Genomic DNA, 144,179 nt, shown 5'->3' on the forward strand with positions numbered 1-144,179 from the left:
ATGTTCTTCCCACCATATTCATTATATATAATATAATATTAGATCTTTTTAGATATAGAATAAATTATTTATATATATCATAAATATACATCGACATTACCTATATGTTATTTGTATTTATTCTCTCACTCATAAAACTACTCGAAAAATACATGGAAGACTAATCTTAACAAAATCTTACTAAATGTAAAGACAATTAACAAATTAAATCCTCCAAAATATCTTTTAGATAACAATAAAAACATATACTAGAATGTACAAATACTTATTATATCATGAAATATTTTAAAAAAATAATATATCATATATAACAATATTAATAATATCAATAATAACAATCATATAACAATTATTCACAAAAAAACACAATTTAGATTATTTCACTATCATAATATTATCTCACTCATATATTCTATCTCTCGTCATCCACATAAATTAAACTAAGAAAATCTAAACATGAATCCTAATTCCTCCCAAAAAGAATTAATGCCGCATTTAAAAGAAAAACATCCTATCAACGAGATACTGAATCAAGCTAAGCGATTCTACACCTAGAGCTAAAACTATATAATATATATTATACTATAAAAAAATAATATTATCTCAGTTAGGCATTGTATCGCTCGTCCGATGATATAAACAAAAAGATATGATTGAAACTTTTAATAAGAAAAACAAATCCTGTCAAAAGATACAAATCAAACTAGCAAAAGTTAACCCTATAGCCTAGGAAAGCGACTCGCCAAAGAAAAAAAGAAGAGAGTGGGAGAGAAGATGAGAGATCCAGCCGTTGATTACAGTGGCTAGGGTTAGAAAAAGGAAAAGCTCTTTTCAATCATAATAAGACATTTTCTTCTAATCATAACAAAACAAATGTCCATCAAACAAAAGCTTAATATATATATATATATATATGAGTGATGAGATTAAGATTGAAAGATCATCTGAGCCTAGGAAACCAATTTGTCGGTGAAAAAAAGAAAAAAGAGGGAAAGAAAGTAAGAGATCCAGCCATTGATTGCAGTGGTTAAGATTGGAGTAAAAAGAAAAAAGAAAGCTCTCTCAATCATAGCAGGACATGTAGCTTGCATCCATAACTGAACAAATATCCATCAAAGTAGAACTTCAAGAATAGAAAAATATAATAATAATCTATCTTTGCTTAATTTAAATCATTATATATCACCTTAAACATAATATATGCCTTAAATATAAAAATACTAAAGCATAAAAATACATAGTCATTTTTTTATCAAGCTTTAGCATTTTTAATTAACTACTACAATGTTTGTCAATCTCCAGCTATTAATCATTTGTTTTTATCTTCTAAACATTTCACAAAGTTTGACATTCCTTTAACTTTATATTGTTTCAATTATGTCAATAATTGACATGACACAACAAGATAAGACCTTTAATAATGTATATGTATTAATTTATTCTCAATAAAAGCTAAACCGTGTTCTCCACATATAATGGATGATATCCATTCAAATTGTTAGTGTTTCAACCCAACCAAAAGAAAAACTAAAAAAAGAAAAAAATGGAGGAAGAAAAAGAAAAGCACTCGCATCCAAGTTCAAATCGATATGTGTTTTTGCGGTAGTAGTACAGAAAGAAAAAGTTACCAAGATGTCGCTTATAAATCTTGGCAAAAGAACCTGGTTTGGTTTCTATCTACATAGTTATTATTATTTATCTTACAATTCTCCTCCTTCCTTTTTTCCTTTTCTCAATTTTTTTCTTCTTAAAATATGAGTAAATTCTTAAACACCGATGAAATATTTTTGCCAAATGTTACCATTGTCGGTGTTGAAGAACATTGATTTGGTATATGGAGGAGGAAGTATTAGATTAATGGGTTTGATTTCCAGATCAGTATTTAATGGTGGTAGAAATGTTATAGGGTATGGATCTCTTTTTCCCCAAACATTTTCCATACCTTCATTTATTTAATGAAAATTTGCTAAAGTTATTAACAAAATCTTTTTATCTCGTGTATTTAGTGTCATTCCAAAAAGCTCTAATGGGTAGAGAGGTATGACAATAAATTGTTTCATTTTTCTTCCATTATTTCTGATATGTATATTTTTTTCATGCCCTTTAATGAAAAAACATATCCTTGCAATTGTCCATACATATGAAAACATATTCTACAATACTATATTTGTATGTAATTTTCCATTTTTTCCATTTGAATTTCGGATCACCGGTGTCACCGTCGAGAAGTAAAAATGGTTATAGACATGCACCATAGGAAAGCGGAGATGAGGCAACTATGCTGATGCCTTTATTGCTTTGCCAGGTTAGTATATAAATTGCATTTATTATCACATAATATCACATATAATGAAAACTCATTTTCTTTTTAGTTTTTGTATATCGAATATATATTAATGCTTGCGAGTTCAAACTTTCAATGAAAAAAATATAATGAAAAATACACTTTCCTCATGTGGATCACTAAAAAAATACGCATAAATTAAGTTCTATAAAATTTGTATTATATATCCATTTGCAAAAGCTTACTAATAGTTAACATAGAACACCGATCTATAATTGAAAATAACATTTTTCAAAATACTTTTAATTTTTGTTACCACTCTTTTTATCACTCATTATACTTAAAATTCATATATTCTCTAATTGATTATTATATCTACTTTCTTCCATAGATAACTATAAATACAAAAAAATAAAAAATTACTAATTTAAGTATATTGTCTTTTAATATTCAGGAGGTTATGGAACTCTTGAAGAACTTTTTGAAGTAATTAGTCGAGCACAATTAGGCGTACATAACAAACCGGTAATTTGATCTCAATTCTCTATATACACACATGAAATTATAAAAAGATGATACATAACTTACTTATACTTTTTCCAGATTGGTTTGTTAAATGTTGATGGATATTATAACTCGCTACTTTCATTCATCGACAAAGTTCTAGAAGAAGGGTTCATCAACCTAGTCTGCACGCAGATCATCATTTCTTCTCTCAAAATGCAAAGGAATTAATTGAAAAAAACTCAAGTAATAATTATAAAATTTTTGAATACTATTTATAATATGTTCCTTTTCAATCATTATTATTGATTATTTTTAAATTATGATTACAGGGAATATTCCTCGCATTCATCTCCCAAAAATCCCATCTTTAGGCACTCGATTGACCTCAACCTTCCTGCCGCTATGGATGACAACGTTGAACACTCCATCTGCTCTCGATACACATCCATAATACAACCATGCATGGGATGAAGTTATTTCACTTTTTTTCCCCTTTTTCTCGTTCATTTTTTAGTTGAAGATGAGAACTTGAACAACAACATTACTCTTAAATTAATATTTATGTAATGATAAGTTGTAATAAATTCTCTTGAATGATGAAGTGTCTGTATATATATATATATATATATATATTAGATATGTATCTTATTTCAATTTTTATAACAAAAAAGAAAAAAAAACTAAATAAAATCCTTAATACTTAAAATTATTTTTCCTTTCAAAACATTGAAATGAAATCATTTTCATTATTCAATAAATAATATAACATATCTCAAAAATATATTTCTCAACCTTTCACATCTTGCGAATATACTTCTCATATTGAAAATGATTTACAAAAAAATAACATGAACAATTTTTCAAAAATTTATACTATCTTTTGTAATCTTCCTTTTTAGATATGATTAACCCTGGCAGTCATAGCGGGTACATAAATCTAGTATCTTAATTGGTTCTTCTACTTTTCTCTCTCTTCTTTTTTAGTCCCTCTACTCAAAAATGTTTCTGATTAGTCATTCTACTTTTTGAAAATGTGCTGAAACTCAGTTAGAAATGCTTTCCAAACTAGTCCTCTACTTTTAAAAATGGCCCAACTAGAGGGACTAAGTGTGTGTTTTTTTAAAAGTAGAGGGACTAGTTGAGAGCATTTTTAACTAAGTAGCACATTTTCAAAAGTAAAGGACTAATTAAGAGCGTTTCGAGTAGAGGGGACCAAAAGGGGAGAGAGAGAAAAGTACAGGGACCATTTTGGTGATTTTACCAAAAAAACAATGATTTAAGTCAATTTCATTTGGTCTATTATATTTAGGGGATGTTTGGTTACACTGCAACTAGTCGTAAGTAATCAGTAATGTAACTCGGTTTTACATGTAAAAATCTTTGTTTGGTTTCTTTATGAAATCGCTTTTTACATGTAAACAATTTTCAGATTTTAGTGTCTGTCTTTGCATTTCAACTTACAAATGAAAAATTTGTTGTAAGTTGAAATGCTGCAAAACGTTTGGGTTAAAATCACTATTCTTCACTCTCCAAGTTATCCATTAAAGGTAAATGAAAACCTACAGGGTAATCAATTGTTAACATAATTAAAGTTATACTTATTTATGTTTTATTAAATTTATTTTTTTATTTAAAATATACTGAATTTGTATTTAATTTTTAAATTAAATAATTTTTATATATTTTTTAATTTAATAAAATTATTATTAAGTTCATTAATTAATTATTTTTACATTAATGTTAAGAATAGATAGGGAGAATTAAATTAATTATTTAGAGTTAGTGTTTAATTATTTAAGTTTCTTATTATTATTTTGGCTTAGTTATTTAAGTTTTTTTGATTATTATTTTTTTAAATGTAATAAATATTTTTATTAAATCATTTTAATTAATTTAAAAAAATTAAATTAAATTAAATTAATCATTTTAGTTTAAATTATTTTTTTCAAAATGCATTAAATAATTAATAATAATATTATATATTGGGAGTAATCTCACCCTCCACTTAAACTACATGGTACTATATCTTCCAACTTACATCAAACCAAACAAATTAAAAAGTAATGCGAAAGATTTCCAGATTCAGAAACCAAACAACAATGATGTAAATTGAAATGCAGAGATTTTCACTTTACTACTATAATTTTACATATATGTAATTTCACCTACGCATCAGCCCAAACGATCCCTTTAACTGCAACATATCGAAAAAGTTTCATTTTCAATGAATTATGTCAAATTTTTCAAATCTTTTTTTTTTAAATTGAATTTAATATGAAATCTCATCATAACCAAGATCAAGATTTAACCGTTCAAGCTCAACAGTAAAAAAAATCACAACGAATTAACTTTAATAATGACAATTTAAGACATGGATTAACATCATGTGATCTGGACCGTTGATCAAACTAACCCTTTTCTCTATATATACCGCCCTTGATGTTCAGAGATCGAGATCCACCTTCGTTTCGAGGCCCGGGAACTCGTTGCTCTCGAAGTAGTAGCTTGGAGCTCGTCTCTTCTCGCCATGGCGAGGCGAGAGATCGAGATCCCACTCTCCCGATTCGGCGTTCTCGTCGCGCAACTCGAGTCCATCGTTGCCTCCGCTCACCAGCAACCTCCAGATGGTCTACTCTGCTTCGATCTCCTCTCCGAACTCGTTTCCGCCATTGAAGAAGAACCTAAGGTTTCTCTTCCCACTCTCTCCACGGTTTGGAGTTTTTGATTCTGTTTTGTTGTTTGGTGTTCTGGTTTTTTGTTGATTCTCTTAGAAGCACAAGCATTTCTCTGTGAGTATTGGGTGTATCTAGGTCGGAAATTCGTATCAGTGAACTGAATGGTCCACATGATCAACTCTGCATTCAGTTGTGATAATTCATTTGAATAAATTAAAACCCTTCTTATTTTGTACGCACAATCCTTTGAGACCCTTTTTCTATCCAAGAAGAGCTGTGCTATTTTCTTATTCTATCCAAGAAATCTAAGCTATCAGCGTTCTCTCATTTTTTTTTATTGAAATGCATGCTTAAGCCTAGAATCAGAGCTTCCTTTTTCTTGTTTTTTGTAATTTTTTTTTGGCTAGTGAATGCACATTGTGGCCTGTTTCTTGATTCTAATGTTCTCTTTCTCTTGGTTCTGCTTCTTGGCTACATTGATGTTTTGATTCTTGTCTTGATTGTCATGTCTTGATTCTCATAGAAAGCCCAAAGACATGACCTTGGAAATCCTTGATGGGTTTCATTGATGCTCTTGATACTGCTCCTGTTTGTCCAAGGAGGACCTCATTCTCCTTGGTCTTTTGATTTTCATAAAATTTCTGTTGGCTTTGAGACAGCATGGACTCTTTCTTGATTTTCATGTTCTTTGTTGCAGGAATCCATATTGCAGTGGCAAAGGAAGTGTGAGGATGCACTTCACTCGTTGCTTGTATTAGGTGCTCGCCGGCCTGTACGACGGCTGGCCTCAATGGCCATGGGAAAGGTCATTGCGAAGGGCGATGGCATTTCCATATACTCTAGAGCTAGTAGCCTCCAAGGATGGCTCGCTGATGGAAAAAGAAGTGAACCCCACTCTTGTGCTGGTAAATATTGCAATTGTCAATGCAAATTTTTTCTTTTTTTTCCCCAGAAGTCTAGCTTATTTGGTGAGTTCCTTTCACCATGTGATCTGTACTGGATATACTCTTTATGGTTCATCACGAGAATTTTCTTTTGAAGTAATGAAGCCATCTTTTTTGGTGATCATATTTGGATAAATTTTAGTTGTCGTTTCCACTGTTTTTTCATGGAAAGCTTCGCACGGTTAGGTTGATTTTAATTTTTCTGTTCCAGTTGGCTATTATTAGTATGCTACTTTGTAGTGTAGTCTTAAATTTGAATTATGTTACTTTAGTTCATATGTGAATGACTTAGAGGATTTCCTCAATGAGTCTTACCTAATTTTGTTGTTAGATGCTGGTTTGTACTGATTTCAAGTTCACAAAGAAAAGGTTTTTTGTAAACCATTGTGTATGGAAATCAATAACGTTACAGAGTTGAGCATAATGTCTTAGACATTGTTTATAGCCATTTATTAGCATTTGACTATGTTGTCCATTTTCTTTATATTTCTATGAAATGATGATGCTTGCTATGTGCTAATGAAATAAATTCTTTTAAATCAGTTCACTTGTGCAAGTTGTCTTTAGATATACATAAGCATTATTATTGAATTCTCTCAATTGTTTTTGTGAAGCTTACATCAATCATAAAGACATGTAATTGGAATGCCATGTTGTAACACAACAACATGGTGGCTAAGAAGAAAGGTTCCTAATTTAGCTTATTTTTTCAAGATTAGCTCATTATGTTATTACTTATTTTTCCTAAAACTCTTTGTTGTAGGTGTTGCACAGTGTTTGGGAGAACTTTATCGCTTATTTGGGCGAAGGATCACTTCAGGTCTGCTTGAGACAATGCATATTGCTGCGAAATTAATGAGGTTTAATGAGGTAATTTATTGATGACTTGATGCACCATGATCCATTTAATCTTACCTTTAAATTGGTTTTCCATGCATCTTGACATAAAAGCTACATAATGTTTTGGTTTTCTTCTTTATTCTTACTTTAGATTTTTGCATTTCCTTGTTAAGACTATTCAGAGCATTTCTACTGCTTTGATGCAAATTTTGGGCTGATTTTTTATTTTTTATTTTTATTGGCATGGACGCTGTCTTTCTGTGAACATCAAGTATAATGAAGTTCCAGATCTTTGTAACTATTTAGCTATAGATTGTTATATATTTTATAAAGTATAGCTTTAGTTTATGAGTTTTTTCTGATTATGATCTTGAGTTCTGCTTTACTACATTATAACTGCACTTTTTATCTTATTCATGTATTGCTAAACAGGATTTCAAATTATTTGTCTTCTTTGTTTGGTTTTGCATGAGTAATGTTAGTTACTATCTGTCGTTTAATTTAATTTAATCACAATTCATAAGCCAATTTTTGTTAGATTGCCTTATTGAAGGGGACAATTATGCCATAGTTTTGCACTTGCTGCTACCTGTAACAGATCATACTGGTCTCCCTTTATATGACTTCTATAGGATTTTGTCCGAAAAGATGCATTGCAAATGCTAGCTAATGCATTGGATGGTTCTGGTGGTCATGGTGCCTCTACAGCTTACCTAGAAGCTTTTCGCATAATAACGCGAGTTGGTGTAAGTGACAAGTCATTTATAGTTAAACTAGCAGCAGCAGGATGCCTGAAGACATTTGCAAGCATAGGTGGACCTGGATTAGGTATAAGTGAGCTTGAGAGTTCCATTGCCTATTGCCTGAAGGTACTCCTTGCTTTTGTCTTCTATCAAATCAAGAACATTTTCCATTATTGGACTTCAATTCTCATAATTTGTCTAATATTTGAAACCTGTCAGTTTCCAATATATTGGTGTCTGATATTGTTGTTATTGTTGTTGTTGTGTACTGTTAGGCCCTTGAGGATCCAGTTTCTGCTATCAGGGATGCTTTCTCAGAAGCCTTAGGCGCTTTGCTTGCACTTGCAATGAATCCTGAATCTCAGGTATATTCGATTCCAAGGTTACTATATATTTTCATGTTTGATGTGGTTGTCCTTTTTTAAAGTAATTAACATCATTCCAATTTTGAAGGTTAGACATAGAGTAAAAGCTCACACACTTCCTGCCAAAAAATTGGATGATGGTCTAGTAAAACATTTGATACTTCCATTTAACAAAGGTAAAATTCTTGCTTTGCTTGGTTTAAAGTTGACATGATGAGCCTGCAACTACTTCACATAGGTCTTATGGGATTAATATTAGCTTGTGCATTATTGATATTCCTTTTCATTAGTGAATTGATGAGCTTTCTTTCCTTGTGAAACTTTCTCTTCCATATGTTGAGGTCCTGGGATCTATCTCAGCTAGGGCATCTTTTTTTATTCCTTTCAGTTTGTGAATCAATGAGCTATCTCTTATTGGAAAATTTCCCATTTAATATACTGAGCTGATGGGTGGACCTGTAATGATACAACCCATCTAAGCAATTTAATGGAACTGGATGCTTCTGTATGCTATGAAATTTGTCATATTTGAAGTCCCAGGTGTAAGCAGATAATGCAGACGTCATATGAAATTGCATCATTGAATATATGCCATGTTATATGCGTCCTACAAATGTGGAGCTAGTCTCTATTTCTTGCAGAGTTTGAGGTGGTTTACAAGTGCATTTATTTTGCAGCAAGTGGAGTTCGTGCAAAGGAAATGCGCATTGGCCTAGCATTGTCATTTGTTTTCTTCTTACAGGTAGCCATTGGTAATATCTTGGTTGTTTGTTTACCTATGTGAGATGCATTTTACTGGCTGAATTTTATTTATTGCTTAGGGTTCAAGGATTTCTGCTTGGAATTGTACCTACATTTTCTTATTCCTGTGACATCTAGGGAGTGTTTGGTTTACATGATTGGAGTGGGAGTGAGAGGGGCTTGAATCCAAGCTTTTTTTTGGATGGTCATGAGTGGGAGTGAGAGAGGAGTGGATAAGGAGTGAGGGAGGAGTGGAGCAATCCTCCCAAAATACTCCTTGGGGAGAATGACCAATTTGCCCTTTTTATTTAATAATTAAAATAATAATTTAATTAATTAATTAATTAATTTTAACAATAATTATTAATTAAATAATAATAATTTAATTAAATATAATAATTAAGTTGATAATTTAATAATAATTAATAATTAAAATGATATAATAATAACTAATAATTATAGTTAAATATTTATTTATAATAATTAATTATATTTCTTCATTAAGTAATTATTTATTATAGTTAATTAATTAGTAATTAATTATTTAAAAAAAATATAATTAATTATCAATTTGATATAGTTATTTATTATAGTTAATTAATTACTAATGGTATTAACAAAAATTTTGAAATATTTATTTATAACAATTAATTTATTTTTTTCTCAATTTACATAATATTCATTTGAATAAAGGGCATAAATGTCATCTTATCATATTTACCTTCTTTACTTTTCCCATTCCCAATAAATTACACTCTTCAATCCTTATCAACTAAACAGATTCTTCATTCTCACTCCTACTCCACTCCCCCTCATCTCACTCCTATTCCACTTCTCCCCCAATCCACTCTTAACAACCAAACACTCCCCTAATGTTACCGGCATTTATTGCACATTTATTCAACATAAGTTAAATTCTTTTATAATTGTGTAGATTGTATTACTTTCTTTGTTTACAACTCCATTCTTCCATATTCTAATGCGCTCACAGAGATGCATATATGGGCTATTCTTTATTGCATGGTATGAAAAATAACTAATGCCATTTTTTTTAACCTCAGAACAATGATATTGATTTAGAGCATTATTTACCTTTCTTGCAGTCGATTGGAAGTTCTTTACTAGTTGCTTCTATGATGGAAAATTTCACAATGCAGGTAGTTCGTCTCAAATATGGTGCTTCAGATAGTGACCTTCAGAATTTCGCATTCCAGGCCATTGACATGCTTCAAGGGAATGCATATGAAGATTCACATGCCTTGGTATCTTTTTTGGTTGATATGGTTATCTTAATCTAATGTTTCCAATAAGTAGTGAAATTTGCTGCAAGGGTATGATCATGAAATTGTATTTCCCGAAGAAGTGTTTGCTTATAATAAAGGAATTTCCATCTCTAAAATTCTTTACTAGTTAAATGTTTGTATCTTTGTAAATGTTTCAAGCTAAGGTTAGTTATAACTTCCACTACTTCATTAAATTAGTTATTCATGTTGTTTATATTACTTCATTAAATTAATTGTTCATGTTGTTTATATTATGAAAGAAAAAAGCCTTAACTAGTTTAATGGTTTGATTGATGATTGAAATAGCATAGATCAAAGTAACAAAACACAGTTTCTAGTGGTGTAATTGATCAATGCCTATGAATCTGATTATCTATTTACACTACATCCTAATAATCCAATTGAAGAATGAATTGTTGATTGTTATATCAAATTATCTTTGCAATTTATTTGTCTTTATACTAGTTATATTTTTCATTTATTTTCAGGCATGTGTTCTCTACATTCTTCGTGTTGGTGTTGCTGATCAGATGACAGAGCCAACACAGAGGATTTTTTTAGTTCTTCTTGGAAAAAAGGTTTTTTTTTTTGAATGCTTATTTCCAGTTTGATATGATAAACCCAGGTTGATTACTTTTTTTCCCCTTCTGATGACACTTTTGTATTGTCCATTGCTTTGCAGCTTGGGTCTGCTGATTATAGCCCATCAGTTGGAGTTGTTATTTTGCGCATCTTGTCATATCTTTTGACAACTTTGGGTGAAGTATGAAATAAACTACCATGTCGTACATATTTGATTTGTTCTGTCTCCTCCACATTGATATGCTTTGTTACAGACATCTTATGAGTCCAAATTTATATTAAAGTTTTGTTAGTGATTTCTTGTTTTATATCATATGTTAAGATTGGTAGGATAGAAAAATAGGATGGTATAAGGAATATACATAAACAAGAATTAGGTGGATTAGAAATGATATGGTTGTAAGGAATGCAAAAATTTTAATGGGATTTGTTAGGAAATCAACAAGGGAAAATACTCTTCTACTTATTTGTATGATTTACACCATTTTGTTGGAACTAGTGTCTCATTTTTTCTTATAGTTTGACAAGAGACACCTGACTATATTAAAATTCAAAATATATGTTGCATAGTTTATTATGGATTATGAAGCATCTTTCTTCAGAACCCTTTTAGCCTATAAAATTTGATCATATTTTATAATAATGATAAACTTCTATTTATGTGATATGTGAGCTTTTCATGCTCAATATCTTTTACTGGTGACATCTAGTTTTTAACTTCAAGCCGTCTATGTACACTTGCGCAGATGCATTTTTCAGGTTGGTGGGTCTAATTGTATTTGTTACATGACAATGTCACTTGCATGATTAATGTTATGAATACTGTTAATGTCATTCCTATCGGTTTCACTAGTAAAGAATAAAAATTTCCATATGTTAGAATAAGCAAATTGATAAATGTTTCTGAAATATGACATTGTATTTGGTCTTTGTTAAGTGGTCTACACTGATGTAATTGTGAACATTATTTAGCATATAGTTTATGTTAATTTGCAGATATTTGTGTTTGTTGTTGGAGAAAAGTGACATCTACAATGAGATTATATTTGACCTTCCTATATGAAGACCAACAACGTTATTTGTTGCCTTAAATAGTTATACATGAATCTATGCTGTTTACTAGTTGAAAATTTGCAGGTTCCACTTGAATTCAAGGAAGTGCTTGATGATACAATTGTTGCAGCATTATCTCATTCCTCGTTGCATGTAAAGATTTTCTGCACTGTTTTGCTTAGGCTTTGTAGTTTGTTCTAATGCTTCTTCATTCATTTCCTTCAATTCCTTTTATGAAATTTTGCTTCTTTGACAGTTTGACAAAAATTAAGTTTTTGGTTGGAGTTTACTTTTAAATTTTCCAAACATTTGATGCTTTTATGTTTTTCAACCTGTCAAACTATTCTCACTAAAATTTTTAATAATTCAATGAGTACATTATTGGGTTTGTTATGAATGTGGCATGTATTTCAAATAAATTGGCTTTATGATTTGGTTCATTGCTATTTGGAGCATTAGAAGAATTATACTTGGTAGATGTCATGGCCACTGGCAACCTGATTTTTTGGACTATAATCACCATAGTTAAGTCTCATAGGTGTAATTGAATTATTTAAGTTCTTCCCCACTTCTTTTCTTGTCTTTGTTAGTCTCCTTTATCACTTGAAATTCATTCCATTTGAGTACTTTATACATGATTAAATACAGAAGTGAAGTATTTTATTTCATTTTTTTTTCTTTCATTGCTCTAATTGCCACTTTGTCACTTGATTTCCACGCATAAGGCCATCATTTACCCCTTCTTATATTAATTCCCTCCTAACACTCTTATCTACTTCATAATGACCCTTTGTCAATATGTTGCATTCATCTGAGGTGATCATCATGGTGGATAGGTGCAATAAATGCATTGGGGTGAATGGGAGTCAGAGAAAATTAAGGTTCATGAGAAAAGGGGAACTGAGAAAAGGAGAATTAGGGATGAGTGGATGCCAGGATAATTGACTGGATTTGATGGCTTTTCCTAAGCTAAGTTTTCATTAGGAAGAGTTCTTGCTGTTACATAGTCATAATCAGTTGATAATTATGGATCTTTATGTTTTCCTCGAATCCATTGCATCAATTGATAGGATTGGTTTTCTTCCCTCAAGCAGATCGATTAGTGTGGAGTTTACTTCCTTCAATTTAATTATTGGTGCTTGTACTTCAATTTTTATTTTATTTTATTTATCATTTATTTGTTTTTGTTATTTTTTAAGCCACTATTCTGTCCTTCCTAAAAACAAACTTGCAGATTTTCTTGTGCACATACCTTCGATAGAAAACTTGTGCCATCCAACTTAGCAGCATGTTAATAGTAGCCTACTGATTTCTCGCAGATTTGCTTCGCTTGCCACATTTATAATATATATTTTGATAAAATTGAAAGGAAAAACTTAATTGACTTTGTAATAGAAGCACATTTTTTTTCCTTGGTGTATATTGAAGTTTTAGGCAAATTGTTAAGGTGGATTGCTGCTACTTTTCTTTTTTACCTTAGTTTATTATTTCCTTCTGCTTTTGCATTTAAGTTTGTGGAAACTTCTCATTATCGGTTTATTTGATATTGTTCTTTTCGTAACTTTCTGTAGGTACGCATTGAAGCTGCTCTTACATTACGTGCATTGGCTGAAGTTGATCCTACTTGTGTTGGTGGTTTGATTTCATATGGTGTGACAACATTACATGCGTTAAGAGAAACCTTGTCACCTGAAAAGGTAGAAGAATTGGAGCTTTATATATCATGTCATCATTTCTCCACTTTGGTTTGAAAAGCTTTTGCTTGGTTTTGTGAAAATGTTTATTATCCAGGGAAGCCATTTGCATCCTGACCTTGACTCATTACATGGGCAAGCAACAATTTTAGCTGCACTTGTTTCCATCTCTCCAAGGCTTCTTCTTGGTTATCCTGCAAGGTCACTTTCCTTCTTTATATATGTTTTGCCTATTAAGACTTATTTTGAACTGTGATGCCTATTTTTGCAGTTTTCTTTTGTTATTCCAAATATTAATGCAGTATTGATCTTACGGAAGATTCTTTTCACATCATAATCACTGTATTGATCCTTACTGAAAATTCTTTTCACATCATAATCACTTCTTTCTGATTTAAAATGCCAAGTAACATGCAAAGTGTATTGGGAGAACACAGTAAACTTTTGGAAATTGATTAACTGATAAATGAGCAAATTGATACGCGTTAGGAAATTTTTTTACAATTGTATGCATCATAGTTGATCAATTTTTAAATAACATTTTTATCCAAAAGGTAGAAATTCAATTAGAGCATTATTTTTTTTATTATTATTTTTTAATTGTTGGTTACTTTTGTTGCCCTGTTAAAATACTTGACTTTTATTTGTTTCAGTAAGAATTAATGTTGCCTCAGATATGTTAATATTTTGATTTTAGATTCAGCTGCATGCATGCATGTTGTTGTTGTTGTTGTTGTTGTTATTGTTATTGTTTAAGCATCATTGATTCAATACTTGCATCATTTGTTTGATGGTGCATTGGGCCTATCAATCTGGATTATTCTTCCTGGCCGTAATTTCTAATATGTTCTCCTCTTATACTATCTTAATACTTAATTTGACGTACAGTTTTGCTGTGTGTGCATGCCTTAATGGTTAAAATACGGCTTATGCCCCATGGTTGCATTTCTTTGAGTTTCTTGTGGTCACTGCCTTGAAACTGGCAGAAAAGTAACAATGCCTTTAATACTTTTGCCACTTCTTGTGGGCCATTTTTTTTTTCTCATTACCATGGTCTCTTGCTGCCACACTGATTAAATATAGATCATATGTTGATGCTCATTAAGATATATTTTTGAGTTTGTAGGTTCTCTATTAGTTGTTACTTGCAATTTACTTTTAGGTATTACATGTTTCTGGATCACAGAACTGTTTAGTTTGATTGGGTTGAAGTCAGTGGACTGGTTAGAAGTTCATCTTGTTCGTTATTGTCATAAAAACAAATTTGATGTTCTTGTATTATGTTCCTTGGAGTTTGCAACTTGTCAGTAATAACTCGTTTCTAAATGTGACAAATGTTCTTATGTTTTCTAAATTCTATCCACTCCTTGCCAGAGTTTTACCTTCCTTTCATCTGAAAGGATAATCAAATTTATAATGAGGTCTGCCTGAAATCTTTAGTCTGATGTTTTTGTTGTACGATTGTCCTCCGTGTGTTTGTGTGTGAGCGAGCACCATTCAATAATTGAATAAATATTATTATCTACAGGTTCTGTGTGTGTGTGTGGGTGTGTGTGTCAGGCAATAAATGTGTATATATTATCATCTACAGGTTGCCCAAATTAGTGTTTGAAGTTTCTAAGAAAATGCTGATTGAATATAGTCGCAATTCTGTTGTGGCTACTGTAGAAAGAGAAGCTGGATGGTTACTATTAGCTTCGCTTTTAGCATCATTGCCGAAAGAGGTAATTGTATATATTTTCCCACTTTCAGTATTGCCTTTGAGCTATCCTTTTCTCAGTGTCTAGAATATAATGTGCAGGAGCTTGAGGATCAGGTTTTCGATGTCCTTTTACTTTGGGCTGGTCCCTTGTTGGGTTCTGAATTCCATATTAGGCAAACACAAGATTTGACCTCTGAAATACGGTGTGGATTGTTTTCATGTTCTTCATTTTGTTTATTAATTAGTTTTGGTATTGGCTGCCTGGCTGCTTAGCTGCTACTCCTCTTTTGTACATGTTCATGCTGTTCGTAAATTATGATTCTCACTTAGCTAATATTAAGTGATGGTTTCTTTTTGTTTCACATGTACAAAATGATTACTCTCACTTAGATAGTACTTAGTGTTGTTTCCTGTTAGTTTACATAATTTGTACTAGCTATTTTGTTTTGTATTGTTGCTTAAGTCTTGATTTGGTGAATGGCTTGTATCACCCTCGTTCATGTGATATATCATTGGTGAGCTTTTAAAGCCTATGTCTGGTATAGAGACATGATTAATACATGCAAATATATTATCATCAATGCTTATAATGTTTAATGTCCCCATTCTTCTGAAATCTCGTTTTATGACTATTAGTAATGAGTTTGCATGTGTTTCTTTCTGACTGAAGTCCCTTGTTTATGAGGGTGCCAGCATTGAGGCCTAGGTATGAGCCATGAATTGCTTAGTTTTGGCTGATGAGAAGTATCTAATTAGCTTCTTGGCCTTTGCCAGCAAAATAGTCTGCTTGGTGGCTAATTAGTGTCAATCAACTTAGCCTAGCACAGTTCTATCTGATCAAGTCTGATCAAAACCCAACCTAACTTAGTAAAATCAATTATTAGTCATGAGATCAACCCCAATCCATTATGTACTAATAATGATATTAAACTAACCAAATGCAACTTTAGCAAGATTCAGATCCAAACCTGTTCATTGAACTCATTTGTTCATGCCTTTATAAATGATGGACTGTTTTTCAATCTCTTTTACAGCTAATTGACTTAGGAACTTTTATTGGTAATTTTCTTCAATGTTATTTTAATATCAATTTTCACAGACATAGAATTGATAGTAGTATTCAATGTTGCTACTTGCAAATCTCTATTTTAATTTGGCCAATGTAAGCCTTTTACATGTATCATTGGTATTCTACATGTGAAATTCTCTCTTTCATATGTGGAGGCCTATGTTTTTTATGACATCTATCATGGCATGATCGTTTTTTTTAGCTTCTTTTGTAGGCTTCATCACTCTTGCTGAATCCTTTGATTCAGCTTAACATTCTGAGATTTGCTATTTATATTAGTATGCACTGTTACAAAATTATGTTTGTGATATTTGTATTGTCATTTTAGTCAAACTATGTGCATGTAAAAAGAGTAAGTTTTCTGGTGTCCAGCTTTTGTGAGGCTCTAACATTGTGATATTCTTTCTTGTGCGTCTCATATTAGTATGTTGTTCACCCCTCTCAATTACTATCTCCTTAGAGTTCACCAACCTCTCTGTTACTATCTCCTTAGTGTTCTGTCGGCAGCCATGGAGGCACTTACCGCATTTATAAGAAGCTTTGTTCATACAACGGCAGTTGCAACAAATGGTGGAATCCTGCTTCAACCTGTGCTTGCATACCTTAGTGGGTATGTTAGCTTCTTAATTACCGCCAACTATTATTATTATTATTATTATTTTGGGTCAACTTTTGCACCACCCTTGTTGACTTTTACCTAAAAGATCTTAAATGATATATATTTCAGTGCTTTGTCATATATTTCCATCTTGTCCTCCAAGCAAATGCAAAGCATGATCAGACCTTCATTAGATCTTTTCACCACGAGAACGATATTGGCCTATGAGTCTCTTTCCAATCCCATGGCATACAAAAGTGAACATCCTCAACTTCTTCGGATATGCACTTCTCCATTTGCGTAAGTCATTTTGTTTGCTGTCCACATAGCATAGAATGTGTCAATTCCTTATGATGCCATATAGTTTTGTCTCAAAGCTTATCATTATCTTGGTGATGTTCATTCTTTTTAATGCAAATAAGAAGTGATGCTTCTCAATATGGGGAAAGCTCATGCCTGAGATTTTTGTTGGACAAGAGGGATGCTTGCTTAGGTCCTTGGATACCTGGAAGGTAACATTTGCCATGATCTAAAAATATGTTTATTGTATTCAACCCTTTGTGCATCTCTGTCGCTTTCCTAATTTACTAATTTATCTTAGAAAAGAACTTCTATATTAGTCATGTGGATACCTTGTGTTTGCTTATGTTGTTATCAACATAATAATACTTTTCTGACTATGGATTCTCAGGGATTGGTTTGAGGATGAACTTCGTGCATTTGATGGTTGCAAAGATGGAATTGTGCCTTGTGTCTGGGATTATCAGCTTTCAAGTTTTCCTCAGGTAATAAATGAATTTCATTTCTCCTCTATGCCGTCCTATGAATTCTCTATCTCTGGACTAATTGTAAATACACACTTCTATGTTATCATTTTCCCAAGATCTATTTTGATGGTGATTGACTTTCTCCCCTTTTAGGAAATGGATGTTTGCATCTATTTATTTGAAGTTAACAGATTGGAAGCTCCTTGTAACTCTAAAATTATATTGTGTATCACAATCCATGATATCTTGATGCATGCTTTTTTTCCCTCTCTATTTTTTTTGTTTCTGTTAATGTGCACATAATTATAATTGACTCATAAAAAGATTCTGGCTTGTTTTGATTATTGTATTTTTACCCTGAGGGCTTAGGGATAAAAATAGATCTATGAGTTGTCATTAGTCAGTATCATCAGCTGCATGCTTACTGGAATATTCCTCGGAATATTTAGCTAATTGTTAAGAATCTTTCCTTGGATTCAGTGTTGAATTGGAAAAGGCTTAATTGTCACATATAAGTTTCATGTGAAGAAAGATGGGTTCATGAACTGCCCCACAGTTTCTTTTGAAGTAGGTTTGAAGCATGACACCCTTCTGATTACAGTGAGTGTGATTATAGCATTCTGACTATTTCAGTTCTATGTATGACAGTTCTATTTTGGTATTAGTTGTGATTCTTAGTCAGGGATATGATCATGTGCCATTCAAATTTTATCCTGGTGTAGGTTTAACTCGTTTGATGTAATATTTAGTGGTTCATCGCACTCCATGCTAATGCTTGATTTAGCTATGCCTCCCTTTTCTGCATTTTGACCAAAATCAATTGTCATTAGGATCAAACTCTTACTTTCCTCTCACTATTGTTTAGCATGATGGTGAGAAACAGCTAAATAAAATAGTTTATTTTCATCTGCAAACCTTCTTTGTGGCATTTTCCTTCTAAATTTCATGCCTATAATTAATTAAATTTTTTTGTGGTGAGAATGCATTGTCTTTTTAATATTTTCATGTCCTTCCTCTACCTGGCATTTTTTTTTATTGTTCTGTGGATTTGTGTGTGATTTCATGTTTTTACCTCACATTTCTTGCTTTTCTCATGAAGCTGGAGTCTGTAAGCAAAATGTTGGTTAATCAGATTCTATTGTTCTTCGGCACTATTTTTGCAAGTCAGGTGCATTTTCATTTTCATTGTTGGGTATCTCATTGTGGGTGTATGTCTAATTTGCTTGGTTGATTTTATTTTTTATTTTTATTATTGGTGCATCCCTTTACAGGACTCAGGTGGGAAGTTGGTGTTGCTTAACATGATTGATCAATGCCTTAAGACTGGGAAGAAGCAACCTTGGCGTAGAGCCAGTATCACAAATGCATGTGTGGGGCTACTTAGTGGTCTGAAGGTAGTCCCTTTAGTGTTACTTCTAACTGCAACAAGTTCTATTATGGTTTATTTCACATGTCATCTCTCTTTCTTTCTTCTCTTCAGGCTGCACTGGCATTACGTTCTCAAGGATGGGAAATTGAGATCCTAACTTCGATTCAGTCCATATTTCAGGTCACTTTTGTCCATCACTCTTAACTCTTGCTTCAGATTGTTTGCTTTTCTGATCATTATGCTATTGATTTTTGATGATAAATAGGGTATTCTTCTGGAAGGTGAAATATCTTCAGAACAGAGAAGAGCATCAGCGGAAGGTTTAGGTTTATTAACTCGTCTTGGGAATGACGTCTTCACTGCAAAAATGGTATGTTTCATCTTATAGTTTCTTGAATAATAACTTTGCATTGGCATCTGCTTCTGGCATCTATTTTAGACATTCTTAAGTGTTTTGAACTGAAACAATTGTATTTGTCATCTGTTATGGCGATGACTTACCTCTAGTTTCAGCTTAATATTTATATTCTTTTGATCTTCTTAAACTTCTACTTCAGATTTTTGAGCAAGATGCTGATCATACCCAGACCATCCTGCATTTCTCTTTCTTGTTTCATTATTATTCTACTATTGGCATTCTCTTGACATGCACAACTTAACTACCTAAGATGGTCAAGCTGTGTTTGGTTTCCAATTCACTAAATTTTGTAAAGGTTAAATGATCATTGTTCTGTGTGGCGATTCAATTTCATCCATGTTCATTTAATGCTTTCCATCCATCTCTGCTGTATTTGTAGAGCAAGGGAATAAAGCTATGTCTTATGCACCCTGTTATATAATTTCCTTGCTTCTGCTAATTTTTAAGCTTTGCATTTATAGATTTATTTCAATTTAAAATAATGCTGCTTTTATTTTTATTTTTATTTTTTAAATGGCTGCTAAGGGTCTATCACCTTTGTCCCTGGTTTCCTGCTAAAACATATTCCTTGAAATTTTTGTGATACCTGTTATTGGGTTTGCATTTCATTTGAATATTAGCAGTTTAGGCTTCTTATGCTCATCTTAATTTTACTTTTAATGGTTGCCTGAGTATTTTATTTTTTTCGTTATTGCTAAAATTCATGAAACTTACTGTTGCTGCTTTAGCATGCTCGATCTAATTTATAATCAAAAGATGTTGGGAACTTTTGTGCTGACAGAATATTAGCATTATGATTGTGTCTCTGGCTTGAAATACTCTATCAATGAGAAATCTGCTATGCTAGTCCGAATTTTTGTATGATTGCTATGCTAGTCCAAATTTTAGTTTTGTATGGTTGGTTGAGTATTTTACTTCTTTTTCTCTTCCCTGATATTTAGTGTAACTTTCTGTTTTTGCTCCAGTATATTATAATCAAGTGATGTTGGGAAATTTTCACTCACTGAATATAAGCATTATAATTGCGTTTTGGGGTGGAAATACTTTCAATCAATTAGAAATATGTATAGTTTCTTACAAGTGGAGTCTTCAATTTTTCTATGTCTCAAATGTCCCTATCTTATTGTTTGATACTGTTTGTTAGGCAAGATCTTTGCTTGGAGAGTTAATTGTAGCAACAGATCCAAACTTTATTGGGTCAATTGCACTGTCATTGGGTTGCATACACCGAAGGTGAGTCTATACATCTTTTTTTCATTTTTATCTATTATTTTTGTTATGTGGTTAAATCAGACTCCTTAACATTAACAAGATTTTGAACATTGTGGGTTAAATTTGGTTTACATCTTTACGGCTTCATATCTAACCAGGTTGTTACAACCTTATGGTCATTTGCATCATTTTTTGACTTCAGTTAGCTCAATGAAATATTTTGGTTTTTAGGATGTTTAACATTCTTTGTGAATTTATTTTCTAAAGATGCTCAATTGTTGTCTATTGTCCTTAAGATAAACTCCCTTTTCCTTTTTGAGATCTTTAATTGTTATAGCGTTAAGCTTGCAGTGCAGGAGGGATGGCATTATCTACTTTAGTGCCTACAACAGTGACTTCTATCTCAAATCTAGCTAAGAGTTCAAATCCTGGCCTACAATTATGGCCTTTGCATGCTCTTCTATTAACTATTGAAGCTGCTGGTTTATCATATGTGCCCCAGGTGCAGGTGAGCTGCTTATTATTTTTTATATGTATATTTACTCCAACTTTAAGAGTGGCATGCTGCTTGCATAGCCTCAAATTAAGATCTTTATCAAAGTTGTTGCCGTGTTAAATGGTTTATGTTACCTGGTTGCTTATCTGAAAATTCTTAGCTTATCTCAAGAAACTCTTCATCGCATACCTTGTTTGATGTTCATATTTATCAGAATAAGCTTTTCACAAGAGCTTTAATGTGTAGAACTAAACATGCTTTTATATGCATAGAGAAGCATTAATGTTGGGTATTATCTGCTGTGCTATTCAATGGCTTGTGGAATTTGTGTTTGATTTTGATGGCCGGATTCTATGGAGGATTCCCAGTGTGTTTAGATTGTTCTCAGCTAAAAACAAGAAATAAATATTCGGGTCTGCCTCAAACTTTATCATGCCGGGATATGAAAATATTTGTGTTTTACTTGGTCTTTAATTTAAATGTTCTTGTGCAGATGTTTGTTTTTCATTTCCAGGGTATTATTGCACTGCAGTTTAGTTAGAACCTTAAATAAGTAGTGCCTTGTGTTTTTTTGGGGATGCACTTTACATTTTGGTATCATACCCTCATAAGAAACAGATTTTAATTGGATAACAATTTATTTCTGTTTAACATTATACTTAGCTATGCAGTGTTCTGTTTTCTTTTGTAAGAACTTCCTGCTGATGTAACAAACATGTGAGCTTGAGTTCTGTGTTCGCATAGAAAGATTTCAGATTAAGCTGTCAAGATAAGTAGTGTTTAGCTAATACTTGTTTGTTTATATTTTTATGGTTAGCAGAAGCTTCTTTGTTTTCTTTTAGTATCGGTAAGTATTGTGTGGTTAACAGGTTTTGCTTTCCGTAGATTTCATTATTATGGATTTTGTGGTTGGATCTTTCACTACTGCTTATAATTATCACCTTGTTGGTGTTCTGTGTATACAATTGTTACTGGTGGAGTCTGTCAGTGTGAGTTTGATTATATAAATGGTTGCATTTCCATGTTATGGAAGAGGTTTCACTTGCATGTGTTATGGCATATATCATTTTTTATGAGAGTTTGTTCTTCCAGCTGTTTTAATGATAATTGTTATACACAAGCGTAAAATGTGAATCATATAACTGACTGATGGACTTTTAGGTCCTAATTGCTTTATCCGCCATCACATGAGTTAGGAGAATAAAAAGAAACATTGTTTACCATGGACCTTTTAGACTAATGGCAACTACTGTTCATTGATAATTTATATTCTTTTCTATATCATGTTGAATCAAGGTATGATATATATAAGTTCTTCAAGTTTAAACTGGAACAAATTGCAGAATTTGATCTTAACATTTCCATATCTGAAATTACTTCATGTACTTAATGATATTTTTCTTTCACCATATTTAGGCTACTCTCTTCCTTGCTATAGAAATTCTTTTGTCAGAAGAGAATGGTTTGGTTGATCTTCGCGAGGAGATTGGGCACCTCATAAATGCCATAGTTGCTGTCCTTGGTCCTGAGTTGGCCCCTGGGAGCACGTTCTTTTCTCGTTGCAAGGTTTGTGTAATGTGCTATCATTTTGAGTTATTAAAAGACTGTCTCTTAAGATTCCCTGGTTTACTTATTTTATAATTGCAACAGTTTATACTGAACTGAAAGGCTCTAGATGATTGTGTGTGTGCTTTCCCATTCAAGATTTGCATTTCATGATATCTTAGTTGTACCAACTGACATTTCTTCTTGTCCAGTCTGTTATTGCAGAGATAAGCTCTTGCCATGAAACATCAACTCTTCTTGAGTATGCCAACTTTCAACTTAGTTTTTGTTTTATAAATTTCTTTTGGAATAAGAAATAAATGCTTGAGGCTTTTAAGTTTGAACATGGTGGGATGAGATCTCAACCTGTTTCAAATGGCATTTGATGTTGCAGATCTGTCCGGTTCACACAACAGCTTGTTCTTTTTGCTCCCCAAGCTGTTTCTGTGCATTCTCATGTTCAAAGTCTTCTTCCAACTCTCTTTTCAAAGCAGGTTGCATTTTGAATAATTTGACTCTTTTTTTTTTTAATCTTTTTATTTGTAATAAATTTACCTCCTTTTCTAACAGCCAAGCCTTCGGCATCTTGCTGCGTCAACTTTGAGGCACTTAATTGAGAAAGATCCGGTAAACTTATTTTCAGAGTAGAATCTTATGGTGCTATCTTAGCTGTTCTACCAAAGTATTCTATAATTTTCCTTATAAAATTGAAAACATGACATTAACCTTGACATCATCAAGTGCTATTTTGTTCTGTAAAACAACCTTGATATTTTGCTTTTGTAGGGTTGCTTTTCTCAATTAATTGAGGTGTTAACTTTTGTCCAAACACTACCCTAGGCTTGATTGGTTTAAGTTCGGTTTAACCATTTTGAACCATAGCAAATTTAGCGAAATTGGGGTTAGATGTTGTGCAATGAAACAAGTCCACAATTTGACATATTACTTAGGCTGAATGTTCAAGAAGCAACCACCATTATGTTTGGAACAATCATTGGATTTTTAACTAACAGATGAACATATCAATCTTTACTTGTCAGTTCTTAGCAGTTGTATGTTATCATCAATGTTTTTGTAGACCTCTGAAGATAAGGTGTGTAAATACATTCCCATGTAGCTGTGGCAAACTCGGAAGTATTCACTCTATGTTGGGTTGTTTGTATATCACATAAGTCTTAATGCCTGCATAATTACTAGAGTTTTATTGCTGAAAGACATGCTAAAATATTTTGTAAGTCCTTGGTTTTTAATTCTTTTTCTATATAACTATATATATATTATTTTTTTTTTCATTTTTGCATGCAGATAGTTTTTCAAGAAGCACTTTAAAGTAAGTTGCTTAGGCACACAAGCTATGTGGCTTATAGGCTTTGTATTTAGCGATCACATATGGGGAACATTTATACACCGATAACATTATGAAGATTTCATGTTTTCAAATGTGCACCTTGGTCATATTAGATCGGAATAATTTATGTTGAATGAAAATCTAAGCCTAAGGATTTTGTTAAGCGAGTGAAGAAACTAGCTTTTTGTATGTGAACCTTGTGTTGTGACATTTGTTTCTTTCAAAGACCTGTTGATAACAGGATCTTAGTGCATTGTGTTTCCCTTTTATCCATATTCCACATTTAGGTTTATCTAGACAAATACAGCATTTCTTTGTCTAAGTTGACATGCAAAACAAGTATGTGAAATTGTTAAGAATATATTTATTATATTGAAATAATGTAGTTCCCAAGATCTCTCTTATTAATGAATTTAACTTATGCTTTTTTTTTCAATAATGAGCACTAAAGCTAGCGTGTCAAGAAATAGCTGTATTATTCTAGATCCTTTTAAAATTGATGCTGCTTACCCTTATAGATGTAATTTTTTTTTATCATCCTCTGTATCTGCATATAACAATTTGATTATTTGTGAATTATGGGTGATGTTCTTTTTCTACCTATTTGGCATTGACAATTTTTTCTGCAGGTTGCCATTATTGATGAGAAGATTGAAGAGAATTTGTTCATCATGCTTGACGAAGAAACTGATACTGAGTATAACATTCAATTCTCTCTTTATTTTCTTCTTTAATAAAAAATCTAGTGTCATCCTCTTTGTATTCATTACCTTTTGTCGACAGCTTTCATACAAGTAAGATGTTCTTAAAATCACCTCGCCAACACTTGATTTTCATAACACTTCTTAAAACAGTCCTTAAACTGTGCTATTTGATTGTATAATGACCCTTGATCTAGAATACTGAATTGCCCAGCATTGAAATAATTTAAAGTACACCTTACAATGGTTAATTTTATTGATACATATGCTGTTGGCATGATTTTTCTCCATTAATATCTTTACTTGGCAAAATGCTTTTGCCTTGGTTACATTTCAGTTAACTTGATCTTACACGCAAGTTCAGTACAGATTGGCATTTGCTTATGAAAACATGTTATTCCCTATGCTTCTTGAGGAATGGGAAACTTTATTGTTTGAGATAATTGAACCTGTTATTATGTTCTTCAAGAAGGACACACAAGGTCTGAAAATAGATCAACATATCATCTCTTGTGTATGTCCATGGATTACTTATTTAGCAACATTGACTCTGTAGAAAGTTTGGGTTTCTTTCTAGTTATTATGTAGAAAAAATCAAGAGGTGATTGTTATTCATCCTCTATTCTGTCAAATGGAAACATTTTATAGTTTGAGACAATCAGGTCTTCTTTTGTGTACTTAACAAAATATACAAATACAAGAATGAATGAACATCTTTAATTTTTCCTTGTATACCAATGGGTTGCTAATTCAGTGATGTTGGCTCTGATGTGTTGATTCTCGCTAACATATTATGTTGAGAAAAATCTGGAAAGTAATCATTATATTTCAAGTATGTGAAGAAATTTCCTTTTCATTAATGCACTCGTTAATTATTTATTTTGACAGGATTGGAAATTTAGTTCGGGCAACCATCATTCGTTTGCTTTACGCTTCATGCCCTTCTGTTCCATATCGCTGGTTGACAATATTAAACGGTTTGGTATGCTTTAATTTATTTTTGGTTATAAAGTGTGTTTCTGAGTTATGTTAAGGAGTGATATGTGAAAAAAAAATGAATTGTTACTATTAATTTATTTAACACATTGGTTTTTTTCCTAGGAAATGTTAAGAGGTTGGCTATTGTAGATTGTTGCCTTGGATTGGAAAATTAATTGCCTTGTGCTTCATCAAATGATGTGTTTCTTACAACATAAGTTACTTTCCTATGTTTACTCGAGAGGGATAATGGCATTGCATGAGGGATTTTACCGATATAAATTGAAGTGTGGATTTTCATTAATCCAAAGAAAATAATCGAAGACGAACTCTTCTAATTACTAGGTTTCTTTTAATTTTTTATAATAGGACATGTGGATCCTGAGGCCCAGTAAATGTTATCCTTTTTCCTTCCCACTGGTTGTAGTTTTATTTACACTCATATTATCTGGTATGTGATGTTTGAATTTGATATGCTAGTGGTTATTTTTTTACTTCTCTAATTGTGATTTGTTATTCCTTCATCTTTCATTTTAAGTTAAAATACTGTTTATCTGTCATCTTTTGATTAAGTTAAAAAAAATACTGTTTGATATCTTTTTCAATTATTTTAAGGAGTGACCAAACCACTAATCATATATGAATGTTAGCTTTGTAATCTTCTGGATGCCAATTGCATTTGTAATCCATGACCTATTACCATGAAAATTCTGATCCCATTCTTTAACTTTTTTGCTTTAGGAGCTTGCACAACCTTCTTATGTTTAAGATGACAAAGAATGAAGGGTTGCTTTTTTGTTGCCTTAACTTTCAATAATTGCTTGATTCAAAGTGTGTATTGTCCCACATTCTTCTTACCTTTACCTTGCTTTTCTTGCATCACTAGATGTTAGTATTTTCTAAAGTTGCCATCACCTGAGTTGACACTGTATAACCTATATAACTAGCATGTGAAGCAGCCTTGATTCTTTGTGGCTATGCGAAAGACTAATTCAAAAGCATTAGGGCTGATGTAAAGGATCTATGGAGGTTCATTGCAATCGGGAATTAGCTATGCTACTTACTTTCCTAGGAATTCTACAAATTGTAAATTGTTTTGATTTGCATTTCTATGATGTACTGAATCATTCTCAAGTGAATGTCATCTAGGTTCTTGCAACATCAATCAGAAGGAATACATCTGAGAAGTTTACTACTCGTGAAAAGGACCATATGAACACTTCATCTGAAGGTGATTCTAGGTTGGATTTTGGGGAGGATGATGAGAACATGATTACTAGTTCAACTCGTGAACAGATGCAAGAATCCGGGTCTGTTTCCAATGCAAACCTTAAAAGGGTGAAGCATCTTAGATACCGTACAAGGATTTTTGCTGCAGAGTAAGTTTCTTACTTGTAGTCTTTCTCACTACCACTTTGTCTATAGGTATATTCAGGGCTATTCTTGTTACATATATATAATGATTTCTTGCTTTATTATTACTATTTGCCAAAATTAGTGCTTCTGCTATTATTGAGAATGAGGAGCTGACAGAAAAGTTGGTCTTTCAATTGCTTTTACATTTAAGGAATTTAGTATTAATTTTAAATTAGTATGATGGAATATATTCCATTTAAGGAATTCAGGGCTATTCTTGTTACATATATATAATGATTTCTTGCTTTATTATTACTATTTGCCAAAATTAGTGCTTCTGCTATTATTGAGAATGAGGAGCTGACAGAAAAAGTTGGTCTTTCAATTGCTTTTTACATTTAAGGAATTTAGTATTAATTTTTAAATTAGTATGATGGAATATATTCCATGAATATTGTGCATTTTATATGTCGAAACATGTATCATGTTGATAATTTGGGCTCATCTACAAAACCATTCTCTTTAATATGTTACATGTTCATTGTCTAGCTACTTGTACCAGCAATAATTAAATCTAATACATAATCTCTTCCATGATTTTGGTGTTGCTTCCTCATTTGTGCTACTACTTTAGTAGTGCATAATCAGATAATTTGAACATTGGTTTGTTTTGATGCTCGAAATAATATAATTTGAGGTGAATCAATTTTCTGATTATTTTACTCGACTAAAACTTAGAAGGTATGCTTGTAATCGAGACATCAGTTTTGCTGGTATCATAAAGAAGTAAATAGTATATCATTTGCCTGAAAGATTTCTTTCGAACTTGTGGTTGGATCTTAATCGCCTCTGCTTTTTATCCTTCTGGTTATTTTGGTCTTTAACATTTATTATGATATTTGCACTAGCTATGACAACCTTCGTGTACCTCTCTTAGCTTATTATTATTTTTATTTCTTTTTCATTTTTGAGGCATGGTACTACCTTTGTATGTTAAGGCTATTAATCTTGTCAAATTGCATACTTTCATATTTTAGTTAATCTACTGATGGTTTCTTGTCTGACTTGAAAATATAAATATTATCTATTTTCACATTATTAAGGCGGTACTCTAACAACATTATATATGGAGTGTAGGTGTTTGAGTCATGTACCGACAGCTGTTGGAACAGAGCCTGCACATTTTGACCTTGCTCTGGCAAGACAGCTATCTAAGGCACATGCTGGCTCTGGTGATTTCCTTGTGCTGCACTTACAGGAGCTCATCTCGCTTTCTTATCAGGTTCTAGCCTTGAGTGCTCCTTTGACCTGATAAACTTTATGTGCAGTATTAACTGTTAGTCTTTTTTCTTTTTTGGGTGTACTAGATAAGCACTGGTCAAATTGAGGGAATGCAACATATAGGGGTGAGACTTCTATGCATCATCATGGACAAGGTAATTCCTATCTTTGTTTAACTTGTGAATTAAAATTTAGTGCATGTGATCCATTGATTTGTTCGACCCCGTGGAAATTGCCTTTTTATTTCTGCATTCTTCTAAAATACAATTATTTGCACACTTACGTTTAAATTAGGTCTAGTATGATATGATTGTAATACTTTTTAGGGAATCTTCTGACTAAAACTCCCCGTCGGGAGTGGGATGGATTATTCTTGACCATATCAAAACTAACCATTCAGTTGCAACAATATATATTTCTTTATATTGATCCTATCAGCTTGGTTTAAACTTATTAATTTGATGAAAAGAATGAGTTTTTTCATATATTTTCATAGGTACACATATATATACATAATAACATAGGTCTAGACTAGGAATGTTTTTCAATACCTATAATTTCTGTTTGAGCCCCTATAATCAAGCTGTCCCTACAATTAAGCTACTATAATTAAGCACTTAAATAATGCCTAAGAATCTGTAACACTCTCCCCCAAGTTGAAGCATAGATGTTAATCATGCGTACCTTGTTATAAAGATAATCAACCCTAACCCAATTTAGAGCTTTTGTGAAAATATCTCCTAATTGTTCCCTGGTCTTAACATGTCTTGTAGAGATCAAGCGTTTTATACAATATTCCTTGTCTAGGAGCTTCTTTGGGGAGGCCATGAATTGACTTACGATATTGATAGAGGATGCAATATTAGACTGAGTTACTGTAAGATAATTTAGCTTCCCAACCTGTCTTCTATATCACTCAGGGTGTTCAAATAATTCACCATCCTCGGTAAACTTCATATTCGGAAGCCTTCGTGCATTACATGGTTTAGTTCTTAGTTTTCCTGTCTCTGATAATAAGTCAAGCATATATTTTCACTGAGATAAGAAAATACCTTTCTTGCGTTTTGTTACCTCACCACCTAGGAAAAATTTTAATGCCCCTAGATCTTTTGCGTGAAACTAGCTATGGAGGAAAGTCTTTATTGATGAAGTCCCCATAAAATCACTTCCAGTTCATCAATATATACTGTAAGCAACAAACTATGTAAGGATTTGCAATGTTGAAATACCTTCCCTTACTCCCCTTGAGCAACAAATTCAAGTGGTTGCTCCATGTGCACTGCCTCCTGGAAATCACCATGTAAAAAAGCGTTCTTAATGTCTAGTTGATATAGAGGCTAATCGTAGGTGGTTGCTAGAGAAATGAATAGCCGAATATTAGGATCTGATGAAGTAGATACTGTCTCATGACATGAATTAATTGGAGCTTATCTTCTCGAGTGCACATGCAAAAGTGCACATGGCGAAAGGCGGTGGTGGTGTTGGTGCTGGTGTTGGTGCTGGTGTTTAGTTTGGAATGGTAACATTGTGAACTACACGGGTAACAATATAGAGCAGCCTCATCCTGAATTGTAGAAGAAGATATAACCTAGAACGACATATTTGAGGGATTTAGGATCTTATTTGGTAATTTGGGGGTGGGCATCTCGAACAAAATAGTACTCCCAAGATTTGTGTTTCAATAGGACAGAAGGATTTGTTAGGGAAAAGAATGTTGTAAAGAATATTACCATAAAAGACAGGATGACATATAATTTATTAGGAAACAAGGTGTGGAAATTGCATTTGCCCAAAAAGGTTTGAGAACTTGCATATGGAACAAAAAAGCCTGATTTGTTTCAAGGAGATGTCTATTTTTTTTTTTTTTAGCTACTCCATTCTGAGAAGGTTGGTCAACACAAGAGCTTTGGTGGAGAAACCCATTCTGGGTCATGTAAGCTTGAAAGGGATGAGACAAGTATTTCTTCACATCATCACTGGGAAAGCATAGAAACATTGAAGTGTGTTTTGATTTCAGCAACAAATGCAGTAAAATAAGAGAACAACTCAGAATGATTTTTCATTAGATAAAGGTAAGTAATATAGCCAAGTAATATGAGAATAACTATCAATAAATATGGCAAAATACCGGAACATAAATTTAGATACTATAAGGCATGGACCTCAAACATCAGAGCAAACTACCTTAAAAGAGGAACTAGCCTGTTTATTGACTGTTGGACTGCCAGATAGACGAAGATGTTTGGCGCATTGACAGGACTCACAATCTAAGTTAGACACATCAGAAAATTGAGGACATGATTGTTTAAGCAAGGGTAAAGATGGATGACACAATCAACAATGAGCTTCGAGCGGGTTGAGAGTAATGGAACAGGTAATAGGTTTGGATACTTGAGCATCTAAAATGCAAAGTCTTCCTGATTCATATCCTTTACCAGCAGTATTCTTTGCCATAAGATTTTGAAGCAAACAATGATCATAAAAAAATAAGACGCAGCAAAGGACAAGTGTGTTTGTTTACAGAAACTAAATTAAAAGAAAATTGTAGAAGACTTGCAATAGATGATAGAGACAGATAAAGAATTGGTTTAACAGTTCCAAGTCTAAGAACCCATAAGGTAGACCTATTTGCTAAAGTAACACAAAACGAAGTGCTATGTGGCTGAAAGCAAAGTGCTATGTGGCTGAAAGCAGAAAAGAGATAAGGATTACCTGTCATGACACTGGAATCATTGACTTATTAAGTTGAGGACGAAAAAGACACTGAGTGGGATTATTTGATTCAACAATAACAGTGATAGACTAAGGCGAAGACTTTAGTGCTTCCTGATACTGGGAAAATTTGGAAAAATTTGGAAAGTTCATTTACAGACATCCGTGATAATTTTGTCAGGTGACGGATTAGATGGGTGTTGCACAACCGCAAGTGAATGGTTTTGCCAAGTAGTAAATAAGATATCGATCCCACAAGGACCAAGTATGATTACCGATCTATTGCAACGATGGGTTATCTAGACAATTAAAAAGCGTGGAAAATAGAAACAACAAGCAGCAGGGAATAAAGCACAATTAAGATTACAAAAATGCAGGGCTGTGGATTAGGATTCAGATTTAGATAAACTTAGGGTTGGGAACTCATCACAAAGTGTAAATGAATGATGTGTTTAGATCTAGACTGGGTTTGGGTAGATCTCTTGAAGGACATTAATCCTATGCTGCTTGTCACTCTTTTTCAAGAGATAACAAGTTGGTCTTGATAAGGCCATCTCCTACTTTCGTGGTAGATAAACCTTTTCGAAACTCTAATAAGAACAGTGATTAAGTGATGAACCCTCAAGAATTACCATTCAGTAAATTCAGGGTGATTTAAGAGGTTCCAAGGCTCAGGTTATCCTTTCAGTTAACCTAGATCTCTAAGATAAACAAGCAATGCTTTCACAATCACAAGCAGTGCTGCCAATGTTGATTGAGGATATTGAAGTATTCAGTCACAATGAGATCTCCTTGACGCATATCATGTAGTGTTGCTTCAATCTGAAATAGTTTAGATGTAGAGTTGGTCTCTCTAGCTGCATCTCAAATCTCCTTAGTTGTTTCATATAAGAGAAAATTCTCACCAACATCATTATTCATTGAGTTAATTAACCAAGACATCACCATGTGATTCTCAGGTTTCTAACTTCTGAATTTTGGGTCATTCTCTGGAATAGGAATCTTCTTAGAAAGATATTCGTCTTTGTCTTTGCCACAGATGAACATCATTACTGATTGTGACCATTAAAAATAGTTGTGCCCATTAAGTTTGTCATTTGTGACGAGGATAGTAGGGTTCTCCAATCCACCATGACCATTGCCACCAGATGTAGTTTCTTGCTTGAAGGTTTTTTCCGATGGGGTTTCTCTTTCTACAACTATGCCGTATTTAGTCATGGAATGACTATTAGTATTTTAAAGGATATCTCTGATACCATGAAGTTTTTAGCAATGTTGACAAACTCGGATCGGGTATGGACTTGGTGAAGCCTAGGGGTCAAGGGTTGAACCGAGGTCAGACCGGGGTTGAATCGGGGTCAATAATTAAATATAAAAATATAAAAATATAAATTTTATAAAAATTTTTAAAAAATATTTAAAAATTTGAATAATTTATTTTTTCATAAAAGTATATATATATATATGTAAATCTGTGATCTGAGATTCTATGTAGAAATGAAAATAAAAAAAATAAAAGGTAATTGTAAAACTTCAATAAACTAAGGGTTTAATTGAAAAACTAAAATATCAACCTTAATGTGAGCCCATTCAATGATATCCAGCCGCCAGGCTTCTTTCCTCCTTTCTCAAGCTTTTCCCCCTCAATCTATCACTCATCTGCGCCGTTGGCTTCACCTCACCGCCTTGTACGGTCACCATCCCCATTTTCCTTGAAGGAAGAAGGAAGAAGAAGATGGAGATGATGGCCGCCTTCACTAGGCCTATCATGGGTGCCGGCTTCACCTAATCTGCTACATGCACAAGGCCAGCTTCACCTCGCCGCCCTCGTGCATATAGTCCGCCCACATCCACTCCTCTGTGACCCTCAAACTCTCTATTTGGAACATCTATTTGGAACATTCAGATCCAACATAAGTAATGTTACCCACATAAGCTCAGTTGTGGCCTGAGCCATTGCTTTGTACTCAGATTCTGCGCTAGATATGGATACAACTTCTTGTTTCTTGCTCTTCCATCCAACTAGATTACCACCAACAAAAATACAAAATCTAGTAATAGACTTTGTTTGCTGGGCTCCCTGCATAGTCTGCATCTAAGTAGGTGAGTATATCTTAAAACTCCTCTTCAAAATTGAAGACCACCCGCTTGGTGCAAATTTAAGATCTCTAGGCATCATCATTGCATCATCCCAATGAGGCCTTTCCATGAACTAACTTATCTCTCTTATAGCCAGAGATATATATGGTCGAGTAGTTGTGACATACATTAGCTTTCCCACAAAAGCACGATAGTGCTTGGTTATCAATAAGATCATTAGATTTCTCATACAGGTTTACCTTGATTGGAATGGCTTTTGGTTTAGTTCCTAATATTCCAGTTTCGTGCAACAAATCTAGTACATATTTTGTGAAAAAACAACACCCTTACTCCTAACGACTACTATGCCAAGAAAGTAATGAAGTGGGGCCAAGTCTTTAGTTACAAAATTCTCCTGCAAGTGTTGTTTGGTCTCTAGGATTCCTTGTACATCATCACCTGACAAGATAATGTTATCCACATACGCAATCATAACAACAATACCCTTCACAGTCTTTCTTACGAAGTATGAGACAGTCTTTCTTACGAAGTATGAGTAATCTTAAACTTTGAGAAAAACCTTCTGAAACCATATTGCTTCATCACCTCACAATGTTTATGAAACAAAGTTCTGGGATTATGCTTCAAGCCATAAATAGCTTTCTTTAGCTTGTACACCTTGGAACACTTTGCGTGAACCTCAAAACCTGGGGGTTGTTGCATGTAGACTTCTTCGACTAAATTACCATAAAGGAAAGCTTTATTCACATCCAATTGATAAAGAGGCCATAGCTATTGATATAGGAATATTAATGATACCAATCTGAGCCACTGGTGAAAAAATATCAAAGAAATTAACACTATAGGTTCAAGTATACCCTTTATGCCTCATACCTCTTAATCGTGCCATTTGGAATATACTTGATTGTAAAGTTCCATTTGCATCCCACCATTGATGCATTCCTAGGTACATCTGTAAGCTCCTAAGTGTCACGGCTATGTAGAGCCGCTATCTCCTCCATGGCTTGCTGCCATTTTTTAATCAAGAGCCTGTTGGTGACTAGTTTGAGTAGAAGCACCATTTAGTGCCACTACAAATTTCTTGCATGCACTGCCAAGATAATCAAGTGATGAATAGTGTGTTGGATGCATAGCGCAAGTCTTTTTTTTTCTTTTCCAAACTGCAATAGGTAGATCCCTATCATCCTTTATATCATTCTTGGTCTAATTATCATCAATAGATTTAGTATTCGGTAAGGTTTGTGTAGTGACTACTTGTTGTGACTCCTTTGGCTTTGGCGGTGAGGAGGAGGCAACTTTACCATTAAAGACATTTAGTGGTTCTCGATAACGAGTACCAGACGGATCAGTATCACCCTTACGACAAATGTGACTTATGGGAAAGGGAAGCATAAGAAAATGTGGTAACAGATAATGGAGTTATCCTCTATGGTAGCACGTGCCCCAGGAGTCAAAAAATTAGGAATGGACTCAAAGAAGGTGACATCCATACTGACATAATGACATGCATACACCTATATCCCTTTTGTGTTTGAGAATATATCTAAGGAACACATTTTATAGCTCGAGGTGCAACTTTATCTCGTTCAGGATCCAATAAGTGCACAAAACAAACACAACCAAAGACCTTTAGCGCAACTTGAAATAACTCAGCTCTAGGAAGTAATATCTGGGAAGGAATTTGTTTCTTGATAACTGAAGATGGTACCCAGTTAATAAGATAACGTGCGATAAGAACTGGATCAGCCTAATAAGAAGAAGGCGTGTTGGTATGCATAAAAAAGTGAGCAATATCTAAAATATACCAATGTTTCCTTTCAACTATCCCATTTTGTTGAGGTATGAGGACATCTAGTTTGTTGAATAATGCGAAAAGACTTGTAAAACAAACGTAATTCAAAAGTACATAATTCAAGTGCATTATTAGATCTAAAAATCTTCACATTGGCATCAAGCTATTTCAATAATGAAGGATTTTGCTACAATTCCCACTTTAGATCTAGTTTAAAGCAAAAACAGTCAGTACACATTGGAATAATTATCCACAATGATATGGTGACATTTACGTCCCCGACAACAATGAACACGACTTGCCCCGGATGTCTATGTGTAACAATTTAAACATACCACTGGAACTAATATTTTGACTTGAACAAAACGTAGACCAGTGATGTTTCCCCAACTGGCATGCCTCACAATTGAATATGGCGTGAGGAATTATTCTCCTAAGTTTTGATAAAGGAAGATGGCTAAGACAAAGGTGCCACTGAAAAACTGAATAATCACTGGAAGAGAGAAGAGTCAACCAAACAGAGTCAGATAAGGTATGACTCTGCATTTGATATTTGTTGTAATGTGTCTGACAGATAACAAGTTCAGCTAAAATCAGGCCCTAGTAACACATCCTGTAAATTCAAAGTATAGGATAAGTTAATATCCCCTATTCCCGTTGTGGAAGAATAACTCCCATCAACAACTTGGACAGTGCAACTGGGAGCTACAGAAGTTAATTTGTGAAACTGGTTGGCTCCACCACATAAAGGCCGTGATGCTCTTGAATCTACTAGCCAATCTTTGTTCTTTTGATTAGATGGTAGACCATTACATGAAAGATGTCACGCTCCGGACTCGGTACGGTAGGACCCAGCGCGTTGACAAATGGGCGCAGACCCACAGGGTGTCAGCCCCATAGGCCTACAAAGTCTCAGAACTTGATTCAGAGAAGACAAAAAAAAATAAACTGATTAAGTTACAAAAGTATCTTACAACTTGATGCTGTACACTAATATAAACGAATGGGTATTTTCAGGAAAAATTTTGAGAATGCGACAACCCTAGTTGATCCATCCTAGCACTGGCTAAACATCACTAGTCTTGAGCACAACAACCTTAGAGCCCAGTACCTGAAAAGATCGAAGAAGAGAGGCGGAGTAACTCGGTTACTTAGTGAGGGGTGAAAATAGGTGGAAAACTTTTAAATACTTTCAAATATGGAAGAAGCTTGTTCATATTTTTCCAAAACATCGGCAAAGCCATAAGTAAACATTTGGCAAGAAACCATGTACAAGTACGAATGTGTAAACATAAGTTTCCAATGCATAACTTTGCGAACACTTCTCAATATCACCATTAACCAAAATATGAAATCTAGAAATACAAATCTTGGAAATATAGAAACTTCAGGACATGATTTCAAACAAAATGTCTCCAAATTTACTATAGATGTCAGAGGTCATGTGTTTACCCTTAGTGATCCAAGCCAGAATAACAGAGGTCATTTATCTATCCTTGGTGACCTTAGACTGAAATATCAGATGGTTGTTTATTATATCACCGAACGGACACATTGCCAGATGACCGTTAATTATTTCACCAAACGGACATGGTGCGAAATTGCAGTCTCATTTTTCCATAATTTCTTGTTGACAAGGTCAGTATTTAACCCCCGCTGACAAGGTTGAGTACTGTTCATTTAGAGACAAACATTCAAACAAAACTTGTAGTTGAAATACAGAATGTTCACAAATTTTTTCTCAAATATTCATATAAACAGAAATTCAGAATTTCAGATTCACACTTTAGGGGAATAAGTAAATAAACAAAAATTAAATGTAGAATTTAGTAAATAAATTACTAAATCATTAATACGTACCGATCACTCTCGAAAATCAAGAGTAAAACCATTATTTAAACGAATTAAGAAATAAGCGAGATTAAATTTAAGCAAAACAGGGAATAACAGAACTAGTAAATGCACACTCCAACACATAATTACATGATTAATAAATTCAACAATTCCAACTATTTAAATACATATAACCTTAAGATTCCCATTAATAAGCTTGATTACAAGCATACATCTACCTCACACCCATCAATCATGCTTACCAACCTAAATACAAATAGAAGCCAAGTTAAAGATGTATCGCAAGATAAACACTTAACTTATTATCTTCCCCATTCAAGATTTCAACCGCCACCAGTACAATATAATTGCAATAGCCTCATATGAATGTTTAGAAATAATTAAGCAATCTCTTAAGACCCCAACAGATTTTCCTCATATATCATTTCCACAACTATACAAATCACCTAAACCTTTCTTTTAATGACACTTTACAGGGCTTCAACATATTTAGATGTCACAAAGTGTTGGGCTCTACACAATTCACTCCAAAACATACTATCAAATGCAAAGCGAGATTAAATTTACATCTCACACATATCTGCATAATAACACTTCTAAACACGTCTCATTCCGTAATACATAACTCCAAAAACATACTATCAAATGCAAAGATATTTTGCATAAACAAACTTAGGACAATTTTGAACATTTTTCTATTTAATTCTTTCCCAAATTCAGCCTCCAAGAATGAGAAAAATCCTTCTAAATCTGAAAATTCTGCATAGAAACATCATCTTGCACAAGCCCTTTTTAATAGATCATGACTCATAATCTACAAATCCAATAAATTTGAAATCTTGTGAAAGTTAACGTGATATGGAATATTTTTGATATTGAGCATTTTGTGTAATTGTACTTATGCAGTCCGGAATTTGCCTCTAAATCTAACAGGTTTACACAGTAATACCTCCAGGACATGGCAACTTGAATGGATTATATCTTATAGAATATATGCCCAATAAATATGAATATTAGCAAGTTGTTAGATTAAACAATTCACTACAACATTTCAATTTTAATCTTCTACAAATTTTGCCTCTATGACCTCCGAATATTGGCCACAATTTCCAGTCTCAAACCAACTCATTATCAATTCTAGATATCAAGATACATGCTTCATCTAGTCTCAAACCAACTCTCTTGACTAAAGTCATGCAAGCATATGAGATATCATTCTCAAAGTTTTCACAATCAGTTGAAAGGTACGATTTTAAACATTCAACCAAAATTTATACATGGACATCTTCAAACCATAAATCATTATAGAAAGCATATAAAATAGAAATATGAATTTATCTAGATCAAGCTATACGAAAGTATAGAAACCCAATCACAACCATGTAATCCCTTCTTGTATCTAATCCTTCAAAACATTTTATCAAATACCTTGTTTGCATCAACCAAATTTCATCCCATGGATTCTAACATAACACATACTTATAAGCCATTTACGTATACTCTTCTTCAAACATTTTACTTCAACCCGATATGGGCCAATCACCCTATCTAATACATGAGATCTACATAATTCTCTTGCAAAAATCGCAATAAATCCAATTTCCAAAGGTTTTCAATTTTCAAAAACCAAGTTAATATCAAGTATGGAGTATATTATGCAACAAAGAGTATTTTGGCAAACTGAGTAATGATGAGCTAAAATGTATCTAACAATACCTTGGATGTCAGATAAAAACATCAATTAGATTCATAGAGGTCTTCCAATTAAGCATGGTATGCACTCCAACAAAACAAAATCAATATTTCAACATGATCAAACCAAATTCACACCAAATCAAGTAAATACATTATGCAAGGCTTAAAAATAAAACAAGGGTTTGGTTGGCCCACTCACCTGAAATCTCTTCCCCTTACTTCAAAGGATCTAGAAAGAAACAAAAAGAGGAAACATGGAGACCAAATCTAGGGATAAGATCAACAATTGCATAAATTTTTTTTTTAAGGAAAATCTAAGATTCATTTACTGATAATCATCAAAAGTCAGAGGGTGGAGAAAGATCATTGGGCTAGGGTTTGCAGTTCATGGATTGAAGAAGGAGTTGGAGGAGACAAAAGGCTGAATTTTTTAAACAAATCTTGGTCTGCTGTAGTACATGTTGCTATAGTGTTGGGCTAAAAAAACCTACAATAACGGGCCTAAAAAAAATTGGGTTATAACAAAAGAGATATGCCTGTGGAAGTTGCCAAGGCAACTGTGGTAGAGTCAGAGGTACTACGGGGTATAAATACATGTACTACTGCCAGCTAATTGATCCTGTGCAACAAGTCATCATACTTTGCGTGAGACATTGAATCTGAAATAGTAGATTGGTTGGTGGAGGTAGTTGCAAACATGCTAGCTTGGTGAGCAATTGCAGGTTTCCCGTGTTTAGTCCAGTAATTCTCCTCCGTCTCTTGTCTTCCTGGAATACGGACACTGCATTTTGCCATGTCTAACAGATCCGCAACTTCGTCCATGTCAGCCAGGAGGAGCTATCCTTCTACCTCATCTATACGATGCTGCCATAGCTGATGTTTGGGATTTTGAAGATGCTCTAGGGATAGATAGTCTGCTTAGTCTATTGTACACTTTTGCCAAGGTAGGGATCTCTTGAGTAGGCCAATATATGATCCCTTGCTGCTTGATAGGCATGTGCCCGCCCACCTAAAAAATGACCTGCCATATGCTTTTGTCGGTGTTTCTTTTGATTCTCGCATGCACAAACTAGGTGATGTGCGTTCAGCCTTTGAAAGATAGATTTGAGAGCTGAATAATATTGTGCAAGTTTAGTAGTGTACGATCACTCATCTGACATCATGGGTTCTAGGAGGATGTGCCTTCCCATGCCCTCTAACTGACAACATAAAAGTACGAGACCATCTCTGGTTGTTGGACTCATCCAACTTAACTGTGGTCCCAAAAGAGAATGGGTTCTTATGACCTTTCAACTCTCCTAAGTTCTCAGGAACATCTAAACTTGGAGGACCTGTAGTAGACGAAGAAAACTTCATCCCTGGATTCAATGTCCTCTCAAAGTAGAAGCAGCCATAGAAGACAGTTAAATCATTTCACGTTACTTTGGCGATGATTGCTAAGACTCGAATCAGATTCACATAGGCCAATTAAGGCACCAATAGAGCTTAATCTATTAGTGATAGAGCTGCAATCTTGGCATAGCTCAATCAGATCTGGATTTGGCAACACGAAGAACATCCAGATCTAGGTCAACAACGCCCTTGAGGCAAGAGGAAGGCCAATCTAGGTTGGAGGTGCTCTTACCATGCAGCGGGAAGCTTGATTAGGGCTGGCATTGCTTCAGAAGCATGAGAAGAGACCCAATTTGGTATAAATTTGGGTAGCAAAAAGTGACGGCAAGTCGGCGACCATCACCAGGCGATGCAGCCGGTGCCGGTGCTGCGGGAGGTGAGTAGCAAAGGCCGATCCGAGGAAGAAGTCCTTGATCTTAGAAGGAAAAAAAAGATTGGTGAAGAAGAGAGATACATGGAGAACACCAAGTCCTGGCAAGGTACTGTAGCTCTGATACCAAGTTGAGAGAAAGGAGTAAAAATTATTTATTGAGGCAGTAATCCCTATTATATAATGGAGAGCATAGGCACTAGCAAATGAAAAAAAAAGAACAATAAAACAGCAACAGTAATAGCATGACTAAAAGAAACAAAAACATGTCTGTCAACAATAGACAACTCCCCCTAGCTCTTGAAACTGGTGATTTCTATGGCTTGAACCTCTTTCTTTGTTATTGCTCCTATTGAAAGGATGTCCTATTTGATCATTGTGGCTTACAAGAGCACTCATAGGCTGAGTAGAGTAATTGATAGACTAGTTTCAATGCAGAGGATCCTGGTGAAAGTTTCTTGTAGGGATGAAATCTTGGGACTAGAAGAACCTTGGACTTCATTGTGTTAAATTCTGGACAAAGATCAGCCATGAAACTTATTACAGTCATCTGCTCTTGTTGGGCTTGTTGAACTCTTACATTAGAAAATAAAAGGTAGTAAGACATTAAGTTTTTCGTTAGTTGTTTTAAAGATCATAAGGTAGGTGCAAGAGATTGATCTTGTTGCTCTGCACGGTGAAAATTCTTGCATACATCATAAATCCATGAAATAGTTCCTTTGCAAGAATAGAGAAATTCTAGACAATTCATTAATTCTCCTTAGCATATTTAATGATCAATCAGAGAAATACCTCACTATCAATGTAATTTCCTAGCTGTAGAAATATACAAGCATCATCTCTCAACCATGCTTGCCTCCTACTTTTAGTTGGGGGATCAGAAGTCAAATGATTGTCCTTCTCAATGCTTCTTTGATAAACTCGAACATTTTTACTCCAAGCAGTAAAATTGGACTCGTTGAGTATACGTTTTGTGATCTTTGACGACACCAGAATCATATCCGTGACAGTTTCTGACTTAAATTCAGCTATATGAGCATACAGAGTAAGGTAATCTCTGTTGATTATCTGAAGTGGTGGAGCTACACTAGAGCCGCCTTGATACAGAGAAAGGACTGGGAGACACCGGAGGACTTGATTAGAGGGCAAAGAACAGACAAAGAACCCATAAGGCTTTGATACCGTGTTAATTTGAAGAAAAGAATGTGGCTTTTTATACATTTTCATGAAGAATGGTACGCACACGCATATATAGAATAACATAGGACTATTTTAGTGATGTTTTTGAATTCCTAGATTTAAGCCTATTTAATTTGAATTCCTATAATCAAGCTGTCCCTGGAATTACTACTAAAATTAAGCACTTAAACTACTGTCTACGAATCCGTGACAAAACTGATAAATGTCTGCAATATTTTAGATTATTATCGTGCACTTAATTTCTTTAGTATATTCTGTCTAAATACATTTGCCTTATTGTTTATTGAAAATCTGACACTGGGTTTGGCATGAAATTCCTGTTTTTGTGGGTTTACAATACTAAATGTTCCTATTTTCAATGTAAAAAAAAAAACACGCACTCTAATCTTTGCGTCAATTATGATCACCCTTGATTTTCACTTTGTAACTAAAATAAGGGTCATCCATACAAATTTATGGATTTATGAAAGTATTTCTGCCATTTATAAGGGTATGAGTTAATTACCATTTTGGTCAATTCTCTTTTATTTTTCAAGTGGTCAAGCAAAGTGTAATTTGTGGATTTTATTTAGCAACTTTCCCATCAATAATTTGAGCTTCTGTATGCAGGCAAGTTTGTATTCGTAATACATATGAGAAAAATCATATAATTTTATTGATTTCTTTTTCGGTAGGCTATAATACAAAATAATCAGCTGAAGTTAGTTGTTTATGGCTGCTAATAGTATTTGTCACTCTTCTTCCAGTATGACCATCTTCCTGACCCGGAGCTTCCTGGCCACTTCCTTATGGAACAGTATCAGGTTTGTGCTTGGGTATCTATACTAAATGTTTGGGATAGTTGCTATTCTTGAGAAATGCTTATCATTGATCTTCAAAGTCATTAAGTTTTCTCTAATTGATTTTTTAGTATTGAGAAAGAACAGATATATGATTTTAATAGGGTGGAAGTTAGTGGATGGCATGTGGGCGGGGTAGACCAAGATCAAAATATGCAGATAAACAAGATCAATAGCAAAAGCCACTCAAAGCTTGAAGCAAATGGAAGTTACCTATAATGACATCTTTACAATTGTGACTTGGGAACTAATTCTGTGAACCTCAACTTCCTAAGCTAGTTTGCTACCTTCCATTGCAAGTATATATACTCTTTAGAATTCAAAATGAAATTATTTGTATTTTCCAAAAATTAAGAAATATTGTAGCAGAATAAGTATCATTTTGCGATAACGTAGAAACGTAATTTTAGTTGGCAGTTTGCTTACATAACAAAATCAAATGTTTTGGGTTATGGAACTTAAAAACAAGTAAAAGTTGTTGCTAACAAAATAGAAGTAGTTGTTCATTGCATAAATATTTATCTTGTGTTTACTTGAAACACAGGCTCAACTAGTTTCAGCTGTGCGATCTGCAATCAGTCCCTCTTCTGGCCCTCTTCTATTGGAGGCTGGCTTACAGCTAGCTACGAAGGTCTGAAATGAACTTCTTATTGGGTCTTGCCTGTCTAATTATCATAATAACATGGTAGATAGACCGTTCTTGATTCATAATTTCAGATTTTGACGAGCAGCATAGTAAGTGGAGATCGGGTTGCGCTTAATCGCATGTTTTCCTTGATTTCACGGCCACTTGATGAGATTAAAGACCTATATTATCCATCTTTTGCCGAATGGGTCGCATGCAAGGTATCTTTTTTTCTTTCAAATTCAAATCGAACTTCTTATATTTTTACACATTTTCATCAATTAAAATTTTTTTTCGTCTGGTTTGTTTTTTGCTAGATCAAAGTAAGGCTTTTGGCAGCCCATGCCTCCATCAAATGCTATGTTTATTCATTCTTGAAAGAACAAAAAGAAATTCCAGATGAGTATCTTCCATTGGTACCTCTGTTTTCTAGCAAATCAGGCATTTTAGGGAAGTACTGGACTGATGCTCTCAAAGATTACTGCTACATCTGCTTTTCTCTGCAGTCAAACTTGAAAGTAAGTTGTTTTAAGCTTAATAAAAGAACTGTATGCTCATTTTCCCTTTTTATGGATACATTGTATTTGTATTTCAGTACAAGCCATTCTTGGATGGTATTCAATCTTTGGTGGTCTCATCAAAGGTGAAAGGATGCCTTGATGAAGCTTGGCCTGCAATTCTTCAGGCTACTGTTCTTGATTCAGTTCCCTCAAAATTTGAATTGGAGACATTTTCCAAGTCTTCTGTTGAGGATCCATCCAGGGAGATGTTTGCATCTGGGTGTAGCATGGCTAAACTGGAATTTGGAGAGGTTCAGTTTCTTTGGGGATTGGCATTACTTGTCTTGTTTCAGGGGCAACAGCTAGAACTAGAGAAGCAAGTAAAGATGCCTCTTGTCAATATTGACAAGGAGTATGATCAAGGTTACTCGGTTAAAGAGTCTCACCTTTTGACATACAGTGAAATTGCTTTGGTTGTTTTTCAGTCTCTTTCAAAAGAATATTTTCTCAGTCAGGGATTTTTGTCAGTGGACCTTTGCAGAGAGATCTTTCAGGTAATACTTTTAGAAAATTAACCTTGTGTTAATAGTATACTTTTAATGCGTCCTTAAATATGTTTTAATTTATGTTGTTCCATCAATGCAGTTAACATAGTTATGGTACACACTCTTACAGGGATCTAATATGCTAGGAACCAAGTTAAGTTGATTTTATTTATATTATTTGGGTATTCAGTAATGTGCAAGCTCATGAAAACATAAAAGTTTTCTGAGAAAGCTGAACATGTACAGACAGTGCCAGGGCCATTTTTCTGAAACAAACATGTTTATATTATTCTGTCATTCCCAAATGTACTGATGGTCAATTTGTAGCATTGATTGGGTAGATTTTAATGCTGATATATGTTATGTACTCCTGAATGCAGATTCTTGCACATACTCATCAGTGGACATATTTGAAGAATAGAGCAGCGTTACATGTCTTATTACAGGTATACCTTAGCATTACCTCAACACTTGATGATAGTCATATAAAGATAAACATTAATCCCTGATAACATTCTGCTGCCTTCACTTCTTTGTGGATAATTCAATATCATGAAGCCCATTATTATTATTATTATTATTTATCACCTCACTTGTTATCCATCATGGATTTTAGAGGTTATTATTACTGCATTTTATACAATATATGGCTTGCATTAATTGGATTTCAGAATGCTGATAAGCACGAAGTGATAAGTAGATTTTCATTTTCTGCAATGCTGTAGCTCAACTTAGCCACACAATTTGCATGAGGATTCTCTCACACCATACATTTTGCTTAGTTAGTTATGCTCATTTATTTGTTGGAAATTGCATGTGCACTCACTGGTTTGAAGCAGATTGGATTTCTTGCACTGCACATTCTGTTTGGTTATGCTCATTCAATTGTTGGGAAATGCATGTTTACTCACTGGTTTTTAAGCAGATTGTTCAGTATTGCCCAGAGGGGTTCTTCGAGAAGGAAGATTTTACATCTGCAGCAACTGAGCTCTATATTAAACACCTTCATGTAACATTTGAGAGGTACTTTTCCTCTGTTCACTTAAAAATTATTTTTTAAGTATGCTTGTTTATTCTGTTATAAAACGCAGGTGTACTCAGAAATTAAATGGTAAAGTGTGGAAGTGAATCACCTTCACATACATGTCATGTGTTTGGTTCTACTTTTAGTGCTTATTGAAGTCATACTTCCACTTCACTCACTTCTCTATTTTGACTTGGGTGCAAAAAAAGACCCGAAGTCACAGTTCCACATTAGATAGGGTCATGTTAGGTATATTTGGACAAATTTTGAACGTAAACCAATTAAAACCGATAATAACCACTAGGTCCTGGGGATGTTGCAAAGGACCACAAAAGGGCTCCAAAGTTTCTATATACCGACAAAGTCACTGTTATTTCTGACTCAACTCTAACAAGGATGGTTGGTTATTAATGGTTGTGGAATAACCTATTTGTGCTACCTGGGAAACTGAATTCAGGGTATAGTGGGTTTTCAAATTTATGGGCTTTTTATTTATGAAGTCACATGATGTTCATCTTCCTCTTTTATTTTTCTTCCTCTCTTGGGTTGTCATAGCTATTGAGGAAGGGAAGCAGAAGGCAAGGTGTAGAATGGAGTGAGGAATAAGGCAAGAGAGTAAAGCAGTTAAGATGTAAGCATTGGTGGTGCAAGCAACCTAGGTAGATAAGCATAGGTGTGATCGAATATGTTTTTAAAGTTATAACAAAATAGGAGGATGGATACAAGCGGTTACATGAAAATCCGAAGTAGAAAATTGTAGAATCTAAACAAACAAGTTATAAGTTCTGGATTAGGGAAGACAGGTTGTAGAATGGAGACAATTAGCTATGGATCTGTGTGTGTATAAATAAAAAATGTTCATACAAATTCCGCGGTTAAAGAGCTGGATTTAAACACATTTTATGTGAATAAACAAATGGAAGTGACAAACACATCTTTGAGAATGTGAAAGTAGCAGATAAAGTTTTATGACATGTAAATGAAAAAAACTAAATTGATGCTATACCATCCAAAGCCAAACAAAGTTGAAAGTAAAGAGTTAAAACACAATTACTAGGAAACAATGCATATATATCGTAAGTTTAGGAATTCAAGCACTTTTGCTCATTCATTTCGTATATGTTGGGCCCTTCAAGCAAGGACGTCATCTTTGTGGAGCTCCAACTCTTTGACATTCAGAAGTGGCTCAATGAAGTGCATGACATACACCATGCAATCTTCACTTCGCCACTCATGTTGAGGGCATTTTGGTAATGCCTCATTGGTCATTTTGCAGCTGTCAAAAAGACAACCTCGACAAGTTATTTATTAAATTCTTTACTTTTCACACACACAAAAAAAAAGTGAGAAACCAAACTTAATGACTAGACACAATATCAATGCAGCAAAAAAGCTCACCAACAGTAACATAGGCTGTCTTGTTTCCGAGTCAAGAGGCATGGGTGTAGCATTTGAGCTCCTTGTCAGGATGAGCAACTGTCAATGATTGCTGCCCACAATGGGGATAAGTACTACTGGAAGACATGACATGAGCATCATCATTCAAGGAATGACTCTTCATGCACCTCATGCATTTCTCTGGTGAAGGATTTCAAGCAGGTTATTGACCATATGATGGTGCTTTTCCTCTGGTATCTCCCCAGAGAAGAGGTGATATCTTTTAGTAAGATGAGGAAGACGTCAATCACATCATCTATTATCGTTTTATCCTACAGGAGCTTGTGGATCTGAGATGGGTAGCAATGGTTGAGGTTTGTAGACACATTTACCTAAGTTGGCTGTCGCAAAATTCCTTCAGTGTTCCTACTCCTCTTTTAAGAAGGCATTGTTGCTGTGGATGTTGGTTATCTGAAATCTTTCATCCATGGAATCCTTTTTGAATGAATAAGTCAATTAAGAAACCTAAGGAGTCACATTTGATATGAATAGTTAGTGGTGAAAGGGAAAAGGTTGCTTACTTTCTCGGTGGTGCTTCCTCTAGCTTAGTTTTCTTGCTGGTTGGCTCTTCTAATAGTACCAGTGGCACAAGTAAGAGCTTGCATCCTCTTGTAGATGTAGAGGAACTAATACATAAGCAGTTAGTGTAGTAGTTATAGGCATGTAGATGGGTATGTAAACTAAAGCATTGAAGGTGATCAAATAAATCCGATTGCAAATAAATATATTTTTTCAAGGACCCTTGGTCAATATAGAACATTGGCCCCTTACACCGCATCATTAGGTTTGTTTTTCTTAACCAATTTACTTTGGTTGTGGCTTAGGTGGCTTTGACTTGACCTGGGCAATGGTTGACTAGAGAGAGTCACACGGCTTTCCAATTCCTTGGTGGGGACAAAAGAATGCTCTATGATGGAAGCCTGCATATGTGGAGGACAAAAGGAAACAACTGTAAGTTAGATATAGTAAATCGAACATAATGAGTGAAAATATATGGCATTAAAGACATGCACTAAACTCTAAACATAAAGAGAAATTGGTTAGTCGGTAGATGAGAAGCCTTACTTTAGGGCTGAATGAACTGCGTTCAACAAAGTAAGCAAAAGCCAACACCTTTACTTGACCCCCTTACTAATCTTCGAGAGCAAGGACAGAGTCCGGAATGGGCGAAAGAAGGCCATGGCCCTCCTAGTGTTTTACAAATTTGTTCTTTAGCTTTTTATAAATTGGTATGTATGGTATAAAAATATTATATATTTTAGTGAAATATTTGTAAAAATCTATTGTTTGGTCATGTGGTTTTGTATAAATTGGTATATATGGTATAAAAAAAATTATATTTTTAAGAAAATATTTGTAAAAATTTGTCGGCCCCTGAATTTTTACAAATTGGTATATATAGTGCACATAATTATAATTATAGGGAAATACTTGTAAAATTTTATTGTTTAGCCTCCTTTGACTTTTTATTAGCTCCTCTGTAACTTCTACTAAAACCTAAAAACTCACTAATTTTTATTTGATCCCCAAGTCACGTCCCTATTTGAGAATGCTTTCGCTATAGGTTTTAGCAGGGTAGTGGGCACCCATCCCTTAAAAGACCATCCTCTCTAATAGTTGGTGAGATATAAGATCCTTAATAATAATCCAAATGAGATGAATATCTGAATAATAATGACAAATAATGTAAGAGTTGTGCGTATTATCTTGTTCTTCCTATTATTAGATGCAGGGTTTCTCCTGTTGCAAATCCTTAAGCAACCTTAGCGATAAGGGTGTCAAAGAGAAGGTGGGGAAAGTGAACGTCCAGTAACCTCATTCTTTTGGCCATGAAGTTTCTTGGTGTGAGGATCAAGGGTTAGTAGTCGGAGCCTGTTGTAAGCAAGGTGATGATGGTCCTAATCAGTCATCTGTTGGAGGACTATGGATCAGGGACGGATTTTGTCCTCGTCGGCTTAGTCTGAGATGGTGATCCTTGGAGGCTCTTGTGGCTTTGCAATTAGTTAGTGTAATTTGTTGGGGAGGTGCATCCTCCAACATGGAGATCTTGTCCTCAAGGGTGTTATTTAACTGATTATGACTGTTGAGCTCATTGATTATTTGTATGAATTGGTACATCATTTTTTTTGCCAGAACCACCATTTCCTTATTCACCTTAACAATTTGAATGCCTTTGTAGCATCTTCCGATTTTTGCCTGTTGTAGGTGGTGTGTTGGCTCTGGATGTCGTTGGATAACTTAACAGCAAATGGGAAAGGGAAAATGCTTTACACAACAAGGCTTCCTCCCTCTAGTTGTTGGGTACTAGCAACGTGAGATGGTACACCAAGTAAAATAAAAAACAAACTAGAATTGACTCAATGTTAGAGGGTTTGAAAAGTTTCTAAGCGATAACATTGAATTATAAGCGATTTAAAAGATACCAATCTAATGAGACATTGACACCTAGCGGTTTTGGTACATTGCCATTAGAGCCACTGTTGTGGTGGCTTTCAAGAATGGTGGTTCTCTGTAGCTCAAGTTGTTAGGGAAGTGCATGTGGGTTTTTTTCTTTGTTGGGTTTGTGGATTTGTAGAACCATATACAAACATAATCCACGTGATAACATACCCTCAAACATATCCAATATAGACAACCTTCTCATCGCTGTCCCTGACTCTTGTTGTAGTTGTGATGACATTGTGCATCATCCATTTGTGCACAAAAACACGCAAATGTAGGTCCTTTTGCTTTGAAAGCCATCCACATACCTTCTTACTCAGGTGAGGACTGATTCCTGGGGGGCAGGGAAGTAGAATTCCCTCGAGAGATTTGCAACGAGAAGTTTTACAAAGGACAATTCCTCACTTCCTTTAATTAACATGCTAAGGTTTCTGATAATGATATTGTAGTGTTGGTCATCGACTTTTGTCAAATACCTCCACACAAAAGGGAAGAGACTTACTTAGGGTGTAGTATAGTGAAGCAACAAATAAAAGTAAAATAAAGCAAATATATGAGATAAGAAAGAGAATTCTGAATTCCTCACTTTTTATGAATTGATTCTAGAAGTATTATATAGTAATTTACAAGAGAAAACTAGGAAACTAAATCACTCCTAACGTGGAAAATTTCTAACCAAATCCCTCCATTTAAGAAATTGGTTCTATTGTTCCACGTAGGGGATTTTAAACCAATCTTCTTAATCTATTTAGCCTATTTTCCTTATCTATTTACAACGCATTCACATCTTGACAGGAGGAGTTCTTCTGTATGAGCTAGATGTGAGTGCCCTAGCATGCCAACTTAAGAATGAGGCCAACAACCTGGGATTGGCCGATGGTGGTGGATATGGTGATAGACTTGTCATAGGCCTTCTGTAACTCATTTATCGCGCTTTTCTTTTCGACAAATTCCTTCAACTCTATGCAATAGGGGAGCAAATCCTAGTGCTTCTCTGTCATATTCTGCCATAACTTCTCAAGGGTTTGGACCATGGGGACCAAATACCAATAGCTATTAACAAGTATGTTGCTTTATTTTTATGCCATTGTCTTTGTTTCTTTGGTGATCGTCAAGCAAGAGGAAAGTATCAAAGAAAACCCTTAATGAATGAAAAAGCAAAAATGGTGTTAAGAGATAGGGAGAGGGTTGTTTTTGTGAAAAGTTACAGTAGTAGTTTCTGATGCATCCACTCTCATCATTACTTTTTCCTCTATTTGAAGCGTATTGAAAAGATGCTGCCAAAACCCTAAATTTCTCCTGACGTACCCATACTATGGAGTTAGCTTGATAAGGAGGCGCGGAATGGGCTGCATGGGTTTCATCACAACTAGCTTAGTTTATGAGTCCGTCTTGATTTGTAATGCACGTACGGCTAAACCACATGTTCAAAACTTGACACTTATCAGGTCATACATACTCAACATGTTAACTATCTGCAGACTAAGGTAAGTATTGAACTCTCATTAGAGGCCATGCTATTTATGGCCTTAATTTCCTGACCCTGATCGCAGAGTACCAAACACTCATCTGTGCCTATACCTTAACCTTGGGCACATCTCATACAATGAGACAAGTCTCAAAGCGTCAATAGAGGGCATGCTACTCATGCCTTTAGTTTCTTAACCCCAATCTCTTAAAACTTGTCCCCCATCTGCTCATATATACTAAGCATGTTCACTTTCCATGCTCTTAGTTCTCTGACCAATCACTTAGAACTCAATATTTATCTGCTTGTATAAGCTGAGCATGCTCACTATCTCCACAGTAAGACAAGAGCTGAACTCTTAATGAAGGGCATGTTATCCGTTTCTTTAGTTTCCCGACCCAATCATTTGGGACCCGATATTCATCTGTTCATATACATTGAATATGTTCACTATTTCCATATTAAGACGAGTACTGAACTCTTAGTGAAGGGCATGCCATCCATACCCTTAGTTTCTCACTGCTGATCACTTGAACGCAACACTCATCCACTCATATATACGTAATATATTTCACTATCTCGGCACTTAGACAAGTACTGAACACTCAGTGAAGGGCATGCTATCCATGCCCTTGGCTTCTTGACTCCAATTGCTTAGAATTTGACACTGAGCTCCTCATATATACTAGACATGTTCACTATCTCCACGCTAGGACAAGTACTAAACTCTTAATAAAGGACATGCTACACTCATCCACTCATATTTATTCAATATGCTTACCATTCCTAAGAAGCAGTAAATACATAACCAAACACCAAGATTTACCATCGCTTTAGTTTCTTGGATCCTAACCATATACGAAATTGGAATAATGTACTTTTTTTCACTACACGAATGAAGAGTGCTGTATGAGGAAGTCTAAGTTGGCAATGATAGTATTGCAGGGCTCCTATCATAACCAGCATTGTCCCAACAGCTGCAATGTGCAGACCAGGTGCCGGGTTCTCAGCAATTGGGTTTGGGAAACTAAGGACACTGCCTTAATGGCTTTGAATCTGAGGCCCATCTGCTCATATATACTGAACGCTCACTATCTCCACACTAAGACAAATATTGAATTCTCAGTGAAAGGCAAGCTATCCATGCCCGTAGTTTTCTGACCCTAATTTTTTAGAACCTGACACCCATCCACTCATATTTTAAACATGTTCAGTATCTCTAAACCAAAACTAAACACTTTGGCCTTAAAATATAAATGGTTAGGATTAAGATATAATCACTTGCTAAGAAAAATAGAAACATGTGATGACCAAATGAAGGATCCACTTTGGCAAAACATAAACACCTGGTGACCAGGAGTACACATTTGGCGCAAAATTTTTTACACACTCTAAAGTGAAAAAGAGAAAGCTCAAATTCAGTGAAAATAACAAACATTTGAATAGAACTCTAAATACACAACTGTGTGTTTGTTACAACAAAGAATGAGGAAATTTTACTCAGCTTGCAATGTTGTCTACCCCATCTCCTTTATCTCTAAGTAGACGTTGGTTTTCTTAAACAACTAATGGATGTTGGACATCATTTGGGAATCTCAATTTGTCTCGAACTAGCAAGTTACTTTTTGCTTGTTCGAGATGACATACTTCGCCTCACACCAGTTAGTTGAAGCCCCTACCTCTTGCAGATGCTTTCCAATTCTAGTGCCCACTAACTCAACACAGTGAAAGCCACCATATAACTTTTATCTCTTTTAGTCTCTTAAAAACAATTCTAAACATTGATTTCATACTGCAAGGACAAGTTGAGGTTGAAGGTTTGATCAACAACGACATTAGCTCCAAGAAGATGAACAAGGGTCTCTACATTATCAAGAGTAGAGAAAAAAAGCCTCTACTGTATCATCAATGATGGGATTTGGCAGGCTTTTTTCCCTCCAAAATTTCCGCCTCAAAAGGACTTGTAGGGTAGCCGCTGGAAAATGCCATGACCTGTAAATCATATTGCATGCCCTCAAGGATCTCGAGGTTGTTTTTCCCAATTTAATAAAAGTAAAAAAATATTATTTTTATTTATTATTAATTTAAATATGTATGACTATGTTAGCTTGTGTTTTTGCTTAAAAATAAATGAATTTCAAATAATTCATTCAACCTAAGTCAACCCTCTTCAGCACTTAACCAGATGCTGTAAAATGGAACGTCAGAGGGAAGTGTGACCTCACTAGAAGTGACACCTTAGTGCTTTTATAGTTCCATACTTCCATCACACTTTCAACAACTGCATCCTTGAGTGATCTCTGCAGTTTTTCTAATTCATTATTCTCATTGTTGTTTAGTTTGAAGCTCTAACTATACACAAATATGTTATTACAGCGAGGATGCAATTTTAAAAGACAGCTATGATGGTAAGGACGTGCTTTCTGCGCTTTCATTTGCAGCTGAGACGATTACCTGTCGGATCAAGCACAAGGTATGTGGAATAACTTGTCCTATTTGATGTAAATGCTTCTATCTCAGCCGATTTTTGGACTGAGGGAGCTTCATTGAACTGCAGAATCAATGGAAGTTTGTTGCTGCGGTTCTGTCCATCTGCTATGAATGTTATACAGGAGCTTCAACTGATTTTTGTATTTCAAAAGTCTTTGCTTTCCTCATGAATATGGTACCTTTCTTGACAACAAAATTCTGTGGTATGTATTGTTTACCCTTTTTTTTTCTTTTGTTTTGCTTCATATGATGGTAGGTCAATTTATGCTAGAGTAGAATTGCAACATGCATGGAAAATCCGCGAAAGTTTTATTCTATGAAACTAATGAATGTTGCCATTTGCATGTGATCCGCTGACCTCATCTGCTATGGTTCTCTATCACCGTTAATGCTTTCCTATTAAACTTTTATTGCCACTGTCCTGTCAATGGAAAAGTTATGATATAGTTAGCTGAGTAGCCTGTAGTTGTGCTGTACAAATGGCACCACTGGTCTGTCTTATAATCTTGTACTAATAGTATGATATTATATGTCTATTTTATATATAAACAATTATTATGATCACACTGGAGAATAAGCCGCTGGAAACACCATTGGCCTACCCCTCTCTCTCTCTATATATATATTAAAGTAAAAGTGGATTTATTATCTTGAAATATTAAACTCTGTTGCTATCATACATCTCAGTGGTCACACAACTTGAAATTAGGATCTAGGCAATAAGCCGCTGGAAACACCATTGGCTTACCTCTCTCTCTATATATATATATATATTAAAGTAAAATTGGATTTAATATCTTGAAATATTAAACTCTGTTGCTATCATATATCTCAGTGGTCATACAACTTGAAATTAGGATCTAGGCACTTATTCTTACTGAATCATCATATAAGTTTGCATTTGAATGGCTCAGTAATGTAATGATGGATGTTAAGCATCTCATCACAATGTTTAGTTATCACTTGTTACTTAGTGCAGCGACTCCTTTTATCATGGACAAAGGGTAATGCCACTGGAAGAGGTGTTACCTTACAAAATTTTACTTGCTATAGATAAGTTTTCCCATCTTCTAGACAAGTTTACTCTGCTTGTCTTTGTTAGACGCAAACCAAACATTTTATTTATACTCCATTCAACCTGAAAGTATAAGCTTCTTGGATGAGAGGTAATGCGTACATATTAATATTTGTATTTACCAAATTAATAGATATGGGACTGTTAGTGATATGTGCTACTGTACTTTTAACTAGCCATGTTGCAACCCAACCAAATAAACCAATTAACCAAGCTCTACTATGATACTATGTTAGATGCAAACCAAAAATATTATTTGGACTCGTTTTAACCCAAAAGCTTCAGCTTATAAAATGAGAGACCATGCTTTTGTATTCATATTTGTATTACCAAATTAATAGATGTGGGACTATTAGTTACTCTAGAGTCTCAATCTATTTTAGACTTTACCCTAACTTCCAAAGTATACTTGGTTTGAACTTTTTGAGAAATCTCCAAGGGATGTTACTTTATTAAGCATATTGAAGTTCCCTTTTGACAATTCAAATTTTGTTTTGATATGTGTTTACCGGTTCAACTCATATCATCATGACTGTTAAGAGAAAAAAGTTAAGTTGCCAAATGCATGTGTTGGAGCTTCCTTTTGTTGTTGTTTAGGATGTTTCCTTCATTGCGTGCAAGTTTTGTAGTGTTTTATTTCACAGTTTTATGTAGAATATTACACTGAATTTTCCTAAAGAGAGGAGGGCAAAAAGTGATTTTCTAATTTGCTTATTGTGTCTTATATTTTTCCCCTTTGGGGTGTGAGAGTGGTGATACTGATGTTTTGTTTTGTTTTGTTGATGATACCAAAGAGAGTCATGAGGATCGTTATGATAGGAATATTATTCTGGGAGCATGGGTGACTATGCTCACCTTTTTGTCTCAAGATTGCACAAAGAGGATCCACAACTTAAAGACCGGCATAAATGATTCGTTCAAACTTATGGTAAAGATAATCAATTCATGTTTGGAGGAAGTTGTGGCCCTAGCCAGACTAGTTTATGAAATCAAAGGTCTTGGAGAGGACAAAGACAGCACCATTCTCCATCTTTCTGTATACAAACATTGTGTGAAGTGCTTCCAGGATACTTTTCATGATGTGGACATACAGGTTGCTGTTGTTTACTTTTTATGCTTGGAACTGCATTAAAAGTTATGCAAGCCTAAAACTTTGAATGTCTGAACAGGTGCAGACAATTGGACTCCACGTGCTAAAAACAATTGCTCAGAGAGAAGTTGCTAATGGCACGGATATGGAAATGCGGTCTTTCTTTTGCACTTTTGCTGGGGAGCTTTTTGGAGACATATTTCTCATAATTCAAAATAGTCATAAGGTACTCTTAGTTGCACTTCTAGGTGTGTGTGGAAGTAAAGCTATGACAATTTTATCCTATGTATTTCAGGGAGGCATGAAGAAGGAAACAACGGCAGCTCTTGAGGAGTGCTTGAGGTTATTTTTCCTCACTCATACTCTTTCACAGGGTAGTGAGTTTCAGCAAGCTGTTACAACACTGCTTGTGGAAGCTCTAGTCATGGTATTCTCCATAGCTGATGAAAGTCACTCTCAGGTAACATACTCTAATCTCTGGTGAGAGTTTTTTTCAATAATAATTACTCTGCTAAATAGTATAATCTTGGCTTTGGTCATCTTCAGTCTCGTGCTCATCTTGCAATAATATAATACTTCTTTAGGAAGCCAATGTGATCAAGGCTAATGCAAGGAAGCTGGTTTCTCATCTTGTCCAGACTCCTTCATTTGCAATACAAATCAAAGATGTGATGGTGTCAATGCAAATAGCACAGAGACAGAAACTTCAGGTGCTGCGCTTGAATTTTTTTCAATAACTCTGATAGCAATGCCAATATGATTGTGTTTCAATTTTTTTGTTTCATCTTCATTTGGACAAATTATGGCAGAATCTGAACTTCACCTAGATTTTTACTTTTCCCTCTTTCTGTTCTGCTGTGCTTTTACTCTAGGACTAAAATGTCTTTGTGATAATTCTCTCTTGAGAACTAAGTGGAATCATGGGTTAAACCATTAAACCAAAAAAATTCCACGGAAATGAAAAGGGATTATTGCTTGTTTGTTTGTGTTTTTTCTCCCCTCTTGCTATGGTACAAAACTTAATGTCATAGATTGCGCTTTCAGGATATTATTCGCACGTCAGTCATGCCTGGACAAATGCCAACATCCACTCAGGTGCAAGTGCCATCAGTTAGTCATGGCTCTGTTGCAGCAATGCAATCAAATCCCATCATTCCACCTCCCTTCAGTAAATTTAATAAGCAATCGGAGATTGATACCACAGAACATAGTCATGTAAAAGCTCCAGACGTTGAAGTGATGGATGCTAGCATCCATGGTGGAGAAGCTGCTGGAGCTGATGCGGAAGATGATGATGATGATGATGATGATGATGATGATGACTGGGACACCTTTCAATCTTTGCCAGCTAATGACACAGTTGTCTCCACATCAGAGCTACATGTTGAGGTTGGTTCAGACAGAGACATAGATGAGTTTGGTTCTGTCAAAGTCACAGACGGAGGAGCAACAAATACCCTCTTGGGTGATGCAAAGCATGTAAACACAGATGTGGATGAAGGAGAAACAAATTATAGTGACGCAAATCAGGTAAACCAAGACATAGATGAAGCAGTAGTAAATACTTCCTCTGGTGAGGCAAAGCATGTAAATGCAGAAGTAGATGAAGTAGTAGCAAATACTCTCGCCAGTGACACAGAGCATATAAACCCAGATATACACAACGAAGCAGAAAATGGTAAGGGAGTGATTGATGCAACAGATTTACAGCAGAAGGATAACAAAGACACTGATGCAATGAAAGATAGCCCTTCTGGATTTGAGATTTTTGAAGAGGTTAGTCATGCAAATGATGTAATGACAGGCCAAGAAATAACTACTGCCTCTAGTGATCAAGACATGGAAAAACCAGTTCCAAAACATGATGATGAGGGAACAATTGAAAGAACAGAGTTACAACAGAAGGAAAACAAAGATGTAGGAGAATCAATTGGTATTTCTTTCACAGAAGAAGCCTGAGGTAGAATGTTGCCGGGCGAAAAATAGTGCAGAATGGAAGTCTCTACCCTCTAGTCAATCTTTGCCATTTGATGAGGAGATTTTTGATCAACAACATCAAGTGGTTTGTCTTGAAGTTGAAATATAGCAAGGTGATGAAGATTGCACTAGTGATGTCTTTGAACAAAACTAGTAAAGCAGTGCTGATGATTTGCAACTTTGCTTCTGCTTTGCACATCTGAAGGACGCAACAATAGAATCTGATCATCAAAGTCAAGATGGAGAAGCAAATGAAACCACTTGAATGGTCCTGATTTATGATTTGCCCATTTATTAATATTTGTTAAGATGTTCTGAATTTTCAAGATGTGAAAAGCTTTTGTTATTGAAAACATATGCTTGTGTTCGAGCTTGTTATTTTTTGGTTGTATAATGATAATCACTGCCTTATTCAGAATCAGGACTTGTTTGTGTTGCCGGCTTTGTTTCCTCTGTATTTTTCAAAAAGTGAAACCCTTTCGGACTGTATTGTTTGTTTCCTATAAATACGTTGAGTTTTTTTTTTTTTAACAACAAAATTCATAGTTTTGTTTTGGATAAGGTGGATTCTTTTTGTCAATAATGATCTCTTAGTCTATTGGCATGATGATTTTTTGGTTTATTAATACTGGATTTTGGAGGGTTTAAATTTTATTTCATGTAGAGTCAGGGTACATGTTGATTAAAGTATTAATTTCACATATATGCACACTCCTAACACAATTTATAAATAAAAATAAAAATGGGTGTACTTCAACCGAAGGTGATCCCATTAATAAGTAACATTTTATAATTATATTATATATAATTTATATTTTTAAAAAATCATGCATATTGAATATAGAATACAAATGATTCAAGAAAACAATGTGATTAAATCAGATAGATATTTGTTGTAGTAATTCAAATATAACTTGCAAATTAACTAAAGTGTAATAAATGGACTTAACAATATTCAAATATGACTTCATTAAACCATGTAGATATACATATTGTGTTAGACACTATATGAAGTGAACACAATTTATGATCTCATCTCAACAACCACCCAAAAGGTGTAAAGCAAAAACATCATTGTTTTCTCACACTATTTAATAATAAACTCAACCTTAATAGCAGCAGGTGCAATGTCTCACTTACTCACTTCTCCAAGGCATTGAATAAGAAAACAATCTCTTATTGTTACTTGCACTAATGAAACAAAGACCTCATGAAACACCATCTACCATCCAATATAAATCATTTAAAACTCTCCCAAATTTCTCTATATAATCCCATTCCCACCACCATTCCACTCCACTCCACTCCACAATTCAATTGAGTAATAGCACAATATTGAAGTTGGTGATGATCAACATGAGAATCCAAACAGTGGTGACCTTGCTCTTGATGATCATCTTTTTGCAGAACTTCATAATAAACTCAGAAGGAGTCATTCAGTGCAGTGATGTGCTTAAGGACATCAGCTCATGCACAAGCTACTTAAAGAGTGGCTCCGGCAGCCCATCGGCCGCCTGTTGCAGTGGAATATCGAAGCTAAACTCCGCGGCTTCGACATCGGCCGATAAAAAGGCGGCATGCAAATGCCTGCTCTCTGCTGCACAAAAGATCAAGCCTGATGCTGCTGCTGCCAAGGGTCTCCCAAGTAGCTGTGGAATTAGCCTACCTTACACTATTTCCACCAGCATAGATTGCTCCAAGTATGTGACACTGTTGTTTCTACTAATAATATGCTTTTTTTTTATATGATTTATTTTAATTTCTTAGATGCAAATTAAATTTATTTTTTAGTCTAAAAAGTTAGGATGATTTGATGAAAAATTAAGCCATGATGAGCATGCATTGTAGATAACAATATGCATGTAGTCTACTTGAGTTGAAAGTATATTTACAATATTCTCATTTTTCAAATATATATATAGAGATAGTTTACGTCATCTATGTAAGTCCGCAAATGGTTGTTAATTAGAGATGCTTGTTGACAGCCGTTGGATGTCATCCAACGGCTTTTGTTTATATAGATATTGTTTATGATTATTGTGTATCACTGTTTGGAATTGTTAGATACTGTTCATAATAGATCGTAACCGTTAGATTATAATCCAATAGTTACTGTGGATGTCTCTAAATGATGGGTCTTCATATATATATATAGTCTTAAGAACATTCATAGATTCAAAATCTGTTTAGAAATCTAAAGTGAGATGAACAATATTTTGATCTTAATCGTTTAATCATTTTCAACACAGTAATTCAACAAATCATAACCGTCCAACTCTATTTATATTAACACCTACATAACAAAATATAAAAGCAAACAACACGCCCAAATCAACCATCTCTCATATTGTTACCAACCACGGATGTTTGCGGATGTCCGTTGAATCATTTTTCTATATATATGTTTATGTAGATATATAAGGAAACTTAAAGATGGCATATATATGTGTATGTATTTGTGTGTGTGTAATTTATGACTCTTTATGGTCGATGAGCACTAATATGAAATTATTAGAAGCAAAATCCAACCAAAGAACGTCTTGTTTTATTTAAATGTAAAAGCTGAGATGATATGCTTAAAACCCAAGTTTGTAGATTAATCCACGTGGTAATATTTTAATCATTAATCCATCAATAAAGACGGGTCAAACTATGGCTTTATATTATCTCAAAAATGTTTTCTTTTCTTTGACTGATTTGAATTTGTTAGGTAACAATTAAACACATAAGATAACACAATGAGAAACAAGATTAATAAATTAATCCATGTGGTATTATAACACCAAGAATTTGATTGTGTTTCTTCATGCCTTCAAACCAAGCACTTATTTGGAATCACAACTGTTTACTTTTTAGACTTAATTGTGCTTTTTAACATTGTTGCCCATCTAACAGTTATGCTATCCTTAAATTAATGATCATTTTCTTTGACCTGTGCTAATTAATGTTTTTTATTTTGTTTTTTGTTTTTCTTGCAGAGTTAATTGAACCAGAATCACTATTGTGGAATAAATGATTACCTTTGAGTTTTAAGTGCCTACTAAAATAAAGATTTGAGGATCTGACTTGTATTGTCAGATTACTCTGCTTGTCTGTTTCTCAGGCTGTTTGTTTGAGTTCTTTTGTTATGCTGTTGTTCATGTTATGATTCCATATTGATGTTTAATATGATCTGCTTCCAAAATAAATCTCTTTAATTTTCTTTTCTTTTTTTCTTACTATATATCAGAATGATAATTTAGGAATTATAAAAAAAAAAAATCATACTCATTGAAAGATCAATCATTCTCTCTATACATCACAGGACTTGTAATGCAATAAGATTCCATCCAATCCTCTTTTTATGAATGTTTTGATCATGTTACTAATACAACAATCTTCACATAAAAGTTCATGCAATTCAAAGGATGTAAAACCTTAATTTCTCTATTTGTTGAACCCATCACCTGCACTGCATCACAGCATCAAAGATGAATCACAATATCTAATCACAAAGCACAGGATCATCGTCTTTTGCATCAACAGAGACGATGAAAAAAGGAGATTGAGTTCGAGCACATCTCCAATCACAATCACCAAAACAATGCAGTATTCTGCCCCCTCAGCATCAGTTCTCTTCTAATCTGATTTGATGAGTGTTGTTAACCAAGAACCTTAGAGCTAATTCATAAGCAGTGAAGATGGCTCCATTGACGAGAAATGCCCGTGAGACGGCAGTCCCAAGTCCACGCCACAGCACCGCATACCCTTCTTCTTCTACACTCTTCCGAAAACAATCGATCACACCGCGGTATCGCGGGGGAATTCCCTCACTGGAACTCTCTGATTGTGCTTGGAGTCTGGACTTCATGACATCTAAAGGGTAGCATACAACCCAACTAGCTACACCAGCTAAGCCACCGGCAACAAGCATTGTCATCAGGCTTTCTTGGCCACTCTTACGACAGCCTGGGTGGAGTTGTTCTCGTGCTCGCTCATAACTCAAGAAATAAACTCCATGTGCAGGTGCGTCACGTAAGACGGTGATCAGTAGGCCACGGTATATACCTCGAACTCCTTCTTTTCGAAGGATTTTCTTGGCAATTTCTAGAGGCCCTTCTCTCTTGTTTGGATGGTGTCGATTGCCGGCCATTTGTAGTTGCAGTCGTATTTTTATTAGCTCCACTGGGCTTAGCATCATACTCTGCAAAGCTCCTGTTCCTACTCCAGCAAGTGCCACACTTTTGTATGAAGGAGGTTCATTTATGTTTGAATCAAAAGCTCTTGAGAGGACTGCGTAAACTTGGAAGACAACGGCATTCTGCACAAACGGAATGACGATTATTAGCCACAACAAATTAACCAGTTAAACTTGTTATCTAATAACATGAAGAAATAAGGTGTTGTTTGGTACGCGGGAATGGAATGAATATCATTGAAAGTTCAGCAAAATAAATAACAAGAAAGTCCCAGCTTGCTATGTTTACATGTGCGGCGCTAAAACTTGACTTCTAAATGCAAAACAAATCTACGTTTGCATTCCTGTAACCAGAATTCGAGTGACGATGTTTCCACCATACAGAAAGCTAATGTTGATCTTATCCTTTGACATATAATATTTCTAGCAAACAAAGTGGATCATGTTGATGATAATAAGTAATGCTTGGCTCCAGTTTACAGGTCAAAACCACCTACCAATAAATAAAGTACTTATAGATACTATTCTACGAAAGAATAACTTTACATCTATTCCATTCATGCCAATGTCACTGAATCTCTTCCGATGATGACCAAATTCATGTCAGGCAGATATTATAAATGTAACATGGAGACTATATTTGCATTCCGGCAACTAGAATTAAAGTGACGATTCCACGACAAAGAGAAAGTATCATATGTCATCGGTGCGGACCGGTTCCCACAATAAATAACATCACAGAACTAAAGAAGCAATCAAAAAGCAAGCAATGAAAATGACTCCCACTTTTAGGTGTTTACCAAGAAAAGCAAATCAAAATTGAAGAGGAACTCCTCCATATGATGACATAACACTTGTTCTCTATTAACTAAGAACACTGACCATGAATTTAATAAAGTGAGCCCATTCACAGACGTGTAAATACAACTGGTAAGACACAAGGATCAAACCATTGATAATTTTCCTATGAACTCCTCTCAAATTTCCTGCCTTATCTTGCTATTATAAACATTATCACAATGTCACCAATAATTGACCCCCAAGAAACAAATTTTTCTCATTGGAAAACTAATAAGCAAAATTGTTTATCAACTACACATCAAACACAATCCATGCAAACACGGAATAGCATATATAAATCATATCATCTTTCTCAACCAACTACCAAGTGCATGCTTAATATGTAATTGTATTCAAATTGAAAACAAGCAAGAAATTTTTTGAGAAAAAAGAGAAGAAATAATCATCAATCAAAGAATCCACATTAATAGGATCTGGTTCACTTGTCCTTCCATGATTCTTTCTTTTGGTTGAGTAAAAAACAGAGGAAAGGAAAAGAAAAAGAAAACAAAAATAAGTTTTCTTGTGTTTGATGGAAAAAAGATAAATAAATAAAAGGAACACCTTAAAAAGATAAGAACCTTTTTCCTCACTCCATCATTTCTCATTCTTTTTGTTCATTTGCTTCTCATTCCAACAATTGAAACACAAATAAGATGGACAATCAAAAGAAAAAAACAAACATAAAAAAAGATAGGTCTTTTTTTCTTATTTTTTTCTCCTCTCATTTCCACAATTCAAACAGATCCTTAAAAAAACAAAAACAAATTAAGCCAAAACCCAAAAGAAACATGACAACCTATGAACAATCCCATCAAAGATGAAAGTAAAAAAATAAAAAAACAAAACATAAATAATCACAGAAAGAAAACAAGAAAGAAAAACATCAAATCAATCATAATAAAAAAATCCTTTTTGGTCTTTTTAAGAAATCATCAACAAAAAGAAAGAACTTTCTTTCATACCTGAAAGGCAACAGAGGCGACAGGGGCAGCCATGCCACGGTAAAGCGCGGCAGGGCCTTCAGACGAGATGATCCTCCGGAGAAGCGCAGGAGCGGAGATTGGGCGAGGTCGCTGGTTTCGCAAGGAAGAGTAAGCCGGTGGCGGCGGTTGCTGAAGGCGTATGCGAAGCGTATCAAGTGGATGTCCAGCGATGACACCAGCCACACCTCCAAGTCCTCCGGCAATGAACTCCATGCCCCAACTACTCGCCAAGAACTCCGGCCAGAACTCCATCTCCACTCCACCATTCCCCAAACCACACCAAATGATTCAAGAACGCCCCTAAACAATCAAAGAAGAAGAAGAAGAAGAAGGGTTGTGTTGTTGCGAGATTTGGAAATGCAAATGAGAGAGAGAGAGAGAGAGAGAGAGAGAGAGAAACGCAAAGGAAATAATAAGTGGGTGGAAAAATAGGCTTAAAAATGACTACAAATAGAGAGAGAGAGAGAGAGTGAAAATGGGAACAAGAGTACGCGCGGGAGCTGCTTTGCTTTGTTTTTTTCTATGAAACAAAGCTGGCAAAATAATTAATTATTTAATTCTTTTTTTTACTTGATCTTTTATCATTTTATTTTATTTTTAAAAATAATTGTATTATATATATATATGTATATTATTTTATTGGGAAAATTTCAAAAAAAAACCATGTGGTTTTGTGTTTTTGCAATTTAAGGCATGTGTTTTTTTTTGCATTAATGTACTATGTGGTTTTTCGGTTTTGGCAAATCAAGGCAAAACCATCAACTCCTGTCAAGTTTTGCTTACGTGGCAGGGTAAAACTGACATTTCACTTTAAAAAAACCTTTTCTCTGTCCGAGCTGGCGCCAACTCATTTATCACCCATCATTAGGTTAGTAGTGGACAAAGGGGAAGCTATCAATCAGGCTTCTCCAGATCAAGCTTCTTCTCTCTTTTTTTCTTTAAAATCAAAGGATCCTATATTAATCAAAGAGTGTGGATGAAGATGAGGAAGAGGAAAGACGCCAAGACTCGCCCTTTTTTTCTTCTTTTTTTGCCTAGATTTGAGTATGTATTAGTTCGATGATTTGATTAGTCAACTCATAGTTTGGAGAAGACAGATCGAAATTGTAATTGTAATTTTTTTGTTTTTTTCATTCATGTTTGTGACCATGGTCCGCAATTACTGTAAGCGATATGAGTTAAGTATGTACTTATTAATTTTTTTCCATTAAATATGCTTTGCAATTGTTGTAGTTTTAAATATGCTTTGCAATTGTTGTAGTTTATGTTGTTATCCGAATATAGATGATCACAAGAAAATCCAAAGAAGATGAGCATTTGAAAACAACCAAAGTAGCCTTATCAATTTTTAAGCAAATCGATTCAAAATCTATATCATTTGGAAATACAATTATGAGTACTATATTACAAAAATACGATAATGGAGTACTACAGAACAAAATTCAAAGAAGATGAGCATTTGACAAAAAAACCAACAATCAAAAAATAGCTTTATCAATTTTTAAGCAAATCGAGTTCAAAAATCAGTATGTCATTTGGAAATACATATATGATTAATTTATTACAAAAATATAGTAATTGTATATAACAAAAATTCAAAGAAGATGAGCATTTGATCAACAACTAAAAGTAGGCTTGGCAATTTTTAAGCAAATAAAAATTCAAAAAAAGCGTATGTTATTTGGAAATACATATAAGACTACTTTAGTACAAAATACATTAATGGTCTAGATTAGTACAGTCCTTCAGTCATTTGAGTTGTCTTAAAACTTCACTAATGCAGATCAAGTAAAAAACTGTATTAGCTATCTTGCCTTTTCTCTTATGCAGATCAAATGACTCTTGTCTTAGCTGAGATGCATGTCCTGTAGATTGAGTTGTCTTGTGGGGATTGTTGGTGCTAGTCTGTTGGAATGGGTTGCCCATGTGACGGTCGAGTAATTATCTTCCCGAACACTGGAGCGAGTATGTGCATTGTATGTTGATGGTCTATTTGGCATTGAAGTTCTATTAATGGTGGGTCGCAACCAAGTGCAAATAAATTAGAATATTTAGTTGAAATATGTACATGTAGAAGTAAAAAAATCCGACCCGACATCAAACATACTCCATGTTGTGTAGGTCGTGGTAAAACTTCACATTTGTTTGGACTTTTCCTTGGTCTTCCCCTTTTTTTTTTGGAGGACTCTACGGGACAACGAGACAATATGTTACATAATTTTTTTAACTCACATGGATCACAAGTACAAGTAATTATTTGATTTATATAGAAATTAAATGAACACATACCACTGTTTGGTATAGATGTCCCACTCTCCTTTGCCTTTTTGAAGTCTAGCTCTCCTTTGCCATGGTGTTTCTCCCGTGATAGCGACCTTACAACCCTCGTATATTATGGCCAGGGTTGGTGGGAATTTCCACATAAGACATTATTACCGACTCTTGAAACCTTATATGGGTTACGTAGCTCATTTGGATTTTTTTCTATTCCTTTTGGGTCTACTCGGGGGTTTCTTCACAATCCATGCGTGAATGTCCAGTAGCGGTTTTTCCCATGCATCTTGGGCTGAGGGACCTGGTTGTATGGAATGTTTGTACACCTCTAAGTAAGTTGACTTGGTGAAGAAATGATGCACATATGATTACGGCTCTTCTACATGTTGCTGTAGATTGCAACTACGGCATGTTTGCATGGTTTTCCAGTGAGTTCCCACATCCTACAGGTGCATGTTCTGTTGCCAATCTCACAATTGATGTTGTATCATAAAAATCAACCTCATAAACTCCTTGACCCAGTAAAAGTGCGAAACAATTTTACGCTTTGCAACTTAATTTTTTTCTAGCATATCTTGATAGTTAGGGCAAATGTTACCCTTATAGTTTTCCATGCCATTTTGCTTCACATAATACCTCTGCATCAATTTCTTCCTAATCCATTCAAACATTTTCAAAACTGGTAAGATCCTTGCTTTCCTAATATAAGAATTAAAAGACTCACATATGTTATTTTTGTAAAAGCATCCGACTTGGTGTGGATTGAGAAATAACATCTTGCCCAAGTGTGTGGATCATGTTGCATACACCACCTATAGGCATTCTCATCCTTTTTCCTTCATTCTTGCCATATGTATCTCAAAAATGCCTCTAAGTCCTAGCAGATGCAGTTTGCCCACAACAACTTCTTATACTCAAATCCCTTGAATTTTTTTGTTTGTAGTTTTTCATACATGTGTTTTAACACAAAATCTATGCTCCACTGTGGGCATCAATTCCTTGAATGACTGTATCAATCCCTACAAACCACACATAATCACATGTCAATAGATACAACAATTTATGTAGCTCAAATTAAATGCAAGAATTTACTTAATACAAACCTTTTTGTTGGTCGAGACATGAAAACCCGAGCCCTAAATCTTACGGTCTACCAAAATCTTCAGACAATAATCTAAGGAACCAAAACCATGATTCTTTACATTCGAGCATCAACACAAGCAACTGCCGGGGCAACATGTTTTTCGTTACCATCTCCGGCTATGGCACATAACAAATGACCCCCATCATTGTCTTCAAAAAAACAACCATCTAGGCAAATCAATAGCCTTAAGCCAGAAAAATAACTTAGCTACGTGCTCCAAGCCTCATGTACATACATTTGAATACAATTAATTCCCTAGGCAACACTTATGCGGCATCGCTACCCTTCCTCCAATACTTTTCATCATTCGATTTTTAAACCATCAAGGAAGTCTTGATTTTTCACTAGACACCCACTGGTTTGTTTTTTTCAATGGTTCTTTGCATAGTCATACAATCTCTTGTATTGATTCTTTGTATCACCTAGTATGATCTTATTTGCAAATTGCCTAGCTCTATAGCACTTTGAAATGTGTATATCAGCTCCACACTCCCTACTAACTCTTTTTACGCATTCTGATCGCTGCCCACTTAGGATCATCTCTCATGTCTTCTAGGTACCTCATTGCCAAGTACTTTGTGCTCACCATGTGGCTTAGATTTTTGGACAACTGTGCTCAGCCTTGAAAGTCTTGATCCGAAATGTAGGGACTGTCTCTGAATTTTTGATGCATGAATTTTTGAATCCACTCGATTTTTCACACACAGTTGTAATCATTCTCTTGTTGTTCTTTTTGTAGTTTGTAGGAATAACCCCTTGCAATTGCCCATGCTCTAAGGGCTTCCCTAAAACTTACATTACTAGAAAAATTGCATACCTAACATCAATTGTGGATTTTTTTCATATCCTCATCTTCATTGAAGTCGAGCATACACATTTTTTTGGTTTCCTCATCGGACCCATGAAAGCTAAACAAATCATCCTCATAGTGTGGGGATTCATTGAACTCCTCCATCAAATCTTTAGCCATTAATTTTTTTCATCGAGCATGTTACGTTGTCACGACATTGCATGCAGCATTAGAAACATCATCATCTGACCCTTGAGTGAATATATCATCTTCATCTTCTTCAAAATCCTCAAACATCCAACTAGCCTCATTTAATTCTGACTCATCACTTATTTGATCATCACTTGCTAACCCAGAAGGTTGGTATGTTCCATCTGAAGAATTACCATCCTCATCTACTTCCACAACATTAGCCATATCATGCTGCCCGTCCATTACTGCATGAGGATCATGCTCAACTTCAACGAGGAAGTATTGCCACGGAGGATCATGCTCAACCATGAAGACATCAATACTATCACGGCAGCTATTATAATATACCATGTTACTTGTATACGCATCATTGAAAATCTCTTCAATCCCATCATTGGTAGGGAGCCCATTAATTTTAAACCACATCATCCCACCCATTTCACACCCTAAATCCAAGAAAAAATCTAATAATGTGAAAAATGATATGTAATCCACATCTACTGATCTGACTATATCAACTTGCCCTCCCTCATACACCATCTCTTCCTTCCTCCACCTTCCTCCATAGTGTAGGACAAGGTCCACATGTGTCCCCATGCACTGAGTTAAAAAATTGTGTCACTTAAAACAATGCACTGAGAAATTAAAATTTGCACCAATTAGAAACAAAAACAATGCACGTGTCAATTAAAACTTGTGCTGATTTGAAAAAAATTAAAACAATGTCTTTGAAAACAATTTATTTAGCATCCATTGAATCAAAAGTCGGAAAAAAATTTATTCAATATCCATTGAATCCAAACAATCAAGTGTGCCATACTATATGAAAAAAATTAACTCAGTCAGTCCATATGAAAATTGTGTCAATTGGGGAAAAATCACTTGGAAATTAAACTACAACAATCAAGTGTGCCCTCTAAAAGCTGAAACAATTTATTTAACATCCATTGAACCAAAACTGAAAAAAAATTTATTCAACATCCATTGAATCCGAACAATCGAGTGTGCCCTCAAATATGAAAAAATTAACTCGATGAAGTCCAAATAAAACTTGTGTCAATTAGGAAAAATCACTTGGAAATTAAACTACAGCGATGAAGTGTGCCCTCCAAACTAAAACATTTTATTTAACATCCATTGAATCAAAAACTAAAAAAATATTAACTCAAGTATATATAAACTCCGGGCATATCAATGGAAATTAGAACCCTATCATACAAATACAGAGAATGAGTTTTTTCAATGGGGATTGGGGAAATACCTGCTCAGTCACCTTCACACACTAAGGAATTTGGATTTCCTTTTGTGCAATCCTATCCGGAGGAGAACGCCACCTTCGTTTGAATCCTAGAAATCCTGGAGATAACTTTTCCTTTCTCCACTGATGTTTGAAAGTTGGGTAATAATTGAGGTGGTGCTAAAGAAGAAGAGAGATGTTAACCTTCCATTGAATCCAAACAATCAAGTGTGCCATCAAATCCGATTAACTTTCGATACATATAAAACTCCTTGGCATATCAATGGAAATTAGGGACCCCATCATACGAATGCATTGAATGAGGGTTTTTCAATGGGATTAGGGAAATACACACATGATCCACTCGAGGAATTTGGATTTCCTTTTTGCACAACCCTATCCGGATAAGAACTTCAGCTTCTTTTGAACCCTAGAAATCCTGTATGGAAGATAACTTTCCCTTTCCCCAGCGATGTCGAAAGTTGGGTGATAATCGAGGTGGTCTTTGAAGAAGAAGAGAGGTGTTAACTAGCTCATTAAATAACTTTCTCATTAAGCTAAATCCATCATTATTCTAACTTAATGAGATAATTAAACTAACTAGTCCCAGTTGGAGCCCACTCGGACGGAGAAAAAGGTTTTTAAAGTGAAATGTCAGGTTTTACCCCCTGCCACGTAAGCAAAACTTGAGCGGAGTTGATGGTTTTTGCCTTGATTTGCCAAAACCGAAAAACCACATAGTACATTAATGCAAAAAAACAAAAAAAACACATGCCTTAAATTGCAAAAACACAAAACCACATGGTTTTTTTTTTGAAATTTTCCCTATTTTATTTTAGCCAATTGTAACTGTGATTGAGAGGTTTCGAATTCAAGTCTCTCAAATTACAATTCACATTTTGGGTCTCTAGGGAGTTCTATGTAAGGAATGCCTCTCATTCTTTCTCTAGAGTTGTATGGTGGGGGGTTTATCTCAGTCAAGCTACCGCAAATAATGCACCTCTGTACTTGTTTGTCCTTCAATTTGTCATTTGTCAACTTCATAAAATATATATATTTTAAATATTTAAATATATACAACATAAGGAATGGGTCTTATGGTGGGGATGAAAGGGTAGTAAATGGTTATTACTGATGATCTCTTGGTCTATTTGTACTGTACCGAATCTCTTGGTACTGTACCGAATCTCTTGTGTAAGATGTAAATTTTATAGAGTATTTGAGATCAAACATCTAACATCCATTCTATGTTATTTGTAAAAAAAAAATAATTATTGGTTGATGGATAATTTAAAATTTGATGTAAAATTTAGTAATGTTGTTTATGATAAATATTTTAAAAATTAAATTTTTATTTTTTATTTTTTATTTTTGGTCATGTGCTCATTTGGTTTTTAGCAACCAACTGAGTTAATATTTTTTTTAAACTTGTATAAAAACTCTAATAATTAGTAATTAATTTTATCTTTTTAAATAGTTTTAATTTTAAATAGTTTTAATTGTACTTTTTATTTTTTTTATTTTGCTTCCATATCCATTTTTTTTCATGGCCTAGATATATAAAATACTGCATAAAATAATTTATTCATTTTTAAAAAAAAAATACTGCATAAAATTTTATTGGGAAATTACACAGTTATCCATTATTTTGAAAATATAAAAATATAAATATAATATTTTGAAATTTTAGAGATCTAAAAGAACAATGTATATAATAAATATATATGGATCATAGACTCACTGTTTACTTTTTTTTTGTGTAGGTTATTACTATTTACATTTTAAAAATAGATTTATTATTAAAAAAAACGACAGATGGCTGAATGACCCTAACAACAAATAAGGAAAAAAAACTACATTATAAATTTTCACCAGAATATTATTTATTATTTTAACACATAAAATATTACTCCCTTGTGTGGCAAGTAGGGGTGGACATGGGCCGGGTGACCCATGGGCTAGCCCGAACCCAGCCCAAAAAATACAGGGCCTGTGTTTAGAAAGTTGGCCCAAAAAACTAGGTTGGGCTTAAATGTTTTGGCCCGATTGAATTTCGGGTTGGGTTTGGGTCAGATGAATTTTGACCCAACCCGACCCGGCCCGACCCGAATAAATAAATAATATATATATCATATATTATTTATAATATATATAATTATATATATAATAGTAATAGGCTTGAAAAGAGTAAACATTTATAATACTTGTGTTATATTTTTTTTAAATGTTTGAAAAAATTTTAGGGGTTGTAGTAGTAGTTTTCTTTAGTTATTTCAATTATTTCATAAAAAAATTATTTATTTTTTGGGTCGGGTTGGGCTGGGCCTGGGCCTAATGACAATCAAATGGGTCGGGTTTGGATCAAAACAATTTGGCCCGAACATGGTCCGGCCCAGCCCAGCCCGAATATATGGGTTGTATATTTGAGTCTAGCCCAGCCCAGACCTGACCCAGCCCGGCCCATGTCCACCCCTAGTGGCAAGTGTTGCCCCAGTCTAAATCAAAGCACATGCTTTAATTTATTACACACATGATGTAAATGGTCATATATTTCTTTAGTTAAAAGTATTTCTTTAGTTATAATTAACATAAATTTATTTCTATACTAGTATAATTTCCTTGTTCTGGTTCGGAAGTTTTACAATTTTGATAATTTTAAAATATATATAAATATTTGTATGGAATAAATATTAATGATAATTTACATTTGTAATGAATCAAACAAATATAGAAATAATGTTTATGAAATTCTAAAAGCTTTCCCATGGGAAGATCTTTGTCGTCATAGCCCATGTCCATCAAAGCTTATCTATTCAAGATAATTATTATTAAGTATATATTGTATGTACTACTATGCAATTTGGAATTATGTAACATATCTGTAAATATCCTAGTTGCATAACAATTTCATTAAATTTGTTAGCATAGAATCAATGTTGAAGTGAGCATGTGCAACCATATTCGACTAAGCCTGAGTCCTCCTTAAAGGACGTGAAACCCATCACCCTGTATGTGTTCCAACAATGAGTAATTGTAAGTAAAAAATTGAAAAATAACTTTCTTTAATTGTGATTAAAAAAAATATACAGAAAAAGAAATATAAAGAGGAATAAACTAAGTGATTTTAAGCATAATTTTTATTTTTTATTTTTTTATTTTTATTATCACTTGCATCAAAATCTATTTCAATGAAAGCCAAACCCATAATTTGTGCGGACTTTGACTAAGACAATCTCAACGTCTTAATATTTCAGGTTTCACTGGTTGACAACTAAAAAATATTTTGTAGAACACATGATTATTTCTATTTGTAAATTTATACAAATAAATACATATCAAACATATGTAATATTTGTGATAAAAAGGACACAACTAAATTACAAATGAATGGGCATTTATGACACAAATAATTGAGTGCAATTAATTTTTAATTATTAATATCATTTTGATATAAACAAAAATTAATCAACAATTTGATTTTTTCCTTTAAATTTTTTATTTTATAATAAACAAATGCAATGAATATTGTATTATATATTACATATCATATAATTAAAAAAATTCATAATTCTAAAATAATATTTAAAAATATTTTTAAAACCTAGAATCTAATTGAATGACTCGATGATGGAACTTTTTACCTGAGTCCCGAGCCTAGAAGGGTTTAATATTTGGATTGACTTCAATAATTATTCTCCAAGCTAGGTAAATTCTCTCGCTCCACATGAGGGTTATTACAATTTTTGGTTTTAAGGCAATATTATATAACAATGAAAACTTTAATGTCATAATTATAAATTACCCCTTAAATGGAAATATTAAAATTTTCATCAGAACTTAATTATGACATCTATATCATGCTATCATATGCAAAAGCAGGATCATTTATCTTCAGCCATAGCAAGTTGTAGAAGACGACGAGAGTCTTTAAGTCCATGCTTGAAGAAATTAAGGGCTTTTGCAATCTATCCCGTTCTCTCTCATTGATGGGCTAGGTGTTTTCAAAAGCGTTAGATTAGGGACCCCTAATGCTATACTATATATAATCTTTACCATCAAAGAATTAACTCAATTTAAAATTTAAGTAGATCATTATCCAAAGTGCCAATTAGAGTTAACTTAGAATTCCATTAGATAAAGTCACGGACTACCTCATTCAATTTGAATCCAAATTGGATTAATATCATCATGAAGTTAATTAGAATTCAAACTAACATTCTCCAACTTGGTCCAATTTCATCATAGGTAACTTAATATCCATTCACATTAACCCATAAATCCGCATGTCTATATCAAAAAAATAAATTAAGTGAATCATGGTGGTAAGTCATCATTATAAACCGAGTATTACCTTCAATGCATTACAATGTAATCTCTCTCTTTAATGCAAACCTATATATGCCATTTTATTATAATGAATAAGCCAGATGCTTATTTGGGTCCAACGTATAAATAAATATTCATATACTTAATAATTATCACTTCTCAAACTTAATGTATACACTTGACAAGAAGACAAGCAAACAAGATCAAGAGCTTCAATAAAGATCCATGATATCCAATATAGCTTATCAAATAAAAGTTTACAGAAAAGAACCAAGGCTTATCTGTTTTGTATATGATCTTTAAATAACTTAAGTGCATGCATTTCATATAAGGATCGGCAGACATCAATTTAGTGCTAATATGTTCCTAAACATAATAATTGAATTATCCAACTTAATGGTCTGGAGATAAAAATTCTCTATCTTGTCCCAAACACGAAACTCTTCAACTATATTCCCAACAACATTACCTTAATATACTCAGCATCAATAGAAGAAATGACAACAAAAGAAAAATATTTCTTCAAAAGATAGCTCTGTTGGCAACTATAAGAGATAACTGAATGTTGATTTGAGAAGATCAATAAGGCTAACAAAATCTTAATCCGAGTAATCAACAATATCAAAGTTGATAAATATAAGCATGTAGTCAAAGTTCCTTACAAGTACCTCATCACTTTCTTTATGGTTTTCTCAAAATATAAAGATCATAATAACATCTTCATAACATTCTAATAACAATTGCAATGCCAGACTTTCAACAAATTTGAACATAAATAGGGTTTCTCAAACTTAATCATATGGAATATTTTCTAACTGCTCTTTTTCAAACACAACACTATTAATAATAAACTATGCATTAGGTAAATAAATTTTCATCTGAAATCTCTCACAAGCTTTATAGATATAGATTTCTTGAGACCAAACAATAATGCCTCAAAAATAACACTTTATGATCTCAATGTCAATGACATAAAATTTTTAGAGAGTAATTATTTCACCTAATACACCCATAATATATCTACATAATCTTAAATATGGCTAAAATATATATGTGCTCCCACTAATATGGTATACACATGATTCGCAATATTCTCTGCAAAAATAAATGAATAGATAAATCATGAAATTTTAAATACCACCAATGGAAGACTTATTTAAGTATTATGCAAATTTCTTAAATTGCACATCTAAAACCTTACTTTTAATAAAGAGGAATCCTAAAGGTCATATACCTCTTTTACAAATTCTTCATTAAAAGGTCAATTTTCAGATCTAAGTTAAAATGAGCAACAAATGTCATAATAACATAAAAAAGCCAATAGAAAACATGAGAAAAATCTCTTGTAATCTATTACATTTATGAGTAAATTTTTTCGCAAAATACTTGTATCACTTAATGTTGCCTAATGATTCCGTTTAATTTTCAAAACTAAATGGTCTCTACCCTATATGGCAACTCAACAAGATCCCAAATACCACAGCATGCTATATAATCAATATCATACTTTATGGCTTTATAACTCATTTTTAGATTTACTAAAATTAATTAATGCTTGTGAAAATTTTCAAGGTTAGAATTGGCTCAAAATTATAGATACACAACATAATCATCATCTGTTTAAAGTTGCATTACCATAACCTTAAAGAGGTTGTTTCCTAACAAATTAGTTAATAACTTATGGTAGATGTAACTTAACCCGATCTTTTGGATCATGACTTAGATCTTTAATTGAAGTTACTCAATATTCATCTCAACTTGAAATATGTTATTTATAACAACCACATGATCTTCCTCAAAACTTAATAGGCTAATCACTCTCACTGATCAAGTCATTCAAACAATTTATATTTGTCGAATCTGCAATTCTAGTGATATAAATTAAACAACAAACTTTATAATCCAGACTTTTAGGTAATCTTCAAAAGAATACATGTAACAGTCATTAGGTCTAAATTTTCTCTTATATGGATTAGAACCGTATGAGATATAAGAAATCCAAATGCACAAATGTTACATAAATAAGTTTGCAAACTAATTAAATTTCTCTTAGCATTTTAACTTCACTTTATTGTATTAACTTCCCTTTATGCATGTAATCCATATGAAAATTCAAAGTTTATAAATCAGGAGTATCAACTACTCCATAATCTTTGATTTTTCTTATAGAGATTATCTTAATCTCCAATGCCACAATATAGAAAATTTTATTTATAACATATATGTGAGATTAAGTATATATATACCCTATATTTAGAATAATCATTCTTCATATGTCTCAGTTTACCGTAAGAAACATTTAGGATTCTTTATTATTCTTAACTTTAATAGGTGTTGTTCTTTATTATTTACTTATGCACTTTCACTAGTTTGTATTATCAAACTATTTTCCTTATAAACACACATGGTCAAAAAAGAATGATTAACCATTTACCTTTATATGTGTTATAGGAGATTTTAAAGTAATAATAAGAGAGTTATTGATGGAAAGATACATAAGAAAGCTAGATTAACTCAACCGCAAGAGATTCAAATGAGTTATTATCCTCCTTAATGATGTGCTATTTTACACATTTTTTAATAGTGAACTTTATTGATGATAACTCTAATATTAGTATACTAGAGAGGGCTTATCAAAAGTTCCAAATTGGAAATAAATAGTCTTTAGCAAATTTTTAATTTGTTCACACTCAAAAATTGAATTACGTATACCAGTAGATATGTGATTTTAATAAATATTAGTTTCAAGTAATCACATCACTCATAATATTTATATAAGACAATCACCCTCTAAATGCTAGTGTCCAAAACAACATGTAGTTTAAAGTTCATAATAGTGTAAACATTAGTCATATACCTTCAATAGAGAAGAATTCATCTTTTCACACTATATAATTATCATCACTTAAACAGAGAGTATTCAATCATTATATGAAAACCTTCGAACTAAAACTATTATGAATAAGTTAATCATGCTTATGAAATAGAAATGAAGGTAAAACAAAACAACATGATTATAAATGCAAAGCATACCTAAAACATGAATCAGATGTCATTCATAATCTGCCTATGGGTGAAGACTTAAACACACAATAGATTCATCTTTATTGATAAACCTAATGGATAAGTAAAAATTTTTAATACCTGTGGGCGACTTAAGAAATAAGAATTATTCATTATTTTATCCTAATTATTCATGAAAAATACAATAAAATCCTTGTGGGGCAAAATCATCATATTAATCTTGATTAATCACAACATATGTCATTTAATCTTAATGGTTGATCATATATACACTCTTCATGTGTGATTTTATATAATCATGACAACTCCACAATTAGTCGAATACATACAATCACATGACATCCAACTTTATGCATAAACAAGGTTTAGTAATTGTGTACAAAATTTAAATTAATTTCACGCAGAAAGAAAACATCTCCAAATGCTATTAATCAAAATGTGATCATGTACAAACTCGTAATGTATAGTTTTTCATGATCATAGTTATTGTGGCTAAACTAGAGTACTCAATCAAAGCTATACGATCACATGACATGAAACCTTATGCGTAAATAAAATTTAGCAACACAAATATAAACCATGTTTAATACAAACAAAAGACTAAATATTAATTATAATTAATAGGAATTTATGCCATTCAATCAAGATGTGATCTTATAAGAATGCTTAATGCACAATTATTCACAATCATAGGTGTTGTGGAAACTCCATAATAAATGAAAATTATACGATCACATGACAGATAACCTTATGCACAAGTGGAGTTCAACAACATAAACAAAACTTGATGCAAATAATGTATATTTATTAATTATAATTAATCACAATATATGTCAATAATTCTAAATGTAATATTATAAAGTCTTAATGTATAATTTACATGATCATGGATGATATGACACTTCCAGATGATCTAGTTTATACGATCACGTGACATAAACCAATATGCATAAACAAATTTAATGCAAATAAAACAAGTTGGTATGCTTACAAATGCAAGCCACACCGAAAAGAAAACATGAATCAATTTATCATCACAATCTACCTGTGGACTAAGATATAGATACAAAATTAGATTCACAACCCCCAATAAAACTAATGGATAATTAAAATTTCTTAATACATGTGAGTGACTTAAGAACTAATAATTAGTCATTATTTTTATCCCTGATTAATTATATAAATATAATAAAATCCCTATGTGGCAAAAATCATTATATCAAACATAATTAATCACAACTTGTCACCTGATAAAACTAATAAATATTAAAACTACTTAATACCTGCGGGCGATTTAAGTAATAAAAATTATTTATTATTTTATCCTAATAAATTATGAGAAATATAACAAAGTCCATGTATGGCAAAATCATTATAATAATCATAATTAATTACAATTCATGTCATTTAAGCTAAATTTGATCAATCACAATCTTAATGTGTAATTTAAAATAAAATAAAATCATGGATGTTGTGGCCACTCCATAATTGACAACAGGCATTCAATCACATAACATACAACCCATATATATGAACAAATTCAATGTAGATAATTAATGATACAAATTATAATAAATCCACTTAATGTATGAATAATTCATACAAACAAACCCTTAGAAAATAAATAAATAAAAGAACATGGTTTAACATGCAAAAGCACACTTAATCTGTTTAAGCAAAAGAATTTTGCACAAACACTCATTATTCAATTTTATTTAAAGATATTGAAAATAAAGAATAAAAATAAAATAGAATAAATTTAAATTACAAAATAAATAAAATAAAACAATAAAACTATGTTAGGGTTTTTATGCTTTTCCCACTGCTAATGGACGGCGATAGACCGCGCCCTGCCCGGAAGTCGGCTGGATGGGCTGCCAAGTGAGCACGTGCGGGAGGTATCGTTGCTTGCCCAGCAGTCGGTAGGACCGGGTCCTTTCGGGCCACTAGCCGAGTGCACGGCCATGCACTGCGGCTCGAACTAGCCCGCGAGCATGTGCAGGGAGTTCACACTCTCTCGCATAGCTGTTGTACAAGCGACTGCATGCCGAAATGGATGTGCTCTCGGCTCAGTAGCCCCCCATGTGCTCGGCCTAGTGGCATGCGCATGACCCAACCGAGGTTTGTCCAGCAACGCGCCATGCACGCGAGCCCAACCGCCGAGCCACACCCTGCCAAGGCCCAGCAACCGTTTGCTTGTAGCGTGCAAGGCTGCCAATTGCAACACACAGCAGCACCGGATCCGCCTTGCACGTGTGGTTGCACACTTTATTCAATATGGGTCAAATTTGGGCCTAATACCCAATTATTTCAAACCTTAAAACATCCATAATTTATTTTGTAAAATATGGCTAAACATCTAGAGGATTCAAGTCATGCAAACCTAGACTCCATGCATGGTCGTCAACATGTAATTATGAATATACATGAAAATAATGCACAATATAATGCAAAAGATTCAAATAATATGTAATTACAAAAATTACATGTCCAACATAATCAAGCTAGGCAGAGGTGTGAAAAACTGGCTCATCAGAACTTAATTACGACATTTATGTCGTACTATCATATGCAGAAGTAGAATCACTTACCTCCAGCCATAGCAAGTTGTAGAAGACGAGAGTCTATAAGTCCACGCTTGAAAAAATCAGGGGCTCTTCCAATCTATTCCGTTCTTTCCCATAGATGGGGCTGGGTATTTTCAAGAACGTTAGATTAGGGACCCTTGGTGCTGTATTATATATAATCCTTACCGTCAAAGGATTAACTCAACTTAAAATTCAAGTAGATCATTATCCAAAGTTTCAATTAGAGTTAACTTAGAATTTCTTTAGATAAAGTCATGGACCACTTTATTCAGTTTGAATTTAAATTGGATTAATATCATCACGTAGTTAATTCATAATAGAATTCATACTAATATGAAAATGTTAGCGTACCTTACTTTTGAAAGGTCTCATGAACATTTATTAAGCAATTAAAATTTTCAATTATTAATACCATATTTAATGTAAATAAAAATTTAAATATGATCAAAATATTTAAAATTATTCCTTGAAAAAGGTTATACATCTACTTTAATAGTATGTATAGATATGTACAAACAAAATGCAATTAAACCTTTTTATCACTAATGCCATAATTAATGCAGATGAATATTTAAGTGTTTTAATATTTTTAAAAGGATTTATAATTGTTCATTGAAATTTTCTGAGGGCAGTTATACATCTATTTTAAATATATGCATTTGTATAGACAAAATGCAATTAAACCTTTCTATCACTAATGTCATAATTAAGTGCAATAATATTTTTAAAAGGACTTATAATTGTTCCTTGAAATATTCATAAGGCTGTTACACAACTATTTTAAATATATGTATAAACAAAATTAACGAATGCAATCAAACCTTTCTATTACTAATAACATAATTAATACAGACAAATATTTAAGTGTGATAATATTATTCCTTGAAATGTTCTCAGGGCGGTTATACATCTATTTAAAATATATGTATAGACAAAATGCAATTAAATCATTCTCCCACTAATGCCATAATTAATACAGACAAATATTTAAGTGCAATAATATTTTTAAAAGGACTTATTATTGTTCTTTGAAATATTCTCAAGGCCATTATACAACTATTTTAAATACTCTATCCGTTTCTTTTTAATTGTCACATTTACCTAATTCACACCAATTACAAAAAAGTTGGTTAAAATTAGTTGATTACCTATATTTTATGAAAAAATTCCATTACTTTCCAAAACTACCCCTATTTAAAACCCCACTAGTGGAGTATATAATTTAATACTTATTTGATTGTGGTTTATTGAAAATTATACATATACATTAAATTAAAGGGTAAATTTAGAAGAAATTATTTAATGCTACATAAAATTTCTCATGTGACATATAAAAAGAAACAATGAAGAGTTTCAAAATATGACAACTAAAAAGAATATAGGGAGTATATGTATAAACAAAATTAGCGAATGTAATTATACCTTTCTATTACTAATACTATAATTAATGTAGACAAATATTTAAGTGCAATAATTGTTCTTTGAAATATTCCCAAAAATTATAAAAGGATTCATAATTGTTCCTTGAAATATTCCCAAGCCAGAGTATACATATATTTTATAATGACAAACTAAATTTATTTTTAAATTTATTTTTAGTTGAATTTTTTTCCACTAAAATGGTCATTCTCACATCAAAGTAGGATTCCTTCTCATTTTATTCCATTTTTAAGCACCAAATACCAATTTACACTTAGGCCTTCTCTCACTTTTTTATGCCCACTTCACAATTAAGCTTCTATTTCCTCTTAACATCCAAATTTTCTTTTTATTTATTTTTTCAGAAGAAAACAATTACATATATACTCTCATAAAAAAAATTATACTTATGAGTATACATATCTTTACGTCCATGTAAACTTAACCTTTTTGTACATATACCGCTACTATACTAACAAAGTTACTTAACATCTTAAATTGATAAAATATGTAAAATACTGTTATATATACATAGTTCTTTTCGTCAAGCATATGTACATAAGGCATTTGATCTAGTTTTTTTGTTTTTTTATTTTTTTATTCATTAATTCATTCAACTTTTAGGTAAATATGCAAATAAAAAAACAAAGTTTGATAAGCTACAAGTATAGGTTCCAAATGGAAAACAAATCAAAAGAAAAGTATGATAAGGAAAGAAAACGTGGGAAGTGGTGGGAAGTGGAGAGACTGAGTGTGATGATACTTTCACCAAAAACTAAAAACATTGGATTGAAAAATATTATGACATTTTTTTAGAATATTATTACATTGTTGATTGACAGATACCATACTAGTTTTTAATAAATATTAACAAAAATTTTGCATTCATAATAATAATAATTTAATTTAAAGAAATACGCCATTTGATTGGGGGATAAATACTATAACCAAATAAGTTATGAATATATATATATATATATATATTTGTTTTTAATCTAAATTTATAACTAAACATATTTCATGTATAATTTTAAAAACTAATCAAATTATATTATTATTTAAAAATATATAAAAATAAATAAATTTCAATTTCTTAGCATATGAAGTATGATTCAAACCACTAATCATCCATACTTCCATCCCACATTTTAATTACTAAGTCATTATATACTATTTTTTTTCTTCTTTCTTGTATCTTAATTACTAAACAATTTTACACTAACTTTTATTTCTCTATTCTCATCTTTTCTTTTTATTGTTGGTGGAGTTTTTGTTAGTGCAACCGCACTATTTAATTGGCATGATTTGACACCAAGGCATGATGACGTGGCAACCATGGTGACAAGGCATAATTGATGACGTGGCAAACATGGTGACATGGCAAGAAGACTTGGAGTGCAAGGCAAACATCTTGAAGATCTTGGTGGAGCTATTTTTAGTAAGTCTATAACATGGAGGCAAATATCTTGAAGATCATGGTGAAGCTATCTTAAAGATCTTGGTGGAGTTATTTTTGGCAATGCATTACAACTTGAAGACAAGATCATATCAAGACCATATTTAGGTGATTTGATTGAAGACTAAATATGGTGGAGCTTAATTAAAGAAAGATCTATTCATGGTGTGAATGAATACTAATAGAAGATATGATTTGAAGAATCTCGATGAAGATTGATTGAAATCTATCGAAAGGCAAGATTTGAGGACCAAACTTGGGTGAATTGAAGATCAAGTTTGGAGAATCTTTGAAGACCAAATTTAGGTGAATTGAAGACTAAGTTTGGCAAGTTTCGTGAAGACGCACAAGGACGTGCGCCCCTTGCGAGGGGACTGCGTGATGAGGAACCCGAGGAGGTAGGCTAGTTGCCGGCGATCGGGATCGGGAGATTTGGTCGCATCGACTCGCACTAAGCATGACCGGGAGGTTGATGGGTCTTGAGGTCGTCCGCAACGTAACGTAACTCGATCAAGTCGCGATCAGGGGCCATGTTGCAATTCATGTTACAACAGGGAGTTGCAATGACTAATTTCGCAGTGTTTTTAAATTAGTAGCGCGGAGATTCTAAAAGAGGTATGTGCTATATTTGTGACGTTGAGGCGTCTATATAAGCTACCTTGCTCGTAGATTATAGGTGTGACTCTTGAGTGACTCTTGGAGAAGAGTGTGTGAGCACCAAACAATCTAGAGAGGGTAGTGATATTTATTGTTGAGAGTGTGAGTGACAAGTGTTTGTACTCATCTATTTTTACATCTTTTAGTGGATTGTTTATCTCTGGGCTTGGCCCCCCAGACGTAGGCGAGTGGACGCCGAACTGGGTTACCAACGTTGTGTGTCTACTTGTGTGTGTTTGTGTACTCTTTCTTTATTGGTCTGTGTGAGACTTCTATGAGTGCTTAAATGTTACCTAATACCCATAAACCACACCGGAGGAACTAACAGTTTTTATAACAAATATAAAATAAAAAGAAAAAAATCAATATAAATAAAAAACAAAAGAAAATATTTAATTATAATAAAAAATAAAGAACAATAAAAAAAAATGTGTCAAAAACAATAAATAAACTTGTAAAAAATAAAAATGTTAGTTCCGGAAGGGTAGAAGTGTGATAATTTTTCACTCAAAATCACAAGTAATGTAATCACACACAAACAAACAAGCAAGAGAAAGGAGACACACGAATTGGTTATCTAGTTCGGTACAACTTTAACTACATCTGGGGGGGCCGAGTTCGGAGAGAACAATCCACTAAAAGAGGGAAAGAATGAAGAGTACAACACTCACTCTCACTCACACAATAACAAAGAATAACCCTCTCTAGATTGCCGATGTCCACTCTCTTCAACCCACATACTAGAGTCTTTCACTCGGGGCACATCCTAAATCTCAAAGCAGGGTATCTTATATGTAAGTCCCTACGTCCCAACAAAGCCTTCTCTTTTAGACTCTCCGCTGCTTTCTAACTTGGACACCTTCCAAAGTTAGATGTTGCAACTTCAGCTGCAACCAAGCTTGCAACTGGGCCCACCTACTGATCCTGATTGAGTTCTAGCTCTCGTTGTAACACCTCCAACCCTCCCTGTTACTCTAGTTCGCATCAACGGAGTCCACTCCTCCCGAGTTCCTGCTACTAGCAACTAGCCTCCTTCCTCATGTCATATCAGCAAGTCCCTCTCCTAAGGCTTATACCAAGGCTCGAGTCTATCTTACCAAAGATGGTCTCCAAAGATCTCCCGATCTTCTTTCCAAACTAGATCCAAGTTTGGTCTTCACAAAATCTTCAAACTTGATTTTCATTCATCTAAGTTTGGTTCTTCAATATATTGTTACTAAACTTGATCTCCTCTCATCCAATTTTAAATCTTCGATATCTTCCAAGCATGATCTTCATTCATTTAAACTTGGGTCTTCAATCTTCTATCAAATCTTGCCATAGATATCATGTGTTTGAATAGCTCCGCCTATAATAGCTTTGGATCTTTCCTTCAAATTACTTTGCTAATTATGGTTTTGAGAATAATGTTGGATTGCCTTGGCTTTTATTAGTTTGTGTCTTCATACTTGCCAACAATAGATCATTCCTCTCTTTTATAAATAAACCTCTCATGAGGAAAGAGTTTACCAAAAATATATTTTATCATCTTGGATCTTACTGAAAATAGATTAAATCATATCTAAGATAAACTTGCTCTTTAAGAAAGATTCTTTCACCTTGATGCTCTTTCAAAAGATAGATTTTCTCAATATGCTTCTTTGAGAGAAATTCTCCAAACATAGGCTCCTAACATGATCTTTTAGCCTTCGTGCCTCCATTTACACTTCTTGTCACATCATCAAGTACTTTTGTCATTTCATTATCCTTGTCACCTTGTTTGCCAAGACACCTTATTTGCCATATCATCTTTGCATGTGCCATGTCATCTCCTTGCTTGCTATATAATATCAACTTAGACATTCAGTCCAAAAAAGCACCTTAAAATATGAAAGTGGTAGTTCATTTTTTTTTAAACAGAAAATCGAGGTTTTATACTCTTATTTAAAATACAGAGATTTTGACTCCTATCCAACGAATTAATTGAGTCGTGACATGGCTTATTCATATTTATCAAAATAAAATAAAATTATTAAAATAAAAATATTTTAAATAGTATACAAATTAAAATATTGATTTGATGCGTATAAACATCATAGCCACAACCAAAAATAAACAAAAGAGTCTCCAAAATTACAATTGCATAAGTGACAAGGATTTATGAAAATCTTTCACAAAGACTGGATGGCAACATACAATTGGAGAGAATCTTGTGATTAGGATGTAATAAATGTAAATAGAATTTGATTCATTTTCCCGAAATTATATTTGAAAGCTAAAGATGGGGCTCCTATGTGATGTGGGCGGGGCCCACAAAGGACACGTGGACGGCATGGCTTTTCTTTTGATTGCTCTTTTGGACTCATGTGTTGATGTTAGGAAAGTTGGCAAAGGATTCAAATTCATTTCACCTGACACAATGCATCCCCTTAAACTTTTTTGTTTTTTAAAAGAAAAATAAAAAAACTCTGTGATTTTGGTTGTTTCAGCTTGTGGCATGCACAGAAAGCTTGTGATGGGAAATAATTCCGAGTTTTATTTTTTTAATATATATTAATATAGAGTCAACAATTGTTTCCACTATTGATATTAGTGCTTCTGTATAGATTATTTGTATTATTATACTAAACAAATAGATTAAAAACTTAACTCACGCAAATAAAAATATAAATATATTGAAATATTAATTCTATGTTCATACACTGCATTTCATCAGATTTAAAAAAATAATTAAAATTTAATTTTATAAAAATTAGGTTGTATGGTGACAAATAGTCTTAAAATAATTTTGAATTCTATTTTAATATTTGAAAATTTAGATTTAAATAATGAGAAAGAAGACTGGTTGTGAGGTCAAAGATTTTGATTTGCACTCAATTTTTTTATATAACTAAAATAAAAAAATAACAAATATTTAATATTAAATTTAGTTATTTTTTTATAAAATAGAAAAAACCATGACAAATTTATACATAAATATAGAGTTAATATCTTAATAAACTTATGCACTCATCTTATGTGAGCCAATCTGTCCCCTTTAATAAGGGCGTATGGGATCTAATGCTAATAAACTAATTGTTAGTTATCTTATTAGTTGTAATAGTGATATAAAAAAAATCTACATGTTATATTTAATCTAACATCTCATTTTTAACTAATTTTTAAATTTTAAATTAAGCGGTGAGGACATAAATAATTATAAAATAGTTTTGAAAGTGTATTTTTAAACTTTTAAAAATTTTTGAGCATAACCAATATCGAAACATACAAGATGAGACTTAAGATTTAATTTTAACAAGTTACGGAGTAAAAGTTAGTTATTAATGGGGTAAAAGAGTTTTTAAACCTCGCTTTATGTTTATGTGATTTTGGAGAAGTCAAAATAATATGTAGTTATATATTTGAAACTAAGATAAAAACCTAACTCAAAAATTGAGAATTTCATTCCAGTTTATCTATATTTATAAAAAAAAATTATTTTTAAAATAAAATAGTCAATATTTTATTTTATTTTTTAAATTAAAAGTTAAAAATTGAACATTGTGATTATCCTAATGTTTTAAAACCCGACTCGGGGTATAGCATGGGAAGGCTTCCTCTTCATGGATCAATGGTCGAACTGAGGTTTTAAGTTTAATTATATATCTTTATAAATTTAGTTATATATAAATATAAAAAATAATATATTATAAATTACTAAAACTTTAAAAAAAAAAATATAAAAGTTAAACAAACAAATAGTTCTTCTTATAACTTATAAATATTAATTTAACACCCATATGTAAATTCAAATAAAATACAACATAATAAATTAATAAAAAGTAAGGCAATACAAGCTTTTAAGTTTTACAATACAATCTAATAAATAAAACTTAGAAATCAAACATTGAGTTTTAATTATGAAGCAAATTTTATACATAACCCTCCTATACTTATATATTTATTATTTAAAATAATGATTTTAAACATATAATAATATAATTGGGTTGCCCCGGTTTAACCGGGCCGGGTCAACCAGTTCACCATGTACCCAGCCAGGTCAATCGGGTCAACAGTTTACCTTGGGTTTTTATAGGACCTGACCTGATTTTTTGGTCGGGTCTGATTCAATTGGGTTGAATCTAGCGGGTCAATCCGAGTTTCAAAATATTGGGTTTATCTATGTTTTTGCTTGTAAACATTGTTTAGTTTCTTGGTTGACCGGCCATCAAATTTGACTAATAAATCAAAAAGCTTTTTGTTGAAGTGTAGCTTTTTTTAATCATTTATTCGTTGATAACCACCTTATCTTGAAATGTGCTAGTGCTTTTTAGATAAGGCATCACCCTATCACAAGTTTTCGCCGTGAGGGCGTGTGTTATTCTTAAAAGGTCAATCAAATCACTATAGTGATGCACTTCCGTATCAGGTTTGTCCTTTGCTTTTATCATTTGTGTATATATATATGTTTATATTGAGGATGAATTATTAGTTGCTTATTCAATACGTTATCAGTACGAATCTGCTCCTAATCTTGGTTTACATTTCCATTTAACTTTAATGTAACTTTATATCAAGCATTCGTATTTTTCTTTTAATCCTTTCTTCTAATCATCTATTATATTTTATAGAGATTGATTTTTAATGACAAATATCGCAAAAAGAGAATTCAAGGCTCTTCATATTTTTTTGGGAGCAATTATATATCATAGAGTCTCGATATCAAACTCCATTTGAAAGCAAGGAACCTGGGCAAAACTATTGATGCTAATAACAATGAGCCCAATGATAATAAGGCAAAAGCTTTAATATTTATAAGACATAACATTGATAATGGCCTGAAAAATGAATATTTGACCATTGAGGATGCACATGAATTGTGGTTATCCCTAAAAGATAGATTTGAATATCTTAGAATGGTCTACTTGCCTAAAGCACGTAATGATTAGTCAAGTCTTAGGTTTCAAGACTTTAAAAGCATGCAAGAATATAATTTTGAGCTATTTAAAATTGTTTCAATTCTACGTCTCTATAGAGAAACAATGATGGAAGATATGATGCTCAAGAAAACATTTACAACATTTTACGATCGAAATGTTATATTACAACAACGAGTATAGAAAAGAATTTCACAAAAATTTTCTAAATTAATTTCTTGTCTCCTTGTGGCGAGAGCAAAAACAATGATCGTGGTGGTTGAGGACGACGTGATCGTGATGGGGGTTGAAATTATATTGGATCACATGATAACAAATTGATGTATATCAACAAAAGAAACAAAGCCGCAACACGGGGTTAGAAACAAAAAGAGATACCTAATATCGTTCTGGGCTAGAAGGTCATTGGTCCATAATTTGCAGGACACATAAGCATTTTGTCTATATTTAACAATAGTCACTCAAAAATAAGAAGGATAAAGATCCTGAGATAAATTTTGCTGACAACTCCACAGTCAATCCAATTGAGGATAATTCTTATAATGATCTGAATGAAACTCAAAATACATATTTAGATGTATCAAATTTTCAGTTAGACTAAATTTGTAATATATCTTTATAGTATGTTTCATCTATTAAAATTATGTTTTTCTTCTATTCTGTTAGAAATATGGCTGATGATAAATGCATTATTGATTGTGGACAACACGTACTATTTTGATAAGAAAATATATTTTTATCTCCTTGTCAATAAGAAAGGCATGTATAGTCACAATAACATGGTTATCATACCTGATTAAAGATATTGGAGAAGCATCATTGATGTTGCCCAATGGGGCATCTTTGCAGATGAAAAATGTTCTCTATTCTCCTAAGTATAAGAGGAACCTTCTTAGCTTTAAAAATATACGTCTCAATGGATATCATTTAGAGATGGTTGATAAGGAAGGAAAAGAATATATTCATATTACCCAAATTATTTCATGCTAAAAACGTGTACTTGAAAGCTTTCCTTGTATATCTTCAGGATTATATTTTACACGTATTAAAGTGATGGAATCACATACGGTATTAACCAGGAAGGTTAATGACCCGGAGATATTTAAAATATGATATGAAAGACTTTGACATCTGGGTGTCATTTTGTTGGGCCGGATTATTACTAGTTCTCATAGACACCCACTGAAGGATTATAAAATTTTAATAAATAATGAATATGTATGTTCAACATGCTCAATGGGAAAGCTGATAACCAGACCTTCGACAACTAAGGTGACTGGTGAATCCCCTAAATTTTTAAAAAGAATACAATGAGGTATGTGTGGACCAATACATCCATTATACGGAGGTATTTTATGGTTTTAATCGATGCATCGACTAGATGGTCCCATGTTTCACTTCTATCTACAAGAAATGTAGCCTTTGCAAGGTTATTAGAATAAATTATCAGGCTTAAAGCATAATTTTTAGATTATCCCATAAAGAATATTCGTCTTGATAATGCTGGTAAATTTTCATCAAAATCATTTTATGATTATTGTATGGCAGTTGGAATACATGTTGAACATCCAGTATGCTATATACATACCCAAAATGTGTTGGCGTAGTCATTAATTAAAAGACTCCAGATTATTGCTCATCCAATGTTATCAAGGACAAAACTGCCTATAAGTGCGTGGGGTCATACTATTTTGCATGCTACAGATTTTAATAGGGATCCGACCCACTGCATATAATTTATATTCACCACACCACTTGTTATGGGCAAAGAGCATGATATTTCACATATAAGAATATTTGGTTGTGCAGTATATGTGCCAATAGCACCATCAAATCATACAAAAATGGGTTCACAACGCAGACTTGGTATATATGTTGGTTATGATTCTCCCTCAATTATACGATATTTAGAGCCATTAACAGGGGGATGTATTTACCACAAGATTTACAGATTGTCATTTTGATGAATCCATGTTCCCTTAATTAGGGGGAGAAATGACTACTTATAACAAGCCAAAAGAAATTGATTGGAATGTATCACGATTGCATATATATGATCCTCGTACCAATGAATGTGAACTTGAAGTTCAATGGATCATTCAATTGCAAAATATTACAAATGAAATACCTGATGCAGTCACTGATACTAAAATGGTAACCAAGTTATATATACCAGCTGTCAACGCTCCTTCAAGAATTGAGATTCCCAAGACCCCATTTAAAGAAAAACAAGTACAAAATAAACCACGATAAAAACACGAAAGACCAATTGGCACCAAAGATTCAGCTCCTAGAAAAAAGAAGCGAGAAAAAAATAAAGCTCATGAAAAGAGGGATCTCCAATGTGAAAAGGAAGAGGAAATTATGAAACCTTCATAGCATGATAATAAAAAATCGATGGGGAATAATATTTTTGAAAACATTGAAAATTCAATTTTCTTTGTAGATGATGGTCAAATAATGAATCAGTATGAGACTGAAATTAGTGATATATTCATCGACAATGTGGCTATAGATATAGAAATAAATATAGATAATGATCCAGAAACACGATCTATTGATGAATGTCGACAAAGAAATGATTGGCAAAAATGGAAAAAGAAGCTATTCAGGTGAGCTAAATTCCCTATCAAAAGCGTGAGAGTGTTTGGGCCAATAGTACCAATACCGGAAGGGATAAAAACCAATCAGTTATAAATGGGTGTTTGTGAGAAAAAGAATGAAAATAATGAAATTACGAAATGTAAACCAAGACTCGGTTACTCAAGGTTTTTTTCTCAAATGCACGGTGTTGATTATGAAGAGACATATTCTCTTGTAATGGATGGAATTATTTTTCAATATTTGATTGCCATGGAAGCAATTAATAAATTAGATATACAGTTGATGTGTCACACCCACCCCTTCTACCGAGGTAAATGTGGCACCCATCAGTTAAAATTCCCTTTTAACTGGAAACTGACACCCTGTTTTAAACAAAATCAGACCTACAAATCACAATTTACAATTTCTCACCAAGTACAGGTTCAAATACATAAATACAATAAATATAATCACTCTAATTTGCGGGTACAACCGCTACAAGATCATGGCACCAATAACAAGAAAGAAAGAAAGAAAGAGGGACCCACTGCGAGTCTCTGGACTCAACCCCCGACTAGCTACTATACTCGATCGAGGGCAATCTAGGGTCCCGCTCCCCTGCAGACTACAGACACATTCAGATTGGTCGGTGAGTGGCTTAATAATTTCAAATACTAAAATACGAGTGTATATAAAGTATATAAATACCAACTTCTCAAATAATTTTTCCAACTTTTCCAAAATAACGAAATTCTAGCAAAAATACGTCTTTAAAGAACTTTTTGAAACATAAACTCATCATAAATCAATATCAAATCAATTTTCTAAAAAAATCCAAATTGTTGTGAGAGATCGCCTCTTAAGAGCGTACAGTGGGCTTCGCCCCTCATCACAACCCAAAAATAACAAGTAATATAAAAAAATTCATTCTCAATTCCACGACTGAAAAACTCTCCCCACTTAGCGCCGTCGCGACTAGGGTTAGGGAGCCGCCAGGTCTTCGTACCCTGACGTTGGCCCATCGGTCCCATGTGGTGACTACGGGATCCCGATGTATAATCCAATCGGGGCTCTACGCTCCCACCGATCCGGACAAATCAACACTCGGGTCCACCACGCCACCTCTAAAAGGCTGGCCCGTGGGGACCCACTACTGCGATGAGTCGGGGCCTTAGCCCGCGTCACCATCCAAACCAACATGTAGATGCGTGAATAATACAAAGCTGTATAAATCATATCACATGGTCCTTATCCGGGACATTCACGATACGATACATGCATAATACCGAGTAAAAGTCCAAATATAAAAATACCATTCCTATGCCGGGAATGAAAAACCCGATCCCACAAATATTGTCGGTAAAACATTTTTAATACATGCACATGATTTTCACAAATCATTCCAAATCAAAAGCATATATAACCATCCAAAAAAATAAATTCATGAACCGAATAATTAAATCACATATACATGTATTTATACTATTTATAAATATGTATAATTATACGAAAATTGATGTATCAATACGATTATCGGGAACATCAACGGCAAATAAATATCACGTATACCTCAACATTATACGCTAATTAAACATGATAAAAGAAATACTTAAACAATTATTTTCAAAATACTAGCCATTAAATAATTATTTCAAAATAATAATAATTAATCAATTATTTAAAATAATAGCCACTACCAACTCACCTTCTCTCCTTGGGTTTCTTGCTAGACCCGAACTCCCTCCCAAGCCTAATCAACACCTAACGAGGGATAACATAATAAAATAAATAAACAATTATGACAACTAAAAACATAATTGAACCCAACAGAAAAATACATGAAAGCAATAACCGACTCTCAATTGGGCGCACTCACTCCAATCGGTTCAAAACCCGATCTTGCGATAATCAAATTGGTCTCCAATTGCACTTAAGCCCAACTCAATTTGGGCTAGACCATTCTGAACCAACCTCAAATTCACTGAACCCGGTTTAATTAAACCCACTAGCCTTGAACCAACTTAATTCTTATACAAATTCTGTTGAACCAGCTTGGTTCAACCGAACCCAATTCTCTTCCAATTGGTTCAGCCCAAACCTTTTAGCCCAACATCTAAAACCAAACCCAAATCAACTTCAACCAATTTAATTCAACCAAACCATTTAAGTCCAACCACACTCAACTTGATTTGATCAAACCCTGGACTGGATCAATTCAATTAAAACCCAACTACTTCAATTCTCATCCAAAACCCAATTCCAATTCAATTAAATGGACTTGGTTAAACCAAATCAAACTCAACTCAATCAATTCAATTCAACTCAACTAAATCAATTTGGCTAAACCCAACCAATTCAAATCCAACCATCATCATTAACACCTTAATCATCATAATCATCAACTTAATTAATCAAACCAAAACCCTAATCTCGAGTGCTACAGAATTGCTACTGCAGAATACTGAAAAATCTCATCTCCATTTTTCATGAATTTCATCACAAATATAAGGTTTTTTCCAAACAACTCAAGTATTCAACATCAATCAACAATAAACCATGCTTTCTACCATTCAAAAACCAAACTAAACTCATAAAACAAGCTAAAATTTAGCATGGTTGCTCAAGCTTTTTAATTAAAATTTATACATCATTTAAACCAAAAATAAAACTTTACCAAGGACTCCGTGAACTCTCCCTAGCGATCTCTAAGTTCTCCACCTCAAATATCCTATTTTTTTCCTCTCATTTCTTCATAAATTCTCGGGATTCTTGTAGCGTATGAAGGATGAAGAGAGATGAACAAATTCTAGATTTTTTTCTCCAATCTTATGATTCAGCCGAAATTTACATTTAGTCCCTCAAAACATAATTTCTTACAAAACAGTCCCTGAAAAAAACTCACAAATGGTCCCTGAATTATAAAATAGTATTCTCAAAAGATCCTTTCAAATTATCCAATGGTCCTTTAAGTATAACACAATATTTCAAAAAGGTCCCCACCTCCTTACCTTTCAGTTCTTGGTTTTCAGAAACATTTCATATCAATCCTTTTTTTATTTATTCTTTAACCCAAAAATCTTTTAAAAAAACTTTTTACACTTAGGTCCTTATTCTTTCCACTTGGGGTTTCTCAACAAGATTACTCGTAGAAAAAAATCTTACTCGAACTCGTAGTAATACCCTGAATATATTTTCCAACATGTATCCAAAGGTTCAGGGTATTACATGATGGATGTTGTTAGAGCATATCTATATGGATTACTTGAAAATGACATATATATGAAAATCCCTAAAGGATATATAATAACATGCATTACAAATCAACAACATTTATACTCTATTAAATTACAGAGGTTTCTTTATGGGTTAAAATAATCTGGACGAATGTGGTATACCTATCTCAGTTAATATCTTATAAAAGAAGGATACTAAAATGATAATATATGTCCATGTGTGTTTATTAAATGTTATATTAACGGTTTTGTTGTGATAACAGTATATGTGGATGATTTAAATCTTGTAGGCACTCCTCCTGAAATTGCAATTGCAGCATCATATCTGAGGAAGGAATTTGAAATGAAAGATTTAGGAAAGACCAAATTCTGTCTTGGTATACAAATTGAGCACTCATCTTCTGGAATATTTGTCTATCGGTCAACCTATACAGAAAAGGTGATGAAAAGATTCAATATGGAGAATGCTTATCCATTAAGTACTCCAATGGTTGTTCAAACACTTGATGATCTATTTTGTCCACCTGAAGAAGGAGAAATCATTCTTAGTCCAGAAACTCCGTATCTAAGTTCAATTGGCACATTAATGTATCTTGCAAATAATATAAGACATGATATAGTTTTTGCTACAAATCTTTTAGCAAGATACAACTCTATACCGACACAAAGACATTGGAAAGACGTGAAAGATGTGCTACTTTATTTACGAGGAACTAGAGATCTAGATTTATTTTATCCACAGAAATCTTCATCCAATCTCACAGGCTTCACTGATGTTGGGTATCTGTTTGATCCTCACAAAGGGTGATCTTAGACTGGATACATATTCTTTTATAATAGTATAGCTATCTCATGGTGTTCCACGAAACAAACTCTTACAGCTACTTCATCAAATCATGCTGAAATTCTAGTTCTCCATAAAGCAAGTCGAGAATGCCAGTGGTTGCGATCTATGATTGGTCATATACAGTCATCATGCAAATTACCAACTGCTACAACAAATGCTATAGTAATTTATAAAGAGAACAGTGCTTGTATTTCTCAAATACAAGGAGGTTACATTAAAGGTGATAGACGAAGCATATCTCACCAAAAATTTTCTACATCCGTGACCTCCAGAAAGAAGGTGTTATAGAAGTTTAAAAGATTCAATCTAATGAGAATCAAGCCGATCTATTCACCAAATCACTCCTTAAGTACATTCACAAAAAATTTATACATAAAATCGGGATGAAAAGACTCAAGGATGTAAGCACTTCTAATATAAGTTGAAAATTATTTATTTAAGGGGGAGACTATACTCATTTTCCCTTTGCCAAGGTTTTATCCCAATGGGTTTTTTCGAGTTAAGGGTTTTAATGAGGCAGTAATTCTCTAATATATAAAGGATAGTGTACTCTTTTTCTTTAGCCAGGTTTTTATCACTCTGGGTTTTTCCTAGCAAGGTTTTAATGAGGCATATCTTTTGGCTGTATGCATCCAAGGGGGAGTAACCATCTAGATGTTACTGTAGCAGGTATCATACTGTAGTAGCTGCCAGCTCTGTTACATTCCACTTACCAGTGTATTTTGAATTGTTGGATCAAATTAATCTTGACTATTCATTCAACCCTTAAATGCTTATAAATACCCCCCTCCCCACCCCCCAACTTATGTATTGTAAACATATAGAAGAGAAGAAGAGACAGATAGGAGGAAGAAAGAAGAAGAACTACATTATCAAAAGCGTTTGGTAAATATTTTGGCTCTTAATATTCATTTTATACTTATAATATGTTCCCATATATTTATATATATGTTAAGAAAAGTTGATTAAAATTAGTTGGTCACCTACATTTTATAAAAATGTTCATTATTTTCCAAAACTACCATTATTTAAAACTTCACAAGTGGAGTATATAATTTAATACTTAGTTGATTGTGATTTATTGAAAATTATACAAGTACATTAAATTAAAGGGTAAATTTAGAAATAATTATTTAATGTTGCACAAAATTTCTAATCGACAAGTAAAAAGGACGAAAAAAGAACCGCAGAAACGTGACAAATAAAAAGGAATGGAGATAGGATTTCTTTTAGTTCTAAGTTTATCTTTTTTAAAAAAAGTATTTCCTTAGTTATAAATAACATAAGATTGATTTCCATTTTCATAATAAAAAGCTAAAATTTTATTTTAATTATTATTTTAGTTGAATTTTTTTTTCACTAAAATGGTCATTCCCACATCAAAGTAGATTCCTTTACATTTTATTCCAATTTTTAGCACCAAATACCAATTCCAATTTACACTTAAGTCTTCTCCCACTTTTTTATGTCCACTTCCCAATTAAACTTCTTTTCCCCCTTCACATCCAAAATTTCTTTTTATTTATTTTTCCAGATGAAAACAATTACATAAATACTCTCATAAAAAAAATTATACTTATGAGTATAAGTATCTTTACATCCATGTAAACTTAAACTTTTTGTACATATATCACTACTATATTAACAAAGTTACTTCATCGTAAATTGATAAAATATCTAAAATACTGATATATATATATACACACACATAGTTCTTTTCATCAAGATATGTATGTACATAAAGAAGAACTATGGGCTAGCCTAACGGTAGCTACTCACGGTAACTACCTGTGATTATGATTGAAAGGTCTCGAGTTCAAACCTCTCAAATTGCAATTCATATTTAGGATCCCATGTAGGAGTTCTGTGTGAGGATTACCTCTTATTCTCCTCTCCAGGGTTGTATGGCGGGCAGTTATTTCTGAGAGGACAGTCAAGCCACCGTAACTGATGTACCTCCGTACCTTCTTATCATTACTTTGTCGCTTGTCGACTTTGTCAATATATATATATATATATATATAAGGCATTTGATCTAGTTTTTGTTTTTATTTTTACTCATTAATTCATACAACGTTTTTAAAAACTTTATACATGCAAACAAAAACAAAGTTTGATAAGCTACAAAGATAGGTTCTCATGGAAAACAAATCAAAGTATGAAAAGGAAAGAAAACGTGGGAAGTGGGGAGAAAAAAAGCTAAGTGCGATGATACATACTTGCACCAAAACTAAAACATTAGATTGAGAATATTATGACATTATTTTTCTTAAACGAAAAGAATATTATTACATTGTTGATTGACAGATACCATATTATAATATTAACAAAATTATGCATTCATAATGATAATAATGTTATTTAAAAAAATACACCATATTTGAGTGGGGGATTAATACTATAACCAAATAAGTTATGAATATATATTTATATATAAATCTAAATTTATAACTAAACATATTTCATATATAATTTTAAAAATTAATCAAATTTTATTGTTATTTAAAAATATAAAGAAAAATATATTTCAATTTCTTAGCATATGAAGTATAGTATGATTCAAACCACTAATCATCCATGTTTCTATCCCACATTTTAATTACTAAGACATTCTATACAATTTTTTTTCTTCTTTTTCACATCTTAATTACTAAACTATTTTTATACTAATTTTTATTTCTCTTTCTCATTTTTTCTCTGGTCTCTCATTCACCAATTGATAATTATTTTTTTTTTTATTTTTTATTTTTCTTCCTTTTCAATTTTTATCATGGCCTAGATATACAAAATACTTTGTAAATTTTGATTGGGAAATTACATCGTTATCCATTATTTTGAAAATCTAATAATGAAAATAATAAATAATTTAAATATATAAATATGATAGTTTGAAAATGTTGTGATAAAAAAACAAAAAAAATATAATAAATATATCACATAAAAACTTGAAATTACTCTTTCATGGAGCATATATTTACTGTCTTACAATTATTTGTTTAGGTCGGTAAAATCTTCAAAATAGTCCCTCTATTATACCTATTTAGCCTTTTTAGTCTATCTGTTATGAAATTTGTCTTTTTGGTCCATTTTATTTTTCTTAAATGAGAAATGTTGATTTTTGCTCTAACTACCATCATCATCGCCATCCACTTTTGTTGACATGGCATCCACGGCTACTGACGTGGCCAAGTTTAATATAAAAAGTTCAATTAAATGTTTAAAATATTGTTAAAAATTGCCACTTCAATTCGTATCCAACTCCCCAAGATCTGAAATTTCCACCCCGACATCCCCTAACCTATTTTTTTTCAGCCACCACCATGCCTCTTCTCTGAAGTAGGTGAGCATCTCAAACTCGACCATCCTTGCCTCCACCTCCTGAGTACCCTGATCTCCACCACTTCTCCTCCCTTTTCATTTTGAAGTACCCCAGGCATCAGCTCCGCCATGTGGTACCTCCTCATTAACTTCCACAACCCTGCTTGCAGCTCCGACTCTCCTCTCTCCGTCACTTCTAATCCTAACTTCGCATATCTCTTCTACATTCTGTTTTTCTCTTCGTTTAGGCTTATTGTCAATCCCATCTGGCCCACAAGCTCAATTATTGCGACACCGGCGAGTTATAATGATGAGAAGATGCAAGAGCAGCTGGTGGAGTGGCTGGAAGCACATGAGTATTAGAAGAGGAACAATGGGATAGATCATGTGTTTATTTGCTAGGGACCTAGCTAATGCGCTGGCCAAGGTCATCGATCAGGTAGGGAATGGGGTGCTCTTGCTCTCAGATTTTGGGAGGTTGCAAAAGTTAATTAGAACAACAATGTCTATGGAGTTTTTTTCATTGTTAGAACCGTATTATGTATGTTTACAGTGGTTAATCCTTGATTGTTCAAGAGCAATGGCTTCATTTAGATAGTACTGAGCTTGTATCACGAATACTTGTATTATGGTCAACAACAATGCATAATTTATTTTGTGTTTAATGTATCATGATGTAATTGATACATCAACAACAACTAATTCACAACAATGTACAATTTAGCATATCCTTGTTTGTATCATGATGTTTCATTGATCCGCAACAACTAATTCACAAATCAATAAATTGATACAATCCGTAATTGATACAACAACAATTGATACACTTTGTATTCCATACAACAATAATTGGTATAAATAGTTGTTACAATTGTAATTCATACTACATGTCTACAACAACAATATAATGCCCTAATTTTCTTTTACAACAACAAAATTGAATCCAAAATTTCAAAATTCATTCATGACAAGAATTTTTTGGTAATAAATACATATGGCTAGCATTGCATGACAACAATAACTAAAGTTTAACAAAAAAATATGGTACTTGATATAAGAAGCATGCCTACCATTATACAAAATATTTCCAACCACACCATTGCATGAAGTATAACAAAAAAAAAAAAAATCAAAATATATAGAAAATCATCCATGAATAGAATGGTTCCTTGCTTCAAAATCAATATGATGCCTATCAGTTGTAGCATTTATTGTACATTTGTACTGCCTTGGGTTGGAAAGTCTACAACATCAGTTATTGTAGATGTTTGCTGGCTTGTTCCTTTATTTTGGTTTTTGTTTGCAAAAATCCTCCTATACTTTAGTGCCTGATAACCAAAGAAACATTTAGCATTAACATTATTACTAGAAAAGTTTAATGAATATCAAGTTAAGGTTAAATAATCATAACAACAAAATTAAGATTCAGAAATCCTAAGCTGTGGTTAAATCAAAGTAGCCATTACAATTAGGTCTCTAGCAGTGACGAATGAAGCTGCATTTGGAACTTCCCTTCTAACAATTAATTCACCAGTGTAAGCACCCTGCAAAAATTGATGGGGAGTATGTTTCATTTTTTTTTTTTTTTGTAATTAGCACAAAATAACAAAATTGGAGAAGACTAGAGATTAGTACTAAGCAATAATGGGAATTAATTCATACTCTAAGAGTTCTAATTGCACTTGCACCATGAGTACCAGCACCAACTGGCCTTTTCTCCCCTCTTGATACTTTTGTAGACACTTTTGTTCTTTCTTGCCCTTCTTGCCCACCTGAATTAATATTGCCTTCACATGGTGTCTGAGTTACCTCAGCTTGGGGACTACCACTTGAGACCTTCATAATCATGATAACTATTATTAGACTATGCCCAACAATTATAGTATGACAATTTGCATTAAACAACAATTAAAAAAAACTTACAACATCATTTTTTTGGACATCTTCTCTTATTGTGACCTTCATGGCATATCCTGCACTCGAACACTCTCCCATGTCTAGAAAATTTTGTTTTACTTCCATTTTTTCCTTCCAATAGCTCCTTCGTCCTCTTCTTAACAGGTCTACCAAACATCTTCTTCACAATTGGGGGTAGCAATGGCCCTTCCACACTTGTTGCCCAAAAATCCCTACACTTTACCGGATTAACAGTAAAGTTATAAGCCTTGCAATAAGTCTCCTTTGTAAACCATTTGGACACAAAGTCAAGTGGATATACCGTATTAAATAAAATTACAGCCAATGCATGTTCACATGGGATTCCACTTTTGTCCCATTTTCCACAAGAACAGTTATGGTTAGCCAACTGCACTACAAACCATTCCTTTGCTTACCATTCCATTCTGCTTGCCATTTTAAACATTTCCTTTTCTCTTTTTCAATCTTGCTAACAATATTAGGGCCATAATTTGAATTCCACTTCATTGCATATTGTCTCTTGGTAGCTTTCCTAGTCATTACATACTATCTCATATCTTCAAGCATTAAGATAATTGGCTTGCTTCTAGATTGTAGAATCACTCCGTTAAATGTTTCACACATATTGTTATCAATTACTTCACACTTAACCATGTCATTGAAGTAGGTTTGGCACCAACCTGAGATAGGCTATTTATCTAATAATTCTTCCACAACTTGTACTCGTCCTTTTAGTTTGCGCATTTTTTCAAGTTGTTTCTGCATTTCAGGTTTACTGGTGGACCTTGCAACATTACAAAACTGAAACTGAAGCTCTTTTCCTTGATAAATTTTTCCCCACATTGCATAGATGTGTCCTGCACACATTCTATGTTCAATTAGAGGTAACAAGTCATTGACTGCATGTATTAATCCTTGTAATAAAAAAAATGAACACATTACAATAATACAGTTGTACTTAATGGAATTTTAGCTAGAACAATTTTTTTCTCACCTTTTGCATGTCACTAACTAGTGACCAACCAAGGCCATCACCAATTAGAAGATCAGCCTTTAATGGCTCAATAAACCATGACCAACTTTCAGTTATCTCCTTCTCCACAACTGCCCAGGCTATGGGAAACATCTTGTTATTGGCATCCCTTCCCACCGCTACAAGTATTTGTCCTTTCAATAAACCTTTCAAAAAACATCCATCGAGGCTAATCAATCTCCTGCAACCATTAATAAATCCATCCCTAACTACTTCTAAACATATATATATATATATATATATCTTCTTAAACATTGGTAAATCAGTTGGTCTTTTTCTCTCAGATACAACAAGAACACTACTACTAGGATTTGTTGTTTTTAGTTCCAATGCATAATTGTTCAACACAATAAAGTCCTCCTTGAATTTCCTTTCAATCATTTTTAATACCAAATTCTTAGCATTTCTCCAAGTCTTATTAGTAATAAAAACCCCTAACTCTTTTCTCACCATTGCCTTTAGGTGTCTTGGCCTAATGAAGGGCATCGAACTTATCACCTAACCAACCTTGTTAGCAATTGTAGTGGCTATCACCCTTTTATTTCTTGCAACCCCAAGAAGACAGGTATGTTCTAAAATGCAATGCTTGACAACAAACAACTTCTCCCTACTACACCAAGAACACAATATTAGCCATTTATAACCTTTTGAAGAACATGTAGCCCTCACTCTCTTTGCATCATTTTTAATATATCTGAATTCAAAGCCTTTCCTAGTCGAAAACTCGACAAGCTCCTTCTTGAATAATGTTAAAATTTGGAAGTTAAGCCCCAAAAAAAATCTTGCAAGGCAATATTTGGGTCATGGTACTTCTTACAAGTCCTACGTCTGTTTGCATCATCAACATTGGTGTCCTAGTTGGTGTCTTCATAGCTTCCAGGATTTGAAGATGAAATGTAGTCACTTTTATACCTACTTACTTTCCTCATCTCATTAGCATCTGTATTGATATTAGTAGGTTGCCTTATGTATCCATCATCTTCATCATCATTTGCATCCTTATTGTCTTGAATTGTTTTTTCCAACTGGGCATACTTCCTCACATTTTCCATGGTTGTTTCTCATTCATCATCAACGTCTGGATTCATCACTGGTATAGTTAATAAATTTTCTTCATCCTCTTTGCTTGATTCACCACTTTGGCTCACATCAAGCTCCATTACATCTGTGGGTTAATCTAATGAGTTAGGATGATCTAATAAGGTTTCAGGCAGGTTCCTTTCCTGTTAAGAATCTAAAGTATCTACATAGATACTCAATAATCTGTGTTTTGTCAGCTGCTCAACCATACCAACAAGGTTATTATTATCATCACAAACCTTTATTACATCCCCCCCTTCCCCTCCCAAAAAAAAATCATCCATGTAAGACAAATTCACAGTTTTTTTGATGTCATATCCTAAGTCCTTGACATCTCCTAAGAGATCCCAATAACAGAGTTTGTCAGGATCAACACTAAATTCTGACACCTTTCCATTCACATATGTAAGCTTGACTTCACTTGTAAATTGCCCTCCATGATGATATTTTAGAATGTATTCATCCCACTCAAACATTTTTTTTGATGAATAAATATCAAGATTTTGGATATAAATTCAATATAATTTAGTATATCTAATATGATCTCACAGAACAAGTTTATTAATGGCAAGTAAGGACTATAACTATATTGTGAAACCTAATGCCAACAAGAATCTACAGAAACAGATTCAAGAGCTTCTTTATAATTCTCCAAAAAAAAAACCCATTTTTTAAATAAAAAAGAACTAAACCCCAACTCCATGGATTCTATCTCAATATTATAAGCATCCATAAGAACACATTAAACAAAGATAGGGCCTGTAAATCGGAGATAGATGGGGGAATTTGTATGAAAAATATAGCATTAAAATTTGGAAACAAAAGCACAAGAATCAACTGAAACTCATCTAGCAAATTTTTTAAGAGAAATACTTATACCCATGAAAATCTTAAAGAAGCCAAGCAAAAAAGAAAGATTAAAAACCTAAACCCCTAATCACTCACAGGTTAAGGGTTCAAATACATGGCATGTCCACATTTTTCCATAAAGAGAAACATGATAAAGAGAACCAGAAAAAAGGAAAACCTTGAGAGTGGCCTTATAGTGATGACTCGGAGGGTGCTCAGGAGTGGAAATCAGCAATGGTCGCTCAAGGGGGAAGCTTGGTGAAAGTCTGGGTGGTCAACCAGTTGGGGACGAAGAAAGAGGGAAAAAAGGGAAAGTGATGGGGGGTTGATGAAATTTCGGATCTTGGTGAGTTAGATCCGAATTGATGTGGCAATTTTTAATAGTATTTTAAATATTGGATTGAATTTTTTATATTAAACTTGGCCACATCAGTAGCCATGGATGCCATGTCAGCAAAAGTGGATGGCGATGATGATGGCAACTAGGGCAATGACCAACATTTCTTATTTAAAAAAAAATAAAGGGACCAAAAAGACAAATTTAATAATAGAGGGACTACAAGGGCCAAATGATCATAATAGAGGGACTATTTTGAGGATATTACGGTTTAGGTTATAGTTATTTATAAAATAAATTATTTACTCTTTAAAAGAGATTCATTAGTATCCCTTTATATGCTGTTTAAATATGTTGAAACAACTGCTGGCTCAATCCCCCAACAAATATATATATATATATATATAAAATTAATTTTCACCTGAATATTATTTATTATTTTAACACATAAAAATATTACACCTTTTTGGTCGCTAAGGGTTGAAATGCACAAAATGATGGGGAAAAAAATAGACCCAGTCCAAATCAAAGCACATGCTTTAAATTAAAAACATACATGATGTAAATGCACATATATTCTATTATTTTTTATTTATATGTTTTTCTTTTTCTTGAAAAAGTATTTCTTTAGTTATAATTAGCATAAAATTGATTTCTATTATCATAATATCAAACTAAATTCATTTTTTTAAAAATTATTTTCTTTTTGTTGAAAAATTTGTTTTTCACTAAAAATGGTCGTTCTCACATCAAATTAGGTTCCTTTTTCATTTTTATTCCATTTTTTTAGCGCCAAATACCAATTTACACTTTTTTTATGTCCACTTCCCTATTAAGCTTCTTTTTTTCCCCTTCACATCCAAATTTCTTTAATTTCGGAAGAAAAATTACATATATACTCTCATTAAAAAAACTTATAGGTATACATATCTTTTACATCCATGCTAACTTAATCATCTTAAATTGATATAATATTTGAAATACTGATATGTGTATATATATAGTTTTTTTCGTCAAGGTATATGCGCATAAGGCATTTGATCTAGTTTTTGTTTTTTTATTTTTTTACTCATTGATTTATTCAACTTTAAAAAAAAAAGTATATATGCAAACAAAAACAAAGTTTGATAAGCTACAAGGATAGGTTCCAATGGAAAACAAATCAAAGAAAAGTATGAAAAGGAAAGAAAACGTGGGAAGTGGTGGGAAGTGGGGAGAAAAAAAAGCTAAGTGTGATGATATTTGCACCAAAACTAAAACATTAGATCGAGAATATTATGACATCTTTTTTTGTTAAAAACAAAAAAGAATATTATTACATTGTTGATTGACAGATACCATACTAGTTTTAATAAATATTAACAAAATTTCGCATTTATATTACCCTAAATTTATAACTAAACATATTTCATATATAATTTTTAAAAATTAATCAAAAATTTATTATTATTTAAGAATATAAAGAAAAATATATTTCAATTTCTTAGCATATGAAGAAGTATAGTATGATTCAAACCACTAATCATCCATGCTTCTATCCCACATTTTAATTACTAAGTCATTCTATACAATTTTTTTTTTTATTTTTTCGCACATCTTAATTATTAAACTATTTTTATACTAATTTTTTTATTTTTTTCATGTTTTTCTCTTGTCTCTTATTCACCGAAAAATTTTAAACTAACTCACATTTTTTATTCTTTTTTTCTTTTCTATCATTTTAACTTTTGCAAAATAAATGAATATTGTTGATGGAGTGTTTATAACAAGTATAAAATAAAAAAATATGAATAAAAAAAATTAAATACAATAAAAATTAAAGAACAATAAAAAAATTATGTAAAAAATAATAATAATAATAATAATAATAATAATAATAATAATAATAATAATAATAATAATAAACTTGCAAAAAAATTAATTAAAAACCACCATAGTTCAATTTTTTTCTACATAAAAAGTTAAGGTTTTACATTATTATTTAAAAACGTCAAGATTTTGACTCCTATCTAGCAAATTAATTGAGGAGTCATAGCGTAGCTTAGTCATATTTATCAAAATAAAATAAAATAATTAAAATAAAAATACCTTAATAATATAAAATTGAAAAATAGTGATTTGATATGTATAAAAAAACAGTAGCCACAACCAAAATAAACAAAAAGAGTCTCCTCCTAAATTATAATTGCAAAAAGTAACCAGGGTTTATGAAAAATCTTTTACAAAGGACTTGATGCCAACATACATACAAATGGCGAGAATCTTGTGATTAGGATGTAAAATGTAAATAGAATTTGATTCATTTTCCCAAAATTATATTTGAAAGCTAAAAATGTAGTTCGTTTGTGATGCGGGAGGGGCCCACACAGGACACGTGAACGGCATGGCTTTTCTTTTGATTGCTCTTTTAGACTCATGTAGGGGATGGAATAACTGTCTCGACTCACGGGCCCTGGGTTTTGTCTACCTGAATAAAAAGCGTTTGGACATAAGGTCTGTAAACGCGGCGGGTCCCGGACATGGCTTGATTGTCCGGATTTAAATCCCGGGTCGGGTCCCGGACATAGAAATTCGGACAACCGGCCCTTTTTAACCCCTAAAACTTTAAAAGTCCTCACAACCTTAGGGCCCATTTGTTTTTAAAGTCTCATTCTTCTAAAAAACTTTAAACATCTATTGTTTTTTTCTATTAAGACTTAGATTTTTTTCTATAATTTGAGTTGAGTTTTGGATTATTAATGTTTTTTTACATTTAATGTGAATTAAATTATTTTTTTGTATAATTTAATATTTGAGCTGAACTTAAAAAAATAACTTATAGAATTCGGAAAAAAATTTGGACATCCTGACAACCGGGTTTTAAAATAAACCGGGTTTGGACATACCAAGTTTGTCCCGGATTTAAAAACCGGCCGGTCCCGGACACAAGTTTTTTTCTATTTATATTAGTAGTTGTCCGGACCCGGTTTTGTCCCGGACCCGAATTTTTTTGCCACCCCTAGACTCATGTGTTGTTGTTAGAAAAGTTGGCAAATGATTCAAATTCATTTCACCTGACACAATGCATTTATCCCCTTAAACTTTTTTTGTTATTTTTTTGTTATTTTTTTAAACCATGTGATTTTTGGATGTTTTTAGCTTGTGGATACAAGACACTAAACTATAGTAAAGTTTATGATCTAAATTTTTAATTTGAATCAAAAATAGTTATCTAATTTAAATTTTTGTTTCACCGGATGATTACCGGAGATATTCTAGTCTATTTTTGATAATATATATGTCGAAAATTTTCTGTCATCATATATAGAGTAAATTTTTTGGTAGGTTACCCATCTTATGTTTTTTTTTCAAAACGGTATCCCACCTTTAATTTGTATCAAAAAAAGTACCCAAAGTTGTGTTTTTTTATTTCAACTGCAGTGACCCTCGACCAAATCCTGTCATTTAGGCTGATGTGGCCGTTGGGGCATTGCTTTGTTGCCACGCAAGCAAAGCCACATCACCCAATAGCCATGTGGACTTCACCCTGGCTTAATTTTAACATTTCCCTTTCATCCGAGAAGAGAAGGCCAGGCAATATGGACTTCCATCATTTCCATCATTTCTCCACTGGAAAGATAGATGTAATTCCTCTCATCCGAGAAGAAAAGGCCGGGAGATATGGATTTGGAGAAGGAGGAGTGTCGAGTGAATTGAAGGGAGAGAGCACGAAACCTAGACACTAAGAAGTTCAAAGCAAGACCGCAAGGGAAGGAGGAAGTCGCTTTCTCCTTTGTTTTAATTCTATTTTTTTAGGAAGCAAGATCATATTGGTTAGTCCCACGATTTTTGTCTCAGAAAATCATATTGGTTGATTCAATCTACGGGCTTAGCATGGTTGATGCTGGTTGCGGGTATAGATTTAGGGTTCATTGTGTAATGTGTTGTCTTTCATATTGTTTAATTTTAAACTAACTTTGTTGTACCACAACAATGAGGGCAGGATTTGAATGAATGGATGTGTTTTGAGTTTTGAGTATGAATTTTATTTTGGTATGATGTTATACTGAACAAAAAAAACACACAATATTAACTCACTCCAACCTGAATGCATAAGACTCATATTCATTTGGATTGAATTAACTGCACAAAAAATTTTAAAGATTTCACCTGGACACTACAAAAACAACAGAAAAAAAAAACTGGAGAAAACTGCAGTGAGAAAAATTTGGGTATGGACATCACAAAAGCTGGAGAAAAAAAACTAGGCGTTAAGTCTGCTATTCTGTAATGAAATTGGGTATGCATTTTAACTTTTTGTATGAACACTATGAAAAACTGGGGGAAAAAAAGTCTGGATTGAAAAAGTCAGTATCTGCTATTGATTCAATGGTAATAAGTTTTCTACAAAATTGTGTGCTAAGTCTGTAGAATTCTAACCTCTTATTTGCGGGGTTTACATAATACCAAGCCTCGCAAAAATTCTAAGTCTCGAGGTTTACAAAATTGAACTATTTCCGTAATATTGTAGTTTTTTTACAACATACCTAGAACCAGTGAAGCACCAGAATTCTATACAAAATACCTAGAACCAAGAAGACCGTAGTTGCAATTGCATAGTAACTCTCTCTCTCAGGTAATTGCTCAATGGCCTCCAACCCCTCGGTGGCAACCCGGATCTTCCTCTTCTTGTCGAGACATCCGGGTCTCGTTGGATTCCCCCTTCTTTGTTTTTTTAACTTGAGCTGGTGGTAATGGTTTGATTGTTTGTTTTTTTGTCTATATTGAGCTACCCGGAAAGCGTAATTAATCCAATCTATTAATAAAAATTGCAACAAAGATTCAATATATTCAAAAAATAATTAACTCACATGTGCTTTTTTGTTAGTCAACCTAACTTGGTTTGCTCTTGTCACTTCACTACATTCTGTAGATCCCTGCGTATGTGCATTGAATACCTGTAATTGAGCCATTAGGGAACTAATCAGAAATTAATTACTACAACACAACTTACAAAATAGATTGAGAGGTTCACATACCCCGATCACCCACTTGTGGATTAGGCAATTGTGTGGCAGGTGATTTTCCATATGATGCTCCAACTAGAACTGTAAAAAACTGCAGTGAAGCACATAAATGTGTCATCAGACTCACAGTTCATGGCAAATGTAGTTACCAGGATAAATCCAATAGTAATTAAATTCAACAATACAAGTTCTCACCTGTGATTGGTTTGGTGTGTCTATGTTAGGTGAATTTCCCTTCTGCCTAGAAGGGAAGTCCACAACATGGAACCTTTTATTGTGGCCTTGTGCACCACAAACACTACAGGTCATCCTCATACCTTTCTTACTCACCTTCCCCTTGTTGTAGCCACTTGTTTCACCAAACTCCCTTCTCCTAAGCATGGTTTTCCTGCCTTTTCTCTTGTTTATTGGTTGTGGTGGGATGATAGGAGGATGATCACTCCTTGCCCAAAAATCCCTATCATGAGTAGGGTGAAGGATGTATCTATATGTTGACATGAAGGTACTAACTTTGTAACAAGGGTGAAGGTAGTCCTCAGGCTTCTCCCAATTGTAATACAGGACTGAAATTGAATGACTACAAGGGATCCCACTAAGCTGCCACCTTCTACATGAACACTTGGACTCTACCTTGTTGACCACAAATTGACCATCAGGACCAACAACTTGGTACTTGCCTCCTCCCGACCATGTAGTATTATAGTACCAGCTATGTTGTTTGGATTTCTCAAGCTTTCTTAATATCTTAGGGCAATGTGTGGTTGTCACCCTATGCATGGCATCTCTTCTCTTTTGGATTCTCTTCATCAATTGTGTTCTTATCATTTCATTCATTGTAATGACCCCTTAACCCTAGCTTCTAAGATATTGCTGTTGAAAACCTCACAAAGGTTATTTAGTAAGATGTTACACTTAAATTGGGTGTGGAAGTGTGATCTACTCCAGTGTTTGGGTTCTATCTTTTTCATAAACTTAAATGTCCCTAAAGACATCCCTTTCAACCTCTCCATTGCTCTTTCAAAGGCAGCAAAGTAAGAAGCCTTAGCACATGACCAAAGTTGGTCCTTAATGGTTTTTCCTCTAAAGTCCTTTTTGAAATTGGTGTGAATGTGCCTAAGACAATACCTATGCTCACTGTTTGGCAAAATATCAGCTAGTGCAGGCATCAAACCCTAGTGTAGAAATAGACAAGTGAACCATATCCATCAACCCACAATCGCAACACATGCCAAGAAGAAATAAAAAGAAAGAATAAAATTCTGTTAGAAATCATTGTTAAGAGCAAATTAATTGAGAGATTTAATTTAACAGGGAACTAGTCTACTTATTGTTTGCAAATCCAATTAAATAAATAAATAATTCAGCTAACAACAATTTAATTAACATCAACACAGCAAAACCAATGATGCAGACATCAAAGGAAATACTTATACAAAGATTTAATAAAAGGATGTTCCTCACTTTCTGTCTGTCTGACATGAATGCCTAATCTTGGCTGTTAGTGATCCTCAGATCCTGTTTCAACACCTGCAGAAACTTGGTCCAACTCTCCTTGGTTTCTCTGTTGACCACAGACCATGCTATGGGATAGATGCAGTGATTGGCATCTATCCCAACAGCAGAAAACAGCTGGCCTCCATACAATCTTTTGAGCCAGCATCCATCAAGTGACACAATTTTTCTGCAGCCTGCCAGGAAACCAGCCCTTAGAGGGGCAAGACAGACATACATACCTTGAAACACTCCTTCACTGCAGTCAATGATGATAGTTGACATAGGATGTGTCCTCATCAACTCCAACCTATAGTCATGCAACATGTGGATATGTGACTCCTTATCACCATTAATGATAAGTTTAATACAACAAAAGATTTATAAAGAAAAAAAAAAATCACCTATGTGCTAAACACTTAGCCCTGTATGCCTTAAGCCTGCTGATTTCTACTTCTTGATTTGTTTTCACAGCTTGTATGATCCCAGCTATTTTTCAAGTTGGATCTGCCCTGAACTGCTCTAAGTAATGCCTTGCAATCCAGGCTGCACTGACATACCTGTTATTATGGTCCCTAGAGCACTCGTGCTTAAGCACAACTGTTTTAATTTGTACTGTGGCCTTGTCCCTCACCATGGGTGATGCCCACAAGTCGAAAAGACAACTCTTCTTACAATATGCCTTGCATTTATGCTTGGTGTTTGGCCTAAAATTCATCACATATCGATTTTTAATCCCATAATTTCTGACTACCTCCTTGAACTGTTTAAAATCTTGAAATTTCATGCCAATTCTAAAATGGGGGTTCTCCATGTCAATATCCCCATTAAATTCAGGATATCTACACTTGGGTGGAGCTAAATCTTCTCTTCTGTGGAAGATGCAGACTGTAAGTTGTCTGAATCACCATAATCACCCTCATCATCAAGGTCAACACTAGCATGTGCTCCATAATTGCCATGGGCTCTTCTTGTGACCTATCTTCATTCCCCAGGGGTTCATCATCAGATTTATCACTGAAACTATAATTAGAGTCATGGAAATCCCACTCCTTATCAACATTCTTTTCCTTCCCTTGACCACCAACTATAATTTCCTCCAATTTTGCATCATCCATAATATCATCTCCATCATCTTCTACATCTTTCAATAGCCCCACATTTGCATGATCATCTTCTGTTGTCCCAATGTCATGATCTAAAGGGTGGCCACCACTAGGAAGATTGATATACACCCATGTCTTCTTCGTACTCCCAACAGACATGGCCATCTCTAAGGCTTCTAAATCAGTTTTTATCTCCTTATAAACCCCTACACCACTCCTTCCATCCAACCATCCAATTGAAAAGCCCTCTACATCCAAACCAAACTCCTTGTCAATGCTAACTAGTTCTAATCTAGATATTTGGTCAGCACAGCAGTAATTTATGTAACCAGCAAACCCTTCTATCTCATCCAATCTGTAATGAAGCCTTATTGTGAACAATTAAGCATCTGGTATTGTAATAAAGCATGTATTTCAATAACTTATTTAAAAACCAAATATATAGACACAATCTAAACTGAAAAACTGGGAAGTAATTAAATCATATGGCATATATCATTGGGCCACAATCAATTGAAGAACAAACAAAAATTTGATTTGAACTGTAACAACAAGCATTTGTCTGCTCAATCATGGTAGGGTAATAACATGTACATAAAAATCAGAACATTTATAATTAAGGCTACAATTGAGATTACCAATGGCTACATAAATATATATAGACAATAATAATCAGGACAATTAGTCACCAATAATGACAACAACTACTTAGGACTCAACCAAGCACTTTAGAGAGCCAGATCCAGTTACATGAAATGAAAAGGAGCAGGAAAAACTAATAACTCAATTGACTATGCAACTAGAATAGACAAAATGGGGAACCGATTCACAAGACAAATGATTGGGGGTAAGAAAGTTTCCTTTTTTTTTTCAATCTGTTGGGAATTAAACTACAACACAATCACTTGGGTAAATGGCATCAACAGAAGGGATTCAAAAATAATAAAACCATAACAACCTAATTATTTCACTCAACGGAGACCCCACTGACATTAACACACTAAAAGAATAGGACATCAACAATGCGATGTAGATCTAGGCTTATATAAACACATCGAGGCTTGTTAAACCCACTGTCCATCACAACAAACACAAGCATCACATCTACTGAAGAAGAAAATGACTTACAGTAATCCATTGCTTCCTCACCCTCACGCCGAACCTCCCAGTTAACCGCCATCTACGTCGGAGAGCCAACTGAGCTTCAGCCGATAGCGCTCCTTCACCCGATTCACAGTTTGGACAAAACCCTAAGCTTCATCTATCGCAATCTCCGCCCGGTCAAGACAACGAAGCCATCGTCCAAATTTGAGATTCCCGCAAAAGGGCTTCTCTGACACATGGCACAATGGCTTCATCTCACTCAGCTTATCTTTTGTTTTGATGGGGTAGAAACCAAATGACTCAGCGGCCAGATGGAAGCCAGGTTGGAATACACCAGATGACTCAGCGACAATATCAGCCTAAATGACCGGATTTGGTCAGGGTCACCTGCCGTTGAAATAAAAACACAACTTTGGGTACCTGTTTGATACAAATTAAAGGTGGGATACCATTTTGAAAAAAAGCATAAGGTATATAACCAACCAAAAAATTTACTCCATCATATATATGATACGTTGAATGCTCAGCTGATAATTTTATCTCAGCTGCTTCAGAGAATTTTCAACATCACATTATCAAAAATAAGCCTGAATCTGTGGAATGATCATCTAGTGAAACAAAATTGAAGTTGGGTAATCATTTTGATTCAAATAAAAGTTTGGACTCCAAAATATAAAAGGGCCATAATTTGATGCCCTATAAAAAAAATTTACCCAATTCTCAGATTTATTTTATTCATATATATTGATATAGAGTCAATGATCTTTTACTTTATTTGCATAGATGCTCTTGTGTAGAGTGTTCGCATTATGCCAAGTAAACTGATTCGAATTTTAACTCACGTAGATAAAAGCACAAATATATTGATGTACTAATTTTATATATGTACATCATATTTCGTCAAAGTAAAAAAAATTGTAATTGGAAATTTTATTGTGTAGATATTAGGTTGTACATAGACAACCTAGATATTAGGTTGTACACAGACAACCTATTTAGAAAGACGACTGATTGTGACATCAAGATTTTTGAATTTTTTATGTAACTAAAATTAAATAACAACAAGTATTTAATATCATTAAAAATCTTGTTAATTTTTCTTAAGTGGATAAGTGATGACAGAGGTATACACAAATATGAAGTTAATACCTCAATAAACTTATGCCCTCACTCTATGCAAGCTGAAGTTTAAATCCATCTTTTCAGTAAAAATACGAATATTCTATGTAGTGGGGGGCGATGCTAATAAACTTATCGTTGGTTATCTTGTTAGTTGTTATAATGATATATAAATAAAAAAATATGTATATATTATATTTTGTTTATCACCTAATTTTTAACTGATTTTTTTTAAAAAAAAATTTTTAAATTAAGTGGTACGGACACAAAATGGTTGTAAAATAGTTTTGAAAGTTTATTTTAAAAAATTTTGAACATAATCTTTACTCAGGATCCAAATTTCAATAAATATTTAAATATCATTAAAATAAAAAGGATATGTTTATTTTGTTTACCACATTTCAAAATCCGAATGCCACATCCTACAAACCAAACATTTAAACATATCAGATGAGAGTTAAAATTTAATTTTAACTAGTTACTAGATAAAAAATTAATTAATGACAGGGTAAAAAAAAAATTATAAATATGATAAATATTTATTAGTATTTTTATTCGTGTGAGTTAATCCTTCAAATACGCATGCCAAGAGACGTGCATACATAAGTTAATGCCTCGAACACATCCTCACTTTGTGGGGGTACATATGTAACATTATTATGTAATTTTGGAGAGGTCAAAATAATATGTAGCTATATATTGGTAACTAAAATTATAGCCTTTTCATGACCATATTTATAAAAATACTATTTTTATAATAAAATAGTTGGTATTATTTTATTTTATTTTCAAAATCAAAAGTTTAAAAGTTAAAATTGTTGTTTTATCTATGGTTTTGCTTGTAAACATTCTCTTTGTTTCTTGGTTGAACGGCCATCAAATTTGACTAATAATAATCAAAAGCTTTTGTTGGCGAGTAGCTTTTCAATCATTTATTCGTTGAAAACCACCCTTTATCGTAAAAATGTTAAAGCGCCTTTAGATAAGCCTATCACGGTATCACCCCTTTATCACAAGTTTTTATATTTTTTATAAAAATTTATCCCAAGTCATAGTCATATACATGTGACTTGTGTGGCTATTTTTATTTTTATTTTTAATAAGGCTTTATTTGGATTGGTTTTTGGAAAACCCAAAAGTGTTTTTTTATAATTTAAGCACTTCTGGGTTTCAAAAATATTGTTTGTATTGGTTTTTCTGAAAAAGCAGAAGCTGAAAAACAGTTTTTTTCAAAAGCTACTCATGACTAGCTTATGAAAAAAACCTGTTTTTTAACTTATTTTTACGGCTTATACTTCTACATAAAAACTAATCTAAACATAAATACAAAAAGTGCTTAACTTACTCTAGGGAAACATTTTTTTCATAAGCACTTCTGCTAAACTAAAAAAAACACTTTTTTGATAAGCCAATCCAAATAAGGGCTAAATATGGATGAATCATTATATATATATTTATTTTATTTACGTATTAGGTCTTGTCATATTGATATAAAGTCAAAATTTTTGACCTGTTTTTTTTGTATATATATAGAAGTTAAATGCGTGAACAGGTGGAATGTGACCATGTTTGGTGCAAAATCGAATAAATTTAATTTTATAGAATTTAATTATTTGCATAAATATATATATATAAAATAGTTATTTTCAAAATTTTTAGAATTAATAAACTTGTATTATTATTATTTACAATAAAATTTTAATTTTTATTACTATTAATTAAGCCAAATTTTGATTAACGAAAATAAAAAATTTCCACATAATAATTGAAAAAAAATTCTTTTAATCTTGTTTTTTCTCTCAACCAAATTTACATATAAAATAAAAAAAATATTCAATCACCAAAAGTATTGTAAGAATTTTTTCTTTGATCTAAATCTACGATCATAATTATCACTGTAACTCAATTAATTTCAGGCATTTATATTGTTCAAATATATAGTATTATTGTGCTTAAAAATAATAACAAAGTACAAATAAATAAATTACACATTACTAAATCACCTGTTTTTGTTAATGGTACAATTTTATGATTAGTGTTTCTTATTCTGTTACACTTTCTCTCCACACCCATTTCTTTCTATCTCTCATCTATAATATTTAATATATCACTATAATTTTACGGTGTTTAATTTTTTTTCCCAATACAAAACTTTATTCTACTATTCTTGTAATATATCACATATTCATTTTTTATTTTTTAATTTTTTTCATCTATATTGTTTTTTCTTAAATTCATTTTCTGTATTTTTATTTTTATTGAATTTTTTAATATTTTTTACTTAGAAAAGTTAATGGGCCGGGCGCTGCTCGTCACCGGTACTGTGCGGCCCGTGAGTGATTTGGATTTCGGGTATTCGGATGCAAGGAATCCGAAACCCGAAACCCGTTTTGAGTACCAACCCGACCCGTTACGCTTCATTCTCGCGCATTTGCGATGGAGGTCTGAACCCTCTCGCTTCGCCGGCGACGAAGCTCAACCCCGCCGTCGACGCCATGGCGCAGTCCTTGCTCCGGAGCTTGCTTCGGAACCGCAACGCCGCTCGCCTCTCTTCCATTCTCACCCGTGCTTCATCCCTTCACTCTCCGTCCCCACTCCGCTATCTCTCGCAATTGCAAAACCCTTGTCATGGAGCTCTGGTCCGGCTTCCATGGCTCCATAGCTCCTCCGCCTTCTTCTGTGATGATGCAACACCTCGTAAACCCAAGCCCAAGCCGTTGAAGAAATCAAAGATCGATTTCACGAAGATCGACCCGGATCTCCTCCCCACCGTCATCCTCGTCGGTCGTCCCAATGTCGGCAAGTCCGCTCTCTTTAACCGGTGAGAGCTCTTTCAATCTCTGAATTTTGGCCGCTTTTCTAGCTCTCTCAAGGTGTTCGATCTTTGAAGCTTGATACGGCGGAGGGAGGCGTTGGTTTATAACACGCCGGATGATCATGTCACTCGGGATATTCGCGAGGGGATTGCGAAGCTCGGCGACCTGCGGTTCCGCGTGCTCGATTCTGCCGGCCCTAGAGACCGCCGCCACTTCGGGGAGCATTCTAAGTAGAACCACGGAGATGACGGGCGGCGTCATTGCTAGGTCCCAGTTCGCCATCTTCTTGATCGATGTTCGGTTGGTTTCAATCACTCTCTATTAGCCTTTCTTCTTCTTTCTGATTGCTTTTAAATGGCAAAATTTGAATTTTTTTTTTCCACAAGGGATGGATTGCAACCTCTAGACGTTGAAGTTGGGCAATGGATGAGGAAGCATGCGCCGGGGATACGCATTATTGTGGCGATGAATAAGTCGGAGTCCCTGGATGAACAGGGCCTCATCACTGCTGCGGCTGGTGAAGCTCAGGGTTTGGGCTTTGGTGATCCTGTTGCTATATCGGCCGAGACTGGGCTTGGCATGGCGGAGCTTTATGAGATTCTTCGCCCATTGCTTGAGGATTATGTTCTCCAGAGTCCTAGTGGTACGTTGATCGAATCTCTAGTGTAGTTTTGAATTTAGTCATTGTATGCCTGCAAGGTCTATATGCTACTCTAAATTCCAGATGAGCAAATTCAAGATGATACTCCATTAGAGACTGAAGAGAGCAAGTTGCCCTTGCAGCTGGCCATTGTTGGACGTCCCAATGTTGGAAAGTCAACAATGCTTAATGCATTGTTGCAGGAAAACAGGGTTTTGGTTGGACCAGAGGCTGGCTTGACAAGAGATTCAATAAGAGCTCAGTTCAAATTTCAAGAGCGCACTGTTTACCTGGTAAGTTACAAGTTCTCTGTTTTCTTACTTTATCTAATTTATTGCTTTTTCTTCTGATTAATGTTAATTTTATTTTTTCTACATGAAGTATTTTGCTTATATCTAATTAGTTTGATTCTTCTCTAAAAGTTTGTCATTCTCAGCTTCCTGTCTTTGATACATATATTATTTATCATTTTTTGGATAGTCCGCTAAGATTTTGCATTTCTTGCCTACTTTAGGACCTGATTAGTTGTAAAAATATGGAACGGAAAGTACTTTTTTTTTTTTTAAAGAGAGCTGTAGCTCAAAAAGAAAAAACAGGGGGAAAACAGAAAACTAGAGAACAATATTCATAGAGGAACAAGCATCGTAAAGGCAGAAAGGTAATTGCATCCCTTTGGCAAAGAGAGAAAGATCTGGATTGAGGCGAGCATGCTTGGAGAGGACATCAGCAACCAAGTTATCTTCTCTATTAATATATTCAAGGCAAGGGTTCTAGAGTTGACGAAGAAGAGCAAATAGCCGGCGGGCTTCCAAATCAAGGTGCCAGGCCACAAGGATTTGGAAATCCTTAACAAGATTTATGAGACCAATATAGTTAGTGAAAATGTGGGAAGGCCACCAGTTTCGCTTGATACATTCATCCAAAGCTAAGATTAAGGCCGCAACTTCAGCTAGAATTGGGGAGTCCAAAGTGGCAATAGTGGTGCCTGCTAACACAAAAATATTCTCATTAAGAGTAATCAAAAAACCTAAGCCGGCATGACAAGAGTCATTAATCCAAGATGCATCAGAGAAAATGGAAATGGAAGACTTGAAATTGTTTAAAGGAACTTCCCTGAAGATTTTTTTCTGCTTCTTTGAATACTCCATAGCAAGACCCCAAGCATGGTTAGAGATCAGATTGAACTTTGGCAAAATCTTCTTAAAGATGCGTTGCAGCGAGCTTTCTAGATCAGCCAATAAGTAAATGCAATGACAACTTTGCCGAAATGGGGATTGCAGGAGTAGTTAAATTTAGAAACAAGTTAGGCTCCCGAAGAGAGGTTGTTGATATTGAAATTTCTAAGGCCTAAGGAATTTAGGGTGATGCTCCAGCAGTTTAGGGAATAAGGACAATTCCAGAAGATGTGAGAGGCGGTTTCAGGGACCAAGTTACAAAAAATGCAAGAGGTTTGAGGACCAAAATTTAAATTATAGAAGATATCACAGGTTGGGAGCCGAGAGTGAGCAAGTTTCCAGATAAAAGTCCTCACCCCGGAGCTACATCAAGCTTCCAAATTTTACTCCAATCAATCCAGTGGGAAGAGTCAGAATTATCATTCAAAGAGGAGTAGATAGTAGAGGCCAGAGAGGTATAAGAAGTCTTAGGCCACCAAATCCAAGTATTTCCCTAGTCCGAGGAAATATGGACCTTGGTAAGCCAATTGGGATCAACATTAGGACCCAAGAGATTCTTAATAACATTAAAGTTCCAGGAGTTGTTAGAGATTAAATCCACAAGAGAGGTAATTCAAGGAGAGATCCATGTTTAGAAAGGTGGGCTTTTTAGCAAATGAGACATCATGCAACCAAGGATCAGACCAAATATTAGTTGAAAGGGGGTTGTAAGAAATAATTTTGAGGTTAAAACCAAGGAAATCAGCTGCCTTAGAAATAGTTTTGCAGAGCCAAGAAGATGTATGGTGGGAATGAGAAGCAAATTTCCAGTTGGGATATTTGGATTTAAAAATATCGACCCATAGTTTATCATCCTCATTAAGAACCGCAAAAAGGTTTTTGGCCATGAGAACATGCTTAGCATACAACAAGTTTCTGATTCCAAGACCACCCTCAGTTTTATTTTGAGTGACAATATTCCATTCAATTGAATGGAAACCACGTTTTTTACTACTAGCACCCCAAAGGAAATTCCTAGCCAATCTGGAAATATCATTGATAATGGAATCAGGCAGGGAAAGGACAGAAAGAAAATAGGTGGGAATAGAGAATACTACTGTTAATCAGAACAATTCTGCCAGCAAATGAGAGGGTAAAATTATTCCATGAGTTAACAATAGTAGCAATCCTATCCATCATAGGCTGACACTGGGAAACTGAAAGTTTTTTGGGGGAGATAGGAACACCAAGGTATTGGAGGGGGAATTTGCCTATATTGATGTTGAGGATTTTAGAAATAGATTTAGCTAGGTGAGAATTGCACTAGGAAGGAACAAAAAGGGTGGATTTGTTCAAGGTAGGGCTTTAACCCGAGAGGTCTTTGAAGATATTCAGACAGAGAAGGCAATTTTTGGCAGTTTTGTGAAAGGCGTTGGTGATTAAAAGTAAATTATCGGCAAACATTAAATGGCTGAAATTCTGCCTGATAAAAGGGTCAAAACTAAGAACAAGGTTAAGTAAGAGCGCATGGTTCAGAATGGATGTGAGATTTTGAGTAACTAGGTTGAAAAGGAGCGGGGACAAAGTATTCCTGCCTGAGACCTCTAGAACTAGGAAACCAAGCTGAGTGATGGCCATTGATGATGAGAGAGAAAGAAGGGAAAGAGATACACTCTTTAATCCAGGAGATCCAGATGGGCGGGAATTTCATTTTGTGCAGAGTGGCGAGAATGGCATGCCATTCAATGGTATCAAAAGCCTTTTCAATGTCGACCTTAATTAACATCCTAGGGGGTAACTTGGAATCAGATTCCAGAGAATGCACAATTTTTTGGGTCGCCAGAATATTATCAAAGGTAGAGCGACCAGGAATGAAACCACATTGCTCGTAACTAATAAAATTATGGATAACATGCTTCAGGCGAGTATCCAAGATTTTAGAAATCACTTTGTAAGAAACATTGCAAAGGGAGATAGGGCGGAAATTAGATTATCAATTTTAGGAATGAGAGTCACGAAGGTTTTGTTCCAGGTGCAGGGTAGCTTAGAGGAATTAAAGAAATAGGAGATAGGGCTAAAGAGATGGTCGCCAAGGAGATTCCAGTAGAAGAGGTAAAATTCAGCAGTAAAACCATCAGGACCAGGGGATTTGCCCTTAGCCATAGCTCAGAGAGCACTGAAAACCTCCTGTTTGGTCACTGGTTTGATCAGCGTCTCGCAGTCATAGCTGTTAAGCGAAGGTAAATCCCTCGGAAGAGCAGTGAAGATTTGGTCTAAGTTTTTAGAGGAGTGAGAAGTCCAGAGAGGAGTAAAAATTAGAAAGCAAACATTGATATTCTCTTGAGTTTCAAAAATATTACCTGAAAGATCTGAAATTTTAGAAATTTTGCTTTTGTGCTTACGAATGCGGGTGACGTTTTGGAAGGAGGTATTTTGGTCACCATTGTTAACCTATTGCATTCTAGCACGTTGCGACCAATAGAGCGAATTTTGGCGGAGAAGAGCATTATGATGGTTGTAGAGAGATCTAAGCCAGAGATCAGTCCAAGCATTTGAAGAGGAAGGACTAGTGGCTTCAATTTTGGCTATTTCTTGGTTGATGTTGGAGAGTTCCACATCAATGGGGCGAAGACCTGCAGATTTCCATTTAATAATATTTGATCTGGTGTGGGCCACACACTGAGTGAAAGAGTAATGAGGATTAGAGTTGCTAGCATTGGACCAAGCTTGAGTGACACATTTTTGGCAACCATCGTAGTCAAGTAAGAAATTATCAAAACGAAAAATTTTATTAGGAAGGTGAGCACCCTTTTTGGCAGTAAGAGGAAGCGGGGAATGATCAGAATTAGTGCGGGAAAGATGAAGATTAACATAGGAATCAAAACCTGAGATCTAATTTATGTTGGCGAGAAAATGGTCCAAATGGGCCCAACGACGAGAAGAGCGAGAGTGACCGTTGCACCAAGTGAAATTAGAACTCGAAAAACCAAGGACCAAAAGATTATTTTGAGAGATAAAATTGGAGAAATTTTTGGCTTTAGAAGAATAGTTGCGGAAATTTCCCCCCTTATGCTCGCTAGCTGAGACTATCGCATTGAAATCACCAGCCAGGAGCCATGGAAGATCAAGAGACATGAGGGTAGAAAGAGAATTCCAAAGCAGTTTCTGATCAGAAAGACGTTGAGAATTATAAATAATAGATAAAACCCCAGAAAAGGAAACAGAAGACGAGATTACGAGATGAATAGAGGTTTTAGTCCCTAGAATAGGAGTAACAAGACCTAGCTCCCTTTTCCAGAGAATGATTATACCACCTGAGTAACCAGCCGCAGTGGCCGCAGCCCAATCCCAGTTCTTTTGAAATAAGTTACAGAAGGAGACAGTTCTGGAAGTATTAGATTTAGTTTCTACAAGACAGATGATGGAAGGAGGCATTCTGCTCATAAAGTCTTTAATTCGATCAAGAGTGCAAGAGTTGGAGACCCCCCTACAATTCCAACACAATATTTTTAGAGCAATCATAGAGAAACAAATATAGAGGATGGGAACTCAAAGGAGAGATTAGGAAGAGTTTCTTCCCTTCTTTGACTGGCTTTAAGCCTTGCTTGATTCCCTCCGGGCAAGAGCTTCAAGTTTGGCATCTCTTTGATATTGGACCAATGTCATTTCATCGTCAGGTTCCACTTCAAGATCTTCATTGGTCTCCATTTCTGAATCATCCTCTTCATCAGTTTCCATTTCAGATTTAGACGAAGCTTTTGAAGGGTCAGCAGCATTGTTATGGGAAAGGGCCTCCTCAATTTTTCCAACCAGAGCTTGGTGGGAAGACGAATTAGGACCGCTCGAAGTAGGAACAAGAGCAACGGACGAAAGGAGCTGTGAGGGGTCACGTCAGTAGCTCTCAAAGCATTGGAAACAGTCGTTGGAGGCGTAATATCAACAAGATGTCTTAGGTTTTCAAAGGGGGAGGGGGGCTGAAGAGACGTATGAACAGGATTTTTTTGAGTACCGAGAGAGGGAGGAGGCGGATGGGACGTGAGAGATGAATTTTCACCAGTTTCCCAAGTCGTAACATTAAGTAAAGGGGCTTTTCCTTTATCAACGGCTAGATGGGGCGCCACGTGGTAAGCAGAAGATGAACTCCCCCTGCCACGCCTCGTGAGTCCTCCATGGGCTGCATGGGGAGAAAGCGAGCCTTCCACGTGGCGGTTAGGCTCAACAGTGGAGGCCAACGTGTCACTAGCAGGAGCATCATCTCTTCGGAGTCCACGAGGCAGAGCACCATCACCTCGTCCTTCCCTGGAAACACGATGACGGCGAGCTATCAACCACGGGCCAAGATCGTTTTCAGATGAGAAATTAACATCAACTGGATCATTTTCTATGCCGTCAGTGTTATGGAAGCGACAATGTTCCGGTCCTACCCCATAAATAGTCATACTCGTCTCACTCATCATCGGCACATCGGCGGGGACTGATACGGGCATTGAGAAGTGGGTATGAATACGATTGCCAGGTTTTAAACATTGAGCTTCACCATGACCTATGATTCCACACCTGAAACAAAAGACACGGATTTTTTCATACTGGATTAGAACAAGAATGGAGTTGTCACCATAGTTTATCCAGACGCCCTGTTGGAGAGGTGCACTTAGATCGATTTCGATGCACACACGAGCAAATCTAGTGCGGGATCTAGAAAGCGTATGGTCATCGACTTTAAGGACTTTGCCGAAGTGGGAAGCCACCGTCTCGAGGATATCCCTATTCCACAACTCAATGGGGAGATGGTATAATTGTATCCAGATTGTGGCTGCAGAGAGTTGCTCAAAAGTGGGTTGAAAACCCTTGCGCCAGGGGACAAGTTGAAGGATTCTCCCAGCGACTGTCCAGGGACCTTCATAGAGTAGGCGAGAATGCATCTTCTCCTTTTCACATTGGATATAATAGAAGCTGTTTGGGAGATCTGAAACTTTGAAACGACCAAGATCTCCAGGCATTGATAAGGGTTGCTTTAGCTTCATCTAGCGGAAAGGACTTCCCCAGGAATTTAGCATAGAGAGAAGTTCTCATACCATCGCGAACTTGGGACCAGGAGTCTTCATCAATAGTCACTTTGCTGTGGACTTGAGTTTTTGCCTTTAGAAAGTACTCCTTAGAGAGAATGAGGGGGCAGGAGGTTTAGGGTTTTCAGAGGATCCTCCAACAATCTTTCCCCATGAGGCACCATGAGCAACGTTTGGAGGCTTGAAAGGAGGTTTTGGGGAAGGGGCGCATTGCGCCGTGACCCCCGAAAAGAGAGGCCGGAGAAGCATGGAGCAAGACGCAGGGAGACGCTCAGATGCTCAGTCAAAGTATTTGTTCTTTATCTAGACCTTCAGTGGTGTTTAAGAACTTTTAAATTGCAGGAACTCGGAGGATTAAGGATAGTTATGTTTCTCATACTCAACTTGCCTGGTTTCAAAACCAGGCAAGTCCCTTTTTTTTTACTGTGTAACTATGAATATATTTGTTTATGGGGTTTAGAGTTTAGGGTAGGGTTTAGGTTTAGGTTGTTTATAGTTTTGTAGTTATATGTACAGTGATATACAGTACCAAATCAGGCACTAGTTTGGTTCTCAAACTAGGGAAGATGACTTCCTGTTTCTCTGAGAGATTTGCGAATGGGCTTGCTATTCTTCTAAGTTTGTAAAAATAAAGTTTTGAATTGGCCCCCTAGTATTTCCAGCAATGTTCACCCAACTTTATGAGAAAAAAGGGTGACTACACATTTCATCCTATATTTTATTATTTGGAGCTGGGAATTTTGTCAAAAATGTTATTCTTCAATTCTCTTACATTTTCTTGATCTTTGGTTTATAACTTTATATCCAGTGCTGGAAAAAGTTCAGGCATCTAAGCTTTTTCCTATACGCTTCATCTCTGTCCTCTCAACATCTCTTACGCACTATATACAAAAATCCTTTGCTTTGCTGAAATATTCATTTTGTTCACTTAGTCTTGTTAAGTACGTACTGTTTGATTATAAACTATTTTCTATCAGGTTGATACTGCAGGGTGGCTGCACAGATCGGGGAAAGAGAAAGGACCATCATCCCTAAGTGTGGTGCAATCAAGGAAAAATCTTATGAGGGCACATATTATAGCTTTGGTGCTTGATGGACATGAGGTACAACAACTTTATGTGTTGTAAGGAGGATACAAATGTGGTAGTACTATTAGATCCATTTCCTTTTGCTGTTGATCACATGGCTAGGTTGTTTGACAAGAAAAATCATGGGAACAGTCACTTTCTTATTTGAATGAGAGAATAAAAGAAAGAAAATCACCACTTAACAAACTAGAGATAGTTTTTTCAATAACAAGTGTCCTAAATATCTGTCAGTTACTAAAATGTGATCGTCTTTTTTAACTTTAAGATTCTCATCTTGTTTTTCACTTGTTATTGGCGATGGATAACGTCCATTTCTCAATTTTGTAATTTATCAGTTTGCATTACAAACTGTTGAAAATCCTTTATAGTTGTAAGCACTGAAAATAGGAGCAAGCATATACTCATGTTTTTGATTGATTACCAGAGAGTATTTAAGTGAGAAATCTGAATTCCTTTCTAATGTGGTTATTGGTTAGTACCTTCACAGACGGCTTTTGATGCATCTATCACTTGCATGAGCCACAGCTTTACTTTCAGAAAATTGGTTCCATGGATTTAATTGATGGTTCATGCATCTTGTCAGAAAGTAATGCTGCTGAGGCTTTTATGTTCAATGAATTCACCAATTAATCTACATGGTTAGAATCCTCAATTTCCTTATGGATGGGGTTCCCCATTCTGTTACTTCACACTTTGCCATATTCATCCAATTGAATGTTTCTTAAGTTTCTATGTTTGCTTTCTCAACAAAGGTGGGATGCTGTATTTAAGAATTTTATGCTTTTTTCTGGTGGGTTTTGGATTTGTTTGTGAACATATAATATGGCCGAAGCATAAGTGACTTGCAATTTTATGTTTTATTTTTTGGTAAACTGGGGTTGATTACTTACCTTCAGCAACTATCCATTGTGTTTTAACCTTGAAAATATTTAATCATCTTATTGTAAGAAGGAAATTTCCTTATATCATTGTGTCTATGGTGATAGTATACAAAAAATTATAATCATGTAGCAAAGGCTGGGGCCTTAGATAAAAATGACATCCTTTGTATCTTGTGGAAGTTGGGATGTCTTACATTTCCTTTTTCATTCCACCCACTTGTTTTTGTTAACTTTACTGTTTAATATCCAGATTGCACAAACCAAGAGTAGCTTAAAACATGATGAGGTAGTTATAGCAAGAAGGGCAATAGAAGAAGGTCGTGGACTGGTTGTTATTGTGAACAAAATGGATCTTCTCCGAGGGTCCAGTTTATTTGAGAAGGTTATTGATGCTGTTCCCAAAGAAATACAGACAGTCATACCTCAGGTTTGCGTTCTATTCTCCTAACGGTGGTGGCTTTGCTTTGTCGTATTATATTCACTCCATGAGTATTTTATCCTTGTATTTCTCTTCATGTGGATGGTTTCTCTTGCACATAGCACCAAAGCAACATGAAGATCCATGACATATCTTCTCACTTATTATTCACTGTTGACAGGTCACAGGTGTACCAGTTATGTTTGTTTCTGCATTGGAGGGAAGGGGTCGGGTAGCTATCATGCATCAAGTCGTGGATACATACCAAAAGTGGTGCTCGAGATTGTCAACAGCACGTCTTAACCGTTGGTTGAGGAAGGTAAAAAAACCGGTTTGGTGCTGTCTAGTACTGAGCTCTTTTTCACTGTGCTATTCCTATTTCCTCATATATGACAAAAAATATTGAAGGATAGGTTTCTATTTGGTAATGCTATGATGTTGCGTAAATTCCTGGTGATCCAATGATTCCAATTGGGTGAATATGATGCCACAACCAAGTCATGAAAAAATTGATCCTACTAAGCTAATGATATTTTTAGGGGTGTTGACTGTTGAGCTTTTTAAGAAATCCCCCATGAACGTAATTTGTTCATTGGTGGTTTTTTCTGAGCAGCATTTTTTTTGCATGCATATTTATGAGGCTATTTCCAGTCAGTAGGTTTTTTATGACACTTCAGCATGTCTTCCAGCACAATTAGCCCCTTACTTTCTTATGTGATCTGTTACGTTTGAGGCTCCAACTCATTTTTCAAATATCTTGCTTGATTGTGCCCAGTTTACCCTGTTTCAATTTTCATACATATCTTAAGTAATTATCATGCTTTAGAATAAGCCTCGAAATCTCTGTACACATGATCACTAGACATTCGTTGTCTATTTGGATTTAAGGATATAGAGGGAAGTGAGAAGTTAAGAAAGTTCAATGGCAACTCCCACAATAAACTTCATGCATTTCGTTATGCATCTTTTTTTTTTCCATGTGACTAAACATAAGAAGGAAATTTACATCTCAAATACTTCACCTTAATTAAAATCCAAAACACTACTTTGCAGAGAACATTTTGCTTCATTTTTGTTCTTGTTGCATCTTTTATCTTATGAAAGGAGTGCAAGTTGTCAGACAATGGAAAAAATTTACAGTTTGCACCTATCAAAATATGTAAGCCAAAGAACAATTCCTGCCAACATAATTCTCTTTCTTTTTTTTCATTTGTTTCATGCAACAGGTTATGAGCAGGCACTCCTGGAAGGACCAAGCCACTCAGCCAAAGATCAAATACTTCACTCAGGTCAAAGCTCGCCCACCTACTTTTGTGGCTTTTGTGAGCGGTAAGACGCAGCTTTTAGATACAGATATGAGATTTCTGATGAAATCTCTGAAAGAAGACTTCAATTTGGGAGGAATACCGATACGTATCATGCAAAGGTCTGTGCCTAGGAAGGCAATTGGCAACAGCTCTGGCAACCACCCACCTGCCAAGGTGAAAGTAAGAGTTAAATCAGATAAAAGAACTGCTAACACTGAACCTGCTCCTTCCTAATTTACAAGCTTCTTAGCTTACAAAGAGAGAAAGCATTGTTTTCCAAAGCTGTCTATTACCATCAAGCAAGCTTCAATGAAATCGAATCCATTGGAGGCACGCTAAACATCTTTATGGTTACATAAAGGAAGAAGTCATGAGGTATGATCTTTTATTGAACTATAAATATTACCCATGAATCTACACAACAGTTGCATTTTTGCCTTTCTACCGGCTCTTCGAACTTTTGGCATCAATACTTGCCTTCTGATATCATTTTCTGTTCTGTGCACATAATTTGAAGCTTTAAGTTTGCTGCTAAACTTTGCAAAAGGAAACAGTATTTACTTAGCAAGCCCATAGGGGATATGGCTCTAGTTTCTAGTTTATTGTTATATTGATTGAGAAGGTGGCTATGTTAGTATTGGTTCTATCTTGTTTCTTTTTTCTTTTTTTTTACAGTTTTTTTCATGTCAGTTATTACAGTATTTGTGATCTGTTTTTAAGTGGTATCTACATTTGGTATGGGAAATCAAATTTTGGGTATTTGCTTGGTTGAGTAGTGGGCAGAGTGCTTGAACACACACACACACACACATTCATAGGGAATTTGCTTGAAATTAAACTGTTTTTAAATAATAGGTTTATTAAATAGAATATTTGAATGATTATACCTATTAATTTTTGTTTTTGGAGATTAACAACGTTTTATATCACCAGCGAAATATATTGATTGAATGAATATCTCTCATAAAATGCATCACTGTACATATATATACAGCAAATAGTATTACTACATTTTTTTTTTTAATCATGATCATGTGTCTTCTTAAGAGAAAAATAGAAAAATATGATTTTATTAAAGAAAAATAAGAAAAAAAAACTAGAATTGTTGTCACCTTGATATTTCTCTCTGTTCCCCAATAATTTCTCTAAAATTAAGAAAAAAAAGAAAAACACTTGTATCTTTTACTTAAATAAAAAAAATATAATGTGCACCTTTGAACCTAATGCCAATTATATTTATAAAATCACATTGAAATTTCAGATGCCACACTCATCTAACAAAAAAATATGTTTTTATAAATACATATTATTATAATAAATTCTTTTCCCCTTAAAACAAACCCTAAAAAAATAAATAAATATAAAAATAAAATAAAAAAATTTTGTCTTTTTTTATATATAACCAGAAAGCAAGAAAAAAAAAAAGGCGAGGATTTGAGGATCACTTTCCAAGAAGAGTGTTTTCGAGCTCTCAAGCTCCGGCCAAAGCAAACCCTTCTCCAATGCCTCCCTCCTTCTCCTCCGCATCCTCTGACAAACCTCACCACCATGGCCTCAATCTCTCCTTTGAATCCCTTGCTTCCAGTGTCCTCTCTCGCCTCCCCTTCCCCAAGCCCAGCTCACCACCGGTACCTTCCTCCACCTCCGTGACTGTCCCTCTTGTCTTTCCCTTCAATTCGTTCTACCAGGACGAAGGCCGAGGCCGTTCATCGCCTTCACCGGCCATTAGGAATTTGGCGTCTAGTGTTAGGATCGATGGATTGAGCTCGGGCTCGAAGGGTGTTGGCCCTGCCTTCGTTGGCCAAGTCTTCAGCATGCTTGACCCGTCCGGTAATGGCCTTATGGCTGTGACTACCCACTTCGACATCCCCTTCCTCACCAAGAGGTTCTTTCTTTCTCTCATCTGTTGAATTCTGAGTCTGATGCGAATTCTTAGGTTATGTGTTTAAATTGAAAAAATTTGGATTTTTACATTGTTGATTTTTTAAAAAATATGTTTTTGATTTATATGGTACTCTAGGGATTGATTGTTGGTTTTTTTTTTTTTTGCTTGTTGTTTGGTTTGCAGAGCTCCTGCTTGGGTTAAAAAGATGCTAGCGAATGTCACCAGGAGTGAAAAGAATGGCCCTGTTTTTCGCTTTTTTATGGATTTAACAGATGCTGGTACCTTGCTTGATTCTATAAAATTTCTGTTCTATTCATTGTATTATGAATTAGGGATTTTTGTGGTGTCCAAGTTCCTCTGTGTTTAATGAAGAAGTTCCTCATATGGAAATAATTTATATGGCACTGCTGCTGTGGATTTCAAATTCAATATAATTTCATGTTTGTAACTACTCAAGGAATTAGATTAGTATTTAGAGAACCTTTAGAACAAGTCGACCACGCTTGATTGAATTTAATCACGCTTGATTGAATTTAATTTGTGTGAGAAGTTTGATGACTTTTTTAATGGCATAATTAGTTGATGACCTTTTCTTTTATTGTTGACAATAATTGAAGACTGCAATTTAACTCATTATATTTTCTTAGTTACATATGTTAAAAAGCTGAATGTTCCAACTGGCATGGTGGGTGCATGCAGACTTGATGTTGCATATGAACATTTCAAGGTATGTTCCTTTTATAATTGATTGGAACGTGATTATGTAACAGTAATTGTTTTACATATTAATTTTTTGACAATGAAGAATGAAAAGATAAATCCATGGTCATTCTAAAATCAAAACTTGTTTCTGATTTTAGTCATAGTAGGATGATGCTTGGTTACATTGATATTTTAGAAGCCTATAAAAGGCCAAGTCACCAATGATCAAAGTGACTTAAAACCTTCATCTCCATGATCTACAATGCATGCAAAAAAGATTTCAATCAACCTTAGTTCAAGCGTGTCCCAACTATGATAATTTTCATTCTCAGTTCAGTTCTTTTAGAATTATCATTGGGTGCATGGTGACATAATCTTTTAGAAATTTCCAGATTGCTTGGTTATTTTATTTTACATTATAACTGCTATCTATGTTTCCAATTTGATACGCTGTGGACCTTTTATGTTGTGCTACACAGATCCATTTATTCCATTCATATAATTAAAACAACTTTCTTTGTTTCTCTTCCAGGAAAAACCTCACATGTTCCAGTTTGTACCGAATGAAAAGCAGGTGAGAGCTGGATTTTTTATTTTTTTATTTTTTTTTAATTCGTATTGGATAGCATTTTTTTTAAGTTTCAACCAATCAGTTTAAATTCAGGTCAAGGCAGCTAATAAACTTCTTAAAGCAATCCCCCAAAGAAGTGGGAAGAAGAAGTTGGATGGAGTACCTGTGTTTACAGCTGAGAACTTAAACATTGCAATAGCAACAAATGATGGGATTAAGTGGTATGGAGCTGTTCCTGTTATGATACACTGCACACTTCAGCAACCACCAAAAAAAAACAAAAACACACTCACACACACGGCCTCCATATGATGAATGTGCACCTGAGGCAATTAGATGTTGCTATTGTTAATTTGTTAGAACTAGGGTGTTTTAATTTTAATGAATCTGGTACTATAATAGTTGGGGTCTATCAGCTTCTAATCATACTCAAAATTCGTCCCTGTCCCTGTTCCTGTTCCCATTCCACACCATTTCTGTATGGGATCTGACATAAAACCTATTATGCCCTCCAATAAGTTCTGAGCCTGCTTTTCATCTTCTTCACTGTGCCCCTGTTTACTTGGTATACTGTCTATAAAAGTTGGTCTGCCATGCGTCATTCATTGTTATTATGGCTACATGATTTTTCGTTACATCCTTTAGGCCTCACCCTTCTATGAAAACATAATTTTCTCTACAACTTTCCTGCACTTGTTTCCGTAAAGTATTTGTGCCACCTTCTGTGCCTGCCTGCATTTGAAAATGGAAGCTGTGAAGAACATTATAAACCACATATCAGTCATGTTTCTTTCTTTCTTTCCTTTTTCTTTCAAATTACTCTTCTTAATGAATCATATTGTGTGGCTTGTTAGAGCTAAAGATTGACAAGCATGAGGTCTGGTTTAAATAGTTAGAGGCCACATCCCGACCCCTGCCAAAGAATTTTGACCCGTGTTTGTGGTGGTATACTTGGATGATGTGGTTGTTTATAGCGAATCCTTGGAGGATCATCTATGCCATTTGAGAATGGTCCTGTCCAGATTGAGGGAGCATCAGCGCGGATGACTTGGTTGTTTTTTACTGCCAACTATTATAGTATAGGAGGATGCCGTCCCCCCGCAATTACCAGTAGCTTCGCTTGTGTCTTAGACAAGAGTTTAGAATTAGGACCGACAGCAAAGTAAACTAAAAAAAAAAAGACAAGATAGAAGTAGTCTTTTCTATCTAAAACATTAAGCACAGATTTCTTTTCAAGCAGAAGCTCTTATTTGCCCAACTAATTTAGAAACACTGGGTCGATTTAGATCATGCGCTTGTATCCATATATCGGCAGGAAAAGGGTAAGATTGAATATGGATAATTGAGATTTATCTTGTTTAAACTATTTGGGAATACCATAGCTGATTTTTAACTATTACCTGAAAAATATTTCCTTTTGCTTGAAAAGCTAACCACATGCCCATCAATCACAGGGGCCCTTCATCATAAAAGAGGTCAATTGGTAAAAAGATAATCTGAGCATAATTGGCTTGCCTGCTTTATTTTGTCACTTTGGATTTGTTGTTATGTTGTTTCTTAGCGATTTTGAATACGAATAATTGAGAAAACTAGTTTGGAATAACATACCTGATTTTCAACTATTACCTGAAAAATAATTTCCTTTTGCTTGAAAAGCTAACCGCATGCCCATCAATCACAGGGGCCCTTCATCATAAAAGAGGCCAATTGGTAAAAAGATAATCCTAGCGTGATTGGCTTGGCTGCTTTATTTTGTCTCTCTGGATTTGTTATTATGTGGTTTCTTAGTGATTTTGTTTATCCACTGATTTACTTCTCACTTCTCATCGTTTCGCAGAGTCTTATTAAATCTAACATAGTGGAATACTTAATCCTATTTGCTTCTTTTGATTCTCTTTCAGGTACACACCTTATTTTTTTGATAAAAGCCTGCTAGATAATATCCTTGAAGCTTCAATTGATCAGCATTTTCACACTTTAATACAAACTAGACATTCACAACGGCGAAGGGATGTTATTGATGATAGCCTAACGTCAGAAATGTTTGAGGAAAATGGGGATAGCTTATTTGAGCCTCCTGAGGTATTCAATAAGCAAACTATATATATTATTGAGATTGTTGAAAAATATTTGAGTGTTTTCAGTTTTCAAGTGAAAGATTATAACTGACTTTTCTCACTGGTCTACCAATCAAATGCTGTCAATGTTTTTTCATTTTTTATTTATTTTAGATTTTGCGGATAACATTAGTGATAGCCTTCTTAGTTTTTCTCTCACCATTTGGTCCATTTCCTCTCATGAGATGTACCTTATTTCTTATATGTGTTTTATCCTTTGCTACAGGTCCAAGAAGTCCTTGATGAAATGGGACACTCAAGCATACCGCTTAGTATCATATCCAAAGCAGCTGAGATTCAGCTTCTTGATGTTGTTGATAAAGTACTATTGGGGAACAAGTGGTTAAGAAAAGCCACTGGCATTCAACCAAAGTTTCCTTATATGGTTGATTCATTCGAAGAAAGGTTTTTAGCTTTTTGTACTTATGCTTGCCTATAACTGTTTATACTTTATCTTGCACCTTAAAATTTTATTTGGTTGCTTGGAAGGCATTAGATTGCTTTTGCCGCGAATTATAATATCTGGTTGGAAATTTTATGTTCAATTTTTGCTTTTACTTAACAAGCAGTGGTATGATCTTTTAATTGTTAGATCTATGGCATCCTTGCTGTTATGTGACATTATTTCCATATGCATGCATCAACTGGTGTTCCGAGAAAGATGGTTATTTTTTTTTTAAATTTTACCCCTATTATATAAAATTGACCTTTACTTGATTCAACCTGTTCATGTACTAGATGATTTGATGAAGGTTTGTGAGAGGGCCCCAGGTGAAAGTGATATAGGTAGAAATCTCAAGGAGTGCATTATTCGGCACAATCTTATTGAATTAACTCATAGAGAATGATTTTTTGTGTTTAAGTACTTATATAATTAATTCTTTCCCGGAAACTGTGGGCAAAGATAATCATACTGGGTGCCTGACATTGTCAAGAATTGTTGTGTGCTACATATAACTTTGTCCAAGTTGTGAAGTTGTTGTCTTGCAGCCCTAACTAGAACATAATGGACTGTCATAACTCTATCTCAGCATTCAACTGATGAATTTAACAAATAATTTCTATACCTTTTCTCTACTGTTGTATTTGCATCCTCTCTCTGTTACTGATTTAAAACAATGTTTTCAGGAGTGCGGCTTCTCTTGCTAAGGCTGCTCTATCAACCAGCTCTTCTAACAACTCAGAAGGTGTTGATATTACCCAGAGCAATCTTGGGGTATCAAACCTTAAGTCAAGTGATGGCAATCAAGGAGATCGAAGGCAGTCATCAAGCCACACAGACTTCCGGTTCCCGTTTGGAAACTGGTTGCCAAATCCATTGTCGCTGATGAACAGGAAGAAGCAAAAGCCCGAAATAGATCGCAAGTCAAAAACAAGGTTCACTACTACTATTCTCTTTGACCATTTGCAACCCACTCTTGTAATCCTGTCTCCTTATATGATTTACATCCCACTTTTTTGGCAGAGCACGAGGATCAAACACTGATAATGTCATTCAAACACCACCAAATCCTCTTCTCCCCAAAATCACTATGGTTGGTATCTCAATGGGTGATGGTCAGGCAAGCATATCCACCCTGAAGAAGACAATGGAAAATCTTACAAGGGAGCTTGAAACAAGCCAAAAGTCAGCACACATCGATGAAGACAAGGATCCTCTTTTTGTAGCTAATGTGGGTGACTACTCTAGCATAACAAGGATGAACTCTTCATGACAAGCACATTATAAAGTTCAGAGATTTCACCCTTCTCATGCATTTTCTACCAGATAGCTCATTCAACATTCACATAGTGAATCCTGAAGACCAGTCACATTTTACCGGAACTAATTCAGAAAGCTACTTGCTGATCTGACTGCATTGGAAAACCTTTCAGATAAAAGCAGTTAGCGGCAGTAAATATCATGCAGACATAATTTTTTTCTGCTTAGTTGAAGCCATTTCATGAAGGATTATTGAGAAGTATTACAAAAGCAATGAGAATATCATTTGAGGCAATTGCAACTCTGCTATAACAACATGTTGGTTCAGTATCAGCTCTGTATGAGATGTCCAGATCAATCCAATCTCTCAGATATTCTGCTCTATTTATTATACTCTTATGCTTAGTTTCCCCGGAGTAGAAGGTTCCATCAACTGTATACTTGTTCACCGATTGCATGGAGTTATATTCTTCATGTTAAAAAGCATGTCTTGTGCTATCATTCCTTTCTGAAAACAACTCTAGTGCTCTATTATATATATACTAAAGAAACCAAGAAGGAATCTTTGGTTCTCCAACATCATTTTGATCTTGTACATGTGTGAGAACAGTTTGTGCACTAATTTGTTCATGTGCTTTCCTTTCTATGATGCAATGACTATCAAGTGTTGATTATTATCAGGGGATTGTGAGAAGGTTGATGGCTATAGAAAGACATAAATGAGGCATTGTAATGGTGGGCCTAGTGCTTTGGAGGCACATATTACTGTTGTTATTAGTGTGGAACCTGCATCACTTTTTTGTTCATCTTGTTTCATTGTTGCGGGAATCATTCCCACTAGAAAGTGGTTAGTGAGTGCGCTTTTGTTGGGGGAATGCATTGCAAAAGTTATTGGCTGTTTGGGCATCATTTTTGATGGGAAGAGGAGCAAAAAGGTACCTTTCTTTCAATTTTTAAATTATATATATATATATATATATATGTTTTTTTCATGGATGTAAGAGCAAGGCATGGTCTATGCATGAACCCATGGGAAAATTGATCTTCTTTTTCCTTTGTGTATGTACATGCTTCACCTTTTATAACGTGTTAAAAAAGAAAAAGTGAGGTAAGGTAATTGTTAGGATTGTATATGAATCAATGCATTCATTTAAAGCTCAAAAAGTTTGGTTTGTTTATTAAAATTGATGAAAATGAGTGATGTGTGAGCTCAATTTCTAAGCTCATAAGATAAATGAGTCAAGTTTGAATATTGTCAAGTTTAGGTCGTTAAAACTTGTAATAACTCATTTATAGTATTATTAAAAGCTCATTTATGGTATCTTTAACAAGCTCATTTATTAAAATTATTAATAGTCATTAATAGTATCATTAATAAGTTTTTATACCTTAAATGATCTTCGAGCTTGAATTGAGCCAAACATAGCTTTATAATGTGATTCATTAAACAAACTTCAAACAATAATTTTATTGAATTAAAAAAAAAAAAAAACAAATTTTATCAAGTTTAATGAGCTGAGCCTGAGTCTTGGAATTTCTTAATGAGCCAAGCCCGGGTTAACAAACAAAGTTTAATTTAAACTTGGGTTCTACTTGAGCTCGGTTAAAATAAAAGCGACCCGAACTTGAACATGGCTAAGCTCCACTCGGTTCATTTACAACCGTATTAATTGTCTTGCTTAAAATTGTGAAGAAGAAAAATCTTTTATTATCAGCACCTTATTATGAGAAAGTTTTGTATCAATATTGCTTCTTCTGGTGTTTACTTGCTGGGATGAAACTCTTGTAAATTTACTTCCAATAATAATAATAAAAAAGTTAATGCTAATGAATATGTTTGCATGTTCCCTATCATTTTCAAACAGTAGTGCAAGTGGATGATTGAATTTAATTTGAGTCCCATGTGACAACATCTCAAAATAGTATCCAATCAAATAAGAACAAATAAATAAATAAATTATTTATGCATCCAATTATTGGATTATTATCAGAGATGCTACATCAATCTAATTTAACCTGAATCCATCCTTTTCTATGCTTCATCTCTTGTTCCACATCAACCCCCTTTATTATCATGATCTTACAAAGTTTTTATTTTCATGAATGATATCTATATTTATTTAATTGATGCTCTCCAATAATATTTATTTACTTATTTATTTATTTTATAGTTGAAGATTCATTGTACTAATATTTTTTAATATAGTTTTTTAAAAAAATAGAGATTAATTCAAATGATAAAGAATTGGGTCGCTCAAACGTGTGATTTTTGATTTCGAAACTATGTAAGATGGGGATTTAGTACCTTTCCAGTGATTAGTTTAGAGTTTTTTTAACTCTTTTAAAAATTGATGGGCCAAAAATTTATAGTTTTGTTTTAACATATATAGAGGACATTTTTCATTTGATATATGGTTATATATTATTATAGATATTTCATGTCATACTTATTCAAATTATGCATCAAATTTAAATTAAAATAATTTATTGCATTTTTTAATCATATAAAATTATCAAATAACCAAAACCACTGAACTTTTGTTTTAATAACCAAACAACCAATGGAGTTTATTTAAAAAAATAAATAATCTTGACCAAAAATCACTGAAATGAACTAGCTAATACTAGGCATTTGATAAAAAAATATATTATATATTTTATGGGTTTTTAATAATTTTTATTACAGTAAAATAACAAAGTTAACAACATTTAATATCAACTTGTTTGAACCTCACCACCAATTATATAATGTAATATGTGAAAATATCGCATTGTATTATTTTTTAGTTTTTCAGCTAACTAAACTTTCATTTAAAAAAAATTAAATGGTATTTTGGTTTTTTGTTATAAAATAGTATTATTCACTATTTCTGTTATTCTTTTATTTTTTACTTTAGGAAGAGTAGCTCATATGTAGTACTGTAGAAGTACCAGACAAAAATAAATGGGGATGTGTGTGAACGCAGCCATTCTATCAGTCAATGAAAGCTAGGTTCTTTATTATAATTATTATTATATTAAATCATTTCCCTTTCAATGGCTTTATTATAGAGTACTATTTAATTTTATTTCATTTATTATTATTATTATTATTATTATTATTATTATCATCAACATAAATATGAGAATTCTATAGTGGTTTATTTCACCTAAAAATGTTATAATTATTTATGTAACTTAAAATTTAAAAATGTTTACAACCCTTCTTTTCCTTAATAATCACTTCAATATCTTAGTATAGCATTTGTCAAACCAATAAAAATTCTTAAAAACACTGCCAATATATCTTACAAGTGAAATCAATATTATTAAAACTTTTGATATGGTTTACCTTTAAAAAATAAACTACAAAAATTCATTAAAAATAATTGATACAAAGGATGGATTAAAAGACACGCTTAAGAAGGTAGTTAATAGTATGTTCCCTTCCTTATTTAAGAGTTGATAATTCAAATTTTTCTCATGATTTATTCATAATTAAAAAAATTAAAAACCGAAAGTAAGAATAATAGAAAACCCTAAACCAAATAAGGTCTTAAAAATTACTAATATTTAGATAAGAGAAAAAAAATTATGGAAATGATCTTTGTAGAGATTATTTATCTAGCCATAGATGACAACCCAACAAAAACCAATTGACAAGGTGGTGGTGGTGAAAATATAATTGTGATTGTTTTTTTTATTAAAACTTTGAAATTTAATATTTTGTAAATAATTATTGTTATACCATCTTATATTAAAAATATAGTAACTCTATTTTTTTGGTTAGTGAAATGTTGAAGGTTAGTTTCTTCTCACATAATATTAGTTGGGGTGGCTAATTTATTTACAGTACAATAAATAAAAATAAAAATAAAAACTTATGGTCATTATCATTTATTATTATATTATTGTTTAACATCACTAGCAAGTAGGTTGGGTTATAATAGATGAATAATAAATCTTCACTTTGATCAATAAAAGTGTGGCTATAACTTGAGATGGTAGCTACTAGCATGTAGACCACATGGCAGAATTAAGTTGAAATAGTTCAGAAGTCATTCAGAAATCAGAATAGTCAGACAACCCAAAAGGAACCTATATACAAAAATGGTTAGTTACTAGACTGTAATTCTCTACAAGTTAACTTGGTTGGGGTTTTACTTACAATATTGACAAGACTGTTAATATATATATAAACTTAAACTATTTTGGTGGGACACAAAAGAGAGTGTCAGGAGGACAAAACATGAAAGAAGTTCTAAAACAAAGCCCTGCAAATCTTATAGAGACACTCACAAGTTAACAAGCACTCTTCTTCTTCTTATTGTTCTTATTCTAGAAATGGTTAATGTGGTTCTCTGGTTGTTTTATATATCTTTGTGTTTGTGGATAAGACATAGATGGATCTCTCTGAGAATGTGGTCAGATATGCGCCGCCACTTCAAGATTTGGGTTTTGAAATAGAGATTTTGACCCAATATATACCATGAATGATGAAGCCAACCAGTTGCTGTTTAGTTATTGTCCAATGGTTTATTAGTTTTCCTCTTTTCATTTGCCTGCATTCATGCATGATGAATGCATGCATTCCTGTTCATATGTGATATGTGTCTTCATGTATAACAAACACACACACACACACACAACAGAAGGACTTAGTCTAGTGATGTTGGTCTCATTATAAATAAAATGATACACCGAAAAAGACTTGGTCCGTGATATTGAGAGTCAATTATGAAAGATGTTTTTTAGAGATTTTTATCGTCTAAGGTTCAAAACGCATTGGACACAATGACATGAAAAAAAATTTCCGGTTGTGATAACGGGTTTACAACTTAATTTTCATGTTCACAAAATAAAAGCAACTTTAATTGTTAGACTATTCTAGAAGTTGATATCCATGGTATCTTATCAATCCATTAAACTCCTATATATTAAACTATATCTCATAATAGTTATATTATAAAAATAGGATTCACAATAAAGTAATTAACCCATTAAACTCATACTTATTAAACTATTTCTAATACTATAATTATTTAATAAATCTTAAATATTATTAATAAAATAATTAAAAAATGTATTTTTAAAAAATTATATAACAAAATGAATATTTAAAAATAATTAAAATATATGAATAATAATAAATTATTCAATTATTTAAAAATAATAATTAATTTGTGATGATAAAAAAAATTAAAAAATTGAATTTATTCAAAAGAGTGGGTCTCAATATTTTTTTAAATTTAAAAATTTAAAAAATAGATGGAACCCATATATTGAACGTTTGGTGGTCAATGGGCATTAAACCCTTCTTATGGAGGCTTTAATGTATCATCCACTTAATAAACTCTCATACAAAGCTATTAAAATTGTTTTAAGTGAGTATAAATCAGATAATTAATTTCTGGTTTTAAGTGAGTATAAATCAGATAATTAATTTCTGGTGTTGTGTATGCCTCTAATATATATGATTTATCAATTTTGTTAAAAACACATGCAATAATAACTTTGTATATATATATATATATATATTAAAAAAATGAAATTATATATAATTATATATTCCTTCTAAGAAATGTTTAGCTAATTGACCATGAACTTCTATTTTGCCATCATCAAAATATGTGAGTGTCATTATCATTAATTACTATGCGAAAGCCTGAGAGTGTGACTTTAGGTTAAGCATAAAAAGATACGTGTGGAATGGCTTGTGGACATTGTTTAAAAAATAAATAAAAAGATTATAATTCCAGCACAAATTTCTCACTCACTTGTTATGATGATAAGAATGTGGAATATTTTATAGTGTTGTATAAAAAAAGGAATAAGAAAAAGTGATAGGATTGATGTTGTGACAAGTGGAAGCATGCCCACATAACGTTGACTTTCACTTATAAAATTGTTTATCAAATTGTCATAAAATATAAACTTTGTCTTTTGATTATTTTATTTTAATTGATTAATTAATTTAATTATGGTGATAATTGTCTATCAAGGACATTGTACACCAACAGACAACCCTTCCTTATATTATTACATACTAAAGTTATATATCTATATATATAACATGTATTATAATAAAAATTGAGTGCATGATTTGTATATATATATTTGTTGAATTATTAATATAACTAATGGATAAGAAATATTGTGGATAATGGATATTGCCATATATGAAAAAGTAGTCAATTAATATTTTAATATCTTAATAGAAAATTATTTCAAACAAGAACCAATATTATTATGATAAAATAATAGTATATACGTGTGTGTGGGTACATGTGCGTGTCTGTCTCAAAGCTTGAAAAATTTCTGAATTTTTTTTTTTAAAGTGCAAAGTTATTTAAGATCATATTAATTAGAAAGATAATAATATAGTGCAAGAGGAAATAAATGAATAAGAAACCTAAGCCCATACTTCAAATCTTAGAATGAGTCAAGAGCTTAAATGGCATTTAATTAGGGAGGATGGGGCCATGATTATTTATTTATCTTCTCAAAATTGGATCAAATTATTAATTGGAGACATAATAAAGGGACAAGATGATTAGTCAGAGTAAATAAATGTTTGACATAATTTTAGTATGACCTAAATATTTAGCCTAAAATCAATCAACTAAATATTAAAAAAATAATAATATAAGCCCAATAATTTATTATTAAAAAAGGAAACTATAATTAAAGAGAAGCTACTTAATAGATAGGTTCGTATACAATGAAATGAGAGGTTGCATATAAAAAATTGCTATATATTAGTGGTTTAAAATCTAACTGGGGTAACTCAGGAAGACATTAGATCATGGGTCAACAGTCGAATCGAAGTTGACTTGAAGTTGAGCAGGTTATAAATTAAATATCTAAGTAAAAAGTAAAAAATTTTAACTATTAAAAAAATATATATGTTGATTTAGTTTTATATTTAATCCGGCCAAAAAAAAATATTAGCATATGATTAAGTGGTGAGAAGTCCACATCTTTCGTGTTGCAGGCCATAATTTTTAAAGGATAAAAAGTGGGATTTTGTTTGCTAATGTCACTAGTTTCACTTGTTTAGCAATCCATTTACTTCAAACTAATTCAAAAGCGATTCCATTTAATTCACAGTTAATTCTCTTTGATTCAGTCAACAAATAAATATATATTTTGTGCGTTTGTATGTGTAAATTATTTATTGTGATGTTTGAGATTTATAATTAATTTTTTGTTATCATAGATGAGTTTATCCAAACTAGATAGTGAGTGATATTTATTAGTGATAAATAAATAAATAAATAATTGATTAAAATAGTATTGATATGTCTTTAGAGGATTAGTAGATGTTCTAGTAAAAAAAATGAACATTTATCACTTGTTGGGTCATAGAAGAAGAATAAAAGATAAATTTATAAGTATTTAACATAAAAAATTATAAAATAATATCATTTTGGTTAATCTAGTTTTTTTTACAGGTCAATGTGAAAAAAATTATTCATGTAGTTGATCCTAAATAATTAAGATTAATGACTTGTTGCTACAATGATTGTCACATTGTGATTAAATCATTGGTTAGCATGGTTTGCACTTAATAATATAAATTTTTATTATACGATATTTTTTTAAAGTTAAAAACAATAAGAGGTGAATTTTTTTATTGAATTTTTTTAAAATATGAGAAATACAAATAAAAAAATTATTGTTATTATTTAACCATCCATCTCACGAGCAAAATATTATCATTTTTAGTTTTTTTATTTTGTTTTGCATACCATTTAAATACAAAAATAATTGATAATATATTTATTTTTTTATTCGTTAATTTATTTACAAAAGATACCAAATTATCTTCTACTTTTTTTATCATCTAAAAGGGAAAAAGTTAATTAATCAATCAACTAACTAATTAATTTAAAATTGATCATAATTAATATAAAATATTTATTTTAAGAAGAACTAAAAAAATCTAACTCTAAACTTTACCCAAAGTAAAAAAATATAAATATTTATTAGGTTTATCTCATATTAGTGTACTTTTCGCGTTTGGTAAAAACTTAAATCCCTCACGTGCCACACAACACGCATAGCATCACCACAACACAAGTGAAAACAACACATGAACTTCCACGTGTCACACAACACGTTGACTTTTTAAACTTTGACAACAAATAAGTCAAAGGGTAACCCAAAACCCAAGAAGATGGTTTCCAAGGGATCCAATGCTCCCCCACCATTCCCTCTATAAATCTCCAACCCACCAAACTCATCCCCTCTCTCTCTCTCTCTCTCTCTCTCTTTCTTTCCACAAGCAAAAAGTCAGCGCCACTCTCAACGGCTAGATCTCATCACATCACAAATCCCAAGACACAATCACCACCATCCCCATGTCCTCCGGCGACGACGACTGGGGTCTCGACGCTCGTCGTCCGAAGCTGCACCACCACCACCACCACCACCACCACCTCGTTTCCCATCAAACAACCACCATCACCTCCACCTCGTTTCCCATCTCCTCTTCCCTGTTTCCCCTCCTCATCAGGAAACGTCCACCATTCTCCAATATGAACTCCAAGACCTCTGCAACCCCTTCTTCTCCAAACTCCAACCCCTCCAAAACCCAAAACCATCATCTCTCAAACCCTCCCTCGCTCAAAGAGAAGGTACTTAATAAATCAAAATCATTATTTTTTTATTTTTATTTTTTTGTTCTCTCATAATTTTTATTATATATATATATATATATATATATATATATATATATATATATATATATATATATATATCTGCAGAAAAACCAACAAAAAAAGGTGGTTTGCCATGTCCCTGCTGATGGTTTAGGCTCTGATATTTGGGCTTGGAGAAAATATGGCCAAAAACCCATCAAAGGATCTCCATATCCAAGGTATATATATATATATATATCACCTTTTTCTTTATATTTATTTATTTATTTATATATTTTTAAGGTGTTTTTGAAACTCTAATGGAGAGGTTGGTTTGATAAAACAGAGGGTATTATAGATGTAGTAGTTCAAAGGGATGCATGGCAAGAAAGCAAGTGGAGAGAAGTAGAGGAGATCCGGGAGTGCTGGTTGTTACTTACACGGCGGAGCACAACCACCCTGCGCCGACTCACCGGAACTCTCTCGCCGGAAGTACACGTTCTAAGGTGTCTAACATGACCGGAGTAGCGCCGGAGAGTCAACAGACTAGTCCACTGTCTTCTCCTACTACTCCTTTGACTGTTAACATGGAAGAGGAGGAGGAAGAGGAGCTTGTGGTTGAGGATATGGAGGTTGTTGGAGATGATGAGCTTCTGTTTTTGGGGGTGGATGAAGAGAGATGATGGCCGCCGCCGCCGGCGGTGGCGCCGGAGAGGAAGAGATGAGAGAAAGAGAGGTGGAGGAAGGAGAGTTAATCTGGTCCGTTGACTTCTTTTCTTATCAAAGAAATCTCCACCGTTCGTTTTTTTGTTTTTTTAATTAGATTAAAAGAAAAAAATATAGAGAAAAAAATTAAAAAGTTAAAGTTATCTCTATATCTCTGTGAGTGTCTGGATGAGAAAGGCTGTAATTTTGTGAAGTTTATTGCTTTTGGGATTCTCTTTAGTTTGTCTTATACTTGAAAAAGCTTTGTGATATGTTCTCTCTCTCTTTTTTTTTAGTATTTCTTTTATTTATTTTTTTAGTGTTTTTTTTCTTTTCTTTTAAAAGGGCTGAGATTGACATTTGTGCACATGGTCAACGTTGATGGGTAGCAAGACTAAGCCAAATAAATAAATAAATAAATAAATGAATAAATAAATAAAGAAGAGATGGTGGTGGCGATCTTTTTTTGGTATTGTGTTGTCCCTTTGTTTTTATTTATTAATTTATAAATTTATTTTTTTGTCTCTCCCTAATTAGACAGTAATGAGCCTCTCAACTCCTTCTGCTTCTGCTTTTTCATGTACTCAAAATATTAAATTATGATTGTGAGAGGGCATTACTTTGATAATATTTATTTATTTATTTATTTAAGTGCAATACTATTCATTGGTTTTTAATTCAATTCTCCGAATTTTTTTGGATTTTTTTAGGGAAAAAGTTTGTTAGGGGATAATAACTAAATTAAGACAAAAAAATGGTTCATTTTATTTATTTAGTTATTTACTTTTGTGCTCTTTTTTTGTACGTTTGTACTTTTAAATAAACCGGATTAGGATTTTTATGATTCAAATTGAGGAGGGGAAAAAAAATGATATGCTCAGTTAAATGGTAAATGCTACATTTTTATACCAACTTATTTAAACTTTTTGATTTTTATAATTTTATGGGGGTAAATATGTAAATATTGTGGAGGGAGATAAAAGGATGAAAAACAGGATCCAGAGCCTGTGACTGAGTACTGAGAAATGGGCCCAGTTTTCTGGGTTTGTGTTTTATTCTGCCTGTGTTTCTGAAGGGGAATTCTGAACTTTAGGTTGTTGGTTCTAACCTTAAACATATGTATATATATATATATATATATATATATATATATATGTATTAAATTCTGAAGCCTGAATTTGTGAATATTTTTTTATTTTTTTATTTAAAAAAATTAAATTGGGTATTATTAGGAAGGATTATATTAAAGGAATTAAGAATAAGTATAAATCAAATCAAAACGTTTATGATTTATGAAAAATGATGATTTGTTAGTACATGTGGTTGATACAAATTCCAAAGGTAAGGAACAATAAGCATGTTCTTTCTCTCTTTTGAATAATGATTTCATTCCTTATCACTTGGTGGGTTCTAATAGTGCAACACATGTCCTTCAAGCAAGCATCTTGGCAATCATATATATATATATATATATAGCATCTTTACCTTTGTTTATACTGCATTATTATAATAATTATGAGCAAATTTGGGTATATAATTTGACAAAAAATTCAAAAAAATAGTAAAAGTACTTATGAACACCAAAAAAATTAGTAAGAATAATAATAAGAAGAACACAAGAAAACATTTTTACAAATTAAGAAATCAAACATTTGAAGGGAAACAAGAGACATCTTGAGAAACACAAAGATAATGACATTTCATCTCTGGTTGTCCACCAAACACAAGAGAATAATAATCACACTTCTGTCCAAAAATTCAATGACTGACTTGAAGTAATAAACCATAACAGATCATTTAAACAGTTCTAAATTACTGAAACAACAATAAACAAGAGATCAGCTTCCTTCTATGTATCACTTTATTGAGATTAAAAAAATATCCATTGACTTTAGCACTCAACCACATAAAAAAAGGAAGCTTATAATGCCACAATGCTTCCATCATAATGGCAATATCTTATGTGCATCTCCAGTGGTGGCAGCAAAGATATTCCACTAAGCTGCAACCTGAAAACCCTTTTATTGTCCCTGATAAAGTTTACAGCAAGCAATGCTCAAATGCCTTTGCATTATTCTCCAAACTTTCCCATGTTCACCCATTCGGTTAACCTGAGAGAACAGAACATTTTGTTCATGTTCAGCAAATTAAACACATAAAAAGAAAATTTTGCGGTAAAGTTTCACATTATAATGGAGATGCAAAGTGTAACATTGCATGGTGTGTTATGAGTAAAAGAGCCACAATGTGCATACTGACATGTTTGAGTACAAGCTATTGAATGAATTGCGGTGAAAAAC

At 33.7% G+C, this 144,179-nt stretch overlaps 7 protein-coding genes across 10 annotated transcripts in view; 5 read left to right on the plus strand and 2 right to left on the minus strand.

The window, feature by feature from the left end:
• The first annotated feature begins 5,259 nt into the window (after positions 1-5,259).
• On the plus strand, positions 5,260-57,614 carry LOC120280064 (protein SWEETIE). 4 transcript variants are annotated; one of them, XM_039286785.1, is made up of 48 exons: positions 5,260-5,477; positions 6,164-6,371; positions 7,174-7,280; positions 7,883-8,119; positions 8,269-8,358; positions 8,447-8,534; positions 9,036-9,100; positions 10,257-10,361; positions 10,871-10,960; positions 11,065-11,145; positions 12,102-12,170; positions 13,589-13,714; positions 13,809-13,912; positions 15,303-15,435; positions 15,513-15,616; positions 16,976-17,092; positions 17,210-17,380; positions 17,503-17,592; positions 17,772-17,865; positions 18,947-19,015; positions 19,119-19,241; positions 19,328-19,396; positions 19,482-19,586; positions 20,779-20,867; positions 21,198-21,354; positions 22,759-22,908; positions 23,100-23,149; positions 23,282-23,381; positions 23,458-23,514; positions 24,865-24,932; positions 25,825-25,918; positions 27,064-27,293; positions 28,408-28,552; positions 28,638-28,706; positions 42,413-42,469; positions 43,050-43,136; positions 43,223-43,351; positions 43,448-43,648; positions 43,726-44,184; positions 44,556-44,621; positions 45,101-45,198; positions 52,923-53,019; positions 53,104-53,239; positions 54,906-55,204; positions 55,281-55,427; positions 55,497-55,661; positions 55,786-55,911; positions 56,246-57,614. In XM_039286785.1, the coding sequence occupies exons 1-48, from the start codon at positions 5,319-5,321 to the stop codon at positions 57,158-57,160; spliced, it is 6,795 nt and encodes a 2,264-aa protein (XP_039142719.1). In that variant the 5' UTR covers positions 5,260-5,318; the 3' UTR covers positions 57,161-57,614. The 4 variants fall into 4 exon arrangements, with proteins under 4 accessions (XP_039142719.1, XP_039142720.1, XP_039142721.1 ...); XM_039286786.1 differs by having other exon boundaries at positions 17,506-17,592; XM_039286787.1 differs by lacking the exon at positions 5,260-5,477 and adding an exon at positions 7,025-7,097 and having other exon boundaries at positions 6,250-6,371.
• Positions 57,615-58,465: 851 nt separating this feature from the next.
• Positions 58,466-60,368, plus strand: LOC120280066 (non-specific lipid-transfer protein-like). The gene is made up of 2 exons (XM_039286790.1): positions 58,466-58,878; positions 60,157-60,368. Exons 1-2 carry the CDS (start codon positions 58,526-58,528, stop codon positions 60,164-60,166), a joined length of 363 nt encoding a protein of 120 aa, XP_039142724.1. The 5' UTR covers positions 58,466-58,525; the 3' UTR covers positions 60,167-60,368.
• An 80-nt stretch (positions 60,369-60,448) lies between these two features.
• LOC120280065 (mitochondrial arginine transporter BAC2) lies at positions 60,449-63,623 on the minus strand. The gene is made up of 2 exons (XM_039286789.1): positions 63,161-63,623; positions 60,449-61,478 (listed from the first exon to the last, which is right to left on the minus strand). The coding sequence occupies exons 1-2, from the start codon at positions 63,431-63,433 to the stop codon at positions 60,786-60,788; spliced, it is 966 nt and encodes a 321-aa protein (XP_039142723.1). The 5' UTR covers positions 63,434-63,623; the 3' UTR covers positions 60,449-60,785.
• A 51,008-nt stretch (positions 63,624-114,631) lies between these two features.
• LOC120280954 (GTPase Der) lies at positions 114,632-126,166 on the plus strand. Its single transcript, XM_039287919.1, is given in 9 exon segments — positions 114,632-115,027; positions 115,097-115,217; positions 115,219-115,322; positions 115,409-115,665; positions 115,747-115,955; positions 122,860-122,985; positions 124,102-124,278; positions 124,451-124,588; positions 125,496-126,166. Coding segments are annotated over 9 exon segments (1,773 nt in total). The 5' UTR covers positions 114,632-114,701; the 3' UTR covers positions 125,811-126,166.
• An 821-nt stretch (positions 126,167-126,987) lies between these two features.
• Positions 126,988-133,230, plus strand: LOC120280607. The gene is made up of 9 exons (XM_039287484.1): positions 126,988-127,461; positions 127,645-127,739; positions 128,109-128,188; positions 128,696-128,737; positions 128,828-128,955; positions 130,636-130,816; positions 131,078-131,256; positions 131,980-132,228; positions 132,317-133,230. The coding sequence occupies exons 1-9, from the start codon at positions 127,079-127,081 to the stop codon at positions 132,564-132,566; spliced, it is 1,587 nt and encodes a 528-aa protein (XP_039143418.1). The 5' UTR covers positions 126,988-127,078; the 3' UTR covers positions 132,567-133,230.
• Positions 133,231-140,756: 7,526 nt separating this feature from the next.
• LOC120281033 (probable WRKY transcription factor 27) lies at positions 140,757-142,027 on the plus strand (the record flags this gene model as incomplete). The annotated part of the gene is made up of 3 exons (XM_039287979.1): positions 140,757-141,171; positions 141,299-141,413; positions 141,521-142,027. Coding segments are annotated over 3 exons (867 nt in total), but the record flags the coding sequence as incomplete, so codon positions are not given.
• A 1,727-nt stretch (positions 142,028-143,754) lies between these two features.
• The window catches only part of LOC120281429 (3-methyl-2-oxobutanoate hydroxymethyltransferase 1, mitochondrial-like), a 3,841-nt gene continuing 3,416 nt past the window's right edge, over positions 143,755-144,179 (minus strand). Inside the window, 1 exon segment of the mRNA XM_039288269.1 lies at positions 143,755-143,990. The gene's annotated coding sequence lies outside the window, so the exon portion shown is untranslated.

This window comes from Dioscorea cayenensis, chromosome 17, assembly GCF_009730915.1.
Source record: "Dioscorea cayenensis subsp. rotundata cultivar TDr96_F1 chromosome 17, TDr96_F1_v2_PseudoChromosome.rev07_lg8_w22 25.fasta, whole genome shotgun sequence".
In the NCBI taxonomy this organism is placed as follows: domain Eukaryota; kingdom Viridiplantae; phylum Streptophyta; class Magnoliopsida; order Dioscoreales; family Dioscoreaceae; genus Dioscorea; species Dioscorea cayenensis.

Coding starts and splice junctions, on each gene's coding strand:
- LOC120280066 (XM_039286790.1), top strand. CDS start 58,526: ATGATCAACATGAGAATCCAAACAGTGGTGACCTTGCTCTTGATGATC.
- LOC120280064 (XM_039286785.1), top strand. CDS start 5,319: ATGGCGAGGCGAGAGATCGAGATCCCACTCTCCCGATTCGGCGTTCTC. Junction 19,016..19,118: donor GCACTATTTTTGCAAGTCAG/GTGCATTTTCAT, acceptor ATCCCTTTACAG/GACTCAGGTGGGAAGTTGGT. Junction 43,352..43,447: donor CCGAATGGGTCGCATGCAAG/GTATCTTTTTTT, acceptor GTTTTTTGCTAG/ATCAAAGTAAGGCTTTTGGC.
- LOC120280607 (XM_039287484.1), top strand. CDS start 127,079: ATGCCTCCCTCCTTCTCCTCCGCATCCTCTGACAAACCTCACCACCAT. Junction 128,189..128,695: donor TTGCATATGAACATTTCAAG/GTATGTTCCTTT, acceptor TTTCTCTTCCAG/GAAAAACCTCACATGTTCCA. Junction 130,817..131,077: donor GCTTATTTGAGCCTCCTGAG/GTATTCAATAAG, acceptor CCTTTGCTACAG/GTCCAAGAAGTCCTTGATGA.
- LOC120280065 (XM_039286789.1), bottom strand. CDS start 63,433: ATGGAGTTCTGGCCGGAGTTCTTGGCGAGTAGTTGGGGCATGGAGTTC. Junction 61,479..63,160: donor TCGCCTCTGTTGCCTTTCAG/GTATGAAAGAAA, acceptor CCGTTTGTGCAG/AATGCCGTTGTCTTCCAAGT.